The 144,179-nt window shown below is 39.4% G+C and overlaps 1 protein-coding gene, 1 long non-coding RNA gene and 1 pseudogene across 5 annotated transcripts; 2 read left to right on the forward strand and 1 right to left on the reverse strand.

Moving 5' to 3' along the window:
• Positions 1 to 6,806: 6,806 nt before the first annotated feature.
• LOC129523828 (guanine nucleotide-binding protein G(I)/G(S)/G(O) subunit gamma-5-like) lies at positions 6,807 to 7,174 on the forward strand (annotated as a pseudogene).
• Positions 7,175 to 29,009: 21,835 nt separating this feature from the next.
• Positions 29,010 to 95,289, reverse strand: HERPUD2 (HERPUD family member 2). Of its 4 annotated transcripts, none has more exons than XM_019031647.3 (8): positions 90,674 to 95,289; positions 69,416 to 69,493; positions 66,441 to 66,554; positions 63,670 to 63,824; positions 34,718 to 34,840; positions 31,487 to 31,810; positions 30,664 to 30,781; positions 29,010 to 30,197 (listed from the first exon to the last, which is right to left on the reverse strand). In XM_019031647.3, exons 1-8 carry the CDS (start codon positions 91,109 to 91,111, stop codon positions 30,036 to 30,038), a joined length of 1,512 nt encoding a protein of 503 aa, XP_018887192.3. In that variant the 5' UTR covers positions 91,112 to 95,289; the 3' UTR covers positions 29,010 to 30,035. The 4 variants fall into 4 exon arrangements, with proteins under 4 accessions (XP_018887192.3, XP_018887193.3, XP_063564529.1 ...); XM_019031648.4 differs by having other exon boundaries at positions 90,056 to 91,087; XM_063708459.1 differs by lacking the exon at positions 90,674 to 95,289 and adding an exon at positions 85,415 to 85,433.
• A 17,916-nt stretch (positions 95,290 to 113,205) lies between these two features.
• On the forward strand, positions 113,206 to 116,479 carry LOC101131354 (uncharacterized). Its single transcript, XR_002006679.2, has 3 exons — positions 113,206 to 113,638; positions 113,799 to 113,896; positions 115,843 to 116,479. It is a non-coding gene; the product is annotated as an uncharacterized lncRNA (long non-coding RNA).
• The last annotated feature ends 27,700 nt before the right edge of the window (positions 116,480 to 144,179 follow it).

Here is a 144,179-nt window from a genome sequence, read left to right on the forward strand (position 1 = left end):
CGTCAGCAAGACTGTGTCCTCCTGGAGGCTCTAGGAAAGAATCTTTCTCTGCTTTTTCCAGCTCCTTGTGGTCCCTTTCCCCATTTTCAAAGCCAGCGGTGGAGCATCTTCAAACCTCTCTCTCATTTTGACCTCCTCTTATGCTTCCCTCTCCCACCTTAAAGGACCCTAACAATTACATTAGACTTGCTTCAGTAATCCAAAATAATTTCCCAATCATAAGGTCAGTTGATTAGCCACTTAATTCTTTCTGCGACCTTCATTCCCCCTTGCCATGTCACATGATATACTCACAGGTTCAGGGGATTAGGATATAGAGATTGTTGGGGGGGGTCATCATTCTACCTACCACAGGGAGTATACAACATTTTGGTTTGGCTGCTAAGCAAATGATGACCCTGCCTACCTACCTACAGATGAGCCTTCAAACTTCAAAAGAGGGCCTCAGGCCTCAGGCCCCAGACAAGGAGCAAGACTTCCCAACACTATCAGGGCACTTTCTGGTGACAATAGTCAGAGTAGTTAGGAATCAGCATTGATGATATTTAGGTGACTAAGGTAGCATGATCAGAGCTCAAGTAAGTATTTTGTCCTTGGACAAAAAGTAGGTCTGTGTCTACTCAAAGCAGTCAGGAAAGAGGAGGCCAGAGCTTGAGTTCTGAGGCCATCTGAGCATCAAAGTTAGAAAAACAAAGTTCGAACACAAAATCCATGTGGCAAAAGTAGGGCTGACACTGTGAGACCAAATCCCTGACAAAAGCCAAGAGCAATGAGAGGGAAACTGGAATTTAGCATCCAAAACTGAGCCCACTGAGCTAACGCACTGCTGTGTGCCCTATTTGCCATCTGCCCTTACGGTGTTGGGCAAGTCAGCCTGGCTTAAGGATACAGGGTTTGGCTGACATCATTTTTCTCAGAGATGACATTGTTTTTCTCAGAGATGACATTAGAACTACATTATTCTTTTGATTCATTTTTGTTGTCTCCCCAAAATTAAAGAAGCTCAGCGGTTAGAAGATGACCATGCCTATTAGTAATCCTGATGTGGAAGTGGCATTTGGACCTCCTGGCTGGACTCTCTTCCCCACCAGCTCCAGCATCTTTGCAGGTTACTGAAGTGTTTACAAGCTGAAGAGAAATAAAATAAAAACCTGGCATCTTAATGCATGCCACTCACACCTTTTCAAACAAGTTCATATTTCATGGAGTCCCCCTTCATCCAGGTATCATAGTGCATTTTCTTCGCTTCAATAACAGAATTACATCAGTGAAGGAAACAGAATACTATCAGAGTGTTATAGGAAAACCTCCATTTTTTTCCACTGTGGCTCAGAGAAAAGAGGGTTAGCATTCAGTCTCTGACTAATGTGCTTGCTAGATTTGAGGAGCAACACAAACCTCAGCTGATTTTGTAAAGTGTTATCTAAGTCCATGTCTTTTTTATTGAGGACACAAAGAGCTCTAATATTTAGCCATAATTTCTAAGATGATACAAGCAAGGGAAAATTGAGTGGAAGGAAAGCAAACCCAAATAAATAAAGGGTATTGCACACCAGATATGAGCCTGTGTGTTTCACATGCTTTTTCATGCACCCTTCACACTAATCCTAGGAGATGGTGATTATTCTACCCATTTTAAGTGAGCACCTGAGGCTCACACAGAGTATAAATGACTTGCCCGAGGTGATTTTTAAAGCACATGCCTACAGGCTTAAAATTTCTTTACATTTTAGCTAGTAAGGGGTAAGACTAAAATACACACTTAAATCTCTCTGATCCCCCATAACTTTTCCTCTATTACATAATTCTTCTAAATATTATTGTTACTTTGTTAGTTTTCTAACCAGAGTCCACAGCAAAATTCTGAATATCCTCAATGGTGGCTTTAGTGCAAATACAAGAGACGTGTTAAAATTACTGGTGGACTTCCAGAAGGGTAGGGTTTGGCTGGTAGTGAGAGGAAACGTGGCTCTGAGAAAGAGCATTGGGGAAATGGGGGAGATTAGGGGTCCTGGTGGGAGAGGGAGAAAGGGGAGCTGTCTAGAACAGTAGAAGGAGGATTGAACTTGACTCCGGATTCGATGAGGCATCAGGGACTAAAACAGAAGAATCAATGAAATGGCTTTATACCTTTTATATTCTGATGCAGCAGTTGAAATCCTGGAAATGTATCTATCCTAAGGGATAATTTAGCAAATATATAAGCACACACATATACACAAAAATGTTCATTGCAACATATATTTATAAAGATTTAGAAATATCATACAAGTCCAAGAGTATAGACATAAATTAGCAAATCTTTATACTTTTCCGTCATGCCATGTTCTATTTTAAATGTATAATTTGTATGTATTTAAATAAAGAAAAATGCTTATAAGATTCACTTTTAAAAATCAGAAAATAGAGAAGCAGGGAAAAATCTTCACAAAACATATACGAAAGATAGTGTCTTGGGCTGTGGAAAGAACAGGCTTCTGCTGCTGTAAGTCCCCCCTTACCGGCAGAGAGAGACTGATCCCCTGAACCAGCGTCCACAACACAGCACATATCTCCCAGCCCCTAAGACGGGCAGGCCTGGAAACTTGGCCCAGCATTCCTGAGCTTCCAGCAGAGGAAGACCAGCCACCACCCCCTCTTCCCAGCCACTATACCTCAGGCTCCTGCCTTCTCCAGCTCAGAAAGTAAGGCCACAGCCCACTCAGTTGCTCAGCCTGAAAGCCTCCAAGTCATCCTTGATTCCCCTCATAGCTTACATGCAATCCATCAGCAAATGCTATTAGCCCCACCTCTGCAATACATCCCAAACCTAACCCCTTCTCATGGTCCCCACTTCTCACACTTGCACCACTGCAATGGCCTCTGGACATATCTGTCTGCCATTCTGGCCCCCTCCCCCTCCAACCATCCACTCTCACCACAGCTAGAGTGAGCTTTACACAAAAGAATTGGGAGGCCGAGGCGGGTGGATCACTTGAGGTCAGGAGACGGAGGCCATCCTGGCTAACATGGTGAAAACCTGTCTCTACTAAAAATAAAAAAAATTAGCCAAGTATGGTAGCACGTACCTGTAGTCCCAGCCACTTGGGAGGCTGAGGCAGGAGAATCACTTGAACCTGGAAAGTGGAGGTTGCAGTGAGCTGAGATTGCGCCACTGCATTCCAGCCTGGGCAACAGAGCAAGGCTCCGTCTCAAAAAAAAAAAAAAAGGAATTATAATTAGCTACCAGGTATATGAAAATATGCTGAATCTCAATGAAGAGCGACACACTTTCAAATTAAAGTAACACTGTCCAATGGAGTAATGGCATATAGGAAACACTCAAGAAATATGTATCGCAGACATGAAAAACTACATGTTCATCTACCAAATGGAAAAAGATTTTTAAACTGAAAATTTCCAGAATTGAAAGGGCCCAAATAATCACAACCTTTTTCACTTCTAGTGAAATTGTGATTTTTTTTAAGTCTCAAAATATCCTGTAACTTCAAATCTAAAATTTTAACCTAAGGATTTAATTAAGGAAATAAGCAAAATGGTATCTTCTGCATCTTTTCGACAACAGGCTTAGACATTGAGAAATGAAGAAATTAATGCCTTGTTTGCTCATTTCTTTATCCTTTCTGGCTGCCTTTGGGAGGAGAAGAAGGACATGTGTTTTCTCCCAGGAGGCCTTTGTCCTAGGACACTTGATGTGAATCCTGGCTGCATTTAAAATAATCTAGAAAGTTGAAATACATACCTATTACCAGGCTCTATCCCCAGAGATTCCAATTTCATTTGGCCTACGGTGGGGCCCAGACAGTTATTTTTTTAAGTCTCTGGGGGATTCTCACAGCAGCCAGGCTGAGAGGGACAGGCCTGGGGGCCCTTCCTCCTCCAGGAAACAGGGCTCCTCCCTTCTCCACATTGTAGGTCTCTGACAGGAGCCTCCCGGAGGTGACCAGACCCTAGATGGATACAGCTGCATGGGAACCTAAAAAAGGCTGGAACCTAAGCCCTCTACCTTGAGAACAGCCATGAGGAGTCCTGTGGCCAGGCCAGCAGTTGACAGGAAATGTCCCTACAATTAGCTTGCTGTGAGCATACTTAAACAACAGTGCCAAAACATAGGCCGAGTACCTGGACTCCACCCACAGTAGTGGAGGTGGTGCCTAAAGAATGCTCATGATCCCAGGCCTCTCCCAGCCATGTTCTTGAGCTCATAAGATTCCAGGTCCCAGATTAATTCAAAGATGATTGATGAAGTCACAAAAGTCACTCATTCACTCAGCAAATATTTATTGAGCATCTACTATGTACCAGGCACTGATCTAAACACTGGAGATACATCAGCAAATAAAAGACCACAGCTACATCACTAGCAGGGAGAGCCATGGATTAAGCACTAAATGTAATCTGCAAGTAAAACATACAGTCTCCTAGATGGTGATGGGGACTCGGGTAAATAGAGAAATGTAGGGGTGGGTGTGTGCAGAGGAAAGCTCAGGGAAATAAGAGTAGGTCCTGAACCCTGAGGTGGGAGCCTGCCAGAGGTGTTCAGGAACCAGCAGGAGGGTAGGGTGGCTGGAGAGGAGGGGCTGAGGAGAGGGCATGATTGGGGGTAGGTCAGAGAGGTGCATAGGGGAGCTTTGGCTTTTACTCCACGTGGAATGGAAGCCACTGAGAGGTGTTGAGCACGAGAGGAACCAGATGAGAATATTGCCAAACAGAACTTGGGCCCAGCTACCTGGCACAGCAAAGCCAAACACTGACATAAGGATTTACGGCAAGAAAAAGTGAGGCATTTATTGCAAAGCACCAAGCAAGAATTGGGCAGCTCATGCTTAAGACCAGAACTCCCCACTGGCTGACAGATAAGGGTTTTTCTAAGGCAGTGATATAGTTTGTATATTTCTCCCTGCCCAAATCTCATGTTGAATTATAATCCCAGGTATTGGAGGTGGGGCCTGGTGGGAGGTGACTGGATTGTAGGGGTAGATTTCTCATGAATGGCTTGGGCCATCCCCTTGGTGCTGAGTGAGCTCTCGCCCTGAGTTCACATGAGATCTGGTTCTTTAATGGTGTGTGGCACCTACCCCCCACCAATCCCTCTCTCTCAATCTCTCTCTCTCTCTCCTGCTTTTGCCATGTGAGGTACCTGCCCCCCTTTCACATTCCACCATGACTGTAAGCTTCCTGAGGCCACCTGAGAAGCCAAGCAGATGCCAGCATCATGCTTCCTGCACAGCCTGCAGAACTGTGAACCAATTAAACCTCTTTTCTTTATAAATTACCAGTCACAGGTATTACTTTATAGCAATGCAAGAACTGCCTAATATAGACAGGAAGGCAGAGGTTACAGGCAAAGTCATCAATCAACACAATGAAGCTATACATTGGCTTGGCCTAAAAAAGGCAGGACATCTTGAAACGGGGTTGGGAGGACTAAAGGTCATAGGTGAATTCAAAGATTTCCTGACTTGTGATTGATTAAGCTTTGTTTAAAAACTTGGGGTCAGTCAAAAGGAATGTTGAGCTCTGGCCTGTGGGCGTGACTTCCTCTGGGCACCTCAGGAAGAAATTTAGAATAACTGACAAGCAGAGTTCAGTCCTTGTTCCCCCTTATCTGAGGTCTACAGGCCGGCAGATGGCATTTTCCATTTGCTGGGGGTCCAGGTTTATAAAAAAACAACTCAAAGACATATGTGAAGATGTTACCTTTAGTTTCTATAGGGAACGAAAGAGTTTGTAGCTCTAGCTTCCTTGGCTGTTGTTTAAAATTACTATTGGCCAGGCACAGTGGCTCATGCCTGTAATCCCAACACTTTGGGAGGCCAGGGTGGGCAGGTCACCCGAGGTCGGGAGTTTGAGACCAGCCTGACCAACGTGGAGAAACCCTGTCTCTACTAAAAACACAAAATTAGCCAGGCGTGGTGGCGCATCCCTGTAATCCCAGCTACTTGGGAGGCTGAGGCAGGAGAATCTCTTGAACCCGGGAGGCAGAGGTTGTGGTGAGCTGAGATGGTGCCATTGCATTCCAGCCTGGGCAACAAGAGCGAAACTCTGTCTTTAAAAAAAAAAAAAAAAAAAAAAAAAAGCTACTGTTTACCTTCTTTTTTTTTTTTTTTTTTTGAGATGGAGTCGCGCTCTGTAGCCCAGGCTGGAGTGCAGTGGCGCAATTTTGGCTCACTGCAGGCTCCGCCTCCCGGGTTCACACCATTCTCCTGCCTCAGCCTCCCGAGTAGCTGGGACTACAGGCGGCCGCCACCACGCCCGGCTAATTTTTTGTATTTTTAGTAGAGACGGGGTTTCACCATGTTAGCCAGGATGGTCTCAATCTCCTGACCTCGTGATCCGCCCGCCTCTGCCTCCCGAAGTGCTGGGATTACAGGCGTGAGCCACCGCGCCCGGCCCTACTGTTTACCTTCTTACTTATCAGGTTGCTCATTTACTTCTCAAGGTGAGGTAGGTGCCTAGAATTAGGAACTAGGATTTTTCTTTATTTCTATGCTTGAGGGCCTCGACAGACCCTCAGAGGGAGCCCTGCTCCATCTCAAGACTGAGCACTAATGGTTTAGTGGAAGTGGGAAAAATCAGGTAGGACGTTATTGAAGTAACCTGAGGGAAGAGAGAACGGGGACTGAGCCCCAAGTGGTGGCAGAGGAATTGCTGAGAAGTGCGCAAGTTTGGATGCATTCTGAGGTCAGAGCCAGCATGCTGTTTTGACAGGTGTCGAGGGGTGAGAGATAAACCCTGACTTCAAGGTTTTTGGAGTTTCATGTTTGACATTGGAATTTTCACTGTTTGCAATTCTTTAATACAAACTGGAACATTTCACCAACCCATGAATCAGCCTGGCCCTCGTGTGCACCATGCCTGGCTCCTCCGGCGTCGCCGCTATGAAGAAAGTGGTTCAGCAGCTCCCACTGGAGGCCAGGCTCAACCACACTCAAGTGCGTGAAAGTTTCCCAGGCAGCTGCAGACTTAAAACAATTCGATCTGCAGAATGCTCAACGTGACCCTCTGCGGACTGGAGTATCTTCAAGTACAAATCCCTTCAGACCCCAGAAAGTCTGTTCCTTTTTGCAGTAAAATGAATCTTTCAAAGGTTTCCGAAACCGCTTCTTATGATCCAGTGAATATTCAAGACAGCTAAATTTGAAACCTGTACAAAAGCTTATCCCTGTAACACATGTGCCATAATATACAAAATTCTACTTTTGTCTGTCCTTAACATCTACCTCTCTGAATTTTCATGAATTTCTATTTCACAAGGGTCATTGTTTTATAAACACTGGCAGCAGCATACAATAAAACTTAGTATGAAAGAAAAAAAAAGAACTGGAACATTTCTTGCATCCTGAATATTCCAGCGCAATTCTTATCTATTAGATTTGGGGCACTTCATTAAGGGATTGCTAAGAATCTCCTCACAGCCCTGAGGAATAATTATAGTCGCCAGCTGTGTGACCAGCAGGAAGGAGACCCTGCTGGAGAGGGGGTGAGAGAGGTGGGAAGGGCCAGATGGAATAAATAGAGATCAAGGAGGAAAGGCATGTCCTAACATTTCCAATGAAGGAATAAGGAAATCACAAACCCAAGTCTTCTTTTTTTTTTTTTTCTTTTGAGAGAGTCTCGCTTTGTTGCCCAGGCTGGAGGGCAGTGGCGCAATCTCAGCTCACTGCGACCTCTGCCTCCTGGGTTCAAGCAATTCTCCTGCCTCTGCCTCCCAAGTAGCTGAGATTACAGGCGCCCGCCACCACGCCCAGCTAATTGTTGTATTTTTAGTAGAGATGAGGTTTCCCCATCTTGGCCAGGCTAGTCTCAAACTCCTAACCTTAGGTGATCCACCTGCCTCGGCCTCCCAAAGCGCCAAGTCTTTAGTGTAAACCATTACTGGCTGCCTGAATTCTAAAATTCTTAGGACTTAAGAAGCAACAAGCCATGATTGACTAATCAGTTGAAAAAAAAAAACAGGTCAAGATGGACCCATCCTGAGGCTCAATCCCAAATGCCAGTCTCCTTTCTGTACCCTCAAGTGCACCTGTCTGGCTTGAAAACAAATTCCCTCTATTTGGCCTCAAGCTAAGCTAACAGAGCAAACAATTCCTTCTACCCAGGCCTCTGCTTTGTTCCAGGGCTTGCGTTTTACTGGGGCCAGGGCCCTGGAGCCACCCTCAGGGATGAGATTTCTCCTTCTCATGAAGGAAGCAGTGTTGAAAGCAAAGTATTTGATTCCTGTTCTTGAGGCCTAAACATTTAACTGTAAAGTACGTAAACTGTGTTCTGGAATTCTGGCTATGGTATGTATCAAGCTACGAAAACAACATGCCATCTCGTCTCTCCACATAACACAGAGGTACAGAGAGGCTGAGATAAAGAAACACATAAATAGGTGGTTAGCTGTGATATTAAAATAAGGGAACCACTGGGAGAATTTCTGTGCTGCTGGAAATTAGAGCTGCCATTGTATAAAAGCTGCATACATTTTGACTTGATATCACCATCAGTTAAGCAGTGGTTATAATATTTTGTCCTGGAAATGTATAAAGTTAAGAGACTACTTGTTTTTCCAGGAGACAGCTTTCTGAAAAATGTTAAAGCAGATTTTCATAAATAAATTATTAGGCACACCTCTATTTTTTTCTATAGCAATTATCACTTTTTACCATAATAGATGTACTTATTTACTTATTTTTTGCACTTACTATTTATTGACTCTTTTATATAAATGTACATAATTTACTTATTTGGTGCATTTATTGATTATTGACTCTTTCCCTCTACTACAGTGTGTAGTTCTTTGAGGCAGATGGAGATCGGTGCATGTGGTGGGTGTTGCTGCTGCTGTGGTTGTTGGCCCAGGACACAGCTAAAAACTCAACCCAGGTCTTCCTGGCTCCACATCTGGAGGTCTATTTTCTCCCCATTTCTAGCCGTGTAGGTGCAGGGCGCCAACCCTAATTCTTTATTACCCTAAAGGTGTTACAGGACTATTTAATTCACAAACAGGGAAGAGATTCTCCCTTTACCAAGCCTCTTCTATTGCAGTTCTCGGTTGCTGTGATGTTCTCCATGCAGACATGCCCTGATCTACTATTTCAACCTTAACATTTCTCAACCACTAAGAAATTTTAGTTTAGTTTTGAATCCCAAGCACCCAGGACACTGGAATAGTGATCATGGAGGAAAGGCAAGTCCTAACCTTTCTAATGAAGGAACAAGAAAACAAAAGCCCAAACCTTTATTGTAAATCATGACAGGGTGCCCAAATCGAACACAAAATGTAATTTTACATTTTATGTAAAATTGGATGCTATTTTTGAATACCACTGGGTGCTTGGAATTCAAACATAAACCAAACCCCTGCATTAATTGCCCATAGAAATTGATCCTGTAATCAATATCCCTCTGAAAATTTACACTAGATCTCTAGCTTTATGTTTTGAATCAATCTCATATTGAACTCGCAACCTGACACCAATTTCTGGTGTTTGTCTTTAAGATAAGCAGGCATAGGGCCTATACTACTCCAGGTCTCCAGAGTTTTTATTAAAAGTGTCTTATCTTACATGTACTGTAAGTGAACAGGTGCTCACATCCCATAGGGCACTGGGAAAAGGATCCTTGAGTGCAAAATGTCACAGGTTGCACAAATCCCATTGTCATTTCAAGGAGACTCCTCACTACATTCCTAACCAAAAAGCCAAATTGAATTATTATAGAATTCTGGAATAAACCTCCTAATCCTTTCACAAATCTCTGTCCATCTGCTTCCATCTGACCACACTGGTATATGATCCACCCATGTGAAGACTCTTACTCAGACAAATCATTGGAGATTTTTAGTCAGAGTATAATTTATGTGCCAAGTCAAAATATCTATCTGGAAAATATTAGAAAAAGTCAATATAATGAAAAGCTTTCCCTTGTCTCTTTCTTGAAATTCTTCTCTAGCTTAACCCAATTTCCTAAGTCACTTAGAGGCCTTTAAACAAAATGAAATCTTAATGATGTCTCTGCCATGAATAATTAATTGTTGGTGTACAATCTTCTCAACAAAATCCATTCTCATTAGATTAGAGGTTTCCACAAGATACATGAGTTCATTATGGACATTTTTACATCCTTCTTGTATCTTTCTTTCTTTGTCCATTTTATCTGTGCTGTGATCTGAGATTCCATCACCCTGACAGCCTTCCAAAGAGAAGCAGTGGTCAGACAATTAAAGACCTTTGAGAAGTGGTAAGGTCTTCCTGCTTCAAAACATGGCAGCGTAACTGGAGAGGAAACAATGAACAGTGAAGGCTTGAACTGACCATGGTGGTTTGGTCTTTCAGTGGGAAAGAGGAGGATCTGGGGAAGACAGGCTTACCTGTCCTCTTAGAAACTTCTACATCCATCAGTCTTCTGTCTCATGAGAAAGCCTTGAAGACCAGAAAGTCCTGGGAAGAAAGGAACATTGCACCTACCGAACCTCTTGTGTTTTCTTTTCAGATGCTGAAATGCAAGGTCATAGACACAATGGAGAAACTTTAGAGGCCATTTCCTGCTCATTGGACAAATAGCTGGCCACTGCCATGAGTTACAGGTCTAGCCACTGTGCTTCTATGAACTTTGTCCCCATCCCCTTCCCAATCCCTCCTTTTCATTCTTCCCTCCTCCATCCTCACATACAAATGTGTTCAATTGTTCCAACTGTATTGCTGAACCAAGTCAGATTTATTAAATCTATGTTTGAATTTAAAAGCCTAATCTGGAAGAAGAAAAGAATCTCATATACAACTTCAAACACGTTTGAATTTTTCCTCCTAGACATAAAGTATATACACTGGATTATGCCTAAATTACTGTATTTTAAAGTAATGATTCAAAGAACAGTTAGGCATAGGACAGGCTTTGCAGATGTCAGGCACAGAGTTCTTTGTTTCATACATTTTTTACATAGCTATAATCACCCAAGAGACACAATCCTGTATCCTGTTCTTGTTCATCTGTCACGTGCATTTTTGAGGTTATAACATTGTTTCTACAAACACCAATTAGAAATATTGCATGGCACTCCATCGAGTCGATACACTCTATTTCAATAAACCATGGTCTTTTCCTTCCATTTTTTAACTACTGTTAATAATGGTGCAATAAGCATCCTTCTGTAAAAACCTTTTCTGATATTTAGGATTATTTCCTTAGATTCAGCTCTTCAAAGTGGAACTGCTGGATAAAGGAGAATACTTAGGTTTTTGAGATATGCTGTGAAATAGCTTTTCCAAAACACTGTTTGACTTTATGTTCCCACATATACTGTCAGCTGGACCAAAGTGAAAAAGATCAATGAACTTGCAATTTCAGGTGGTCACAATGTACATAAGAGACTGACTTTAAATATTTATTATGAAATGTACAGTACATACAGAAAAGTATATAAAAATTATGTGGTTTAAAGAATAATAATGGCCGGGCACAGTGGTTCACACCTGTAATCCCAGCACTTTGGGAGGCCCAGGGTGGGCAGATCACCTGAGGTCAGGTGTTCAAGACCAGCCTGGCCAACTTGGAGAAACCCCGTGTCTACTAAAAATGCAAAAATAAGCCGGGCGTGTTGACACATGCCTGTAATCTCAGCTACTCAGGAGGCTGAGACAGGATAATCACTTGAACCCAGAAGGCAGAGGTTGCAGTGAGCCAAGATTGTGCCACTGCACTCCAGCCTGGGTGACAGAGCGAGACTTTGTCTCAAAATAATAATAATAATAATAATAATAAAATTAACACCCATGTACCCACTATCCAGTTTAAGAAATAGAATATTATGACCACATTAGCAGCCCCTCTTGTGCCTGCATTAGTGTATCACAGCAGCTACAGACAGATCTCAAAATGTCATTGATGTAAAACACACGCACGCATACATTGATGTCCCTCTCACATCACGGTCCATGCAGGCTCAGGAGCTGTCTTTGCCACCTCCAAGAGTAATTTAAGACCCTGGCTCTGGCCCCATTGAAACACAAGCTCTGGAACAAATTTAAGACTGTTAAGAGTCTTAACAGTAATTTAAGACTCATCATTTCACCACCTTGGAATTTTTGCTTTTAGTTAGGTAGAATAAATAAGAGAGGACACAGAGAACTTACATCTGCTTTTAACTGCCTTTCTCAAGGAGTGACACATCTCTGCCTTCTTTGGTAAGAGCTGCCACATGGCCTCGACTTAACTCTAAAGGGGGTTGGAAATGTGGCCTCCTTTATGTCTGAACAATACTGTCCATCACACATTGCCTCTGCCACAGTGTCCTTATCCCCGACAGATAACCCCTTCCTGCCTTCTGTGTTAGTCACTCCCTTGCTTTTCTTTAGTGTTGTAAAAATTGCCTAGGAAGCACAAGTCTGTGTAAGAGAAGGAAAATATCAATGCTATTCTACAAGGGTTCCCAACAGAAGAGAAGGTGGAAAAATGGGCATCTCAGGCTGGCTTCCGCTTCCCTGAGAATCTATGAGAGCCCCTTCTAGGGATGTCTGCAGGCAAGGTTATGGCTGAGTCATGGAAACCATAAATTAACACATCTGGGGCATCAGACAGAACTATAATTTGAACCACCTACTAGACACCTGTCAGAAAGAGCTTTGGAGGGAGGAGGCTGCTCTGCATTTTCTTCTAAATTCACAGCGCTCCTCTGTCAGCCCTCAGGAGGAGTTCAGAGCTAACCCAAGCATCAAGGGGAGAGCAGCAGCTTTAATAGCACTGAGCCAAGAGAAGAAACAGGACCAGCCTCCCCCAGGCATTCTTCCTCGGGTCTCACAGACAGTACTAAGACAGCAGGGATCTTGCGATGATGGCCCTCAACTCACAGAGGCTGCCTTCCAGCTCCACTGTTGGCCACCAGCCTGGGAGCTCCCTTCATCATCAGCCTATGGGTTTCCTTCACCTCTCTCCTGCTTTGAATCTCCAGATTCCAGTGCCCCCAGCTCCTTCTTCCTTGGTTTACTCTTTATCATTTGTTGTTCTTTGAACATAGGGAGCTTTCATTATTTTAAAGTTGTAACTCATAACTCCAATGTCTGGAGTCCTGACGGCCTTTTCTATTGTCGTTCTTTCTGCCAGAAACATACCGTCCAGCAGCTTCTTAAGAAATGGTGCGTGACAGGTACGTTTTTTGAGAAAATACATATGCATTTTTGAGTTTGCAACATATTTTTTACAACCATCATAGAATGGCAGCATGACATTCCATTGAGTGTACTATGGTTTGGCTGTGTCCCCACCCAAATCTCATCTTGGATTGTAATCCCCATAATCCCCATGTGTTGTGGGAGGGACCCAGTGGGAAGTAATTGAATCATGGGGTGGTTTCCCCATGCTGTTCTCATGATAGTGAGTTCTCACGAGATCTGATGGTTTTATAAGTGTCTGGCATTTCCCCTGCTGGCTCTCATTGTCTCTCCTGCTGCCCTGTGAAGAGGTGCCTTCCACCATGATTGTAAGTTTTCTGAGGCCTCCCCAGGCATGCAGAACTGTGAGTCAATTAAATCTCTTTTCTTTATAAATTACCCAGTCTCGGGTATTTCCTTGTAGCAATCTGAAAATGGACTAACACAGAGTGGATACATCCTATTTTACCATACCATGCCCTTTTTAAAGATACTTTATATTGTTTTCCATTTTTCACTACTATTAGTAAAGCTGCAATGAGCATCTTTCCACATATGGATGCCCTCCATGAACAAGGTAACCTGATGGCACTATGGAGAAAAAGTAAGGACACAGTTTAGTGGGCACAAAACAAGAAAATGACAGCAAAGGGAAGCAAGTATATATCTACACACACACACACACACACACACACGCATGCCTAACAGAGAAGCATGTGATTATGTTTTCCTAAGAGTCTGGGGTACAAAATGCCCTCCGGCAAAAACTAAAGTTCTCTGAGGTCTTTGTGTGTGACTTAATTACACATGCTAATTTTCCGTTTTAATCCATAATTATCTATGATGGTTTTGACATTGAATAATAATCTTTTAAATTACTTACCAGTTACCTCAACTGTGGCACCAATTTTAGTTGCTACTTCTCTGAAACCTCCACATCCATGCCCTATACAATCCATCTCTCACGTTCCAGTCCAGCATCCAAACCTGGACCCCCCCTCCTGGAAGTCTGTCTTCCGCTGTTTCTCCCTTTTGCCTCCAACTCATTGTATTTAGAACTGAAACAGCATCCCCGATCCACCTCAGATCTGCCTCTAACCCTTATTCCAGCCTAGGATATGAAGATTCTATTTTCATTATAAATCTACCAGATATCAGCCAATTTAATTAGGTGGAAGACTTTTATTCTGTGGAGGTTTCTCACAAAAAAACCAGCGAAGGCAGCTAAAGTATTACCAAGGGACTGCTGCCCCCTGCCCTTTGACAGGAGTAAGCGAGGACTCTTCGTCATTCTAGAGGGGTTCAGAGTACCCAGAGGGCCCAGAAGCCCCAGCAGTGACTGGCATGGGAAAGAAGAATGGAGGGAAGTACAGGATGACAGGAAAAAAGAGAGAGTCAAACACTTCTCTCTGAACACAACTTTGTAAAAGGACTGGGCTACAAGGAACCCAGTCTTTTATTCAAATTACTTTGCATTACTTAACTGAAACTCAGTTTCCTCAGTTGTAAAACAGTAATAACAGCTGTCCACCTTGAAGACATGTTATTGTTTAATTCTTACATTTAATAAATATTTCTAGAATATTATCTGTAGAGTTGGTGCTAAGGATATCACAATAACAGGACATAGTTCCTGCCTTCAGGGTCCCTGTGGTCTGCTTGTAAGAGAGACCCAAGGAAAGAGGCAATCACAGTATAGTAGAATAAGTGTTTCCCAGGTATGCACAAAATGAGATCATGACTTTATAGTGCTTAGCAAATGTTAGAGTGTTGTACAAATATTGGCTTTATTAGTAGTGGGCACTCCTGATCCTATTCAGGGGTCTCTAACTACTCTTACTCTGTTCCTCCCCACCAAGCCACGAAGCAGAAGGCCAGCCTTGGTACCCACAGCCTCTTCTAAAGACAACTGATGCTAAAGCCTCTGCTGAAGGGGCGGGACCAAATGAGCCTGGCAACTGATCCCACCTCACTCTCAGGCAGCAGGTGATGGAACTGCGTTGACACTAAGCCCAGGCAACCCATCGATATGCTGACTTTTGACACATGATATTGTCTAGCAAGAAACTTTGTGTTGAGACAGTCAGGTTCCTTCTTTTGAGAATTTTAACTGGGAAACACAGATAGGAATCCAGCAGTCAACAACAGGGCTGAAACTGGAAAAATGCATAGAACCAATACATGAGGCAGAAATGGAAGGATGAAGGATCATAACAGGCAGCGGTTACTAAGAAGCTATGAGTAGAGAAAAGTATACCAAGCAGAGGGAAAGACTGAAAACATCTGCAGTGAGAGGATTGTGGAAAAGATGCACAAAGAAAACTGATGCTGGCCAGGCACGGTGGCTCACACCTGTAATCCCAGCACTTTGGGAGGCTGAGGCAGGTGGATTACCTGAGATCAGGAGTTCGAGACCAGCCTGGCCAACATGGTGAAACCCCGTCTCTACTAAAAATACAAAAATTCCCTGGGCATTGTGGTGTACACTTGTAATCCCAGCTACTCAGGAGCCCACGGCAGGAGACTCACTTCAACCCAGGAGGCGGAGATTGCAGTGAGCTGGGATTATGCCACTGCACTCCAGCCTGGGCAACAGAGAAAGACACCATCTCAAAAAAAAAAAACCAAAAAAAAAAAAAAAGGAAAAAAAAGAAAACTGACGCTATTATAGACACCTTAGGCCATGAGGGCAGCGACATGGGGTATGGCTGGTCCTGCAGGTGACTTTCCACTTCCCCTGCTCCTTCCTCTTTTATTTATATTTCCCTACCAAAAAAAAAAAATGAAACCTTACAAAGCCAAACTGAAAAGATTCCTTTGAGCACACAAAAATCATATTCACTCTAAAGTCTATTGACTGATTGAATTCTCAGATACATTTCTTCTTTCACTGTTTTTAAAATTACCGTCTTCTATATGCAAAATCTAGAAGGAAAAATGCAATTAGTTTTCATGACATCACATACTATTTTACTATTTGTTTGCAGGCCATCAACAAACTTCCCTTATGAGAAAATCCTAACTGTAATCAAGAAAGCAAATATCTCCCAAAAGCTCATTGGAGAAATGGCTGATTCTAGCACCGGAGCAGAAAATATACAAGATGAGCCTGGAACATCTTATTATGCCAGGAAATAAGCAAGTGCTCAAAAGAAAAGTCTCAATGATGGGGATATATCAAAGGAACACAACATCACTAATTAGCATGGAAATGCAGATCAAAACCACAATGAGATATCATCTCACTCCAGTTAAAATGGCTATGATCAAAAAGACAGAAAATAACATGCTTGAGGCCATGAAGAAAGGGCAAGCTTGTACACATAGGTGAAAATATAAATTAGTATAGCCACTATGGAAAACAGTGTGGAGGTTCGTCAGAAAGCTAAAAATAGAGCCACCATATGATCCAGGAATCCTGCTACTGGGTATCTATCCAAAAGAAAGGAAACCAGTATACCAGAGATATCTGCACTCCCATATTTACTGCAGCACTATTCACAATAGCAAAAATGTAGAATCAACCTAAGTATCCATCAACAGATGAATGGATTAAAAAATGTGGCATATAGACACAATAAAGTACTATTCAGCCATGAAAAGGAATGAAATCTTGTCACTTGCAGCAACATGAATGAAACAGGAAGACATTATGTTAAATGAAATAAATCAGGCACAGAAACACAAATATCACATGTTCTCACTCTCATGGGGGAGCTAAAAAGTGGATCTCAAGAAGATAGTAGATTGGTGGTTACCAGAGGCCAGGAAAGGGGGAGGGGGAGGCAGGAAGAGAAGTTGGTTAATGGGTACAAAAATACAGTTAGATAAAAGAAATAAGTTCTCGTGTTTGATAGCACAGTACAATGACTATAGTTAACAAGAACTTACTGTGTATTTCAAAATAGCAAGAAAGGAAGATTTGGAATGTTCCCAACACACAGAAATGAAAAATTTGAGGTGATGGATATCCCAATTACCCTGATTTGAGTACACATTATATGCTTGGATCAAAATGACACATGTACCACATTAATATGTACAATTATTATACAGCAATTAAATAGGAACATAGGAGCCACCTGAAAGAGCTCCCAATGGCCAAAGCTGAAACAATTTTAGCAATAAAATAAAGTCATATTGGATTAAAACCCAATGTATAAAATAAATATCCATGAGTCTATACTAACACAAATAAATGGATTGAATAAATAAATAATTGGGAGGCAAGAGCTAAATCCCTCCATAGAGAAGAATTCCAAATAATTTACGTAGATACTCCATCCTCAAAGCAGTGAGGCATAACTCCCTGCTCCTTCTTGGCTGCACACAGTGACTTCCTTCCAAAGAGCTCAGTGTGGAAGGCAGGTGGGAATTATTTTACAGTGGGGAAACCTGACAAATACTACCAGGTGGCCAGGTGGTGAAGGTCAATATCATGTATTTCTTTTTTGAGATGGAGTCTCGCTGTGTCACCCAGGCTGGAGTGCAGTGGCACAGTCTTGGCCTACTGCAGCCTCTGCCTCCTGGGTTCAAGAAATTCTCCTGCCTCAGCCTCCTGAGCAGCCTGCCACCACACCCAGCTAATTTTTATGGACCGCCACCATGCCCAGAGATACTATGTATTCTTGATATGATATGACGAAAATGGCACATTACCCCTGTTGTCTTCCTCCTAAAAATACATAACCCCAGTTTAATCATGAGAAAAATATCAGACAAATCCCAAATCAAGAGACATCCTATAAAAATACTCCACCTATACTCCTCAAAAATATCAAGGACATCAAAAACAAAGAAGTCTGCGAAATTGTCACACCCTAGAGTAGCATAAATTTAATGTGATATCTTGGAATCTTGGAGGGGATTCTGGAACAGAAAAGAGACATTAGATAGACTAAGGAAATCTAAATAAAGTATGGACTTCAGTTAATCATGATGTATCAATATTGGTTCATTAATTGCAACAAATGTCCCCTACTAAGGTAAGCTGATAATATAGGGGGAACTGGCTGCAGAGAATATGGTAACTCTGTATCATCTTTGCAATTTTTCTGAAACTCTAAAACTGTTCTAAAATTAAAAGTTCATTTTTGAAAGTTAAAGAAGTTAAAGAAAAATATCAAAAGCAGCATTAAGCAATTGGGGCCATCTTTATCTATATGTTTTTGTTTTAGACAGTAATGATTAGATCCTTGTAATAAAAGACAAGGTCTGGAAAAAAAAAATGTCTCCCAAGAGAATTGCTAAGTAGGGCATTGGAATAAGGTGCTATCTCACTAAGCAAATACTATGGCCATAGAGGTGGATTGTCTGCTGATTTATTCTAAAGTAGAGGCTGTCAAAAATTTAAATAGCTCTTGCCCAAAATGTAATGGTCTAATTCAACTACCAGGAGCCACCTCTGGACACAGAAAGCGAGACAGCAGAGCTCAATGCTTAACTCCTACAGCAACTTCATTCCTCTGTCTGGTGCCAACAGTACCTTTGAGTCACCTGTAAAAGTGGCCAGGCTTATTCTCTATATTTTTCTATATGTTTGAAATATTCCATAATAATGTTAAGAACATTTTTGTAATTTTTATTAGCTTTCAATTTTGAAATAATTTCAAACTTGATGAGAAAAGTTGCAAAAAATAGCACAAAGAATTCCCACATACCCTTTACCCAGCTTCCCCAAATGTTAACACTCTGCATAGTTATAGTACAGTGATCAAAACCAAGAAATTAACATCGAAGCAATACTATTAGCTCACCGACAGATTGCATCTAAAAGTTACCAATCGTCCCACTGAGCTCCTTTTTCTGGTTCAGGACCCACGGTGCATTCACAGCTGCCATGTCTCCCGCCTCCTCCAGTCTGGGGCAGTTCCTCGGCCTTTCTTTGTCTTTCATGACCTTGACACTTTTGAAGAGTCAGTGTAAAATCATTTAAACTCATTGAGTTTATGACAATCTCCCTAAAACTGTTCTGAACTGAAGGCAGCTCTTCAGCGAGTTGCCAGGCCGTCAGGGAGCAACCTTGATACAGTTTCTCAAGCTGGACAACTCTGCAGCCTCTGCAACCCCCAGGGGGGCAGGAAGCGCATGGGAAAGTGGCACAAGGGCGGGACTGCACCTCACTGGGATTCCGGACAACCAGTATCCTGAGCATCTAACACGGCGCCAAGCTCCTACGTGCCTAGGTACCTCCTCTACTCGTAGGAGCATCTGAGGAGGTGGGTGGGTGTGTGCTCCAATCCACTCGCTAGGGCTCGGTGGGACCAGGAGTTCACGGTTGTGTGAGCAAAACCCAGATGCCAGTACTGCACATCCTGGAGCCACCTGGTGGCTACAGTCTCCAGCTTTCTCAGGGCCCGAGAGTATCCTGTCTTCCACGTTTTTTTCACGCTCTGGTAAGGTAGCATCCTTCCCTCCAGGGTCTCCAAGCCCTGAAGTAACCTTCCTTCAAGGGCCACCGCGGAAGAGATGTGCAGTGTTACAGCACCATCTAGTGCTAAAAATAGTACAGTGCAGCCATAGCATCCCTGCTGCTCCAGTCACAGCTCCTGGGGGTGTAATTAATAATTTAGCAACCTGTCAAGATTTAACAAGTTGACTCTAATTTCACGGTGTGACAAGCCAGTGTGGTTTACCAAGGAAGAGGCATTGGAGTCAGATGAATCCCTTGTCTGCCCTTACCAGTGTGCCTTGCTCTGTCTCTGACGGTCCAAACCTTATTTTCCTCATGGTTAAAATGGGACTAATACTGTATTCAACATTGTTATAATGTACCTGGATAAGTCCTGGGGTGATAGAAAGTCCCAATAAGCATGTATTGCTTCTCATCCTCCTCCTTACCCTCTTGTATACAGAGGATTTCCATGACAACCTGGAGCCATTAAAATGGAAGGGACTCCCCTCCATGAGGTGTGATGTTCATCCAAAGAGCCGGACAAACTATAAAACCCTGAGGCCACTCCATGGTTAGGAGCCGGGACTCGGAATCTGAATTGGCTTATTTTGAATACCAGCTCTGATGGTTGCTGGTTTTTCCATCTGTAAAATGGCGATGGTAGTGATGATGCCTGTCTCCTAAGGCTGTTGTGAGGATTAAATAAATTAATACCTACAAAGCACTTAGAAGGCAATAATTTCATAAGTGTGAGCTATCATTAATAACATTTCTTAGCAATCTGGACCCAAAAAAGGCAGGAGGTGGGGGAAGGCTCAGAGCCACCATTTATTTGATTTATAAAAGAAAATGTTCCACTTCTTGTCCTTTTGAATAGTACTCTACCTCTCATGTTTTCCCCTAAACACACACACACACACGCACACAATCTTCAAATATTTATTTTGAGTCTGGCTCCTCTTCGACCAACTCCAAGTCTCAGTTAGCTTCCTGGGCCATCTCCAAGGTGAGGCAGGGCCACAGGCAGCCCATCTGAGCTTCACAGACAGCCCAAATACCTCAGCCATCGGTATAGTACTGGTAAAGCAAGCCCTTTATCATTATGATATATCCTTCATACTCTGGTAATACCTGAAAGTTTACTTCGTGTACTAAATACACTAGCTTCCTTTTGGTTAATACTTGCATGATAGTCCTTTTTCCATCCTTTTACTTTCAATCTTTCTGTATCCTTGTTTAAGGTACGTTGTTTTTAAGTCTCAGAGAATTATATTTGTTCTTTATCCAGGGTGATAATAATATTGCCTTTGAATTGGAATATTTAGTCCACATATGCTTGATGTAGAGATTGATGCATGTGGGTGTTTGTTTTCTATTTGTTCCCATCTGTTCTATGCGCCTTTTTTTCTTTTTGCCTTCCTTTGGATTATTTTATTTCATATTCTCCTTCTGTTATCTTGTTAGTTTTACATACTCTTATTCTTTTACAAAATACTGTAGAAACTGAAACATGTACCCCTGATTTATTAATTTCTAATATAAATCGCTGCCTCCACCATTTTCACTTTCAAGACAATTCAAGGACAGAATACTTTAATTCCATTTACCCAGGGGTCCACAGTCCCCAGGCTGTGGACCAGTACTGGTCAGTGGCCTGTCAGGAACTGGGCCGCACAGCAAGAGATGGGTGGCAAGCCAGCAAGCATTACCGCCTGAGCTCCACCTCCTGTCAGACCAACAGCAGCATTAGATTCTCATAGGAGCGCTAACCCTATTGCGAACTGTGCATGTGAGGGATCTAGGTTGTGCGCTCCTTATGAGAATCTAATGCCTGATGATTTAAGGTGGGACAGTGTCATCCCAACACCATGCTCCCAATCCCTCCACCCCTCCACCCACCGTCTGGGAAAAAATTATCTTCCACAAAACCGGTCTCTGGTGCCAGAAATGTTGGGGACCCCTACATTTACCTCCCTCCACACTCATGCTTTTCTTGGTGATGTATTTTAGTTCTTTACATATTTAAGACCCCAGAAAGTAAAAAGTTGTTTCACACATTCAATATTTATTTAGTTTTACACACATACTTACCCTTTCCATTGGCTTTCAATGCCTTTCTGCACCTCCAGCTGTGGTCAGTGATCATGTTCCTTCTGCTCCAACAACACCCTTTAGTACTTTCCTTTCATACTTTTGGTACTTTTCATTGGTGGCAAATTCTATTTTCCTTTGTCTGGACGTGTCTTTGGAAGGATATTTTTGCCTCATAGTCTTCTAGGTTGACTATTATTTTCTTGAAGCTCTTTGAAAACACCATTCCATTTTCCAATACCATTACTTCTGCTGAAAATTCCCTATCAAGGCTTGCTGTTGCTCCTTTGAAAGTAATATATATTTTTCCTCTGGCTAGTTTTAAAATTAGTCTTTGTTTTCCAGTAGTTTTACTATGAAGTAATTAAGTATAACTTTCATTGTAACTTATCCTGCTTAGAGGTCAACAGCATTTCTTATTTATGTGGCTTAATGTCTTTCATTAATTTGGGAACAACCTTAACTATTAACTCTTCGAATAGTTGTCTACCTATTTACCCCCAGCACCAGTCTGGATATTTTCTTATCTTTCATTTCATTACCTGTCTCTTAAGTTGTGTCTATCAGAGCCATCTACTGATTTCTTAAATTGTTATATTATTTTTCAATTCTAGAATTTTAAACATAGTGTCCAGTTCTCTTCTGAAGTTGTTCCATTTGGTCATTTAACTCATGAACATTTTAATCAGTTATTGTAAGATAGCGGTCAGATAATGTTAAGTACGTGAATTTCCTGGAGGTCTGTTTCTATTGTTCGCTTTCTCATTGTTGGTCGAATCTTGTGTTTTTGCATTCCTATTTCTTAAACAGACTTTGAAAACAATTAATAGAGAAAATTTGAGAAATTAGACCATGTCCTCCTTCAGAGGGGCTTTGTTTTTGCTTCTGGCTATCCACTAGATCTGAGGCTGGGCTTCAGTCCTTGTGAGGACAGGCCCATAACCAATTCACCTTTAATCAAAGAGTAGCTCTTTGGGGTCCCACGAGAAAGTCTGGGGTGTTTTCCAGGGCTGCTTCTACTTGGACCCCAACTCTAATTTTTGGTCTGCATTAGTCTTCTACAAATTCTGTTCAGTTTCTCAGCCCCTGCCCTTGAATTAGCAAGTCCCTTGAGGGGGAAACGAACAGTATCAAACCTAGGTCTCTCGAATATTAGCCCTTGCTTTCTCAACAGCCCTCTGATCCCTGAATAGATATGTATATTCTGGCTTTTGTCCTTTCCTCAGCAGAAGAGTTGGTGCAAAACAAGCTAATCTCCCTTTGCTCAAGGCTGAACTCTCCACATTCCTTATTTGCATAATTAATTAATCTTGGAGTCCATGGTCTAGAGTAGAATAGACTTGGGTTCAAGTCTCCATTGTGTTACTTACTGGCTGTGTGTTTTTAGGTGAGCTATTTAACTTCTTAAAGTCTTAGTGTCCCATCTGGAGAATGGAAGCAACAATGGTACCTACCTTGAGTTATTTTAAGGATTTTTTAAGATGCAGGCATAGCATTTAGCACAGAGCCAGGAATACAGCAAATATTTAAACATAAATAACACCAAGCTTTAAAGCATTCCAAGTGACAGTTGTTATCATTATGTAATGGAAAGGATGGCGCAACAGCAGCCTGTCTCCCATGCACCCCCTGTGAAAGAGTAACTACCTGGGGGAAGATTCTATACAGGTCTAAGTTTTTCCCCCTTGCTCATCCTATGGCTTTGGAATACTTGGATGAAACAGCTTACTGCACCACATCAAATGGTTTGTGCAGGTGTTGGTATGCTCTTTTTGGAAAGCAGATCAATTGGAGGAAGGGTCAGAATTTAGCAGTAGGATCAAGAAAGTAAGCTTTGGCAACAAGACCCACGAAACTGGTCCCCTACACTATGGCCTCCAGGGTTTATCCCCAAAGTGTAATGGGAGGACAGGTGCAACCACTGGGGTTTGCTCTGGAAAGAGGAGACAGGTCTTTTGCTGTCCTGCCCGTATCAGGGCTGAGACTTCATTGTGCTTGGGAAAGGTTTTCCACTTACTAAGAATTCTGGACAGTAAAGGGGCCCTAGAGGCTTTGACACAGGAAGCCTGAGTAATTATTCTCTGCTCTCTTGTAAGAAAAACATTTCTTTCGAATATTCCATAATTTTTAATAAAAGGCTTGCATTGTTCACAACACATTCAAGAAGCATTATCATTGATTTTGCTTTTTGAAATGTTTAAATATTGAAACATCCAAAATACTAATGTGGATAAAATACAACAAACTTGCTTTGTACCCACCATGCGTTTGCTTTCTATCACTTTCCCAAGCTGCAGTTCCAATGTGCAATGCTAGCAATACCACCGGCAGAGGTGAGCCAGCTGGCCAAATTGGGCCTCCCAGGAATGATCTGGTAGATGAGAACACCACATGCCAGAGCCTGGCAGTTTTGCACATCCAGCAACACCATTCCAGATACTGCAGGCCTCAGGGTCTGACGTACACTGGACTTCAAAAAAGCTGATGTATCACGTCATATTGTAGTCTTTTAACGGTGAGGCAAGGCCGGACGCAGTGGCTCATGCCTGTAATCCCAGCACTTTGGGAGGCTGAGGCAGGTGGATCAGGAGGTCAGGAGTTCAGGACCAGCCTGGCCAAAATGGTGAAACCCCATCTCTATTAAAAATACAAAAATTAGCTGGGCGTGTTGGCAGGCGCCTGTAATCCCAGCTACTTGGGAGGCTGAGGCAGAGGTTGCAGTGAGCCGAAATAGTGCCACTGCACTCCAGCCTGGGCGATAGAGTGAGACTCCGTCTCAAAACAAACAAGCAAACAACAACAACAACAAAAAACAGAGGCAAGAACTGCCACTGGGACTGTGTATTTGAAGCTCCAAATATGGCCTTTCCTGCCACTAATTTGAAAAGCCTAATTTCAATAGCGATGGTAGAAAGAGCCAAGGAAAATAGTTACAATACTGGTGAGCTGTGGCATCTAATTATGTCACCAAAGTATGATGTGAATGTCTCCAATTCTCCAGCCCTCCAGATCACCCTTTTCTTTTACCTATCTAACATAAATCTGACCCTCTCACTGTAGAAGGTCTAGTCTTTATGGTAATGTATAATAATGTAAGAAGTCCTAGAAGTGTTTATATTCCAGAAACATATATCCTGGTTGTTACTAGTCACAATCTGGCCTTGAGACCAGTGTTTGGATTACCCCAGCCACCTAGGTACCATCTGGCCCCAGTATGGACACAGTCCCTCCCTGAATCATCCAAAACACAGCTCACATTGGGCTGTAGTTCTTGACAAAGACTTAATGAATGTGAGGCTAACACAAGGGAATTAACAATGTAGGAAAAATAACAGTGGCTCATGCATTTCAGTGTTCTTAGAACCTGTGACATCCCTTCACAGGAGTTTATAACCAGGACCTTTCTCCTTAGGCCCCACCCTGCTGCTAAGAGGCAGGGACTTGCTCATTTCCTCCAGAGGGGTGTCCCCACAATGCTGCCCACCCCCAATGAGATCTACAGCTCCAATTATCTTCTCTCCAACTTCCAACAGAAATGAAACTGATCAGTCTCACAATTAACTCTGCATCCTCTCCCCACCCTGTACCTGGCTTTAGGCTCTGACCCATGGGGCATTTCTGCCAGCTTTGATAGTTTATCTATTTAGCTCCCAGGTTAAAATCCAGACCTTTCTTCTGGATGCAATAATTACATCAGTCTTGAAATAAGCCATCCCTAATCATGGACCCAAACAGTATTTAAATGTGGCCATAGCTCACTCTGCTGAACATCTGCTAATTCTGCTTTTTTTCCTAGTAACCAACAATGCAATGAATATCTGGAAAGCTAAATCTCACACATGCATGACATCCTTTCAAACTTCTGCTGGCACTCATCCAGGACTGAACTAAATACCAGGTTCTCCCCAACTTCATCCCTTCTATATGGTGAGAGAAACAAGGAAATAAATGTAAACTGCAACAGTGTTAAAGGCAAAGTAATAAACTGTGCTTCCAGGGAAAAGCCTCCCAAAGAATTGGCAATTATGCTGAGATCTGATGAGTCATTAGTGCTAGTGAGGCAAAGAAGGAAGAAACTGTGTGTGTTTGCAGCAAAAAGAACAGCAATTTAAAAAGTCCGGGGCTGGAAGGTGCTGGAATTGGAAGAGCAGCCTAGCTAAACCAGGAATTAAGGAGGAGCTCAAACTGACAGGAGGCGAGAGCACAACCTTTCAGGATTTTGTAAGCCATGTTCATTAGTCTGATTTGTATTCTAGGAATAAGAGGATGACAGTGAATGATTCTGTGCACATTTTGAAAATCTGATACTTGCTGGAAAGGCTATATTCTATTTTACATTCCCCTACAGTTTCACCAACACTAAATATCATCTTAAGAATATGGTAGTTTTAACTACTGGATACTACCTTTTTTCATCTTTATTACCCATTTCCTATTGGAGTGCTTTTTTTTTTTACTGGATACAAATTATTTTTTACTGGACTGAATTTAAGACTTCATTTATTACCTTTTCTCTCTTTTGTGCTCTAATTATTTGCCTTTAAATTACTTATGTCAAAACATTATATACTCAGCAATCTTTAAAGATTCTGCCATAAAAGTGTTCTCTCACTCCAATGTTATATATTCACCTACATTTTCTTAGTATTTCCACGATTTGATTGCTCATATTCAATCATGATGTCTTGACATTTATAAATAGAAATCTAACTTTACTTTTCAAACGCTTAACTAAGCAGTCATTCCTGATGTCACTTTTATCATTGTAAGTAAACAAATCAGAAAATAATTTATTGATGTTTTCTTAATCTTCTACTCTGTTATCTAATCATATATATAAATATATATATAAATTATATATAAATATATAAAAATATATAAATTATATATAAACATATAAATATATAAATTATATATAAAATATATAAATTATATATAAATATATAAATTATATAAATATATACATTATATATAAATATATAATTATATAATGTATATATTTATATATTTATATTTATATATAAATATATAATTGTATAATATATATTTATATTTATATATAAACAATTATATAATATTTATATTTATATATAAACATAATTATATTATATATTTATATTTATATATAAATATATAATTATATTATATATTTATATTTATATATAAATATATAATTATATTATATATTTATATTTATATATAAATATATAATTATATTATATATTTATATTTTTATATTTACATATAAATATATATAATTATATATTATATATTTATATATTTATATTTATATGTAAATATAAATATATATGAATATATTATATATTATATATAAATATATATAATTATATATAATATAAAATATATAAATTATATAATATATATTATATATACAAATTATATATAATATATATTATATATAATTATATAAAAATATATAAATTTTTATATAATCATATATATAATCATATATAATCATATATAATCATATATATAATCACATATAATCAATCACATATAATCATATATATAATCACATATAATCATATATATAATCACATATAATCATATATCATACATATAATCACATATATAATCTCATATATAATCATATATATATAATCACATATATAATCATATATATATAATCACATATATAATCATATATATATAATCACATATATAATCATATATATATAATCACATATATAATCATATATATATAATCACATATATAATCATATATATATAATCACATATATATAATCATATATATATAATCACATATATATAATCATATATATATAATCACATATATAATCATATATATATAATCACATATATAATCATATATATATAATCACATATATAATCATATATATATAATCACATATATAATCATATATATATAATCACATATATATAATCATATATATATAATCACATATATAATCATATATATATAATCACATATATAATCATATATATAATCACATATATAATCATATATATAATCACATATATAATCATATATATAATCACATATATAATCATATATATATAATCACATATATAATCATATATATATAATCACATATATAATCATATATATAATCACATATATAATCATATATATAATCACATATATAATCATATATATATAATCACATATATAATCATATATATATAATCACATATATAATCATATATATATAATCACATATATAATCATATATATATAATCACATATATAATCATATATATATAATCACATATATAATCATATATATATAATCACATATATAATCATATATATATAATCACATATATAATCATATATATATAATCACATATATAATCATATATATATAATCACATATATAATCATATATATATAATCACATATATAATCATATATATATAATCACATATATAATCATATATATATAATCACATATATAATCATATATATATAATCACATATATAATCATATATATATAATCACATATATAATCATATATATATAATCACATATATAATCATATATATATAATCACATATATAATCATATATATATAATCATATATATATAATCATATATATAATCATATATATATAATCATATATATAATCATATATATATAATCATATATAATCATATATATATAATCATATATATAATCATATATATATAATCATATATATAATCATATATATATAATCATATATATAATCATATATATATAATCATATATATAATCATATATATATAATCATATATATAATCATATATATATAATCATATATATAATCATATATAATCATATATATAATCATATATAATCATATATATAATCATATATATATAATCATATATATAATCATATATATATAATCATATATATAATCATATATAATCATATATATATAATCATATATATAATCATATATATAATCATATATATAATCATATATATAATCATATATATAATCATATATATAATCATATATATAATCATATATATAATCATATATAATCATATATATAATCATATATAATCATATATATATATTTTTTCCCCTGGGCCACTACCACACTCATAATTTTATAATGTATTTCATGTGATATAAAGTTCTCCCACACATATTTGTTTTATTTAGCTATCCCATAAGAAACTTACTGCCTTCTCATGATACATTAAATTGGCTTTCACAGGGATTTTTAAATAAACTAATAAGGTTTCAATCTAACTAGGAGATACCCATCTGGAATGGAAAGAGGTGTAAATGACCTTTAAGACTTCAGCAACCCTTCCAAACAACTACTAAAATTTACATAAATGTTTGCATGTAATGGGTGAAGAGTTTGAACAAATATCCCATAAAACTGTTTACCATAATTGACTTTTTATTTAAAAAATTACACGGAGCAATTTCCAGCTTATCTTTTTTTATAAAAGTACTGCCTATATCAAACATTTTATATCACGTTAATTCCATTGAAGAGCTGCCTTTTTCTGTTAAGGTACTGATTCCAATTGATGGGATACATGCCCTTAATACAGAAAGTTTCCATTATTTATTCAAATATCAAAATTAAGATTATTGAGAAGTTTATTGCTTTATGGCTGGGCAAGATGCTACTAGAACATTTTAGGTAAATAATATTCTTTATTAAAAACTATGAGGTCATTCTGTTTAAAACTTTCAAGATAATTCACAGAAAACAGATATATTTATTCAAATTAAACATTAAAGGGCCAGGCTACTAGCTATAGACATTTACATGTGAAGCAGCTCTTTTTTTTTTTTTCTGAGACCGAGTCTCACTCTGTCTCCCAGGGTGGAGTGCAGTGGCCCAATCTCGGCTCACTGCAACCTCCGCCTCCTGGGTTCAGGCAATTCTCCTGCCTCAGCCTCCCGAGTAGCTGGGAATACAGGCGCGTGACACCACACCTGGCTAATTTTTTTGTATTTTTAGTAAGATGGGGTTTCGCCATGTTTGCCAAGCTGGTCTCGAACTCCTGACCTCAAGTAACCCACCCGCCTCGGCCTCCCAAAGTGCTGGGATTACAGACGTGAGTCATGGCGCCCGGCCAATGAAGCAGCTCTTTAAAGAAATAAGACATGAAAATAGGTCTGTCCTGGTATACTACACATAATTGAAATGAGTAACACCTGGAAGACCAATATTGTTATGCTATGTTCTGTTAGGATCTTAAAAAAAAAAAAAAAAATCAGATATTTAGTAGTCCATTCGTGCTTAAAATATTCATATGCATGAGAAGCCTAAAGAAAAAAAACACCTCTGTACATGATGATCAAAAGAAAGTTATAAATTTTTTTGAAATTGCACTGTTATTTAAACCACTTTCCTGAAGTCAGACCCTCCTTGTAGCTGGCACAATTTTTCAGGTCAATTGGCAACCTGGGGAGGCCCCTCTGGTATTAGTGAAGTAAAGAAGGTGGTGATGAAAGACCAAGCTGAAGCCATTAATCCAGGCCTTTGAATTGCACTGGCATCTTCACCTCCATCTTCTCCACTCTCATCTTCAAGCCCATCATCCATAAGACGCTCCTTTCAAGCAAAACAAGAAAGATACTCCTGAGTGATGTGAACGAGCATTAGCTCATAATAGAAGACAGTTAAATTCTTTGTAGAACAAAGGACTATGAAGTGGTATGTATGTATGTGGTCATTAGAAATCTTTAAGGCCAAAATTGATAAATTCCTCACTGTTCCAGTTTAAAAGGGACAACTGCCAATGCAATACAATAAATTCTTACCATGTATATAATTTTATTTCTAGGCTATTTTCAAGAAAAAAAAGTTACTTCTTCCCATTTAGTTATAATATATGACTGATTCAGTATAATATTCTAAGTTCTCCCAAATGAAACCACCACAATTTATATGTTAGCTTTCTTTCATGTGCCATTTCACAAATACTTATGGAACATCCAACATTCTTTCATCATGTTGGTCCCATACCGTGCTGGGAAAATCTCAGTATCTTAAGTATACAAAAGCTTCAATCACATACCATTTCTTCAAGTTCCAAGTTGTTTGCATTTTGCCCATCATTGTTAACTTCGGCATTATTGTTGGGAGCCTGCTGATGACCTCCTTCTTGCCTAAAAGGAAACCATCCAGCTTGGTGTCTGTTCAGTAAAATAAAGAGAAAATAAAATAAGTCACAGTTGTTTTTATTTGTAACACTATAAAATGTTATTAGTGTCCTATAAGAGAAAAATGATTAGAACTATAATAAATAAAAAGACCAAATCTCCCACTTCAGGACAGGGAACTACCCTTTTCAAAGCAATGACAGCAAAACAAAACCAACCCAAATCTCTAAGTCTATCAGGGACTTCACTGGCTCTATGTTAGTTATTAAAACATATCAGGAATCATAAATCTTTTCTGGTACTTTTCAAAATGAAATACAACTTAGATATTTGTTTGCCCCTTGGAGAGAAGGGAGCAGGGGAAAAATAGTCTACTTATGAAAAAAATCTGGCTTATACCTATAGAATCTACTATTGGTAATTCTAATGAAAGAGGACGACCTTATGCAGGAGTGCATCATACACTTGTTAAGTTCGAAATAATGGATAGAGTATGTCTCACTGAATGAACAACTTTTATAAAATACAGTAAACAAAAAATCTGCTTCTAAATAATTCTGATAAACATTCTCACTCAACAAAACCTGCCCTTGCTTTTGGCATCAAAAACATGACAGATATCTAAAGCCCAGCATTCATATTCCTTCACTCAACATTCACAACAGACTACCCTAGACCAGATTCTGTGCTGAACAGTTTCAGAAATTAAACCACAAAAAGTTAATGAACATCACTCACAAATAAACCAGTAGCATGGCTCCCATTACCATGATAAACCGACTAAAAGAAGAATAGAAGTATACAATGCTAAGGAGAATCGCAGCTCGTGAGAACGTGTACATCCAGTCTAGCCAGTCTCGATTGAAGTCTTCTTCATTTAGTACTGGACCTCCCTGTGCATTCATTTGAACATTCTCATTCATGGGTCGATTTTCTTGGGCCACTAGGTTTGGAGCTGGTGGGGGTTCTTCTCCAGGAACATGTGCCAAATTTAGAGGCTGTGAAGTAGTAGGCTGGGTTGGGTTGACATTTGATGTGGCCTGAGCTGAAACTGCAGCTTGACTGAAATAGTCACCAAAATAAATATTAAAAAGAAAAAAAAAACTTTACCATACCATATTTTTTTAAAACTTCTTGGGGAGCTATATGTATTTTTCATAAACCTAATATGGAATATCCCAACTGCTGCACCACATTTCTTAGGTAAGCACAAATTCCAGTGGAAAAGTGGAGCCAAGGTTGATGATAGATGTCGCACAGGAAAGGATGTTCTCTCAGCCTGGTATTGTAAGATGATAGGGGAAGGCAAAAGACGTGAGAGCAGCCATGTTAACCACTCCTCTCTCTTTCAATCAATTACCTTATCAGCTAATGAGATGTCCAAACCTTTTCATGAATGCCCCCTTTTGTTATTCTACACGGGATGAATACTCCCAAGCTCACCACCTACCTCTCCCTCAGACCCACGTTTTGAAAGGCTTGTCTAAAAATATATACTATTACTATACTGTGTGTCTACTGTCAGTGATAAATGATTTGTATTAGTATCCTAAAATCCTAAATACATCTCAGATAACAACCCTTCCACCCCAATACTGATTTGGAAGAACTCCAACTGGGGACCACTGATCCTTGTCAAGTTAGAAAGAATTGTGATTCTGAGGTTTGCTTATATAATTTGATTGCTTAAAATTTCCCAGTAAAGAATAAATTTCCTAGTAAAGTGATAACATATCTTGGATTTGCTTTAAATTATCCAACAGAAGGAAGAAAGTTGTAAAATAAGACTGACATGAATTGATAAATGTCAAAGCTGGGTGATAGGTACACATGGATTCCTTTTACTACTCTACCTTGTTATGTTTTTAAATTTTTCTACAATAAGAAGTTAATAATCAAGAGAGCACAAGAAAGTTAAATAAGTGGTTCCCAGGCTACAGAATCCTATTTAAGCCAGTATGCTAATACCTTGTACCTGTATAGGGCTTTTTAGTTTAGAAAACACTTCCTACTTCATGAATATTCTGATACACAGGTGAGTTACGTTATTTTAAAGGGGAGAAACTGAGGCTCTGAAGTTAAATGATGCACATAAGAGTATATGATTTAGCAGCAAGCATAATAAGCCCCCCTTATCTTACACAGTTCTTGTGAGGTTCACAAACGAGACAAGGTGGGGTACAGCATCCAGCAGAGTACTGAGCACAAAGCAGTCACTCAAATGATAACCATTACCATGGCAACATGTAAGGTATGAAGATCCTGTCTGGAGCCAAGGGCTTACGAAAGAGAGCCTTAGGATACGAGGTTCATAAAGCAGCTTAGCTTTATGGGGAAAGGTCTGGAGGAAGGACAAGGATGTAGACTTCACAGTGGGCAAGAGAATCAGTGGATATCTGGGTGGCTGCAGGAATGACTGACTTAATTATGTGTTATGAAATATAACCTGGCAAACCAGGCATGGTGGCTCATGCCTGTAATCCCGGCACTTTGGGTGGTCAAGGCAGGCAGATGGATCCCTTGAGGCCAGGAGTTCAAGATCAGCCTGGCCAATGTGGCAAAACCCCTGTCTGTACTAAAAATACAAAAATTACCAAGATGTGGTGGCACATATCTGTAATCTCAGCTACTGCGAGGCTGAGGCACAAGAATCGCTTGAACCCGGGAGGCGGAGGTTGCAGTGAACCAAGATTATGCCACTGCACTCTAGCCTAGGCAACAGAGTGAGACTCTGTCTCAAAAAAAAAGAAAGAAAGAAAGAAAGAAAGAAAGATAGATAGATAGATAGATAGATAGATAGATAGATAGATAGATATAGATAGATAAAAGAAATGTAACCCAGCAGCAGTATAAGGAAATACAGTAAAAAGACTAAAAGGAGAAAGAGCTATTGAAGTCAAGCGGACTTAGAATGAGAAAAGATCTGGGTGAAACATTGCAGGTAGCATATGGGGAAGGACAAAAGCTCTATTAACTCTTCATAAAATACTGCTTTCAGGAATAATAGAAGCCAGAATCAAAGCTGTTTATGGTTAAGAGCTTGAGTAATAAGAAGAGAGCTAGTATGACTGACGAAGAAGTGAGAAAGGAGAAGGCACTTAAAGAACAGAGGAATTGAATTTTAGATGTACTGAATTTGAGGTAAAGGCTCATTCCCCTATGGAAATCTTCCAACAATAAAGCAGAGACACAGGATGAAGCACAGGAGATGAGGAACCAGGATTCATCCACAGAGAGCTAACAACTAAGACCACGCAAAAAAGAAATCCAAGAGAACTACCCCCACAACTAAATCCCATCCTCTCTACCGACTATGAGTGCTGAGAAGCACGTAGTAACAAATATGTGATGAACTGAGAAAGAAATGTTAATAAAATGAGCTATTAAAGGACACAGAAAGACTGACCAGAAAGATAAAAAAGATACGGAAGACAAAAGAATCACAGAAACAAGGAGAGGAGAATGGTAAAGAGAAGCTAATCAATGTTAAATGAATGCAGAATGAGTTGAGGAGAATGAAGGCTGAGAAACTGTCCTCAATGCTAGGACTGTTCCATGCTGACCAGAATCAAAACGGACTAAATACTGAGAGTCAAGTAAGCATATTAGCTGCACTTGAGCCCTACATAAGCTATGGCCTCCCTGACATGATTCTATTCCTTTATTCATTTGACTAACCCTTCATGTATATTTGCTGCCTTCGAGTGAAACATTCCTAAGTTTTCTCCTCTTAAATTTATAAAATGTTATATTAAAAATCTGAATACTGCTAAATGTAATTAGGGAAGACAGGGAGGAGCCAAGGGCAGGGTTAGTTCATGTGAACTGGAGGTGAACCCTTTTTCCTTTAGTCAAAACAACATTAAATACATAAACAAATGAAATGCCAAATCAACTTACTTAGGATAAAAAGAAAACAAAGCAAATAACACACTGAGTAACTTAAAAAATGAACTCAGATTAACTTACTACTGCATATAATACTGATGAGCATACATCTGTTGCCACCACAGCATCTGCAGTGGGCTAAACGCGGGATACACTGGGAATCCAGGTGGAGCAGCTTGCCCAGGAAATTGGTTGTCTACATTTCTGCAAGAAATAAATAATGAGCTCTTTTAATGCTCTAGCAGCTAAAAGTATTATTCTAAATTTTCATTTCTGAACCCCAAGTCAACCATTGACAGAATATATTTAAATCTCACTGAAAAGAAAAATACTTATTTTCAACGATTCTTCAAATAAGACAATATGTCTTACATAAGTTGACCCAGGGCCCAACTATATAGAATAACTAACATTTCAGTCCAGTTTTAAAGGGAAAACAAAGAGAAACACCACAAAATGTACATCCAATCTAAACATTTATTATCTTCCCATTTCATTACATGAAGCCAAAAATACCTTCATTTTAAGTACATTTTCCTTAAGAAACAAAGCCCTAAAATAAATTTCATGACAAAATATTTTTGGGGAATGGTGAAATAGACAAATGATATTTTATATTAGTAATAAACTATTATTAAAATATAGCAGCTATGAGCTGTAAAATAAAAAAGAACATTACAAAAACCTGTAAAATATTCTGTAAAGAGACAAGATTAGTAGAACATGTTCACATATACATTCTTAAAGTAGGTTAAAATTTTATTTCTTTTTTTTTTTTTTGAGATGGAATCTCGCTCTTTCGCCCAGGCTGGAGTGCAGTGGCGTGATCTCGGCTCACTGAAACCTCTGCCTCCTGGATTCAAGCAATTCTCCTGCCTCAGTCTCCCAAGTAGCTGGGACTACAGGCATGCGCCACCACACCTGGCTAATTTTTTTTTTTGTATTTTTAGTAGAGACAGGGTTTCACTGTGTTGGCCAGGCTGGTCTCGAACTCCTGACCTCAGGTGATCCGCCCGCCTTGGACTCCCAGAGTGGTAGGATTACAGACTTGAGCCACTGCGCCTGGCCAAATTCTATTAATTCAGTAAAACTTGTGGAAGGTCACATTTAACTTCTCCATACTTCAGTTTCCTCACTTCTAAAATGGATCTAATAATAGAATCTTCCTCACAGGATTCTTACCCTGTATTCATGAAATGTTAGCTAGTTTTATTTTTACTCTCCCCCATTCCAACACCGAACATGATGCCAAAGTGTATAATGTGAGATTTGTAGAAAATCACATATATCAAGACAACTACAGAGATAAACAGGTAAGAAAATGCACAATTCTTTGTGAATTTGCTAACTCTTCTTCACATTACTTGATTTTTATCTTTAGCTGATACTAGTTTGGTCTATCCAGAGTGAGACAAGAATAAATTCATTAGCTATAATTTTATATTCTAAAGACTGTTTACACATACAATTGGTAATAATTGATTATAGAAACCTAACTTAGAAGAGCCTGGGGAGCTAAGCCTTATCAACAGGCTATACTTAAAGAAACCTGGTGCTAGGTAAGGCATCACCTTCCCCACATATTACCTGAACTTTCCTTATTCTTGATGGAGCAGTGGCAGCCACACAGGGTCCCATCCTCAAAAGACCCTTCAATCTCCTAATATTTTATATATATTTCCTTCATATAGGGTCCTATATAAGGGGGAAAAAACTTCAGCTCTCTTGGACACAGGACAACAGACGACACAGCATCTCCCCACCTCAAAAAAAGCAAAACTCAACCCAGCTATTCCTTTAAAAAGATGTCAGTTAGTGATCAACTCTGGAGAGAAAGCCATACCACTGAGGCAGAGAAGTATTTTAAAAACATTTGTTTTGTACATCTCAGCATTTACACCAGGGAGCTGATGCATCTCTGAGCAAATCTATAAAACTACCTAAATCAAGTATTACAGCAATGTGCTGTATCTAGATGTATATTTTAAATTTTATTAGTATTTCCCATTACGAAAAAACCCATCCCCTTGAAAGTAAATCTCCACCAATCTCTATCATTAATAAGAATGTCAAACAAGTCTGTTACTTCAACTGTAAAATGGGAAGGCTGGAGTTTGTCACTGTTTTTAAAGCTCAAGGGAGAAAAGCCACTAACCATTACTTTTTTAAAAAGTTATAGCTTCCCATGTCACCCTCCTGCATGCTGCCCAAAACATATGGAGAATATAAGGTGACTGTTGAAAATATGTTGCCAAAATAAATAAATAACCTCCCCAAGTATTCTTCCCTTTTTCCCTAATAAGTTAGAAAACTACTGGACGATATAATTGCCAAATGCATCCCAGGCCCAAGAGGACATACTATAATTTTCAGTTGTGTTCATTACCCTCAGACAAGATGGTATGCATTTGGTATTCTCCAGAAACAAGGAATAAAGGATCTGATGCTAAATTATAAAGTTATTAATAAAATATATAGGAATAGATACAATGAAACACATTACTTAAGAATTTAATATATTTTAGAGGATGCATCATTAAACAACAAGTTAAAGAGAATTGTTATTTAATGCTAGGAAAAAAGATGATCAAATCTGTGGGGGAAAAGAGTTTAAAAGCTTCATCTCATTCTGTGTATTCAAATAACAGAGCTGAAATAAAGTATTAAGAGTGAAACCACAGATAGCCTAGAAGAAACTAGAATTATTTACCAACCCTTTGGAGGAAGGACATTCCTAACTTAAGTAACAGAAGAAAGAAGAAAAAAAATCAACATATTTGACAACAAAATTTAAAGAGAAATGGCAGAGAAATGTTGCAATAAATTGTAGTTAATATGTTTTCTATATAAAGAACTGATAGAAACAGAATAATCATTAGGATATCAACTATTAATTAAAGCAAAGATAGCTTTTTTAAGTTTGTTTGCCAAGGTAGAAAAGATTAAATAAAAATATCCATTATTGGCAAGAGGTACAGGTAAAACCTAACTCTTTGATTGCTAGTGGCAGTATAAATTGGAATAAGCCGTTAAAACACAATTACAAAATTAAAGACCTTTAAAAATGTTTTGCTCTATGGAAAAAAAATTCTAGCTCATGGATAAGAAGAATCAATATCATTAAAATGGCCATACTATCCAAAGCAATTTGTAGATTCAATGCAATCCCTATGAAACTACCAATGACATTTTTCACAGAACTAGAAAAAACTATTTTAAAATCCTTATGGAACCAAAAAAGAGCCTGAATAGCCAAGGCAATCCCAGGCAAAAGGAACAAAGATGGAGGCATCATGTTACCCGACTTCAAACTACTGCAGGTCTACAGTAACCAAACCAGCGCAGTACTGGTACAAAAACAGACACACAGACCAATGGAACAAAATAGCCTGGAAATAAGGCTGCACACCTACAACTGTCTGATCTTTGATAAAGCTGACAAAAAACAAGCAATGGGAAAACTATTCAATAAATGGTGCTAGGATAACTGGCTAGTCATATGCAGAGGATTGAAACTGGACCCACCTTCCTTACGTCACAGACAAAAATCAACTCAAGGTGGTTTAAAGACTTACATGTAAAACTCAAAACTATAAAAATCCTGTAAGACAACCTAGGCAATACCATTCTGGACACAGGAATGGGCAAAGATTTCATGACAAAGATGCCAAAGCAATTGCAACAAAAGCAAAAATTGACACATAGGATCTAATTAAACTTAAGAGCTTCTGCACAGCAAAAGAAACTATCACCAGAGTAAACAAATACCCTACAGAATGGAAGAAAATATTTGCAAACTATACATCAGACAAAGGTCTAATATCTAGCATCTATAAAGAACTTAAACAATTTTAAAAGAAAAGAAAAACATTTAAAAAGTGGGCAAAGGACATGAACACACACTTTTCAAAAGAAGATATACATGTGGCCAACAAGCAAATGAAAAAAAGCTCAACATCACTGATCACTACAGAAATGCAAATCAAAACCATAATGAGATACCATATAACACCAGTCAGAATAGCTACTATTAAAAAGTTAAAAAATAACAGATGCTGGCAAGGTTGCAGAGAAAAGTGAACACTTCTACACTGTTGGTGGGAGTGTAAATTAGTTCAACCATTGTGGAAAGCAGAGTGGTGATTCCTCAAAGAACTACCATTTGACCCAGCAATTCCATTACTGGGTATATACCCAAAGAAATATAAATCATTCTATCATAAAGACATATGCATGTGAATGTTCATACAGCACTATTCACAATAGCAAAGACACAGAATCAACCTCAATGCTCATCAATGACAGATTGGATAAAGAAAAAGTACATATACACCATGGAACACTAAACAGTCATAAAAGAAAATGAGATCATGTCTTTTGCAGGAACATGGATGGAGCTGGAGGCCATTATCCTTAGGAAACTAACGCACAAACAGAAAACCAAATACCGCATGTTCTCACTTATTAGTGGGAGCTAAATGATGAGAACACATGGACACAAAGAGGAGAATAACAGACACTTCGGCGTACTTGAGAGTGGAGGGTGGGAGGAGGGAGAGTATCAGAAAAAATAACTACTGGGTACTAGGCTTAGTACCTGGGTGACCAAATAATCTGTAAAACCAACCTCCATGACACGAGTTTACCTATGTAACAAATCTGACCGTGTATCCATGAACCCAAAAGTTTTTCAAAAAGCTTTGCTCTTATGCCCAACTGCCCAAGTAATTCTGCTTTTGAAAATTAGCTTATAGAAATATGAAATATGGAAAAAAACTTCACATCTCTGCCCTTTAATAAAACCTTTATACATACTCCCACTTCCAGCCTGCTGTCCTCTAATAATAGAGAGAAACTGGAGACAGGGACAATAGTTCATTAATTTTTTTAAATATAGAGAATGTTATCATAGCACTTATCGCCATGTTGAAACTGCCTTTTTAACCGCACACCTATGTAGACATTTACTCTCTGACCTATCTACTTTGGCCCATTCCTACTGTAAGACACAAATCTATCCTAAATACAGCAAAGCCAAAATATAACAAAAACATGAAGGGATGTTTCCACAAAACTATTCATCAAACACTATTTATAATAGCAAAGATTGCAAATAACTCAAATATTTGTCAATATGAGGTTGGATGTCACAGTTTACGCACTGAATGAATTAGTATGCAGCTATAAAAAGGAATGAAGATCTCTCTCTACTCCTATGGAGTGACTTCTTAGATATTTACGTGAAATTTTGTTGAAAAACAATGTTAAGAAGAATATGCATAATAACATTTGTATAAGAATGAGGATATATTTATATGTGTGTATACATATATGTGTGTACACACACACACACACACACACTTTCATGAATTTTCCACAAAGAAACCAATGGAAAAAAAAACATAATAAAAATAAAATAATAAATTATTATGGAAAGGAAGAGAACAAGATGAGTGAAGAAAATGAAAATAAGCCTCTCTGAATGTATCTTGTTTTGACACTGGAACATTAATAATGTTTTATGTAATTAGAAAAAACTAAACTAAAAAGAAAAAATAGAAAACTGTTAAAAAAAAAAACTAAAGAAGTTTCAAGTTTAATAGTATAACCACACAGAGAATTATTCTACTGACTTCAAAACAATATTTTAACTATCTCTAGTAGGGTAACTACTAAATACAAAAAGAACAATAAAAGTTTTAAACCACATTCAGTGATCTTACAAAAGTGGAAATAGTACTGCTATTTTAAAACTATTTGAAAAACATAAGCATATATACATACAAATAAAGCAAATAAGTAATTATGCTAATTCATTAGGGACTAGGATGTTTTAGCATAGAAGATATATAAATACACATACCAAAGATGATTTGTGAAAACTCTTTAACTTTTAACCTAAATTTGAAATATCAGTATGAACTCATGATTCTTTTTTCCTTTTTTCTAAAACATACATAGCACCACCCACCCACGGGATAATTCCTTTAAAAAAAAAAAAAAGATGAACCTTAATTGAATTTAATCAGGCCCTAGATCTAACTACCAGTTTACAGGCAATATAGGATAAAGAAAAATGCTAAATGACACCACGAGAACTTAGTCAGCTATATTTAGACCACTGTGGGAAATAACACAGAACAACTACAGAAAGAGTATGAAGAAAGAAAAGAAAGGAAAAGGGAATTAGATTAGAAAAGCTTTAAGAAACATCAACCGGCCAGGGGCAGTGGCTCATGCCTGTAATCCCAGAACTCTGGGAGCCTGAGGCAGGTGGATCACTTGAGCTCAGGAGTTGGAGACCAGCCTGGCCAACATGGTGAAACCCCATCTCTACTAAAAATACAAAAATTAGCCAGTGTGGAGACGTGTGCCTATAGTCCCAGCTACTCAGGAGGCTGACACAGAAGAATCACTTGAACCCAGGAGGCAGAGGTTCCAGTGAGCCAAGATCGCACCACTGCACTCTAGCCTGGGGGAAACAGTGAGGCTCTGTCTCAACAAAAAAAAAAAGGAAACATCAACCAAATGCATTATGTCAGTCTCTTCGAATACTGATTCAATCAAAATAACTATAAAAAGACATCTGAGACACTCAGGGAAAACTGAACACAAAGTGAATACTAGATGATATTGAAGATTTTTAAATTTTGTTGAGATTTCTAATGGTATTGTGATTAAGATTTTTTAAAGCCCATAGCTACCATATCTGTTACAAATACACACTGTTTACAGATAAAATTATAAGGTCTAGGTTTTGTTTTAAACTCCAGCCCAAGGATAAAAAAGGAAACAGAAGGGGAACTAGATGAACAATGGTAGTTTGCTGATTGTTGAAGTTAGGTATTAGCTACACTGGGGTTCATTACAATATCTTCTGTACTTTGTGAATGTTTAAAAAGTACAATAAAGTCTTTAAAAATAAAAAAGCAGTATATAAAAATACTGACTGTTTAACCTAAATATCCATCAGCAGGGACTGGTTCATTAAATTATAGTAATCTGTATAATAGAATGCTGTGCAATTAATAAAGAATGAGACAGCTGGGCTTCCCTATAGTCACAGCTACTCGGGAAGCTAAGGCAGGAGGACTGCTTGAGCCCAGGAGTTCAGGGAAGTCTGGGCGATATAGTGAGATCCCATCTCTAACAAAATAAAAATAAAAACTAAAAAATATATATTATATAAACAAAGAATGGGACAGCTCTTGTGTATTAATGTGGTGCAGTTGTTAATATATTTAGTGAAAAAACAAGATATAGGCTAGTGTGTACAGTAAGCCCTCACTTCCATTGTCAATAGGTTCTTGGAAACTGTGACTTTAAACAAAACGATGTATAACAGGTCCTGGAATAATGTCATTTTTTTATAACATTAATGAAAAAAAAGTTGGTTTTGTTAATATTGTTTCACTTAAAGTTGCAGTTTCCAAGACCCTATCGTGATTTTAAGTGAGGACTTACTGCATAGCAAGTATGCCATTATGTGTTAAACACACATGTACACATGCATGCACATACACACATACTTGTGTAAGCACATTTTATCTCTAGAATAATACAGGGGAAACAGCTAATAATGGTTGCCTCTAAGGAGGGCAAGTGGTGTAAGACATAGAAATGAAACTCTTACATACTTTTGTTTCGTTTTGTTTTGTTTTGAACACGGTACCACTCACATGTATTACCTCTTAGCAAATAATTTTAAAAATAAATTGCCTGTTTAATCTACTGTCTCTCTGACCAGTCTCTGTGTTCCTAAGAATAGGGAATGGGCTTTATCCATTATTACTGTATCTCTAGCATCTAGCACAATAAATATGTTTTGAACAACTTCATATGAGCATTAAGAAAATATTGAAAATAAAATACTGATTATAAGCAACTATTTAATCTAGTAATTTGTAAATTCCACTTAATTATTCAACATTAAATGAAAACATGTAAGGTTACCAACACAGTAAAAATTTCAACTATATTAAATAAAAACATTTACAAAGTAAAGGATAATGAGCTGGGCACAGTGGTTCAAGCCTATAATCCTAGCTACTTGGGAGGCTGAGATGGTAGGACTGCTTGAAGCCAGGAGTTTGAGACCAGCCTAAGCAACATAACGAGACCCTATCTCTAAAAAAAAAATTTCAATTAGCTGGGCATGGTGGCACATGTCTGAAGTCCCAACTACTCAGGAAGCTGAGGTGGGAGGATCAGTTGAAACCAGAAGTTCAAGGCTGCAGTGAGCTATGATGGCACCACCACACTCCAGCCTCACCAACAGAGTGAGACCCCATCTATTTAAAAAAAGAAAAAGAAAGAAAGCATACTGGAAGAAAACACAAAATGTTAAATTAATTGTCTTCTTTTTTGGCAAAAAGCAAAATAAAATAGCAGAAACATGAGGAAAATGTAACTATTTGGAATGTGTAATATGCCTGTCCCCATAGAAAATGTCATATTCTTTATGCAAGGAAAACTGAGTAAGATAATAACCTGGTTTCTCCCTCTGCCCCTAGGAAAGTCACAGTGAGGAAACAGCTGAAATAAACAAGCTGGAGGAAATCACAGCTGGTGGCAGAAGTTCTGACAGCTTGTTTTTTTCTTTTCAGATAGGCTATACTAGTTAGCACTGTAAGATAATAACAGAAAAAAGGGAGCAAGGCAAATTCACTGAAACACATAAAATTACTGGAGTACCTTAGAAATTATGAAAAAAAACAAGAAGGAGAAAGACTGTCATTCACAATTATATACTTGAAAGCTATACCAAAAGACAATCATCGTAGGTTTTAAAAAGTTAAAATTACAGAGGAGAAGAGATTAAAGGAACTGGAAACTTCAGGAACAAACTTTCACAGGAAACTTGTTAAATTAGCCTTGCTTCCCCCACCACTCCATACAAGCGACCAAGCAGCAACCTCATGGAATCCCCACTGTGTTCCCAGAAGCCTCCTTTTCAAGACTCTGCGGTTGCTTTATTCTCCCTATTAACCCCCTTCAAGACAGCTCAAATGTTATCACCTCTGAAGTCCTTCCCACTCCTCCAAGCAGAGATAGTCCCGCCCTCCTCCAGGCTCCCTCAGCATTTTTTTCGAGGCCATGACAGCCCATCAGCAGATGGTAATTCATTTGCCTATCTGACCTACTTTCAGTGAGAAAGTACAGAAGTCATTTGCCTCTCCTGAGTGCCTAGTACACAGCAGATTCTAAAGTAAACATTTACTGAATGAAGTCACAGGGTCTTCATGCAAATAGATTTGCTCACACAGTCACCAATACTTAAAATCTGACGGGTAGATCTGACCAGAAAAAAGTTTTGAATTGTGGTTGGAGGTGGGACACCGCCATTACGAACAAAGTCAAAATACAAATGATAACCTAGGAAAGAACAGTGAAACAAATGATAGACAAAATAATCACTTCGGCAATGCTGTTAAGAATACAGGCCTCCAAGTTAAAAATGGATTTGAATTCTAGTTCTGCTATTGTGAACTTAGGCAAACTGCATAACCTTTAAGTCTCATTCTCCTCATCCATAAGTGGCAGATAACAGTGCTGAGACCAGAGTCTGTACAAAATGTAGTGAAGTAAGGCACATATAGGTGCTTAATACAATGCCTAACTTCTGCTAATGCTCAATAAGTATTAGTTATTAATATCCTTTTGGATAAAGTGTGGTAAATGAATTTTTAAAGATACCACCACACCAACAAATAAGCAACTCACAAAACATAAGGAATGCCTCTTTATCATGTCTCAGATTAAAATAAGGACATTCCAACTTATCACTTTAGCAAGTACATATCTGTACAAGTAAAGAGACTCAGGATCTTCAACATTACCGAGAAAGTAAACTGGTACAACTTTACTGCAATTTTGCAAGTCTTTAAGGGCCTCAAAAATCTTAAGAACACTTTGATTCAGGAATTCCCTTTGTCACAATTTATCCTAAAATAATAACTGCTAATATGTAAGCACACATATTTAAGAATGCTGATTATGGTAATATTTCACGGGAATAAAACTGACCAAATATTTATGGTAAAAGATCGCCCCAATTCTTCAGTCTTCTATAACAGGATTATACATGCATACTATGTGCCCCTCACTGGCAAAGCTGGTTTACGCTGGCTTACCTGGCTCATAACAGTAGACTGCTGAGCCATGATGGGAGTATTTACACCAGAGAAATCAGCAAATGCTACAAATCTAGGGCTTTATTTCCCTCACCCCCCTCCCAAAGCCAGCTGTTAAGCATTTATCAGCACAGCACCTGATGTAATTTTGCAATACTTACCCCTCTCAATGCTGCTGACCTGTTGAGAGTGGCCATGTGATTGCTTTGGCCAATGTAGTATTAGTAAATGTGACAGATAGAAGACTTCAAATGTGCTCAGTCATTAGCTTGCCCTCTTGTCTTCCTGTCATTTGCCATGAGAAGAATGTGTGCCACGAAATTACTGATCTAAAGAGAATGAGAAACTTGAAACAGACCTGAACTCAATCTACAACCCAAGGAAGAGCTGCACCAGTGACTAAAAGATCTGTGAACAAGAAAAATAAAATGTATTGTAAGCCACTGAGATTTTGAGGTTAGCATGCAGCAAAACTAACTAATACGTTCTCCATCAATATATGTGTGAACAAATTAGTAAACCTACATAAAGAAAAATCATACAGACTTTAAATGTTGTGGATTTATGGCCGGGAGCACTGGCTCACGCCTGTAATCCCAGCACTTTGGGAGGCCCAGGCAGGCGGATCACAAGGTCAGGAGATCAAGACCATCCTGATTAACATGGTGAAACCCCGTCTCTACTAAAAATACAAAAAATTAGCCAGGCGCGGTGGCGGGCGCCTGTAGTCCCAGCTACTTGGGAGGCTAAGGCAGGAGAATGGCGTGAACCTGGGAGGCGGAGCTTGCAGTGAGCTGAGATTGCGCCACTGCACTCCAGCCTGGGCGACAGAGCGAGACTCCATCTCTGAAAAAAAAAAAAAAAAAAGTTGTGGATTTATATTTGACCTGGAAATATGTCCAAGCTGTATTACGTTTTTAAGTTTACAAAACAAACAGTATGATGTTTCTATTTTAAAAGCACACACATAAGTGTTTAGAAGGATAGTTACTAAAACGTTAGTAATCGTTGTCAACAAAAAGTGTCAAACGGTGTAAAATATTTGAAGAGATTTATTCTGAGCCAAATACGAGTGACCGATGGTCTGTGACACAGCCCTCAGGAGATCCTGAGAACATGTGCCCAAGGTGGTCAGGGGATACCCTAGTTTTATACATTTTAGGGAGACATGAGACATCAAAAAGATGTGAAATATATATTGGTTTGGTCCAGAAAGGCAGGATAACTCAAAGCAGGGGCTTCCAGGTTATAGGCAGATTTTTAAAAAATATCATTGGCAATTGGGTGAAAGAATTATTATCAATAGAAAGGAATGTCTGAGTTATGATAAGGGGTTGTAAAGACCAAAGTTTTATCATATAGATAAAGCTCCAGGTAGCAGCCTTCAGAGAGAATAGATTGTAAATATTTCTTATCAGACTTAAGGTCTGTGTTGACGTTAAATGCTGGTCGGCTTTTCCTGAATTCTAGAAGGGAAGAGGGTATAATGAGGGATGTCCCACCCTCCCTTCCCATCATGGCCTGAACCAGTTTTTCAGGTTCACTCTGGAGTTTCCGGGCTAAGAGGAGAGGTCCACTCAGATGGTTGGGGGACTTGAGAATTTTATTTTTGGTTTATATGGTTATTTCTGAGTGCTGGGCTACAAGAAATTTTTACTTTTAAAAAATCAGACAATAGGGATTCTAAGAGACGCTTCATGATGGCTAACTAGAGGCATCTGATACTCACCTCCTCCACAAAAAAAGAACAAAAATACTAAGTAGATGATCACACTTCCAGTAGATCACCTAAGGGAGAATGCTGGAATTCAATAGAGAAGTGACAGGAAACACCTAAGGCAAAGAAGGAGAGGGAAGCAAGGCAGCCTGCTGCACTGGATGGGCTGGGAGCCTGGAAAGGCTCCCCAGTGCAGGGAAAGGTTAAGTGGGGACCCCCAGCAGTCTACATTCCCACTGCAGACTCCTGTAATCCTAGCCACAAGAGAGACCCTTAATGCACACGGGCCCCGAGACTAGCAGGAGACCACGTGAAGTCACTGCTCAAGAGGAGTTCACGATGGGTCCCACACACCTCCTAATTCCTAAGTAGCTACAGCAAGGCACCATTTTCAGAGTCCAACCCCAAGAGGGCTGCATCCTGCCCTGGGGCCCAAGAACTCCGGTACCTCACATCCCTGGAGCTTCACTGAGATCCCCTGTGCATGAGGGATAACTGATGTATCTTGGGCCACAGTGCAAGACATTGTCAGCAACCCCACACCTGTGAACGGTGCTACTGAGCATTTACAAGCACCCCGAGGACAGGCTACCAGCTTGCAGCTGCCATCTGAGACCAAAGTGTACCCCCCCACCAATTTACGACTGTTGTCATTGAAAGCAACCCAGCCCTCCCAGTAACAGGCTGCAGTGCATCTCCCGAGCACTGTACTGGAAGTCTGGGGATCACGCCATCCTCGCCTACCAGAACCAGCAGCTGCACAAACCACCAGGGAGCCTGAGATCAAGCCAGCCTGGCCCAGTTCCACCCACCTCCAGTGGCTGAGCATGCCATCCAGGGGCCTGTGGATTGCACCATCCACAACTGTTGGCACCTGAGTACTCCTCCCAGAGGCCTGAGGACCCAATCTGCCACTACTACCACAGCAGACACCCATGTGCATGCACTACCTGTGGGCTTGGGAACTGGCCCACCCAACCCATTGCAGTCATCACCAACACCACCACAGACTGCTTGGGAGCCAGAGGTTTGTCCCACCAATATTACTGCCATAATCCATGGCATATCCACTGCCTAGGGGCCTGATGACATGCCAAACTGCCCAGCCCACCACTGTCACTGATGGCATCCAAACAAGCTGACTGGAGGCCCCCCAAGAATTGGCCCACCTGGACCATCTCACACTGGTGCCAGCATATGCCACACTGGGGCCTAAGGATAGGCATACTCAGCCTACCACTGCCATCGCTGGGACCTAAAGATTGGCCCACCTGACACCCCTGTCCCCAGCAAAACTTCACCACAGTCTCCACTAAAAACCACACCCTAAGACACTGAGAAAATCAAACACTACTGACACTGTTCCTGACAAAATTCATACAGAGACTACACTATGGTATACATACAGAATCAAAGCCAAAGTGGCCTACCCGAACACCACCATAGACCCATCTTTAGGAAAAAGTGCCCCCCCCCCCACAAAAGCAAATGCAAAAAACTGAAGAAGGACTGTTATAGCACATGCACAGATATCAACATAAGGATAGAAGAAACATGAAAAAGCAAGGAAATATGACACTTCCAAAAGGACGTAATTCTCCAGCAATGGACTCCAGTGAAAAAAAAAATTGTGAAATCCAGAAAACTAATTCAAAATAATGATATTAAAGAAGCAAGAGAATTCAGATAAACAATATAAAAAAAATCTGAAAAACAATTCAGGATACAAATGAGAAATTTACCAAAGACACAGATATCATTAAAAAGTACCTGAGGAGAGTGAAAATCACCTGATGACCACTGAACAGGCCTAGAGATAAAAACTTCTTATCTGAGCAATTTAGAAGGCACCAAAGACTACCTGGTGACCATCAAACAGGTCATCCAGAGGCAAAACTCCTTATCTGGGGAATTTAGAGGTAATCAAACCTCCCTAGTATCTAAAGTCAGCATATGATTCCAGGCCTCTTTCAATTTTTATAAGTAACTAAAATTTCTATACATTTCTGGAATGCCATACTGAAACAAATTTTACAACCCTAAGCTACTGCCTTAAAGCCTATAAATGCTTCTAAGGAAAATCCACCACGGTGCGCTCAGTCCTCTCACTGAGGCACCCCGCTGCACCGTTTTGCAGCGTTCTTCCTTTCTAATAAAGTTTCCTTTTTCAAACCTGTACTGTTGTCAGTAAATTCTTTTTACCAACCCACAAGTTGACCACTTCCTGGTGCCAGGGCTCTGACACCTCGCCCAACAATCCTCAAATAGATACAATTCAAAAAGGTCTTCTCCACAACACATTATAGTCAAACTGTCAAAGGCAAAGAGAGAATTCTAAAAACAGCAAGAGAAAAGCATCCAGTCACTTAATGCTTAGAACCCCCAGCAGACTATCAGCAGATTTCTCAGCAGAAACCTTACAGGCCAGGAGAGAATAGGCAGATATATTTGAAGTGAAGAAAGAAAGAGAAAAAGAAAAGAAAAAAGGAAAGAAAGGCAGGAAGGAAAGAAAGGAAGGAAAGGAAGAAAAGGAAGGAGAGGGTGGGAGAAAGGGAGGAAGGGAGGGAAGAGAGGGAGGGAGGGGAAGGGAAGGGAGAGAAGGGAAAGAAGGAAGGAAAGGAAGGAACGTTTCTGCCAAGGATACTATACCCAGCAAAGTTATCCTTCATAAATGAAGGAGAAATAAAGTTTTTCCCAGACAAGAAAAAGCTGAAGGAACCCATCACCACTAGGCCGGCCCTCCAAGAAATAATTAAGGGAGCCCTATACCCAGAAGGAAACACATCAAAATATAAAACCCACTGGTAGAGCAAATACACAAATAAAAAAGAGAAAGAATTTATATGTCACCACTATAGAAAACCGCCAACCACAATGAAAAACAATATGAGAGAAAGAAAGGAAGAAATGCTATACGAAAAACAGAAATCAATTACTAAAATGACAGGAATAAGCCCTGTCATATCAATAATAATCCTGAATATAAATGAATTAAACTTATCACTTAAAAGATACAGAGGGGCTGAAAGAATTTTTTTAAATGATCCAACCACATGCTGCCTACAAGAAATTCATCTCAACTGTGAAGGCACAGACTGAAAGTAAGGGATGGAAAAAGATATTCCAAGTGAACAAAAATCAAAAGCAAACAAGAACATCTATCCTTATAACAGATAAAACAGACTTTAATTTAAAAACAGTAACAACAAAGAAGGTCATTATATAATGATAAAGGGATCAATTCAACAAAAAGATATAACTATTCTAAACATAAACGAATCCAACAACAGACCACTCAGTTCTATCAAGAAAACATGATCAGACCTAAAGGGAGGGACAGAATCCAATACAATAAGTGCTAGGGACATCAACACCCAACTCTCAGCATTACACAGATCATCTAGAGAAACACTGGATTCAAACTGCACTTTAGACCAAATGGACATAACAGACATTTACAGAACATTTCATCCAACAGGTACAGAATACACATTCTTCTCATCAGCCCATGGACCATTCTCCAGAATAGATTGTATGTTAGGCCACAAAACAAGTCTCAAAAAATTTTTAAAAATCAAAATCATATCAAGTATCTTTTATGATCACAACGGAATAACACTAGAAATCAGTAACAAGAGAAACTTTGGAAACTGTACAAAATACATGGAAATTAAACAACATGCTCCTAAATGACCATTGGGCCAAGGAAGAAATTAAGGAGGAGATAAAAAATGTTTGTGGTGTGTAGTGGTATATGCCTGTAATCCCAGCTACTCAGGAGGCTGAGGCAGAAGGACTGTTTCAGCCCAGGAGTTCTGCAGCGAGCTAGGATCACACACCACACTCCAGCCTGGTCAACACAGTGAGACTGTCTCTAAAACAACAACAAAAAGTTCTCGAAACAAATGAAAGTCAAAAAACAATATACCAAAACCTATGGAATACGACAAAAGTGGTGCTAAGAGAGATGTTTATAGCAATAAATGCTCACATCAAAAAAGTAGGAAGATTTTAAATAAACAATCCAAAAATACACCCCCAAGAACTAGAAAAGCAAGAACCACCTAACCCAAAATTAGTAGAGGGAAAGAAATAATAAAGATCAGGATAGACTGAAAAAACACAATACAAAAGATCAACAAAATAAAAACTTGGCTTTTTGAAAAGATAAAATCAATAAACCACTATCTAGGTAACAAAGAAAAAAAAAGACCCATATAAATAAAGTCAGATATGAAAAAGGAAACCTTACAACTGATACCACAGAAATATAAAAGAGAAATCATCAAGATATTATGAACAACTACACACTAATACATCAGAAAACCAAGCTATTATGAACAACTACACACTAATACATTAGAAAACCTAGAGAAAATGGGTAAATTCTTAGATACACACAGCCTGCCAAGATTGAATCAGGAAGAAACAGAAAACCTGAACAGACCAATAATGAGTAATGAGATTGAATCAGTAATTAAAAAAAAAAAAAAACTCCCAACAAAGAAAAGTCCAGGATTGGATGGCTTCGCTGCCAAATTTGACCAAAACTTTTTTTTTTTTTTTTTTTTTTTTTTTTTTTTTAAAGACAGAATCATGCTCTGTTGCCCAGGCTGGAGTGCAGTGGCACAATCTTGGCTGACTGCAACCTCCACCTTCTGGGTCCAAGTGATTCTCATGCTTCAGCTACCTGAACAGCTGGGATTACAGGCATACACCACTACATCCAACTAATTTTTGTGGGTTTTATTTATTTATTTATTTGAGATAGAGTCTCACTCTGTTGCCCAGGCTGAAGTGCAGTGGCGCAATCTCAGCTCACTGCAACCTCCACCTCCTGGGTTCAAGCGATGCTCCTGCCTCAACCTCCCGAGTAGCTGGGATTATAGGCATGCACCACGACGCCCAGCTAATTTTTGCATTAGTAGAGACAGGGTTTCACAATGTTGGCCAGGCTGGTCTCAAAACTTCTGGCCTCAAGCGATCCACCCACCTCAGCCTCCCAATGTGCTGGGATTACACGCATGAGCCACTGTGCCCAGCCTTGACCAATCTTATAAAGAAGAATTAACACCAATTCTCCTCATACTACTCCAAAACATTGAAGAGGAGGGAATTCTACAAGGCATTAACCTGATACTAAAACCAGAGAAGGACACAACAAAAACAACAAAAAACTACAGGTCAACGATGAACACAGACACAAAAATCCTCAACAAAATACAGCAAACCAAATCCAACAGCACATCAAAAAGAGAATACATCATCATCAAATGGGATTTATCCCAGGGATGCAAGAATGATTCAATAGATGCAAATCAATAAACATGATACATCACATCAACAGAATGAAGGACAAAAACCATATGATCATCTCAACATCCCTTCATAATAAAAGCTCTCAACAAACTAGGCATAGACGGAACATATCTCAACATAAAAAAGACCATATATAACAAACCCACAGCTAACATCATACTGAATAAGTAAATCTGAAAGCCTTTCCTCTAAGAGCTGGAAAAAGACAAGGATCCCTACTTTCACCAGTCTTTTTCAACACAGTACTGGGAGTCCTAGCCAGAGCCATCAAGCAAGAGAAAGTAAGAAAAGGCAGCCAAATTGGAAAAGAGGAAGTCAAACCATCCCTCTTTGTAGATAAAGACTCCACCAATAAACTCTTAGATTTGGAAAGTTACAGGATACAAAATCAAAATACAAAAATCAGTAACATTTCTACACACCAAAAACAAACTAGCTAAGAAAGAAATCGAGCCGAGTGTGGTGGCTCATGCCTGTAATCCCAGCACTTTGGGAGGCCGAGGTGGGCAGATCACCTGAGGTCAGGAGTTTGAGACCAGCCTGGCCATAATGGTGAAACTCTGCCTCTACTAAAAATACAAAACATTAGCCGGGCATCATGGCAGACACCTGTAATCCCACTTACTTGGGAGGCTGAGGCAGGAGAATCTCTTGAACCAGAGAGACAGAGGTTGCAGTGAGCTGAGATTGTGCCACTGCACTCCAGACTGGGAAACAAGAGCGAAACTTCATTTCAAAAAAATAAAAATAAAAAAAGAAATAAATAAATAAATCAAGAAGACAATCCCCCTTACAATAGCTACAAAAAAATACAATAAAATACTTAGGAATAAATTTAACCAAGTAGGTTAAAGACCTCTATAAGGAAAACTATAAAACACTAATGAAAGAAATTGAAGAGGATATAAACAAATGGAAAGACACCCTATGCTCATGAATCAGAAGAGCTCATATCATTAAAATTACCATATTGCCCAAAGCAATCTATAAATTCAATGAAAATACCAATGTCATTTTTTACAGAATTAGAAAAAAAATCCTAAAATTCATATAGAACAAAAAAAGAGCCTGAACAGTGAAAGTAATCCTGAACAAAAGAACAAAGCTGGAGGCATCACACTATTTGACTTGAAAATATATTACAAGGCTATAGTAACCAAAATAGCATGGTATTGGTATAAAAATAGACACAGAAGACCAATGGAATATAACAGAGAAGACAGAAATAAATCCAGGTAGTTACAACTAACTGATTTTCCTTTTTTTTTTTTTTTCTAAATGTTTCTCAAAAAGCCAACTGATTTTCAACAAAGGTGTCAAGAACATACACTGGGGAAAGAACACCCTCCCTTCGATAAATGGTGCTGGAAAAACTGGCTAGCCATATGCAGAAGAATAAAACTGAACCCCTTTCTCTCACCGTATAAAAAAATCAACTCAAGACAGATTAAAGACTTAAACTTAAGACCTGAAATATAAAACTACTAAAAGAAAACAGGGGAAACACTTCAGGATATAGGTCTCATCAAAAATTTTACGGCTAAGACATCTAGAACACAGACAACAAAAACAAAAATAGACAAATGAGACTATATTAAACTAAAAAGCACAGCAAATGAAGCAATCAACAGAGTGAAGAGGCAACTGCTGAATGGGAGAAAATACCTGCAAACTATTCAGCTGACAAGGAACTAATATGTAGAATATACAAAGAACTCATATAACTCTTCTTACAGTTAATAAAACAAATAATCCCATTAAAAAGTAAGCAAAGGACATGAATAGCTATTTCTCAAGGAAGACATACAATGGCAAACAGGTATATGAAAAAAATGCTCAACATGACTCAGTAGGGAAATGCAAATCAAAACCACAACGAAATTTAATTTTACCCGTTAGAATGGCTATTATTAAAAAGACAAAAAAACAATAGATACTGGCTAGGATGGGGAGAAAAGGGACCTCCTATACACTGTTGGTGGGAATGTAAATTAGTACAGCCACTAGGGAAAACAATATGGAGATTTCTCAAAAAACTTAACACAGTTTGGGTGTGGTAGCTCATACGTGTAATTCCAGTACTTTGGGAGGTCGAGGTGGGAGAATCGCTTGAGCCCAGGAGTATGATCATGCTGCTGCACTCCAGCCTGGGCAACAGAGCAAGAGACCTTCTCTCAAAAAAAAAAAAAAAAAAAAAAATGGCCAGGCGCGGTGGCTCACGCCTGTAATCCCAGCACTTTGGGAGGCCGAGGAGGGCGGATCACAAGGTCAGGAGATCGAGACCATCCTGGCTAACACTGTGAAACCCCGTCTCTACTAAAAAATACAAAAAAAAAAAAAAATTAGCCAGGTGCTGTGGCGGGCGCTTGTAGTCCCTCCTACTAGGGAGGCTGAGGCAGGAGGAGAATGGCAGGAACCTGGGAGGTGGAGCTTGCAGTGAGCCGAGATCGCGCCACTGCACTCCAGCCTGGGAGACACAGCGAGACTCTGTCTCAAAAAAAAAGAAAAAAACCACTACACATAAAACTACCCTATGATCCAGCAATCCCACTACTAGCTGGCTATTTATCCAAAGGAAAAGTATGTCAAAGATACCTGCACTCCCATGTTTACTGCAGCACTGTTCAGAATAGCAAAGATGGAATCAATCTAAGTGTTCATTAAAGGGCAAATAAGAAAATGTGCTATATATAGACAATAGAACACTATTTCGCCATAAAAGAGGATGAAATCCTGTCATTTGCAGCAACACAGATGGCACTGGAGGTCATTATGTTATGTGAAATAAGCCAGGACAGAAAAAACATATATTTCATATTCTCACTCATATATGGAAGCTAAGTAAGTTCCTCTCATGGAGGTAGAGAGCAGATTGATAGACACAAGGGGCTAGGAAGGGTGCTGGGAGTGGTGGGGGTGAGGTGATGAAGGGAAGATGAAAAGTTGGTTAATGGGTATAAATACAGCAGAGTAGGCTGACTATAGGTTAGCAACAATGCTGTAAATTTCAAAACAGCTACAAGGGCAGACTTGAAATCTTACCAACACACAGAAATGATAAATACTCTAGGTGATGGACACCGTAAATACCCTGACTTGATCATTACACATTCTATGCATGTGTAATGATCATCACATGAACTCCATAAATATGTGCAAATAACAATTTTAAAAATAAATTATAACAAAACAGACAATACAGATGGGTACAATAAGTAGCTTTTCAGATTTGTTATAAAACAAGGCTGTTAATATTTCAGCAGGAAAAACTGAATGTACAAAACTGGGTGTTTTATAAACCAGCCAGTAATGTTAGAGTAAATAAACCGCACAACAGACTGAGTCCAAAAACAGTCAAGACTTACAAATGGAACTTTGTAAATGAACAGCCAGTGTTGTAGGTAATGTATTGCTTTGTCCTTCTCATGTTTTCTCAGGAGCTAGGTAGGCAAATAATCAACTACATTTGGATTTCCCAAAGTGAGGTTCCCAGGGTATTGTTAGATTGGCAGACTTCTGAACACCATCTCAAAACTAGTGATTCAAAACTTCAGGGAGTAGGGACCAGAAATGTGCAATTTTCAGTTTTAATACACTCACTAAATATTGAGAACGCTAACCTACATGGTGGTAAACAACACATGCAGACTAGCTAATTATAAGCTATACATAAATTTGAAAACAAAGAGCAGAGCTGTTTTATTTTGATAGCAAATTGTTCAAGGTCACTAAATTACTGCTCTTGCACATTTTAAGGCTAAGACTATGTTAAATAAAATTTACTTAAAGTATAAAGCCTTTATCAGAAAAAATGACAACTATGAGAATAAGTCAAATCATGTTCATTGTTGAACTGAATAACCTAATTACTGAACTGTCACATCAATTGCTTTATAAATCAACAAATACTCTCTCCAAATATAAACACTTCTTTTCTAGCACCTAACACAAGCATTCATTTGACTGTTTTAGTGTACCATACAGAGATGCTTATAAATGTTTGCTGAATGTACAACATTCACTTATAAGGATGAAAGAATTTATAAGTAATTGCTAATATATCACTATGTACCAGTTACTGTTTTAATCACTTTATGGACACTAACTCTTTTAAACCACATAGAAATCCTGTAAGAGTTCTATTATCCCCCAAATAATGAGAAAATGGAAGCACAGTAGAGAAGAGACTTGCCCAAACTAGTCACAAAATTCAAACCCAGATTCACAAGATTCAAACCCAGGCAGGCTGGCTCCAGAATCTGTAAAATCATTAAGCTATACTGCCTTCATTATTAAAAATAAAATATTATTCATCTAGTAATAGATTCCCTAGGTGAAGCTCAAATATCTTTGTTGCTCAGTACTTTAACACTCACTTTTGGCAAAATATTTCAGATTTTTCTTTTTTTTCTTTTTTCCTGTTCTATGTCATCTTTATTTTTTTTAATTCCTTTATTTTATTTTATTTTACTTTAAGTTCTAGGGTACATGTTCACAACATGCAGGTTACATATGTATACATGTGCCATGTTGGTCTGCTGCACCCATTAACTCGTCATTTACATTAGGTATATCTCCTAATGCTATCCCTCCCCCCTCCCCCAACCCCACAACAGGCCCCAGTGTGTGATGTTCCCCACCCTGTGTCCATGGGTCCTCATTGTTCAGTTCCCACCTATGAGTGAGAACATACGGTGTTTTGTTTTCTGTCCTTGCGATAGTTTGCTCAGAATGATGGTTTCCAGCTTCATCCATGTCCCTATGAAGGACATGAACGTATCCTTTTTTATGGCGGCATAGTATTCCATGGTGCATATGTGCCACATTTCCTTAATCCAGTCTATCACTGATGGACATTTGGGTTGGTTCCAAGCCTTTGCTATTGTGAACAGTGCCACAATAAACATACGTGTGCATATGTCTTTATACCAGCACGATTTATAATCATTTGGGTATATGCCCAGTAATGGGATGGCTGGGTCAAATGGTATTTCTAGTTCTAGATCCTTGAGGAATCGCCACAGTCTTCCACAATGGTTGAACTAGTTTCCAGTCCCACCAACAATGTAAAAGCATTCCTATTTCTCCACATCCTCTCCAGCACCTGTTGTTTCCTGACTTTTTAATGATCGCCATTCTAACTGGTGTGAGATGGCATCTCGTTGTGGTTTTGATTTGCATTTCGCTGATGGTCAGTGATGATGAGCATTTTTTCATGTGTCTATTGGCTGCATAAATGTCTTCTTTTGAGAAGTGCCTGTTCATATACTTTGCCCACTTGTTAATGGGGTTGTTTGATTTTTTCTTGTAAATTTGTTTAAGTTCTTCATAGATTCTGGATATTAGCCCTTTGTCAGATGGGTATATTATAAAAATTTTCTCCCATTCTGTAGGTTGCCTGTTCACTCTGATGGTAGTTTCTTTTGCTGGGCAGAAGCTCTTTAGTTTAATTAGATCCCATTGGTCAATTTTGGCTTTTGATGCCATTGCTTTTGGTGTTTTAGACATGAAGTCCTTGCCCATGCCTATGTCCTGAATGGTATTGCCTAGGTTTTCTTCTTGGGTTTTTATGGTTTTAGGTCTAACATTTAAGTCTTTAATCCATCTTGAATTAGATGTGTGGTATTATTTCCAAGGGCTCTATTCTGTTCCACTAGTCTATATCTCTGTTTTGGTACCAGTACCATGCTGTTTTGGTTACTGTAGCCTTGTAGTATAGTTTGAGGTCAGGTAGCGTGATGCCTCCAACTTTGTTCTTTTGGCTTAGGACTGACTTGGCAATGCGGGCTCTTTTTTGGTTCCATATGAATTTTAGTTTTTTCCAATTCTGTGAAGAAAGTCACTGGTAGCTTGATGGGGATGGCACTGAATCTATGAATTACCTTGGGCAGTATGGCCATTTTCACGATATTGATTCTTCCTATCCATGAGCATGGAATGTTCTTCCATTTGTTTGTGTCCTCTTTTATTTCGCTGAGCAGTGGTTTGTAGTTCTCCTTGAAGAGGTCCTTCACATCCCTTGTAATTTGAATTCCTAGGTATTTTATTCTCTTTGAAGCAATTGTGAATGGGAGTTCACTCATGATTTGGCTCTCTGTCTGTCTGTTATTGGTGTATAGGAATGCTTGTGAATTTTGCACATTGATTTTGTATCCTGAGACTTTGCTGAAGTTGCTTATCAGCTTATAAGGAGATTTTGGGCTGAGATGATAGGGTTTTCTAAATATACAATCATGTCATCTGCAAACAGGGACAATTTGACTTCCTCGTTTCCTAACTGAATACCCTTTATTGCTTTCTCTTGCCTGATTGCCCTGGCCAGAACTTCCAACATTACGTTGAAAAGGAGTGGTGAGAGACGGCATCCCTGTCTTGTGCCAGTTTTCAAAGGGAATGCTTCCAGTTTTTGCCCATGCAGTATGATATTGGCTGTGGGTGTGTCATAAACAGCTTTTATTATTTTGAGATACGTCCCATCAATACCTAATTTATTGAGAGTTTTTAGCATGAAGAGCTGTTGAATTTTGTAAAGGCCTTTTCTGCATCTATTGAGATAATCATGTGGTTTCTGTCTTTAGTTCTGTTTATAGGATGGATTATGTTTATGGATTTGCATATGTTAAACCAGCCTTGCATCCCAGGGATGAAGCTGACTTGATCATGGTGGATAAGCTTTTTGATGTGCTGCTGGATTCAGTTTGCCAGTATTTTATTGAGGATTTTTACATCGATGTTCATCAGGGATATTGGTCTAAAATTCTCTTTTTTTGTTGTGTCTCTGCCAGGCTTTGGTATCAGGATGATGCTGGCCTCATAAAATGAATTAGGGAGGATCCCCTCTTTTTCTGTTGATTGGAATAGTTTCAGAAGGAATGGAATCAGCCCCTCTTTGTACCTCTGGTAGAATTCAGCTGTGAATCTGTCTGGTCTTGGACTTTTTTTGGTTGGTAGGCTATTAATTATTGCCTCAATTTCAGAACTCGTTATTGGTCTATTCAGGGATTCAACTTCTTCCTGGTTTAGTCTTGGGAGGGTGTATGTGTCAAGGAATTTATCCATTTCTTCTAGATTTTCTAGTTTATTTGCATAGAGGTGTTTATAGTACTCTCTGATGGCCACATTTCTGTGGGATCGGTGGTGATATCCCCTTTATCATTTTTTATTGGGTCTATTTGATTCTTCTCGCTTTTGTTCTTTATTAGTCTTGCTAGTGGTCTATCAATTTTGTTGATCTTTTCAAAAAACCAGCTCCTAGCTTCATTGATATTTTTGAAGGGTTTTTTGTGTCTATCTCCTTCAGTTCTGCTCTGATCTTAGTTATTTCTTGCCTTCTGCCAGCTTTTGAATGCGTTTGGTCTTCCTTCTCTAGTTCTTTTAATTGTGATGTTAGGGTGTCAATTTTAGATCTCTCCTGCTTTCTCTTGTGGGCATTTAGTGCTATAAATTTCCCTCTACACACTGCATTAAATGTGTCCCAGAGATTCTGGTATGTTGTGTCTTTGTTCTCATTGATTTCAAAGAACATCTTTATTTCTGCCTTCATTTCGTTATGTACCCAGTAGTCATTCAGGAGCAGGTTGTTCAGTTTCCATGTAGTTGAGCGGTTTTGACTGAGTTTCTTAATTCTGAGCTTTAGTTTGATTGCACTGTGGTCTGAGAGACAGTTTGTTATAATTTCTGTTCTTTTACTGAGTAAATTTGTTATAATTTACTGTTCTTTTATTTGCTGAGGAGTGCTTTACTTCCAACTATGTGGTCAATTTTGGAGTAAGTGTGATGTGGTGCTGACAAGAATGTATATTCTGTTGTTTTGGAGTGGAGAGTTCTGCAGGTGTCTATTAGATCTGCTTGGTGCAGAGCTGAGTTCAATTCCTGGATATCCTTGTTAACTTTCTGTCTCGGGGATCTGTCTAATGTTGACAGTGGGGTGTTAAAGTCTCCCATTATTATTGCATGGGAGTCTAAGTCTCTTTGTAGGTCTTTAAGGACTTGCTTTATGAATCTGGGTCCTCCTGTATTGGGTGCACATATATTTAAGATAGTTAGCTCTTCTTGTTGAATTGATCCCTTTACCATTATGTAATGGCCTTTTGTCTCTTTTGATCTGTTGGTTTAAAGTCTGTTTTATCAGAGACTAGGACTGCAACCCGTGCCTTTTTTTTTGTTTTCCATTTGCTTGGTAGATCTTCCTCCATCCCTTTATTTTGAGCCTATGTGTGTCTCTGCATGTGAGATGGGTTTCCTGAATACAGCAGATGGGTCTTGACTCTATCCAATTTGCCAGTCTGTGTCTTTTAATTGGAGCATTTAGCCCATTTACATTTAAGGTTAATATTATTATGTGTGAATTTGATCCTGTCATTATGATGTTAGCTGGTTATTTTGCTCATTAGTTGATGCAGTTTCTCCCTAGTATAGATGGTCTTTACAATTTGGCATGTTTTTGCAGGGCTGGTACCGGTTGCTCCTTTCCGTGTTTTAGTGCTTCCTTCAGGAGCTCTTGTAAGGCAGGCCTGGTTGTGACAAAATCTCTCAGCATTTGTTTGTCTGTAAAGGATTTTATTTCTCCATCACTTATGAAGCTGAGTTTGGCTGAATATGAAATTCTGGGTTGAAAATTCTTTTCTTTAAGAATATTGAATATTGGCCCCCACTCTCTCCTGGCTTGTAGAGTTTCTGCCGAGAGATCAGCTGTTAGTCTGATGGGTTTCCCTTTGTGGGTAATGAGACCTTTCTCTCTGGCTGCCCTTAACATTTTTTTCTTCATTTCAACTTTGGTGAATCTGACAATTATGTGTCTTGGAATTGCTATTCTTGAGGAGTATCTTTGTGGCATTCTCTGTATTTCCTGAATTTGAATGTTGGCCTGCCTCACTAGGTTGGGGAAGTTCTCCTGGATGATATCCTGAAGAGTGCTTTCCAACTTGGTTGCATTCTCTCCATCACTTTCAGGTACACCAATCAGATGTAGATTTGGTCTTCTCACATAGTCCCATATTTCTTGGAGGCTTTGTTCATTTCTTTTTACTCTTTTTTCTCTAAACTTCTCTTCTCACTTCATTTCATTCATTTGATCTTCAATCACTGATCCCCTTTCTTCCATTTAATCAAATCAGCTACTGAAGCTTGTGCATGCATCACGTAGTTCTCATGCCATGGTTTTCAGCTCCATCAGGTCATTTATGGACTTATCTACGCTGTTTATTCTCATTAGCCATTTGTCTACTCTTTTTTCAACGTTTTTAGCTTCTTTGTGATGGGTTCAAACATCCTCCTTTAGCTCGGAGAAGTTTGTTATTACCGATTGTCTGAAGCCACCTTCTCTCGACTCGTCAAAGTCATTCTCCATACAGCTTTGTTCCACTGCTGGCAAGGAGCTCATGTTGCTGCCTAATCCTTCCTCTGGAAGCTTCATCTCAGAGGGGCACCCAGCCTTATGAAGTGCCAGTCACCCCCCTACTGGGAGATGCCTCCCAGTTAGGCTACTCGGGGGTCAGGGACCCACTTGAGGAGGCAGTCTGTCCGTTCTCAGATCTCAAACTCAGTGCTGGGAGAACCACTACTCTCTTCAAAGCTGTCACACAGGGACATTTAAGTCTGCAGAAGTTTCTGCTGCCTTTTGTTCAGCTATGCCCTGCCCCTAGAGGTGGAGTCTACAGAGGCAGGGAGGCCTCCTTGAGCCGAGGTGGGCTCCACCCAGTTCGAGCTTCCTGGCCACTTTGTTTATGTACTCAAGCCTCAGCAATGGCAGATGCCCCTCCCTCAGCCTTGCTGTCGCCTTGCAGTTTGATTTCAGACTGCTGTGCTAGCAATGAGCAGGGCTCCTTGGGCATGGGACCCTCTGAGCCATGCGTGGGATATAATCTCCTGGTGAGCCGTTTGCTAAGGCCGTTGGAAAAGCACAGTATTAGGGTGGGAGTGTCCCGATTTTCCAGGTGCAGTCTCTCACGGCTTCCCTTTTCTAGTAAAGGGAATTCCCCGACCCCTTGCGCTTCCCAGGTGAGGCGATGCCCCGCCCTGCTCCATGGGCTGCACCTACTTGTCTGGCAAGCCCCAGTGAGATGAACCCAGTACCTCAGCTGGAAATGCAGAAATCGCCCATCTTCTGCATCGTTCATGCTGGGAGCTGCAGACTGGAGCTATTCCTATTCGGCCATCTTGGTGCCACCTATTTTAGACTTTTCTAATCAGCTTAATATACTTCGAAGAGCTGAATGCTTTTGTCTTTTATGTTTATTAATTTTCTCAATAGCCTAGTTTAGAGAAATTATTAATCTTTTACCAATGTATCTATGGTCTTATTCTGAAGACCTGTAATCTTATAAGCTTGATTTGTTTATTACAAAATATATTCACTGTAAGTAGGAGAAAGAGTTATAAATTTTATCCAGAGATAACCACTATTAATGTGGCACTATATATTTTTCCAGGCTTATTTATAATACTCCCACCTTCCACCACTACCACCAAATAAAATAAGTAAAATCACTCTGTATAAACTGAGAGGAACTTACTCTGTGAAAAAGAAAGGAAGTGAATTACTGTCATAAGACAAAGTATTTGAAGCTACTGTTCCATAATATAAACTCTGAGAACACTGCTTTTTACAAGTAAATCTTGGTTTATATTAATAGTAATCACTTTCTGAAAACAAAAATAGTTTCACAGGTACTTTATGAAAGTCTACAACCAGCCTCATCTAAACACTTATTTTGAAAGAAAAGGCTTCACATTCAAGAAATCTGAGACAAATTAGTTCTCTTCTATTTGCTATATATTCAGCTTTGTTTTTCTGTATTAATAACTGAATTAAGTTTAAAGTTCTAAGTAAAAAGTACCTGAGTGTTTATGCTGTCCTGTTGAGCACAGCAGTCAATAGCTACTCCTTGGTTACACCACCTACATTACAATTCTGAGGTCCTAGCCATATTCTCATTTCTAGCTCCATCATCATGGATCCAGACCAGTGCCACACACTGCAGCCCCACGGCTTGATATGCAACACAGAAATTATCACTATCTGTTACTCAAGCTTCCTTTACCTCAAAAATAATGAACAATAATACCCCAGTAAAACAGTCTGCTTTCAGACACAACCCTGGTCCAAACCATGTTCTCCAAGATCCTACTCTCTAAGCTGCTTTACCTGTGGCTGCATTTCCTCTGGAAGTGCCTAACCCAAGGGGCCTGCTGTAATTGCTAAATATAGGGTGACTATGGCAAGCTTCTTAAGAAAACTGCTTTATAAAACTCTCAATACAACAAAGATTCTGGACAACATGCAGCAAGATTAGCATATCCCTGTAATACATCATGGTTTTACTCTAGCACAGTTGTTACCAAGTTGATTAGAAACACTTGTGGAACGTTTAAAAACTTTTAAAAACAGATTGCTGGGCTCTGTACTCTTCCAAGTATACCTTCACTCAACCACATTTCTCTAAAGACTAAATTGAGTAGATCTATAGTGAGACTGAGTAAAAAAAAATTAGTTACGTAGATCCTTGCTATTCAAAGTGTGGTCCAAACATCAGAAGCATTAGCATCATCTAGGAGCTTGTCAGAAATGCAGATTCTCAGGCCCCATCATACCTATTGAATACAAACCTGCAGCTCAACAAGGTCTCCCGGTGATTAGGACAAACATTCAAGATTGAAAGCACTGCCCTACATGATTCTGATGTGCAGTCAGGTTTGAAAAGCAGTGCTCTTCTTAACCCTCTAGTTCTCAAAATACAAAATCAAATATATGAATAAATTTAAAATGTACTTTAATTACTGCAAAGAGGCTACAGTGAAACTCAAAAGCAATTCATTTTTAGGGGGCCCCAATCACATTCTATAGCTACCACAATTTCACTTACCCTTGCATTACATATGGAAACTGGTGACTCTGTGCTTGGTCAGTTTGTGCTTGTGGAAGGGTACGCTGCCTCAATCCTTCTGAGGAAGAACCCGCAGCTAAAGACAAGGTTTCTTGACCAGATGATGGAGTTGTTGATCCTGAATGATCTGAACTCTACAAATAAAAATGTAATTTTTAAAAGGAGATTTAGTTCTTTACAATCATAAAATTACAGGCACATTACTAAAAACGTATTCATGAAATCCCTCTGCAAAATAACATTTCAGAAATTTACTGTTTTAAATCTTGTGTCCAGTATAAGTAGATATTTTAATTTTGATAAGTCAAAACTTATCAAAACTGCTTAATTAAACTAAAATATTCCATTTTTTCAACTAGAAATGGCTGAGGAGCAGAATAATAATATACAAAAACAGCATATTAAATTCTGAGGATTAAGTTAATGCATAAAAAGCTCTTTTCACATGATTAATGCATGCAAAGCTCCTTTCATGATGCCTACCACATACATTTATTGAAAGTGTTCAACAAATGGTACTAATTACTGAGTCATTTAAACAGTTACTATGTGCCAAGTACTGTACAACATGCTATTGTTAACACATTGGTTTAAAGTAATGAGAAACAGGCTAGAAATCAAAAGATCTAAAATCTAGTGTTATCTCTGACATTAACAAGAGTTATAACCTTAAAGGTTCACTTAACCTCTCAGAGTTTCCACTTTCCTACAGAAAATGAGATTGGACTAAATTTTCAAGATTCCTTTCAGTTCTAAAATTCTATTAGTTTATAGAAATCACCAACAAATATTGCTTTTTTACAAAATGAACTACGAGAATCAAGATGTTAATCAGGAATTTTTTATTATCATGCTCAAATTTTTTTATTCTTGTGCTCATGGATTCAGTAACCATAAACAATATAACTCCCTGAAGACCATCCCAATTTGTTTGAAAATAGTTTGTCAAGTGTTTCATGTACATTTAAAACACAATTACATTTTACATAAATTATAGTTCTTCCACTTTAAAAAGCTAGGTACAGCATTATTTTAACATCCTTCCTTTAATAATTTTGTTAAATTGTATTTTACCCGTACTGCCTTCCTATTGACAGGATGTCTTTTTGCATGACTCCCATGCTAAGTCCTGCAATGTGAAAGGTCCAAAACTGTCTTTTGCAAAACAGTCCACACCAGTCTTTTGCAAGACTAACAAAAACTTTTAAAATGTTACTTCACACACAATAGATATCAAATATCTTACTAAGGAGTCCGGATTCTTAGGAACATAAACTGGGAAAGGTTTCTTTGTCAGCAAGATTTCTCATTAAATGGGCCATCATAATACGTTGTTCATTAATACAATTATTAGAAGAAAAGCCTAGTCATTTGGCAGCACAACCTAATTTCTCTAGAACTAATGATTTCTGACCTTATTAGGTAATTATTTTATGATTAGATCTTTAAAACATTTTCAAGTCCCTTGAAATTTCTGAACCATGAAAAATTAAGGTGAATTCAACTTAACATTCCTTTGATATTTTTCAGGCTTTCATAACACTCTGAAAAAAACAAATATACACACTAATGACACAAAATCATGGCTGAGCAACCCACTGGACAAGTCAAAGTCAGAGGGTTCTTTCCCAACAAAAATTGAAGCAATGCAACTGTGTCCGACAACTACAAAAAAAAAAACTCTGTGCCAATGCCAATGTCTGTGCCTTTCCATGCCAAGGCAGGAAACATACGAAGACCCTTGGGTGTTTTGACAAGGCATATTTTATTTAGTTTAATGTAAGCTAAATTCCCATGGCTGGTACTAGGAAATACTTACCATTAAGAGTATACGAATTAAATACAGCAACTGGAGAAGCTAGTTTCTTAAAGAAGCAGTTAACTAGTATCTATTGAGAGAGTTTTCAGCTAGCTCCCACCCCTGTCACTTGTGCTCTCTTTCAAGCTTTGGCTGGATTCTTGACAAGGAAAGCATACTTAGCAGTAGAAAAGTTCCCTGACTGCTCAAGAAGTTGAAAGCAAGCTTCCACTCATCCAATCCTCTCACCTGCAAAGGTGTCATAGAAAGCTTTTATGGGAAATCAAAAATAACATAAAAGGATTGGGGACAATGTTTTTGAAATTTGTAGAAAATGTCTAAATTGATAAGGTCAACTATTACAAAACATTTCCAAAACAATTTTAGGCAGATGGAAAAATAAGGATGGAGGAATGAATACCCAAGTCTGAAAGAGATTAATACATTAAGTATTTCCTCCCCAAGCAGGTGGAATGTACACCCAAATCCAGTCATTTTTAAAAAACAAAATCCTTGACCAAGTCGTCTACTTCAAGAAGATTTAGGGTACTTAAATTTTAAACAATTTAATCCACCTTGAATAAAATATACTATTTTAAATACCTGGCATATTTCTGAAATGTCATTGGCCTAAGAGTTTATATTATATAACTGTAACATAATTCCGTTTTCTGAGTATTCCAGTAATTAAACCTTTGAAGATTAAATCTATTACTGACCTGCCATACAGCAAATTATAACTCAAGGTGAATAGACTTCAAGGGATAACACTGCGTATTAGACCTTTCAAAATGGTAAACTTTACAAAATGCCTAACTTTAGTTCAAAACACAATCTCAAAATTCACAAGCTCCAATTGTTCTGTTTTTCATTTAGTTTTTAGAAGCAAAAAATAAGACGACGACGAAAAAAAAAGAAAAGTTCAATGTTTACTCCTCCCAAAACAACTCACAGAATTGCTGCTGGATGCCAATGCTTCATGACCTTCTCTATTGGTGCTGGATTTTGGAGAACTGGGAGGAGTCCGAGAAGTACATACTAGATGAACCATATGATACTCATCTTGCTAAAATTAAAGAAGATTACATTTAAAGGGTAGTACTACAAAATGTACAGTTCAAAAAGTCAGTAGCTAAACTGAAATACTTAAAACTTAGGTCCCTTTCGAGCCTAGCCATTCTATTACTGATAAATTGTTATCATTTGAAGGTAAATTTGTCATTTTATTTGTGATCCTTTTGAATTCAATATTTTCTCCATACTTGGAAAATGATCTAAATACTCTGCAATTGCTGTGTTAAAAAATGATTTTGCATACGAAGCAGTCTTAAAGCAAACAATGTTGTGAAAGTTGTATCAGCACAATCTATAATTTCAGCGTGAAAACACCTAGCACCTTAAACTTTTTACAGTTTACATATTTCCATCACTTGAGGCTTAGCAACTATAAAATAAACTCAAATAACTTCATCATAATCACATTTGCCTTAATTTTAGCAAGGTGATTTTTTTTACTCTTTTTTTCAGTCAAAAACTATTTTTATCTATAACACCTATACGCAGATATAAAGCATACATTTAAACTATATTCTGTAAATATCCCATGTTTTTCCATAAACCTAGAAATATGACTGAAGAAAAATATTCCAAATAACGATTAGGGTTGGCATTTTAGCTTAGTGAGATCATAAGCATATTTATTTATACTTAGACATAAAGCCAGCAAATAAGATGGGGAAAGGAAAGAAGGAATAAAGGAGGACAGAGAACAATGAAGGATGAGTCAGCAAGTTTTTTAAAAAGAAAAGAACAGAATGACAAAGAAAAAGGAGCAGAAAGAAAGATAACCAAATGGGGAGAAAGGGAAACAAAGCTACTAGAAACTATGAATGTATCACTTGCCTACCATGAACCTATAATTGTGCTTAATTTGGAGACAAATCCAAGAAAGGGTACAACAAGCCCTTCCTTAAAGAGGCTCATGATATTGTTAAGAGGGTAGACTAGTGCACTACAGCACAATTAGAGAAACACAGAGAACAGTCTTTTTTTCATGAAACTGAGAAGCCCAACCTTAATTGCTTTAGGAGTTTGGAGGAAGAAGTTACTAAGGGTTAGAATGCTAAAGAAAGGCTTCAGAGACAGCATGACAGAAGGTACGCCTGGCAAAGGAGGTTGAAGACACTCCTAATTTTCAATGTCTCCCTTAGCTTCTTAATACAGAATATTAACAAGTGTACAAGTATAAGATGTTGATCCTTAGAAACCTAGTTCCAAAAGGTCATTATTAATCACAATTAATTCACAGAATTTATCTTGGGAATGTTTCTATAAAACATTTTGTGACTAAATAGGTAAAGCTAATGGCAGTATTTAACTGAAAAAAGTAAAGGGGTACATTGACTTTAATAAAAACAGTTGAAAGAACTATTCAAAACATAAATGTATTACTCAAAATGTTTTATATAGGGGCACAAGAGTTCTTTGACTGAAGCAGTTTTTATTTTAAATTGTTTGGCCTGAAACCATTCCTGGCAGCAAAAATCTTTTTAAAAGTCTTCATGTGCAGATTTAAGCTATCCTTGGCATAAAATAATTAATATATCTATATTTCAAAGAGCAGATGGCAGAAAGGACTATACTGAAATATATTTTATTTCTGAGCACCAGCATAAAAACAAGAGAAAAAAAAGAACAGCCAGAATACAGAGGTTTTTAGGGCTATTCTAAGTGATACTATACTGGTGGAGACATGTCATTATATATTTGCCAAAACTCATAGAAAGTGCAACACCAAGAGTGAACCCTAACATAACATACATTGGGTGATAATGTATGTCAATGTAAGCTCACTGATTGTAACAAATGTACTACTTTGGTGTGGGATGCTGATAGTGGGGCAGGCTGTGCCTATGTGGGGTCAGAGAATGTAAGAGAAATTGCTGTACTTTCTGTTCAATTTTGCTATAAACCTAAAACAGCTCTAAAAAATTGTTTAAAAAAAAAAGAGGAAAGAAAGAAAAAAAAACCTGCTGCAAATTCCACTATTTTTGAGGGAGTGGGTATTACACCATGTTAGCAATTTGAAACTACATATTGCCAATAACAGCAAGAAGTCACATTGGCAAAGCTAAAATGTCAACTGTCTAAGCAGAAGGAATATACTAATATATTTTTTTTAAGTTTCCCATAGGTGATCATAAACATACAGGAGAAGACACAGATCTTCTAAATTAGATAAGGAATATCCACAACAACAGTCAGAGTTAAGTCAAAGATCTAAGGCAAAACAAAGAAGAAATTCAATTCTGCTATACTCACCAACAAAAAGCAACATTTCAAATGCTGAAAAGCTCTATAAGTATAAATTCCACAAATGAACATAAGCTAAAAGCTACCACTAAAATAAATAGCCTTCAAGTTGATTTTATTGAAAATATTGAAATATAAAAATGTATTGAAATATATCTTAGCTGTCAGCACCCACAAAGTTTGCTAACTGATGGACCAGTTAATTTCCTCCTGAAATTAAACTCCCAACTCAAGCAATTTGTATAAAAATATCATGCAGCTGGCAAAAAGGAGATTAAGAGGAAAGACTGTTATCAATGAAAATCCGTCACCACTACTGAACATTCTACTTCTACACTACTGACGTCAATAGCATCTTCTTACAAAAAATGACAAACACCTGAACATGAATACGTAATCGTACTTCAGATTTAACTATCAGATGGATATACAGAACCGTTACCTAAACTAATAAGAAACTATCATGTTACTTTCTAATTTATCTTTACTTGTTACACTACCCAAAGGGATTGATTTTACGTATCTAAAAACTGAACTGGTTGAATACAATTTCAGAACATATCTCCTCTCACATTCTGAATGTATCTGGTATTAAATAGGGGTAGAAAAGCTTACTTTTCTGAGAATGTCTTTCAGCTGCAGATGATCGGGAAGCAGTCTGCCCGAATACACCAATCTCTGATCCTTCGTCAACTAAGAAATGGGACAAAGAAAAGAATTCAACTTTTCTAATTATGCAAATTGAAGGTTGGGAATAACATGCCTAATTATGGGTAAAATAAAACTCCCTTTAGGCACAAGTAAGCAGAAAACTGACACAATTTAAGAATTTTTGTTTTTCCAAATTCTACTTAAGAAAAAAACATTTAAGAGTTCAGCAAATGGTAGTGTATCTATTGTAGCTATAATAAAGTACAGATAATTAATACATTTAAAAACCTGAGGAGGGGGAACAGGTAGGTAAATTGGAAGTCTGTCTTTTCAACTGTAATGCAATGCATATATGACTATCATTAAAAAATCTTCAAGACTATATAAATGAGAAAGTGGTTGGCCTTATATTAATCGTCAAGAGTAGGATAAAATTTCGATGTCACCAGAATCATTTTGCCTTATTTTGTCAATTTTTCATCTAAGATAATATATAAGACTTACTTTCTTCCTTACTAATATTGTGCAGAACAATTTATTGGTTTTAATTCAAGAGCCATTTAGATTTAGTTATAAATTTACTTACTATTCTAATTATTATTCCTGCCACTATCACAAATACCTTTGTTAAGTTTTTCAAAAACACAAGACTAAAGAAAAATCAACACAAGTGCATGGAGAGTCAGTTGCCATCTCTATACGCAACCAGAATATGAAATTATGTAAAATTAAAGCATCTGTATATACTCCACATAAGGCCTACTTCATAACTGCAAAACAGGTGAATGTTCTTTGAATTTTATCAAAACAAATACTAGCTATATCAGTAATTGTTAAATATGCCAAATCCAAGTCACAACTATAACAATTTTTAAGACTATGTATTCAACACGGCTACTACAAAAGGGTCTTCTTATATTAAAATTAGCCATAATAGAAATTATCACACTAAGATCTGTGGTTCAGGCATCCTTACACATCAAAGGTATAGCTATCCTTCCAAGATACTTAACCATTACACATATTCCAGTTTCTCCTGGAAGCATTTTGGAGTGTGCCGTTCCTCAAATGCACATGTACAAACTCCTATATATAAACAATCAAATACAGTGCACAGGTTTTAAAATCATAAGTCTTACAACCTGTATATATATATATATATATATATATAGAGAGAGAGAGAGAGAGAGAGAGAGAGAGAGAGAGGAGCACTGTGGTATCGTAAAATGTATTTGGTTTTCATGCTGTTTCCTGCCGAATAGCTCCTAAAATCCTTGGAATCTTCAGAAAGATGAGTATCTTTAGTGCGCTAATAAGACAACTGGTGGCTGGGGGACCCTACAATTTAACAGGGGAACCAACAAAGTGATTAGAAGGTTGCAACTTTCAGTCCCACCCCCACCCCCAACCTCCAGAGAGGGAGAGTGGCTTAAGGTTGAGTTGACAAACCAATGACCAATGATTTAATCAATCACGCCTACCTAATGAAGCTTCCATAAAACCCAAAAGGACTGAGTTCTGAGAGCTCCAGCATAGTAGGATGAGTCGAAGTTCCTCAAGAGTGGATGGGCCCAGAAAGGGCATGGAAGCTCTGAGCCCTTTCTCCAAGAACTCGTCCTACGCATCTCTCTTCCATTTGTATCCTTTGTAATAATATCCTTTGTAAGTGAGCAAATATAAGTAACATGTTTCCTTGAGTTCTGTGAGCTGCACTAACAAATTAATTGAACCCCAGGAGGGGGTCACGGGAACCCCAATTTATAACCAGTTGGTCAAAAACACAGACCACAACCTGTGCTTGGGACCACATATGAAGGGGGGCAGTCTTGTGGGATTGAGCCCTCAACCTGTGGAATCTATCCCCAGGTAGATAGTGACAGAAGTACACTGAATTAAAGGACATTCAGCTGGTGTCCTCTGGAGAATTATCTGCAGAACTCCTTGTTGTTGGAGAGAAATCCCCACACATTTTGGTGACCAGACATTACAGAAGCATTCTGTATTGCGTGCTGTGAGAGCATAGTAGGAGAAACTCAGTTAGTTTTTTCCTATATCCATATAGGCACTGAATGGCAAACTATATGACCATAAGTTGAATGCTAAATATATAATCAATGATTTAATTCCTGCCCAAAATGAATTATCCAATGCTTTATAAATCTCTATAATGTACTTATTACAATTTGAAACTAAAGAAGTTTCTTGTATTACAGTCATCATAAACTATCACTTTTTTACCAGACCAAACATTTAATAAATAGGTACTTTTATGTTATATCATCACTCTGCATAAAGGACATCAGTCTCTTTTTGTGAATTTTTTTCCTTTATAAAAATTATCAAACATACATACAGTGGAGGGAATAAAATGAACCCCCAGGTACCATCTTCAAGAACTCTCAAGTACCCAGCTTCAACAATTACCAAATTTTGCTATTCTTGTCTCATCCATCCCTCATTTCTTTTCTTCAAAGAGAATACTGTATTTTAATCTTTTTTTAAAAAAAATGTAGAGACGGGGTCTCACTCTGTTTTCCAGGCTGAAGTGCAGTGGCTATTCACAGGTGCGATCATGGTACACACTGCAGCCCCGAACTCCTGGGCTCAAGTAATCCTCCCGCCTCAGCCTCTGGAGTAGCTGGGACTCCAGATATATGCCACTGTAGCCAGCTGAGTACTGTATTTTAAAGCAATATTACACATCATTTCTCTTCACCTGTACAAATTTAGTAAGTTTTATAATAACCATAATGTTACCACATTCAACAAATAATTCCTTAATATGTAATATCCAATGCAGCTCAACTCTTCCCACTTGCCCAAAAATGCTTTTTAAAGATGATTTGAATCAGAATCCAAATAAGGTTCACACACAAAATTTGACTGTTATGCCTCTTTTAATCTTTTAACAGTTTCTATTTTTAAAAAATTTTTCCCAGGCTATTTATGTGTTGAAGAAATTGATTGTCTCGTAGAACTTTCCAGTCTGATTAGGCAAACTGTATCTTCCTGGTATTGCTCAGCATATTCCTGTAGTTCCTATACAATGTAGTTAGATCTAGAGGGCTGATCAGATTCCAATTCCTTTTTGTATGACAAGAGGACTTTTGACAAGGGGAACCTCAAATTGCACATTTTTGACCGGTAGGAGTCCCTACAAGGTGGCTCCTGCATCACTTTAACATGACCTCTATCTCTAATAGTAGCTTCCCTGCTCTCAGGCACAAAATGCCCCAGAAGTTCATCTTACACATTTCACGCCCCAGACCTGGAATCAGCCATTGCTCCAGGATCCATGATTCATTTTAATGGGAAATGGTATCTAAAGACCAAAATCTGGGAGCTAGGAGTACTGTTTTTACTTGTCATTACTTCTTCAGTAAGCAGAGCTAGAAAATATGTATTTTTATAAAGAGAAACTTAAATCCTGAGTTCACTGTGACATTTCCAATTAAATAGTATTCACTCATTTTATTTGTATCTTCTCTCACCCTGAAAATCTTTCTTGCTAATGACACTAATAAATACCTGCCATTAGCAAATGTACTAATTTGTTTTATCCTACTACATGTAATCTCAAATTAACAATAACAAGATTGTTACTAACAATATTGAACAAAGTTTAAGATTTCTTATTGATCTTCTCTGTCCTTAGGATATAGGTCACTAGTCAAAATACAGTGTTTCAAAGTTACTTGAAATAATAATTCTTGTAACTGTGTCATCATCCTGACATTTTTTAATTCTTGTTTTCATTTAGAGATTTCTCTATTTTTTTATAATTATATCTAACAAAAAATGGCAATAAGGTAAAAACTATAAACAAGGTGCATTCAAAGAGGCTTTAGTTCTGTCCTTGTCCCCTCTATGATTTTGGATTGCCCTTACAATGCTTAACAACATAACAAAGCTGAATACACACATACTCCTATTTTCCTCCTTTTCTTACATAAAAAGTAGTACAGTATACTTACTCTATTGCATCTTGTTTTCTCACTTAATAAACCAGGGAGATTACTGCTTAGCAGCATAAAAATATTTTCCCCATTCTTTTTAACAAATGCACAATCCTCCATTATATGAAAGTACTATAGTTTGTTAATGGATATTTGAGCATTTCTAGGCTTTCATTATTACGTATAGTGTCCTCCCTTCATATTATTCTATTTATCTCTATATTTTCCCATAGCATCCTGCAATAAGGAGATCATTAATGCCATTGATAAAGGTAATCTTGATGGTGTAGCAGGGTAAAAACCTAATTGGAATTGATTCAAGAGAAAAGGAGAGACACGTAGAGATAGCAAATATATACAACTTATAAACAGTTTTGCACTTAAAGGAAGAAATAGGACAATAGCTAGAAGGGAAATGGGATCAAGAGAGGGTCTTCCTCTTGGTTTGTTTTATTCTTTTGTGCTTTTGTCTTCTTCAAGCGAGAAATAATGTGTTTATATGCCAACAGAAGTAATTCAGTAGAAAGGAAAAAACTGATGATGCAAGAGAGAAAAACAATTTCAAGAGCAATGTCCTTCAGCAGCTAATAAGGGATGGGGGTCTTGTGTAGAGGAGTTGGACTTACAGAACAATATGACAGATGTAGCTAAAGAGATGCTAAGAAACTTATACAAGATCCCATCACCAGCACTCTGTGCCTCAGTTTCCTTATCTGTAAGTTAAGAGAGATAATAGATTGTATCTCACATGGCTTAATTTTCATAACAACGGAAATGCACATAAACTAGAACAGAACACAATGCCTACTGAGTATTCAATTAACATCAGGTGCAAATTTCTAGTACCTGCTCCTCCCACATCATGCAGTTTCATGAGGCTCTAATGAGATTATGGAAAAGTACAGAAAAGTTGAATGACTAACAGCAGGCTGTGTATGTTCATTATGCATAAGAACATGATTTGGATGCTGCTAAAGCAGGTTGGGTTAAAGTTGCAATGACTGTCACTTCACATTATTAAAAAAAAAAACAAAGTCCCAATTCACATTAGAACTTTCAAGTCTCAGTTTTTTTTTTGTTGTTTTTTTTTTTTGTTTTGAGACAGAGTCTCGCTCTGTCACCCAGGCTGGAGTGCAGTGGCACGATCTTGGCTCACTGCAACCTCTGCCTCCCAGGTTCAAACAATTCTCCTGCCTCAGCCTTCGGAGTAGCTGGGATTACAGTCGTGCACCACCACACCCTGCTAATTTTTGTATATTTAGCAGAGATGGGATTTCACCATGTTGGCCAGGCTGGTCTCAAACTCCTGGCCTCAAGTGATCCGCCCGCCTCAGCCTCCTAAAGCGCTGGGATTACAGGCGCGAGCCACCAGGCCCAGCCTAAAGTCTCAGTTTAAAATGACATTTATAAATCACAAAAGGAAATCTTTTAATTAATTTTACCTTCTCTACGAGAAAAAATACTTTGATGTTAGTCAAAGAAGTCCATATCCAAAACATAAGTTATCTAACTTATGTTTTTTTATTTTTGGTTAAAGAATGTAGTATTTACCAACTACTTCTAGATGTTAGTATATTATCTGCTTTCTACATGGGTAATCTCCATTTTCCTATTAAACTGTAAAAGTAATGGAATTTGTCAGATATTTTATCATAAGCATCACTTCTAAGCAAGATAGGGAAAAAATATGCTGGAAAACTCAGTATTTGGGACTACTGATCAAAATACATATAAATGGAGTACACTGGCAATCCTACTTAAAATGTTTACTCCCATAATTTGTTAGTAGACAGGTTTAAAACAAATTTTTCACGGAAACAATAGGTCATTTTCAGTCAGAGACTTCAAAAGCCAAAGCTTGGAAAACTTTGCAATGCAATACAAGTTAAATAAATTTAGGAAGATCATTTAGTTAAAAATAGATGTACTGAAATCTCATGAAGGCTATAAAGTGATTATCCAGATTATTGATAATATTAATTTTTTATCCAGAAAAAAACTCAGAAGATTTTGAGAATTCTTAGTCCCAGAACTATAGGTCCCACACATACAAATAATTATTAAATTTAAAAGCTAGCACATATTGTATTTAACCCAAAATACAGCTAACTGAAGTAGTATGACTAGTATCCCAGAAAGAGACTGGTAATCCCTTATCTCCAAGTCCTTCTTTTTTAAAACCACCTACACCTACTAAACAGAACAGTTAGGCAATAGCTAAGCAAGTCTGTCAGCAGTAGGAGGAAAAGATGCAATAGCACCCAGCAAAAGTTTCTGACTTTTGAAAGGAGAAAGACAGACACCGCAGCCTTTATCATTTGCTTCTCTGGAAGAGGAATCAAGGTTTAGAAAAACCATTAGTAGGCGTGTGTACATTTCATTCATATCACTGGTTTTTGCCCTGCCAGAGTCTTTGCTAAATTTCCCATCCAATTCTAAACATTAGGGTTCTTCAGACAAGTTGCAAATTTGTCTCTCTGTCCAAGGCCTCACCCTCTCAGACCCAGATTCATATACCCAACTGCTATGAGATTTGACATCTTCATATATTTTAATAGGCAACTCAAATTCTACAATGCATTTCAATTCCCAATTCCCTAAATCCTTCCTCTTACTTCTTCCCTATCCCATAACAACCTGTGACCAGTTGTTTAAGCCAAAAACCTGGGCATCATCCTCAACTTTTCTTTCTTTTGCCTTGCCTCCCATATCTAACCATCGTCAAATCCTATAGACTCTATCTCCAAAAGTTCTCTCAGATCAGTCTACTTCTTTCTACCTACACTGCCATTACCCTAATCTAAACCATCATCTCCTGCCTGGGCATCTGCAATAGTCTTTTAATTGGTTTTCTTGCTTCCATTCTACAGTCAGCAGCTCCAGTGATCTTTTAAAAACTTAAATCAGCCAGGCATGGTGGTTCATACCTGTAATCCCAGCACTCTGGGAGGCTGAGGCAGAAGGATTGCTTGAGCCCAGGCTTTCAAGACCAGCCTGGGCAACATAGCAAGACTCCATCTCCTCAAATTTTTTTTTAAATGTAGCCAGGTGTGGTAGGGCATGCTTGTAGTTCCAGCTGCTTGGGAGGCTGAGGTGAGAGGATCACTTGAGCCCAGGAGTTCGAGGCTGCAGTGAGCTATGATCACTCCCACTGCACACTAGCCTGGGTGACAGAGGAAGACCCTGTCTCAAAAAACCAAAAAACAAAAACAACAAAACAAACAAAACAAACTTAGATCAATCCTGTCACTCTCTGATGGATTCCCACTACAATGGATTTAATTCAAATTCCTTTCCATGGCCAGATCTGGCTTCTGTCTCTCTCCAAACTCCCCGATAGTATTCTTTCCTCCTTACTCACTAGCCAAACTGACATTCACTTAGCTCCCAAGCTCTCTCAATTCAGACACCCTGCCTGCTGTATTCTCCCCCAGCTCTTGCATACCTGACTCTTAATCACCTTTTAGATTTCAGTTTTAAAATCATCCCCTCAGTGAGGTCTTCCTTGACTTACAAATCTACAGTAGAGTATTCCCTCTCACACATCCTGTTTATATCCTTTGTAACACAAACCACAACCTGTAATTATGTCAACATGTGTTTTTTTCTCTTAAATAAAAGTGCCAAGAACAAAGGGTCCGTAGCCATCTTGCTTGTCACTGTGTTCCCACAGCCCACTACTGTGCCTCACAGAGTATATACTAAGTGTAGATTTGCTAAATGAGGTGTTATGAGTCCAAAACTGCTTACACAGACTTGGAGAAACCACCTAATTTGAAGTTTGTTAAATTAGTTATTTTACATGTAATCGTGAAAAACAGAAATGAAATATTCAGTCTATGAATCACAACATTAAAACACTTGCTGGTGCTAAATTCATCTGATTCACTTCTACAAATGATACTGATATTAGCAAATTATGATAAAGAAGCAATCATATATATTAGTGTTTTAGTATTTTTTCTTTAAATTAGTAGTCAACTTTGAATAAATGATTTTATCTTTCCACAGCAAGGTCACACCAATTTTCAGAAATGTAGAACATAAAAATGTAACAAAATTACATAGTAGCCCCCAAAATACATAAAGCAAAAACAAGTATGGGCAAGGATGTAGAGAAACTAGACCCTTCCTACATTGCTGGTAGGAATGTAAATGGGTTCAGCCACTGTGAAAAAAAGTCTGGCAGTGTCTCAGAAAGTTAAACATACAGTTACCCTATGACACAATATATACCCAGTTCCATTGCTAGGTACATACCAAAAATGATGGAAAACATATGTGCACATAAAAACTTGTACAAGAATGTTCATAGCATAATTATTCTTAATAGTCAAAAAAAAAGTAGAAACAACCCAAATGTCTATCAGCTGACAAATGGATAAACAAAATATGGTGTATATAAATATCTGCACACACGGAATATTATTCAGCCACAAAAAGGAATGAAATACTGACACATGCTATAACGTAGATGAGCCTTGTAAACATTATGCTAAGTTAAAGATAGGAGGCACAAAAATCCATATGATTCTTTTTATATGAAATGTCTAGACTATGCAAATCCATAGAAACAGAAAGTAGAAAAAAAAAAGAAAGAGGAAGTAGATTAGCACACTGGAAGAAAAAAGAATGGGGAGTGACTGCCAATAGGTATGGAGTTTCTGGGGTGATGAAAATATTCTAGAATTAGGCAGTGATTATGACAGCACAACTTTGTGAAGTACTAAAAACCATTGGGTCATATACTTTAAAGGGCAAATTTTACAGTATGTGAATTATACCTGCATTAAGAAAAACTGTTACTTTCAATTGAATATTCAAATGCCTTCAAATAATCTGAAGTTTTTGGTTTTTTGTCACCCAGGCTGGAGTACAGTGGCATGGTATCAGCTCACTGCAACCTCTGCCTCCTGAGGCTCAAGTGATCCTCCCACCCCAGCCTCCTGAGTAGCTGGGACTACAGGCATGTGTTATCACGCCTGGCTAATTTTTGTGTGTGTGTGTGTATATATAGATATATACACATACATACATATGTGTGTGTGTGTGTGTGTGTGTGTGTATATATATATATACTTAATCGGCATACAAGGGACATACCTCAATATAATAAAAGCCATCCATGACAAACCCACAGCCAACATAATACTGAATGGGGAAAAGTTGAAAACATTCCCTCTGAGAACTGGAACAAGACAAGGATGTCCACTCTCACCATTCCTTTCCAACATAGTACTCTAAATCCTAGCCAGACCAATCAGAGAAGAGAAAGAAATAAAGGGCATCCAAATCGGTAAAGAGGAAGTCAAACTGTCGCTGTTTGACAATTATATGATTGTTTACCTAGAAAATCCAAAGACTCCTCCAGAAAGAAAGTTCCTAGAACTAATAAAAGAATTCAGCAAAATTTCCAGATACAAAATTAATGTACACAAATCAGTAGCACTTTTATATACCAACAGCAACCAAGCGGAGAATCAAAACGAGAACTCAACCCCTTTTACAATAGCTGCAAAAAAAAAAAAAATACTTAGGAATATACCTAACCAAGGAGGCAAAAGACCTCTACAAGGAAAAACAACAAAACACTGGTGAAAGAAATCATAGACAACACAAACAAACAGAAACACATCCCATGCTCATGGATGAGTAGAATCAATATTGTAAAAATGACCCTACTGCCAAAAGCAATCTACAAATTCAACGCAATTCCCATCAAAATACCACCATCATTCTTCATAGATTTAGAAAAAAAAATTCTAAAATTCATATGGAACCAAATAAGAGCCCACATAGCCAAAGCAAGACTAAGCAAAAAGAACAAATCTGGAGGCATCACATTACCTGGTTTCAAACTATACTACAAGGCCATAGTCACCAAAACAACATGGTACTGATACAAAAACAGGCACATACACCAATGGAAGGAATAGAGAACACAAAAATAAACCCAAATACTTACAGCCAACTGATCTTTGACAAAGCAAACAAAAACAAGAATTGGGGAAAGGACACCCTTTTCCACAAATTGTGATGGGATAATCGGCTAGTCACATGTAGAAGAATGAAACTGGTTCCTCATATTTCACCTTATACAAAAATCAACTCAAGATGGATTAAGGACTTAAATCTAAGACCTGAAGCTATAAAAATTATAGATGATAATATTGGAAAAGCCCTTCTAGACACTGCCTTAGGCAAGGATTTCATGACCAAGAACCCAAAAGCAAATGCAATAAAAGCAAAGATAAATTGCTAGGACTTAATTAAACTAAAGAACTTCTGCACGGCAAAAGGAACAGTCAGCAGAGTAGACAACCCACAGAGTGGGACAAACCTTCATAATCTAATCATCTAACAAAGGACTAATATCCAGTATCTACAATGAACTCAAACAAATCAACAAGAAAAAAAAAATCCCATCAAAAAGTGGGCTAAGGACATGACAATTCTCAAAAGAAGATATACAAATGGCCAACAAACATATGAAAAGATGCTCAACATTACTAATGATCAGGGAAATGCAAATCAAAACTACAATGCAATACCACCTTACTGCTGCAAGAATGGCCATAATCAAAAAAATCAAAAAATAATAGATGTTGACGTGGCAGCGGTGAACAGGGAACACTTGTACACTGCTGGTGGGAATATAAACTAGTACAACCGTTATGGAAAACAGTGTGGAGATTCCTTAAAGAACTAAAAGTAGAACTACCATTTGATCCAGCAATCCCACTATTGGGTATCTACCCAGAGGAAAAGAAGTCATTATACAAAAAAGATATTTGTGGCCAGACGCGGTGGCTCATGCCTGTAATCCCAGCACTTTGGGAGGCCGAGACGGGTGGATCATGAGGTCAGGAGATCAACACCACCCTGGCTAACACGGTGAAACCCCGTCTCTACTAAAAATACAAAAACAAAATTAGCCAGGCATGGTGGCGGGCACCTGCAGTCCCAGCTACTCGGGAGGCTGAGGCAGGAGAATGGCGTGAACCCAGGAGGCGGAGCTTCCAGTGGGCCGAGATCGCACCACTGCACTCCAGTCTGGGTGATGGAGTGAGACTCCACCTCAAAAAAGAAAAAGAAAAAAAAAAGATACTTGCACAAATATTTATAGCAGCACAATTTGCAACTGCAAAAACGTGGAACCAACCCAAATGCCCATCAATCAACAAATGGATAAAGAAACTGTGAGAGACAGATACAGATATATAGATATATAGATATATAGATATATAGATATATAGATATATATAATGGACTACTACTCAGCCCTAAAAAAGAACGAATTAATGGCATTTGCAGCAACCTGGATGAGACTGGAGACTATTATTCTAAGTGAAGTACTCAGAAATGGAAAACCAAACATTGTATGTTCTCACTCATAAATGGGAGTTAAAGCTATGAGGATACAAAGGCATAAGAATGACACGATGGACTTTGGGACTCAGGGGGAAAGGGTGGGAAGGGGGTGAGGGACAAAAGACCACAAACAGGGTGCAGTGTATACTGCCCGGGTAATGGGTACACCAGAATATCACAAATCACCACTAAAGAACTTACTCATGTAACCAAACACCACCTGTTACCCAATAACCTATGGAAATAAAAAATAAAAGCAAAAGTATTCTATATTTTTACAGTAATTGAAAACAGAAAAACTGGCCAGGCATGGTTTCTCACACCTGTAATCCCAGCACTTTGGGAGGCCAAAACAGATGAATCGCTAGAGCCCAGGAGTTCCAGACCAGCCTGGGCAACATAGTGAGACCCTGTCTCTACAAAACATACTAAAGTTAGCTGGGCATGGTGGTGCATGCCTGTAGTCCCAGCTACTTAGTAGGCTGGGGTAGGAGGATCACTTTAGCCCAAGAGGCAGAGAGGTGAGCCAAGGTCGTGCCACTGTCCTCCAACCTGGCAACAGAGGGAGAGACTGTCTCAAAAAAAAAAAAACAGAAAAGAAAACAGAAACATTATTTTTTCATGTGCCTAAACTAGGTAAAAAGTAACACTTGGAATTTTTTTTGTTTTTTTTTGGAGATAGAGTCTTGCTCTGTCACCCAGGCTGGAGTACAGTGGCATGAGCTCGGCTCCCAGCAACCTCTGCCTCCCAGGCTTAAGCAATTCTCGTGCCTCAGCCTCCCGAGTAGCTGGGATCACAGGCGCGTGCCACTATGCCCAGCTAATTTTTTTGTATTTTTAGTAGAGACAGGGTTTCTCCACGTTGACCAGGCTGGTCTCGAACTCCTGACCTCAGGTGATCTGCCCACTTCAGCCTCCCAAAGTGCTGAGATTACAGGCATGAGCCACTGTGCCTGGCCGGAAATTTTTTATGCCATTAAAAAACTGCCTCTTCAGTTTAAATATCAATGAATTTAATTTAAATATCAGGGCTGGGTGCAGTGGTTCACGCCTGTAATCCCAGCACTTTGGGAGGCCCAGCTGGGAGGATCACTTGAGGTCAGGAGTTCCAGACCAGTCTGGCCAACATGGTGGAAACCTCATCTCTACTAAAAATACGTGGCAGCAGCAGGTGTGGTGGCAGGTGTGGAAGGCTGAGGCTGGAGAATCGCTTGAACCTGGGAGGCGGAGGTTGCAGTGAGCCAGGGTTGCGCCACTGCACTCCAGCCTGGACAACAGAGCGAGACCCTGTCTCAAAATAAATAAATAAATAAATAAATAAATAAATAAATAAATAACTTAAATATCAGGAAAATCACGTGTTAGACCTAATAACAAATGACAATAATCAACTGAATTTTCAACTAGTTATTTTGGTATTGTAAGCTACAGCATTAGGAAAAGCAGAGACTTTGAGATCTCAATTCAATTCGACTTGTAAAAAGTAATATAATGTTATTTATCCAGCCCTGCTAATATCATTACCTTTTTCTTTTTTTTTTTTTTTTTTTTGAGACAGAGTCTTGCTCTGTCGCCCAGGCTGGAGTGCAGGGGCGCGATCTCGGCTCACTACAAACTCTGCCTCCCAGGTTCATGCCATTCTCCTGCGTCAGCCTCCCGAGTAGCTGGGACTATAGGTGCCTGCCACCACGCCCGGCTAATTTTTTATATTTTTAGTAGAGACGGGGTTTCACCGTGTTAGCCAGCATGGTCTCGATCTCCTGATCTCATGATCTGCCCACCTCAGCCTCCCAAAGTGCTGGGATTACAGGCGTGAGCCACCGCACCCGGCCTAACATTATCTTTTAGCTTGATTAAAAACCCATTTCCAGGCCAGGGGTGGTGGCTCACACCTGTAATTCCAGCACTTTGGGAGGCTGGCGGGGGGGGGGGGGGCGAGTCACGAGGTCAGGAGTTCGAGACCAGCCTGGCTAACATGGTGAAACCCCGTCTCTACTGAAAATACAAAAAAATTAGGTGGGCAGGCACCTGTAATCCCAGCTACTCAGGAGGCTGAGGCAGGACAATCACTTGAACCCAGGAGGCAGAGGTTGCAGTGAGCTGAGATCGCGCCACTGCACTCCAGCCCAGACGACAGTGCGAGACTCTGTCTCAAAAAAACAAACCAAAACAAACCCATTTCTATATTAGTTAGGGTAATGATAGTTGCTATAACAAATCCCAAGATCTCAGTAGCTTAACACAATAAAAGTTCATTTGTTTCTCAATTTAAAAAACATTGCATGGTACCCTTCTAATATAAGAATTCAGAAGACTCAGGGTTCACAAATCTAAACATACTAGTTAAATTGTCAATTTAAAGATTCTAATGATAAGATACTGGCTCCACAGAGTAACATATAAATATAATTGGCCTCTCCATTACCACCACCACTATTCTTCCTGGTACTCACCCCTACATCCAATAGTCAGCAAATTCTATCAGGTTCACTACTTTCACCACCAATACTTCACCCTAAGTGAAGCCTGGTCACAGATGGCAGTGCAGAATCAGCCAAATAATAAGACAAAGAACAAGCTGGAAACATCCTGATGTACTCTGAGTGGCCCAGAAACAGAAATATCCCACTTCAAATAAACAGCTGCTTAACTAGCTGGCCGAGAAAACCTCTACTACCCACTTAACAGACATTGCTAAAAACCAAGATGAGGAAAGCTCACTTGCTGGTATAACAGGTTAAAATAAGTCCTAACCTGGACTTTTTTGTTGTTTCTAAAAGGTTTATGTATATGCCATTATTGAAAGTGTCTGACCCTTTAATGTTTAACCAAATATCAGAAACAGATCAAATATCATACATCCTTAACACATTTAAAATATCTCCTGGAGTCTGATAAATGGGTTTAAAGCCAACAATACTTTTATATTTCAAGAAAGTCACCTAGTTAGTATTAAATGATTAAATTTTTTATGTCAAGGATTAAATGGGTCTTTCAATTATGTATGGCTTAAAAATCATGTTCCTAGTATATCCAACTTCAGCATAATCAAATTTCATATGCTAATTTAAAAATATTAATTAAAAAATTTTAAAATATCTATCATCTTAATAGTTCAGTAAAAGCAATCTTCAACTTACAGGTTAGTTCAATGAACTATAATCTAGTCCTTTAAAAGTAGTAACTATTAAGTACTTACATATAGTTCAGTCACAAATATCAAATAGCTTTAAAGAGCTGGGTCCCAGGAAGTGCACAAAATATCATTTCTGTGGGAAATTAATTCTGTAAATTTGTACTAGAACACATCTGCCTCCCATTTCCCACTAAAAGCATCCAATCTAAAAACCCTGAAAATTCTGAAACACTATAAATAGGGGCACAATCACCCAAACTGCCTCTACCCCTTATCTCCTTGCAGTAACAGTAAGCAAAACTGTACCTACAGAATATTACAGAGTAATGTTCTCTGGAACTCCAAAGAGATATTCCCAGCTTAACTGCTTCCACTCATGGGTAGAGATATATGATATTCACACAGCAAGTGATGTACACCTCTGATGTACAATAGAGCATGTCAAAGTATATGACTATGGTTCACACCAACTGGTAGACTGTGAAGACAGGACAAAGATATGTGCACTGCAGTCTTAAGATATTATGCATCCAATCTTTCCTATAATTTATCAGAATAAAGAGATATAACCACACATTAAGCTAAGTGTTAGCACCATAGTAAGGCTGTTATCCATTTATCTACAGCCTTTAGACAACAAACCAGCCAAACATATAAATCTCTTTTTATAGCTCAACTGGTTCTTTTTAGTTTACAAGTATATAACTGAGATGGCTGAGTCCCTAAATGCCTTTCTTCATCTTATTATACATAACCATCACATATGATGTGTACAGTAAGTCCAACCTGGGTTCAAATTCTAATTCCACTCCTTAGAGTCTGACCTAAGCAAAAAAAAAAAAAATCACCAAGCCTCGGTTTCTTCATCTATAAAGTAGAGCTAATTATAAACCTTACATCATAAGAAGTCTAGGAGGAATATATGTGATAAAGCATATCAAATGCTTATTATAATGCCTGGTACACATGACAAACACTTAGTAAATGGCAAAGTCAGAGCAGTTAAATAAAAGCATTCTAGACAATCAAAGCAGAATTTATTATGTTAAAAAAAGAAACAAGCTAAAAGTTCTACAAAAATTCTATCTGGAAAGTATTGAGAAATGATTAAACATTACCTTCATAATAATGTTATTATATTTTCCAAAAAGACATAAGGCTACAAATACATTAAGCAATAAAATTTTAGTGAGCAGTCATTCAAAACTTTTAGTCTGTTTTTCATCAACTTTCACATTCGATAGCACCCTTTGTTCAAAAGAGGTTTTAAAATCTTGAACTATATTCCCAGGCGACATGAAACCCTCTTAAATGTATTAAAATCTTATAAGACAATAGTGTTATAAAACAAAAATTATTTTGTTTATGGATTATAGCCCCTTTAAATCAACAATTCCAAAATGGTTAAACAAGTAGACTTTTTAAAATGACCTAAGTAAGGTAATACGAAATTACAAAACTAAGAGAGATAAAATTTCAAATGATATAAGCTATTTCTACCTGCAATGAAAGTAAGACTTCTGATTGCAGGCAATTTGGTTATGGAGTGTTATAATCTCACAATAGAACCTATATATACAATTGGTTCTATTCTTGCTTCTTTAATTCTAATAGAATCTGAGAGTAAAGGAACACTTTGAAAAAACAGCACAAACCTGCCTAACTGATCAGGAGAGGTAGATAAGAAAATGACTGCTTTGGTTTAACAGTTATGAACAGCAAAGACAGAGGAAATCTGCCCAGAACTGAGGGACACAATCAGAGGTATTTTGACCCCAAGACTGAAAAATGGAGAGCCAAGCCATGCAAGCCCCAAAAAGGTTTGCCTTCAAAATTGAATTCAGAGTGAGGCAGGTCCATCTTAGTGACTGCTTGTTCATGAGAACAGATACAGTAAGAGAATGAGAAAGGTACCTAAGTGGACTTAGATATTCATATTTTTAAAATTTTTCTCTAGGATGATCCATCTATTATCAACCATTTTGGTATTTACATCTATAATAACTAAGTCTAAACTCAGATTAAAGTCTGAAACTCAAGTAAAAGTGGTCTTCTTGCCAAGTATCTTCACCACCAAACAGCAATTACCTAAATTTTAGAATTATTTCACAGTGCAGCCCAATTTCAGGATCTGAAAAACTAGTCATGAAGTGATGTCAAATGTCATATTACAACTCACAATTATCTATATATTCTGTAATATAAACTAGTGCACTTCCCATTTCCTAAACCAAGTCTTAAACCAATTATCAATATCATTCAAAGTTAACTCCAAAACAGCTCAACTCCACATCTGAGGTTTTTAATTATGACTTTGTGAACATTTTCACAAATATGGCAACTGCCTAAATTCCTAACCAGAAAACACCTTTCCCTTCACACATCATTAAGGATCTATAATATTTTACCTAATACTGTATTACTAAGTAATATACTAATATAAAACAAAGTCATCAGTGCAAACATTAACACCAAAAGAATAGTTAAGGCCGGGAGTGGTGGCTCATGCCTGTAATCCCAACACTTCGGGAGGCCGAGGTGGGTGGATCACCTGAGGTCAGGACTTTGATACCAGCCTGACCAACATGGTGAAACCCCATCTCTACTAAAAATACAAAATTAGCCGGGCGTGGTGTCACATGCCTGTAATCCCAGCGACTTGGGAGGCTGAGGCAGGAGAATTGCTTGAAGGCGGGAGGCAGAGGTTGCAGTGAGCCGAGATAGCGCCATTGCACTCCAGCCTGGGAAACAAAAGCGAAACTCCGTCTCAAAAAAAAAAAAAGAATGGTATAAAAAAGGAAGCTATCAGAGTCTGATTCTTGTCTGCTTAAAACTGTAATCAACTGTTTAAGAAAACTTGAATGTCCCCGTGAATCTTTTCTTGAAACAGCTACACATTCCCCTAACCCCTACTCCAGAGATGATCATTCCCTTCCTGTGTTCCTACGCAACACACAGAACATCCCTCCTGTATAATACTAGTCACATACTATCACGCTTATTTACTTACATGTCACTGGATCTGAGCTTCATAAAAGCAAAGGACTCTTACCATCATCTTCACACTTAGCATAAATATTCAAATGCTAGGCCAATAAAATCCTAGTTAAATAAATAAATGAAGACCCAAAAAAATGTGCTTTGAGGGGGAGGGGTACATTTGTTCTAAGTTTGCTAGGGGAGGGAGAAGTGAATTTAATATACCCGTATGGAGACTGTGATTAGTCAAATCAATATCTGACCATGAAGCTAGGATCCTAAGATTTTACAACTTCACAGAGTTCAGCCAGAATTCCATTAACAGCATATAGACATATGACCTATCCTTGTAGGATCCTAAAAGGACAATCTCAAATTTCCATTCTTTCCCCTCTAGCAGCACCAATTTATTTTCCTAGAAGCCACTGCCCACAGGAACAAAGTCCCTCCACCTACTCCTGACCCATCAGATCCAATTAGAGCAATGTTGACGAGAGCCAACAACTTTTTACTTACTGGGGCATTCCTGTTCCTACAAAGCACTGGAGCCCTACTCTGCTAAGTCCACACACTGATAATGAAAGTAGGCACATGTGCAAGGAAGATGCACAAGAAATTATCTCTGTTAAACATAACAGCACTTGAAAACTAAAACACAGAATCAATGTTTAGTCATTGCAGGCGGTCAAAAAACCTAAACTTCCTTTATAATATTACTTAATAGCAAACTGTGCTGAATTCTAAATAATGACCTTACAAAGTAAACTTTTAGGACTCCAACTCCTATGCTGAGGACTACCTATGGCTTTGCGATACCATTAAACTGCTGCTCAACAACTGTGATGCTTCAAATCAATTCTCACGTGATAAGAATGTAAACTTACTAAATCTAGTAACTATACAAAGTTTTCAGTGAAATTCTATGACGATAAACACACATACCCCCACCGCTCCAGAGCTCCACCCACTCAACCTACAAATGAAAGTCAGACATTACAATTCACTTAAAGAAAACTTGTCAAAGGAGAAAAAAAGGTTTGCCATGTTAATCATTAATAGGCTGCATAGTATTTGGTTTAGCCTCCAAAAGTGTCTCCAGTGTGGCTACAGGAGGCAGGCAGTTTGGGAAGGAGTTCTGTAACAGATCTCATCCTCAGACAGCTAACTAATGCGCAGCGGCACTGACATCCTCCACTAGTGATCAGTGCTGCACAGGCAGACCTCCTGCCAAAAGCAGGCCTCTTCATGGGTAGATAAGGCAGACAGGCTTCCCACTCCCGTCTCAGGTACTTTTTTTAAAAAAGCTTTAGAAAAAAGTCTATAAACTGCAGACTAAGTCCCTTTTGGTTTAATAGTACAATGTAAAGATCTCGCCCACGTACATACCAGAGCATATATTTGTTATGAACAGTATTATGGAAGTCTATGACTTTCAATTGACTATCCTAAAAACCTATTTTCCACTTCAAAAATGTGTGAAACTAATCATATGCAACAGGAAATCTTTTGTAATCAAGGTATTTTCAAACAAATTGTTACTCCCTGTGTAAATCTTAACTTTCAAACAAAAGATGTGAATAAACAGGGGCTCTAACTAGTTCAAGTACTTAAATTCCTCAGGGTTTTTTTTCCCTCCTACTAAAAATATTTGTATCACAAAGTACTGATAAACACAGCTAATGCCGATTGAGTTGTTTTTCTAAACCTCCTGTTTTTGCAATAACCGTCCTATTTCTGTGGTTCTTCTGCAAGTCTAAAAGCCTAACTAAACTTAATATTACAACACTGAAATGGTCATAATTCATTAATATCGTAATACAGATCAAGTGTCTTCCTTAACTTAGGTGCATAAATCAAGTGTTAAGTGTAGAAAGCATAGTCGCCTTCCAACAGATCCATGCTTAAATGTACCTGATGCCAAAAGTTATTTCCCACCCTAAAATCCGACCCTCTTTATTAAACAAAAGTTTTAGTAATTAAACACTACTTATTCAAGAATAAAAAATGTATACAGTGGAGAATGTGAAAGCCTCACTTTCATATACAGTACTCTACATGACGGTATACTTCTTTTCTAAACTATTCCAAGACTCCTTGATTACCAACCACGTCCTTTCAAATCTGACTTTGGGGACAGATGGAGCTGTACTGTCTATATTTTATTTATTATCTCTGCCATATCCAGTTATGATTCAGAATGGAACACAGAATGGAAAAGCCATATGAGAAGGATGCACCAAATGGTGGTGGGGTGGAGGGCAGTTCTCTTTTAAATTAATGTCCATGTATCCTCTACAGGAGAAAAATGTTGAAAGGGGTTGTGGTGAAAATGAATCTACAACTTATAATTCTTTGGTCCTTGAAAGTATAATTTTTATAGGGGACACATACGTATTTCTAAGAAAAAAAAATCTTCAATTTCTGTTTAAGTTTCTGGGCCAAGTGTTGAAAGTAAAATGGAATTTTAGTGTAATAAGCAATAAAAGCTCTGATACGGGTTGTAGTGCTTTATCTTTTTTTTTTTTAAGAAAGGATATATCTCTCACTCGCATATTAGGTTGATGACTTTAAGTCCAAAGAAAGTAGTCCCTTTTCCATGCCTGCCAATTCTTTTTTTTTTTTTTTTTTTTTTTGAGACAGAGTCTCACTGTGTCACTCAGGCTGGAGTGCAGTGGTGCGATCTTGGCTCACTGCAACCTCCGCCTCCCGGGTTCAAGCGATTCTCCTGCCTCAGCCTCCTGAGTAGCTGGGATTACAAGCGTGCGCCACCACGCCCAGCTAATTTTTGTATTTTCAGTAGAGATAGGGTTTCACCATGTTGGTAAGGCTGGTCTCGAACTCCTGACCTCGTGATCCGCCCGCCCTGGCCTCCCAAAGTGCTGGGATTACAGGCGTGAGCCACCGCGCCCGGTCTTTGCCTGCCAATTCTTAAGTCCCTTGATATTTCTGCTTCCTCTTACTAATTAACTGAACCTCATCAGGAAAATATTAATGATGGTTCGAACACTCAGGAGACACAACCTCAGAACTCAAAATACCTCGCGGTCTACCAAAAGAGACCTATTTGATTCAAGACTGGAGGGGAGGAGCAGGAAAAAGGAGGGTACACGGCACGAAAAGCTGCCGTGTCAGAGCAGCTGCCCCCAGCTTTTACACACTTACTGGTTTGCTAGGGTAAACGTTAGATAGATGCGTTTTTAGTTTCCCCACGGTCCAGTTCAAGAAGCAGCTAATAGTCTGGTCACTGTATTTCTGATTCGGTGCTTTAATGATGAGGGTCACAGGAATCTCCATCCCACTTTGGTCCATGGTGCCCCCAAAGTCAGACAAGAGTCCAGAGGAGCGGCAGTTAAGCCCAAAAGAGCCGAGGTGGTCCCCGCCGGCGCGACTGGGATGCGGACAGAAGTGAGTTCTTAGTATTCCGTGTCCAAGTCAGTTACAAGTGCACTGGAGGATACGAAGGCCATTGCCGGTACCAAGGATGGACTGAGGTGGTGGCGACGGCGACGGTGGGGTCTGGGTGCCCGGCCGTGGAGGCAGCTCTCCCCGCCAGGTCCGGGCTCCCCCGGGCTCCGGACTGTGGAGGCAGTCGTGAGGAGAAAGGAAGCTATAAGAAGGAAGGGTGGGAGGGATGAGGGCACAACGGCCGGCCCGTGGTCACTGCCCCGCCCCACCGCGACCCCCAAGCTGAAACGCAACAAGGCCCCTACGCCACGGCCCCGCGGTGCGGATCGGGGAAGCAGCTGGGCCGCTCAGGGCGGTCAGCGGGCACTGGGGTACCTGAGAGAAGGCCGCGGGCCCCGCCACCGCCGCCCTCCGCGCCCAGGCAGGGCCGCCAGCCACACCGTCCGGCGGGGCGTTCTCCGTGGCAAGCCGCTCCCTTCCTGCTGCGCGGCGACGGGCACGGCCCAGCCCCGGGTCTCGCGAGGAGGCGCGGGTGAAAGGGAGAGAAGCTGACCGAAGGGCGCGGCCCGGCTCTCCGCCTGACCCCTCAGTCTGGACAGCGCAGGGTGGCGCAAGGCAGGGCTGGGCCGGGGGCGGCACAGGCGACTGCAGGTGGCAGGAGGGCGGGGACGAGAGCCGTTGCGCCACCACTGGCGCGCCGGTTTTGTTGTTATTGTGAGGATTGTCTGGGGCCCCTTTAAGCCGGAACAGGCAGGGCGGAAGTGCGTCACCGGCGGCACGCCCCTGCACATGGCCCTCCCCCGTCCCCGCCATCCTTGCCGACCCTGCTGCTGCCGCTTTCCTGCCGTGCTCGGGCTGCCCAAGACTCCAGCCGCTAGGCTTCGCGTCGCCCAGCGGCAGATCGGGCTCCTGGGAGCCTCTCCCCTGGCCGTTTGCTCGGCCTCGGCCCCAGCTGCCCTGGGGCCTAGCCACTAGCTCCCCTGGCGCTAGCCTACCCTGTCTTGACCGCACCCTGAAGATTTAGGAAGTCTTTCTCCATCCCAAGAGTCGTCTCTGCAAAAGTTGGTGTCCTTCCTGGTGCTGAACCACACTTCTGCTCAAAATGTGTTGAGCGTCGTCTGTCTGCAAAGCACGGTGCCAGGAGCTTTGGTGGAGAAGCCATGGGGTACATGCGTAAAGAGTACAGGCTTTTGGTTAAACCTGAAGTCCTCTACTTTCTGGGGGACCCTGGCCGTCCTTGCTGGGCCTCCGTTGACTTCTCTAATGGGGACGGTAATGCCTCCCTGACCACAAGCTGATGAGTAAATGAGCTATGAGTGCAAAGTGTGGTGCAGTTCTGGCGTGTGCCAGCCTCTCAAGTGTCAGTTTCCATCTCATTCCTCTTAATCTTCACTAAAATGGACAAGTATTCATTGAGCACCTAATGCGTGTTCAGTATGGTGGGAGATGAGGGATGACAGTATTATTTTTCTATTTTATAGGTTAGACATAGGAACAAAAGGTTGAGTCTATTGCCCATAGCCAACCTTTTCTTCATTTTCTGCTGTGGTTTAGAAGTCGGTATTGTAAGTTAAGGGTTGTTAGATGTGCATTTTCACAGCTCCCAGCTTCCACTTAGGAGTAGATAATATAGGGGACTTTGCGAGCTGGTCTCTTTCCCTCTTAGCTTCAGAAGGGCTTCGAGGTAGCCACCACTGAATTAGTTGAGAGACAAGGCACCCCTACGGAGGAAATCTCAACTGCACAACCCCTACTATGCCCCAATTCAGCAGGAAGCAGTTAGAGCGGTGGTCAAACCTCCCCAATAGCACTTGGGTTTTCCTGTTGAGAGGGGGGACTGAGAGACAGGACTAGTTGGATTTCCTAGGCCGGCTAAGAATCCCTAAGCCTAGCTAGGAAATTGACCGCATCCACCTTTAAACACGGGGCTTGCAATTTAGCTCACACCCGACCAATCAGGTAGTAAAGAGAGCTCACTAAAATGCTAATTAGGGAAAAACAGGAGGTAAAGAAGTAGCCAATCATCTATCGCCTGAGAGCACAACAGGAGGGACAATGATCAGGATATAAACCCAGGCATTCAAGCCGGTGGTGGCTACCCTCTTTGGGTCCCCTCCCTTTGTATGGAAGCTCTGTTTTCACTCTATTAAATCTTTCAACTGCACACTTTTCTGGTACGTGTGTGTCACAGCTCAAGCTGAGCTTTCGCTCACCGTCCACCACTGCTGTTTGCCGCTGTCACAGACCCACAGCTGACTTCCATCCCTCCAGATCCAGCGAGGCGCCCATTGCTGCTCCTGATCGGGCTAAAGGCTTGCCCTTGTTCCTGCAGGGCTAAGTGCCCAGGTTCGTCCTAATCTAGCTAAACACTAGTCACTGGGTTCCAGGATTCTCTTCCATGACCCACAGCTTCTAATAGAGCTATAACACTCACCGCTTGGCCCAAGATTCCATTCCTTGGAATCCATGAGGCCAAGAACCCCAGGTCAGAGAACACAAGACTTGCCACCGTCTCGGAAGTGGCCCGTCACCATCTTGGAAGCGACCTGCCACCATCTTGGGAACTTGGGGAGCAAGGACCCCCGGTAACATAGTGACCAGGAGGAAATTCTTCCTCTCAACAGCTAATGCAGCAGGATCTCTTACACCGTACCCTCCCTCACCTTGCTCTTCATGGTAGAACATGTACCATATCTTAGCTGTACTCTATCAACTGCGCATCTGAAGTAAAGAGTGAAGTCTTCTTTGTTTCCAGTCATGGAGCAACAACTTGCTATGATACTGGCCTTCTGTAGCTGACTCTTCTTTGTCTACCCAGGCACTCTAATGGAACTTTAATTCTAGCTAAAGTTATTTTCTCAGACTCCTTTGAAGCAAGGGGCAGCCATTTGACACACTTCAAGCCAATGAGTTGAATGTTGAACTTATTGCTGAGGCTTCTAAGAAAGCATGTAGATGGAAGGGCTCTGCGAATCAGAGCTCATCTTTGCCCTACACCTGTCTTCCAGGAGGAACATGAAGAGCTACAGCACTCATAGTTCACTCATGAAACAACAAACAGGAGAACAATGGCCTGCATTCCAAGGATGGCAGAGCAGAAAACTGTAAAGAGGCTGGGCATTTGATGGCATTGTTGTGCCACCAGACAAGCCCTAAGCTATCTTCCCTAAGACTTCTTGTTTTGGGTCAAATTCCTGTTTAAGCCAGGAAGTTTTCACAACCTTCACCACCCAGTCCTGCAGCTGTTGTCTCATGCTTGTGACTCAGACTTCCAGGAATCCTTTAGAAGTGATGTGGTGATCTCGTTTGGCACTATGCAATGTACACTATTAATGAAGGTACCCTAATAATTATAAATATTAAGACAGAATGTGCATTTCACAGTGATTTAAACACTCTTTAACACTGTTTAAAACAGTCCATCAAAGGTTCGCTAACACAGAGAAAAACATTTAAAATTGTAATAAAGGCTGGGCGCAGTGGCTTGCCTCTAATCCCAGCACTTCAGGAGGCTGAGGCAGGCAGATTGCTTGAGCTCAGGACTTTAAGACCAGCCTGGGCAACACGGAGAAACCCCGTCTCTACAAAAAATTCAAAAATAAGCCGGGCGTGGTGGTGCACGCCTGTGTTCCCAGCTACTCTGAAGGCTGAGGTGGGAGGATTGCTTGAACCCAGAAGGTGGAGGTTGCAGTGAGCTGAGACCACACCATGCACTCCAGCCTGGGTGATAGAGTGAGACTCTGTCTCAAGAAAGAATAAAAAGTAAAAATAAAATTTTAATGAACATTCAAGAAATTGAAATATATGGGTACAAAGATGATATAGTATCAGAAAAAATGATTTTTTTTAATTTTACAGCCACTTGAATTAAGTACCTAAAAATGCTTTTGATGCTGTTGAGCTTGGCTATGATAACAACAGTATGTAAATATTCCACTTTTGTTAAAATATGTATAAACAGATATGTGTACAGAGCAGTGTATGAAAGGGTGGTCCCCAGAATATTGATAGTGTTTGACGTGGAATTTGGGCTAGGAAAAATAATTACCAATGAGGAGATACAAGATAGCAGCAGTTAGGGAGAGGCCGTCCATGCAGCTTCCTATTTAAATCACTGTCCATGTTAACAGATAAGAACTGGAAATGTCAAAGAACAATTGCCCAGCTCAGTTACCATCTGCTACTAAAGATAGCCCCAGCTGGGTGCGATGGCTCACACCTGTAATCCCAACACTTTGGGAGGCTGAGGCAGGTGGATCACCTGAGGTCAGGAATTCGAGACCAGCCTGGCCAACATGGTGAAACCCCATCTCTACTAAAAATACAAAAAATTAGCTAGGTGTGGTGGTGCATGCCTGTAATCCCAGCCACTAGGGAGGCTAAGGCAGGAGAATTGCTTGAACTCTGGCGGCAGAGGTTGCAGTGAGCTGAGATTGTGCCACTGCACTCCAGCCTGGTCGACAGAGTGAGACTCAGTCTCAAAAAAAAAAAAAAAAAAAAAAAAAAAAAAAGCCTGTAATGAGAACTCTCAAGAGTACCATGGTAATATAATATGGTAATAGATAATAAAAGTCATGATCATTAATAATAGACATAATACTTCTACTTCAACTGAGGAATGGAAAACTAAACATCATATGTTCTCATATGTCCCTAAGCTATGAGGATGCAAAGGCATAAGAATGATACAATGGACTTTGGGGACTTGCAGGGAAAGGGTGAGAAGGGCGTAAGGGATAAAAGACTACAAACTGGGTTCAGTGTATACTGCTCGGGTGATGGGTGCACCAAAATCTTAAAAATCGCCAAAGAACTTATGTAACTAAATACCACCTGTTCCCCAAAAAACTATGGAAATTAAAAATTAAAAAATAAGTATAATCTCTGCTTTAGCGATATTAACTATTCAGTACACAATAAGTGAGTTTAGCAATTCAGTGATTTCTGACTGTTGGGTGGCTCTCTTTGTTAACAAATAAAATATAAATTTGAAGAAACTTATTTGTAAATAATGGATTTCTGTGAATTAATGGGATGTTTGTTTACTTCCACTTCTTTGAGGTGTAAAAGAGAACAGCTAGAAAATACATATTGTGGCTGGGGCGGTGGCTCACACCTGTAATCCCAGCACTTTGGGAGGCCGAGGCGAGCGGATCACTTGAGGTCAGGAGGTCGAGACCAGCCTGGCCAACATGATGAAACCCCATCTCTACTAAAAATACAAAAATTAGCTGGACATGGTGGCACGCACCTGTAGTCCCAGCTATTCAGGAAGCTGAGGCAGGAGAATCGCTTGAACCCGGGAGGCAGAGGTTGCAGTGAGCCAAGATCACACCACTGTACTCCAGCTTGAGTGACAGAGTGAGACCTCCATCTTGGAGAAAAACAGTAAAAAAAAAAAAAAAATTGATTCATTCAGTGAGATTACAGTTTCCTTTAAAAATTCAAAGTAAGTACTTGTCACTGAGCTTTTCTTACTGAAATTTTGGAGTACCGTCCAGGAAGCTAAAATACTTTTATGATGTTGAATAGTATAGTTTGAGTTTGTTAGCTCTCTTGGAAGGAAAGACTTCAAGTGATGATCTTGCGGTTTCAAGTTTCAGAGATGATGTTGGCCATCTGGCTTCTGATTCCATTCATTTCTACTTTCACTATCCTTGTCATTTTTTAAAGAGACTGTGTCACAAAGCATCTAATCAAATCTTAATCAAGTTTATTGTTTTTAAAAAATGAAAACCTACATTGGAAGCGTAAGAAAATTAGCTCATTTCAACACTCCACTTTAAAAATCGTAAATGGTCCCAGATGTTTGATCACAAGTCATCTTGTAGGAAATGAAACAAAACCATTCATTAAATGCCAAATGGGTGTTTTGAATTATATGTCATCTAATGAATTCTTAGAACAGTCTCAAGAGATAATGAGGACACTGAAGCTCAGAAAGGGTAAGTATCCTGCCCAAAATCACACAGTAAGTTCCAAATAGAGTTCTGTCTCCACTGTAATGCACCCACTTTCCACTACACTGAACTTTATTACTTAAAGATAATCATGGGTAACAAGACACATTCAGGAGGAAAAGGCTTTCAGGAACATCTTAGAGATCATCTAGATCAGTCTTCTAGGTACTGCCAGAATGAATCAGTCTTACCACATCTCTGAAGGGTGATCAGCCAATTGACATAGCTCTTTCCAGAGACAAGGAGCACCATAGTTTTTACTGCAACATGACAGGTTGTTAAACAGCCATGGTGTTTATAAGTGAATTGAAATTTGCATTCCTATAATTTGTCATTGGGCCTACAATGATCAATCCAAAATGTGTTTACTCTTATTCCACATGCCAGCCCTTCAAATAGACAGCTGTAAAATGTTCTTTATATCTTCTGCAGACTAAATAGCCTTAGATCCTTCAACAATTCTTTAGTTTCCAGATCTCTCAGAATAGTGACTCACCTTTGAACACACTAGTTTGTAAATTCCCCCACAAATTATGAACACAATAGGCACAGTAGTTCATACAGATTGTGATTTCCCTATAATAGTCTTCATAAAGACACGTCTGTATTTCTATTAGTTTGTTAATAGAAATCTACCTAATCTGGTTTAGCAGTTGAGTTTCCTGCTTTTCAGGAACTCTATGTCTAGTCAGTATTTACAGTGACCATTTGGCTAAGAGAGAAACCTCTTGTTTCTCTGATGATTCAATCTAGTGACTTATTTAGGATAACAATTGGAGAATATCGTAGCTAAATACCATCTCACTGAGGCTCTTTTAGGTGACCAGAGAAGTAGTAAGGGAAAGAGGGCAAATCACTTACACTGTTCACCCTTTGAGAATTTTTACCTAAGTGTATGTGTTAGTTGTCTATTGCTGTAAAACAAATTGCCTCCAAAACTGTGGGTCAGAAATTTGGGAGCAGCTTAACTGGGAGTCCTGGTTTGAGGCTCTCATGGCATTGCAGTCAAGATTTCAGGTGGCATTCAGTCATCTGAAGACTTGATTGGGACTGGAAGATCTACTTTCCAGATGTCTCACTCATAAGGCTGGCATGCTGGTGCTGGTTATTAGTGTGAAGTCTCAGTTCCTCCCCATGTGGGCCTCTCTATAGAACTGCCTGAGCATCCTCAAAACATGGCAGCTGGATTCCCCCAGAAAGAGAGATCCAAAAGACCAATGCAAAAGCTGCAATGCCTTTTATGACTTAATCTTGGAAATTACATAAATACTGTCACCTGCATTGTGTTCTTTAGTCACACAGACCAGCCCTGAATCAGTTTGGGAGGAGAGTAAATATGGGCATGAATACCCAGAGATAAGGACTGTTAGTCTCATATTGGAGGCCAGCTTACCAAATATACTTTACCAAAGCATGGCAGGTCTAATAGATACCTTTTTCCTTCTGTATACTACTATCCAATTCCAAATCCCAATACCTGTGTTGCGACTGTTTCACAACTGCTTGCCCTTCCACTGGCATTCAGCCTGTCTCTTTCTAAAGGCCTTTCACCTCCAAATTTAGAACTATCTTAACACTATTCCATATTTCTCAAATGTTTGTCATTATTGTTAAAAAGCAAATATAGTTTAACAGTTTGGAAAAACATTTCTTACTACATTCAAATAAAGTTAAGAAAATATCACTAAATTGAAACAAACCTGGAGAAGAGTCATTGGCCTACCCCAGGGGTTCTTAATCTGGGTTCAGAGATAGATGGCCAACATGTGTATACTCCTGAATTGTCTATAGTACTGTGTGCATGTGTACACATGGCATTTATCTAAAGGAGAGCCCATAGCTTTTATCAGCTTCTCAAAGAGGCCATTTGTAATGCCTTTCAGAACCCCAGTGAAATTCAGTCCTCACTATGAGGTTTTTCCAGTTAAAGGAAATGGGTTACTAAGCCAGTTACCAGATTGTGCCCTCAAGGCTCCAAATATACCCATCATTGTCTGCTTTGTGATAATATAGATAAGTCCTGTAAAAACTTCTTTTCCAGCAGGCATGACATTAAGCTTTGTCAGTAGAGAGCATTGGGGGGACACTAGAAAAAGAAATTTCTCTACCTGTACAGTGTAGTGTGCTCCTTTAGGCAGGTTGTTACAGTGCATGTGGCTTCTGTAGCACCCAGTTCCAGCAGTGCCCAGTGGCCAACAGTGTGTAGCACCTTCCATGGACAACTTCTCCAGAAACCCTCTCAGGTAACTTTGCAGGCAACTGCTATGAAGAGCTTTCCCCTGGCACCTGTCAAGTGGCTCTGCACTGGAGTACTATTAGTACCACTAGTGCCACTGGTAAAACACCCTCTATGAATGGCTTCCCCTCACGCCCCTTGGCCAGCTTTGCAGCCTCAGCAAATTCTCTGACATTCAATGAGCCTGAGTCACTGAACTTCGTCAATGAGTTTCTCATCCCTAAGGGCAGTGGCTGCTCCCTATATCTGCTATTCCTATGTTCTTTAGAATTTGCTTTCCTTCTCACTAGCCATCTCCTCCTTATTACTCTATTCTCTGTTATAAATGATAATTTTTTTTTTTTTTTGAGATGGAGTCTCGCTGTCTGTCACCCAGGCTGGAGTACAGTAGCACAATCTTGGCTCACTGCAGCCTCTGCCTTCCGGACTCCAGCGATTCTCCTGCCTCAGCCTCTGGGTAGCTGGGATTACAGGCACATGCCACCATGCCTGGCTAACTTTTGTATTTTTAATAGAGACATGGTTTCACCATGTTGGCCAGGCTGTCTCAAACTCCTGACTTCAAGTGATCCACCTGCCTTGGCATCCCAAAGTGCTGGGATTACAGGCATAAGCCACTGTGCCCAGCCTATAAGTGATAATTCTTTATACTTAACCTTCCATGTTCAAAATGTGGTGTGGTTTCTCTCTCTTAGTTGGACCCTGGTTGATACAGCATTGGTATCAGAGATGGTCCCAGAAGATGGACAATGAAGATAAAATTTAAGAATTGGTTTGGTCATTCCTTTGGCTGAGCTCTTCCTCAGAGGGAAATTAGATGCTAGAAATCCATGGCATGCAGGGGCATTACAATTGATCAGACTACTACCATCTGTGGTTGATTGTGATGACATGCCAACTGAAGCAAGTGACTGCCTCAGCAGTTGATGCATTTGACAATTAGGGCAATGAAGATGACAATAAGGACAGTGGTATGGGATAGATCCTTCTGAGTGCCCTTAAGCACCTGTAGGTAGAAAATGACAACCTTATGTCTTTCAGTTCTCAGGTCAAGTCACAGACTATGACCAGAACTACAAAGAACCTTTTAGTTCTTGCAGGCATAGGGGTGATACTGTTGAAAATCAAGCACTAAATTTCATTTTAAGGGTTGCTGAATTATAGTAACAGTTAAATTCACGGTCACATCACTATGTATGTGTATATGTACACACATATGGGTATATGTACACACACGTACATATATATATATTATAGGTCACTGACTGGAAAAGAATGGAGACCTGAAAATTGGAATAGGGCCATCTCCTTGGACCCAGATGATGCTGACAATCTTGAAACTCCAGGTCACTCTAAGCTTTGCCTATTCGCGAAAGTAGCTTGCCTTCTGGAGACTAACCTTTCTTTGCCTGAAAACTCTGTGATAACCTCCCTTGGGGCAGAGTCCTTAAAAGAGGATGTTCCTTCTCAAGACCTACCATAACCACTCGCTATCGCCACTAGACCTATAACTACAGTTACATCTCAGCATGCCCCACAGGGACAGGTACACACTATGACCCAGGAAGAACTAGCTGACACACCAAAAGAATTGTAAGACTTTGCTAATATATATTGGCAGAAATCTGGGGAATATATCCTAAGGGTGTTAGACCAAGGAGGGTAAAATATAGAGCCAGCTTGCTATGCTTGTACTTGCTAGAGATTCCAGATTTCATGTGTTAGCTCATCCAGCTGAAGGTGGCTCTTACAATTTATTGGTGTATTGACTGAAACTTGGACTCAAAGACAGCCTACATTTAATACAGCTGAGATGCCAGAGCTTTCCTGGCATCATGTGGAGAAAGCAATCCAAGGACTTAGGGAGATAGGAATGTTAAACTGTATCATGTGTTACCGGCACACCCTTCCCCTTCCACCGTTCCATGAGAAGGCCCATAAGACACTCTCTTCACTAAGGCATTGAGAGGTACATTAGTAAAAGGGAGCACCTGCATTTTTGTAAAACTCTGTGGTTGCTCTTTGTAGGAGTGGGAGTATAGGGATGCCACCATTTAGATGAACCTCCTAGTTGTGCCACTTGAGAGACAGCACTATGGAAGGCTGGGGATATGTTTTACAGGATGAAGTATATTCTTTGAATTCAAGACCATTGCATGCAGAAAGGCATGCAGATTCAAGCTCAACTGCAAAAATACTTAATGTCCATTATTTACATTAATATTTGTCTCAGTCACTATTATAAAGGACACAAAGGATAGTGAGATATACTTGCCTTCAAAGAGTTTGCAATCTAGTAGGAGAAAATAAGACACACATGCAAGTGACTATAAAATAGAGTAAAGGAGGTATCCCAGGCCCTTGTGTACACCAACCACCTTATGTCTCAGCCAAAAGTGGAAGAGGGAAGTGAGGAAAGGGTGTGATCTGCTATATCAAATTTAGCTGGGGCCATTTGCAAAATGGAAACAGTGCTTTGACAGGATTCTTCCTTTCCTTAGTCTTTTCCAACTTTTCCTCACATTTTCCCAGAGTATACCTTCCTTAAAACTTCATCTACTTTTTTTTTTTTTTGAGATGGAGTCTTGCACTGTTGCCCAGGCTGGAGTGCAGTGGCACTATCTCGGCTCACTGCAACCTCCGCCTCCCAGGTTCAAGTGATTCTCCTTGCCTCAGCCTCCCAAGTAGCTTGGATAACAGGTGCCTGCCACCAAACCTGGCTAATTTTTTTTTTTTTTTTGGATTTTTAATAGAGACGGGGTTTCACTATGTTGGTCGGGCTGGTCTCAAACTCCTGACCTCATGATCCACCTGCCTTGGCCTCCCAAAGTGCTGGGATTACAGGCATGAGCCACCACGCCTGGCCAAAACCTCATCTACTGCCCTTCCTCAGGCCCAGCTGAGACTCCTTCAGTTTGGCAACTGGGAAAAGAGACCCAGCTGTGCCCCAGGAAATAAGATGGACCCCAAATGACCAGGCATACATATCTACCTTCCCCATATCAATGTCTGTGTCCCCACTGCCATTATTAACAACAACCTCATTCTTTTTCATCACACTCCCACTGTCTCTTCCCATGTCACTTCCAGTAACTACAGCAACTTCTTTATGTTGGTAGTACCTTCCTAATTAATTTTGTTAAAGTTCTGAGGCCAGATCTAGGATCAGCAGAATAACTGGTTAGTTTGATTGACAAGGGTAAGGAACAGCTAAGTCAAGTACTTCAAATACTACATGCTAGAAACCCATTTCCTTCATTCATTCTAAGGATTTAGCACTCCAGAGTTACAAACTTTTATACTTCCTGTCTTATCTTGAAAATTTTCCAAAAACATGCATAACACATTTTAAATAGTTATATAACTGGTGAAGAGAAAAGGTCAAAGTTCTTGAGAAAAATCTTGGCTGAGTTTGCATTTTTTCTCCATCTTAGTTTTTTTGTGTATTTCCTTTCATGACTCCCTATGGTTTGTAAAGTAGGTTGAATCTTTGAAAAAGCAAGCTAGCTTTGACTAAGAAAACTTGTTAAATTTCAGGCTTTAGAGAGTAATGGGACAGCTTCCTGAGTATAATGTTTGTAACATTCATTTTTAAAGAATGCAGGAGTTTATCTCCCTGAAGAGATTTATGTTTTACAACTTTGATATTGTCCAGTACTAAAATGCTCAGTTCTGTTGCAAGAATGTGTAATTAGGATAAAACAACTTAACATTAGTGGAGTTCCTATTACAGATGTGGAGTGTGCTAGGTGTTTTATGATGATCTCTTTGAATCCCTTTAAGATAAGCCCTGAGCCTCTCCACTTTCAAACTTGTCCTATCCTGTCTTTAGACACTGTGAAATCTAATAATGCATTTACTATATGGTAATGACTTTTTTTTTTTTTGAGATGGAGTCTTGCTCTCTTTCCCAGGTTGTAGTGCAGTGGCATGATCTCAGCTCACTGCAACCTCCACCTCCTGGGTTCAAGCGATTCTCCTGCCTCAGCCTCCCGAGTAGCTGGGACTACAGGCATGTGCCACCACACCCGGCTAATTTTTGTATTTTTTTAGAGATGGGGTTTTGCTATTTTGGCCAGGCTGGTCTCAAACCCCTGATCTCAGGTGATCTGCCTGCCTTGGCCTCCCAAAGTGCTGGGATTACAAGGGTGAGCCACCACCCCTGGCTGGTAATGACTTAAGTCTGTCTCCCTCACTAGACTATGTGCTCCCTGAGGCTAGATATTGTGCCTTAGCCATTTTAATATCATTGTTGCCTAGCACAATCCTTTTTGCAGAGCAACAATAAATATTATGGACTAAATTATAATACTTAGTTTACAGAGGGAAATGAGTTGTAGGGAAGTTACCTGCCTAAGTTCGACAGTTAGTAATTGATAGAGCTGTTGATACTAAAGCCCTTGACTCCTTTCTTTCTTTCTTTTCTTTCTTTTCTTTTCTGTCTCTCTCTCTCTCTCTCTCTTTCTCTCTTTCTTTCTGACAAGGTCTCTCTCTGTCACCCAGGCTGGAGTGCAGTGGCGCGATCTCAGCTCATTGCAACTCTGCCTCCCGGGTTCAAGCAATTCTTGTGTCTCAGCCTCCCAGGTAGCTAGGATCACAGCCATGAGCCACCACGCCTGGCTAATTTTTTTTGTATTTTTAGTAGAGATGGGGTTTCACCATTTGGCCAGGCTGGTCTCAAACTCCTGGCCTCAAGCAGTCCACCCGCCTCAGCCTCCCAAAGTGCTGGGATTACAGGCGTAAGCCACCGCGCCCGGCTGCCCTTGACTTTTATTCACAGTATTTCTACTTAACAGCATGCAGTTCTATAGGGTTTTGTATGCCCATTTTACATCCTCTATCTTGTGAGCAATAATAGTAATATGTCTGGGAGAGTCTGAGTCACATTCAGGAGGAGATTTGGCAAAAAGAGTTAAGGAAAAAGCCACAGAAGCATCACGGGTACAAAGTTTAGAAGCAATGGGGGGGCATCGGTCTTTACACATCTGTTAGGAATCTCATGCAGCTAAAAGCAGCATCCCTGATAAACCTGTTTGGTGTCTACTTGGCAAAACGGAGAAAACCCATAGGAATTTCAGCATTGTACCTGTCTTATCTCTTGTACACATTCCTCTCTCATTTAATGGTTGGTCATACCAGAGGCCATTTTCCTGCTAACTCCTTCTCCGCCAAACTCAGTATTTTAATGTATTAGTTGTTATTGCACATATAACTAGAATCTCCTATAATTATTATATGTTTGTAGCTTTTCTCTTGCATCTACGAAAGTCATTCTTTGGTTAACATAACCATCTTTTTTTCACTTTCACTCAAAATTACAGTTCATAGCATACTTCAGGAAGGGAAAATGTTGAGGCATCCTCTTTATAAACCACCTAAATTTCTAAGGATGCCAGGGAATCAATGGTGGCAAATAAGCTTAAAGAAAGAAAAGAAGTCTCAGCTTAACTTGAGACTCAATTTTGCTGATTCATTTGAGAGATGACACTTTTTGATTCCCACCATTTATATATATATTAGTTTCTTTTTTCCGTTCACTCTTTCTTTATTTTTGTTTCGTTTTGTTTTGTTTTGTTTCTTTTTTGAGATGGAGTCTCACTCTGTCACTCAGGCTGGAGTGCAGTGTCACGATCACAGCTCACTGCAGCCTCATCCTTCTGGGCTCAAGTGATCCTCCCACCTCAGCCTCCTGAGTAGCTGGGACTACAGGCGCATGACCCCATGCCCGGCTAATTTTTTTTAATTTATTTTTTGTAGAGATAGGGTTTTGTCCCGTTGCCAAGGCTGGTCTTGAACTCCTGGGCTCAAGCCATCCACCCACCTTGGACCACAAAATGCTGGGATTACAGGCATGAGCCACCACAGCCAGCCTAGTTTCCAGTCTTTTCATATTTCCCTTAGAATCTCCATTTTGTATACACAATCTCATTTTTACTTATCATGAACAAAAACCATTTTTAGATTGCTGTTTCATAGGCTTTTAAAAATCAGCTATGGGCCGGGTGCGGTGGCTCACGACTATAATCCCAGCACTTTGGGAGGCCGAGGCCGGCAGATCACTTGAGGTTGGGAGTTTGAGTCCAGCCTGACCAACATGGAGAAACCCCATCTCTACTAAAAATATAAAATTAGCCAGTTGTGGTGGTACGTGCCTGTAATCCCAGCTACTCGAGAGGCTGAGGAAGGAGAATCACTTGAACCCAGGAGGCAGAGGTTGCAGTGAGCTGAGATCGCACCATTGCACTCCAGCCTGGGCAACAAGAACAAAACTCCATCTCAAAAAAAAAATAAATAAATAAATAATAAAATAATGTCAGCTATGTAGTGCTTGCAGGAATGTAAATGAATACATGTCTGGGGAATAATTTGATAGACATATCAAACTCCTAAAAGAGGACTGTAGTCAAGAAGGGATGGAATGCATTCTGGGGGACCAATAATGTTCTGTTTCTTGACCCGGGTGATGGATACATGGTTTTTCACTTTATAACTGTTAAAAAGTATATATGTAAGTTCTATGTACTTTTCTGTATGTTATGTTGTATTTCACAATTCAAGAATTATTTTTAAATGCACATATGGTTATTCACTTTAAATAATTCTTCCTACATTTAAAAAGAGTGTGATTATTTCAAAGCATTGATTATAATAGCAAATACAACAGCAAGGGTTTGGTTAAATAAAGCATAGCATATCCAGATGATGGAATACTATGCATCTTTTTAAAATGACATACAGATAAATATATACTGAGATACAGGCTGTTCATAACACAAAGGGGAAAACAAATTGCACAAACTATGTTTGGTAACTTTTACTTAAAAAATTATATAATTGGCCAGGCACAGTGGCTTATGCCTGTAATCCCACCACTTTGGGAGGCTGAGGTGGGTGGATCACCTGAGGTCGGGTGTTCGAGACCAGCCTGACCAACATGGAGAAACCCTGTCTCTACTAAAAATACAAAATTAGCCAGGCGTGGTGGCGCATGCCTGTAATCCCAGCTACTCGGGAGGCTGAGGCAGGAGAATTACTTGAAGCCAGGAGGCAGAGGTTGTGGTGAGCCATGGTCGCACCATTGCACTCCAGCCTGGGCAACAAGAGTGAAACTCCATCTCAAAAAATATTATATATATATATATATATATATATATATATATATATATATATATATATATATTCCATGCATTAAGAAGAATTTCTAGAACTATATAAACGAAAGTATGGAGTGAAATTGTAGTGGGCATTTTATTTCTTTTTGTTTATATTTTCCACTTTTTCTAAGTGAACTCATTTTACTATTTTGATTTTAAAAAAGCCATTTAAAAGAAATTTTAAGTTCATTTATTCCTTCATTCAGTAGCAAGTCTTGGCATTATTTCTCAGTTTGAGCCTTTTAAAAAATAATAATAAAATATACATTTTACAAGAACAACCAGATTCTCTTCACAGCCCTTACATTTTGAACTAATGTATTTTATTTGTTGACAGTTTGGGTGAAGTCAGAGAGACATTTTCAAGTTTAAATTTCAAATTTCAAGTGTTAATTTCTATATAAAATCCTTTCCTAAATCAAAATTTTTACTTCAATAAAAGGGATGTACCTTTATGTTTTGAAAAACTATGATTTTTAAAAATGAATTAGGCAAGATTGAATATTTTTCTTTTATTGTATTTTTAAATGTTGCTTATTCACAAATCCTTCCATCCTTCAGATTAAGGCCTAATTTGTGAGTAATATTCAAGTCATTAATTTCACAATTACTATTACATTATTAAATTTCTATTTAGAGGTACTTAGTGTCATATTTTCAAAAGGAAATAGACACATCTAAAACAAGAAACAGAGGAAACGCAGCATGAAATGTACCATTGCGGCGGTTAACCACAGTAGCCACTGGGTGTCTCCACTGCTTCACACCAGTCACTATCTCTGATGGAAGTTTCCAACGAAAACAGGAGATGAACAGCAAAGCTTTATTTACAGAATTCTTAATTAGGAACTGATGCAGCATTTACATGCCAGACATTTTATTTAGAAACAGTTCTGCTCATGTAGGCAATATTTTCTTGCATTCTTTGATAACTGGGCATTTGATTTGCCAAGGAGAGGAAGGGAAACATTTATTATTTTTCTTAACATCCTATCATTTCCTATTCCAATTTTTAAATCGGAAACAAAGATTCTTCATTTGTGACATCTTGGCTATTTTCATAGCTACCATTTTCAGAGTTCTATAATGAAATAACTCTACTAAAAGCAAGAAAATTTACCACTAGACAGGAATATGGTATGTTTTCCTTTTGGAAAAGTAGAAAACTACATTGCTGGTAGCTTTCTACCTCTGAGAAATGTCACTGTGCCCCAAAAGAGCTAGTGAATAGAAGAAAAAGACAGGAATCAGCCACAGAGTAGTAGAACTGGCCTCTGGGTAGGTGATCTTTAAAGTTAACTCTCCACCAGGCAGGGTGGCTCACGCCTGTAATCCCAACATTTTGGGAGGAGGTATGCAGATCACTTGAGCTCAGGAGTTCCAGACCAGCCTGGGCAACATATGAAACCCCATCTCTACTAAAAATACAAAAATTAGCCAGGTGTGGTGGCGCACACCTGTAGTCCCAGCTATTCAAGAGGCTGAGGTGGGAGAATTGCTTGAGCTTAGGAGGTTGAGGTTGCAGTGACCATGTCACTGCACACCAGCCTGAGCAACAAAGCTTGTCTCAAAAAAAAAAAAAAAAAAAAAAAAAAAAACTAACCATTCCTGGGATTGCAGATCTAAACTTTGGGACTCACTATAATTTAGAAACTTAACCTCAGTTTATATTTCTAGATTCCATTAAATTTGCAATTTGTTCATTTAGGGTACATTTTTTTCTTCATCTTGCCTTCTTTTAGTTTAATTTTTCCACTCCAAACCTACCGCTTTCTTCTGTGTTCTCAGTTTCTTCTGCCATCTACCATTCCCATTTTTATTTTTTCTTTGCTGCCCCTTTTCATTTGCTTGGTTGAGTAGATAAATTTTGAATGAAAGTCATTGTTTTTAAAAAATCCTACCTTAGCCCCAAATCATTCCATCAGAAGAAAGGAATTCTAGAAATTTAACATAAATGGTTCAAAGTTTAAGATGCTCCCTAAACACAAATACAATTGCATACGTCAGCTAGTATTCACTGTGATATAATAAACTGACTATATAACTGATTTACTTATCTGCTTAAGGAAACTAATGAATGGTGGAATCAGAAGAACAAACCGAATTCAAACAGCAACGAAATTATAGACAACATATTTTTGATTCTACAAACTACAAATAGAGTAACCAAACACAGAACTTGGTGTAGGTGACAAACTTCAAGATGGAAAGTAGAATTTAAATATCAAGTTCACATTATCAGGAAAAGATATAGTTATGAGTTAAAGAATACATTGTTTTAAATATTCAAATAAATGAGGGGGAAGAAGTAATATAAGATTATGGATCCCAGATTTGACATTAATTTCATGTCATGTACTTAATTCACAGAGTTCTCTGCAGAAGGGGAAAGGATTAAGGAATCTCATAGGTGATCAGGGAGAGAGTGGATCTCAGCTATCTTCTACCAAGTGAAGAGAGATCCACACAAAACCCTACATAGCCTTCTGCAATTTGCTATTTTTACCTAACATTTTATTTTTAAGATTAAATGCTACATTTATTTTTTTAAATATAGTAATGCTACATTTACCATCAGTCTTCGTTTGCTTTAATTTAGACCTGAAGCTCAGTTTTCCCTATTTTTGCTTGTTCACTGCACAGTCTGGCCACATAAAAATTTACATCTACTGGAGAAAATGAAGGATTGCAGACAATTTCTTGAAATGCAGCTATGATTTTAATCTTATGTGTTTAGCATAAATAGATTAAGAAGAAATGCATATTTTCAGAATTTATTATATAGTTTTGAAAGATAAAGACATATGTATGTATATGTTCATCGCAGCACTATTCACAATAGCAAAGACATGGAATCAACCTAAATGCCCATCAATGGTAGACTGGATAAATAAAATATGGTACATATATACTATGGAAACCTATGCAGCCATAAAAAAGAATGAGATCATATCTTTTGCAGGGACGTGGATGGAGCTGGAGGCCATTATCTTAAGTAAACTAACACAGAACAAAATGCCAAATACACAATGTTCCCACTTATAAGTGGGAGCTAAACCACAAGAACACATGGATAGTAGAAGGGGAACAACAGACACTGGGGCCTACTTGAGGGGGAAGTGGGGAGGAGGGAGGGAATCACAAAAGAATACCAATCAGGTAATATGTTTATTACCCAAGTGACAAAATTACTTGTACAAAAAACCCCTGTGACACACAGTCTCCCTATATAACAAACTTGCACATGTATCCCTGAACCTAAAATACAAAAAAACAAAAAGCAAAATAAAAATAATCTAAGCTATTCAAGTAATGACCCAAAAGTTCTTCTATATGTTATGAAGACCAGTAAATGCATTACTAAGCAGCTAGGCTGAGATAAGGGTGAGAGAAAGAGAGGTTTGGTGCTAGGATTTAATGGTCCTGTAGTCTAGTCCTGACTCTGCTGTCACAGTTTATTTAACTTCTTTGGGCTCTCAATTTTCTCTATAACATTAATCAGTTGGCCAGGCTCAGTGGCTAAAGTCTGTAATACCAGCACTTTGGGAGGCCGAGGCGGGTGCGGATCACCTGAGGTCAGGAGATCAAGACCAGCCTGGCCAACATGGTGAAACCCCATCTCAACCAAAAATACAAAAATTAGCTGGGTGTGGTGGCACGCACCTGTAATCCCAGCTACTCAGGAGGCTGAGGCAGGAGAATCGCTTGAACGTGGGAAGCGGAAGTTGCAGTGAGCCAGGATCATGCCACCGCACTCCAGCCTGGGCAACAGAGTGAGGCTGTGTCTCAATAAATAAAATAAAATAAAATATAAAATAAAATAAAATAAAATAAATAATAAAATAATAAAATAAAATAAAATAAATAAAATAAAATAAAATAAATAAAATAAAATAAAATAAATCTGTTGGACCAGATGTCCTTGGTGCTAATTTTCAATGATCTGTGACATCATAAAATAAAAAGTATAAAGACCAAAAATTTATTCTAGCTCACATGCTTTCATTTTCTGTATGAAATAAATTTTCATTATGATATGTTGGTGAAGAAAGTACACACATAGTGTATGAGTACCCATTTCTCAGGACACAGAGTATATTTAACTATTTAACTTATTATATAGCCATGTAATTTTGCCTACATTGCACATTTTGTTCACATCTATACTTTATTTACTTCTGAGTCCTTGCTGATAGGCCTCTCTCCTGACTATGATATTGCTTTTGTGGTGAAATAGGATCCACTTCCATGATCTGTGCATTGGAGATTCAGGAGCACATTGTAGAGACTTCTCGATGTAGGTGAACGATAAGGACTACGGATGTAGGCATACTGTGTTAGAATCACCTGCAGATTATTTGGCAGTTTTTAAAATTATTCCTGGGTCCTTCTGTTATAAGGATAGGGCCCTTTACTAAAGCTGCAAGCTGCAGAATCCTCCTCAATCTTTTTATTTTTTCAGCTTTTATTTTTTTAAGCTACTCCTGCTGGAATGGGAACCTCCTCAATCTTTATCAGGAAAACAACAATAACAATAGAATTTTAGAGGTTTTTTGAATTCCTGATCACAGATACAAATAATTAGTGGTCTGGAAAGTAGTTAAGTGTAATCAAAAATATAATGTTCCTTATAACATTGAGAGCTTTATAGTAACACAAAGGATGCCACACGCAACCCACCTCACTCATCCTCCCACTGTTAACAACCCTGGTCCGCAATTTCAAAAGAAACGGCCTAAAATTCTTTTTAAACCATCATTTACATTGAAGCCAATTTAAAAGTGTGATCAGGGATATAGACAACACAAGTGCTAGAGCTATAAAATAAATTTTGGTGATTGCCCAGGCATTTAATATCTTTTTTTAACCAATATTCCCTTTCTAAAAATATAAATTTATATGAATAATGGATTATTTATAATGATTTGTCTTTGAGTAACCCTTTTCCCCTTCTTTGTCATGGAGGGAATAATCCTAATTTATTGCTGGGGGAGTTGTCCTATATTGTCTTATTTCAAAAAGAAAAGAAACAATCTACTTTTGTGAAAAGCCATCCTAGCATGTAACATTTTAGCACACTGTTTCTCAAGATGTTTGCACTCACAGACACCAATTGTATCATGTCTTTGGGATATGATAAAATTATGTTTAAAATTCATGTTAAAGCTATAGGGTTTTTTTTTTTTCTGATCTACGTATCAGCCTTACCTCCACGGACTTCACTAATTATATTTAAGGAATTAGAAAACTTCCTTCCTTAATTTTATTCTCATTAATTTTTCTAGGACATTTATTAAATAAAATGGGTTGTTAAAGTATGTTAAGTGTGTAGGGCATGTAACCAGTCAAATGTCAAGGTTCTGAGTAGGTTGGATTTCACGGTCAAGGATAATCTCTTTTAATGTTCACAATCTCATTCTTACATATTCCCATCCCCCCTAAGTCTTTCATTTCACTTCTATTCATTCCTACTTACTCCTGCTAATATCTCCATTTAGATTCTCTCACCTGACCTTTCCCATACCTCTTGCCCCACAGTAAGTTTTATCTTCCCCTCTTACACTAATCACATCTACTCTGATCTGTAGACATTTTTCACCTAAAGCCCAGCAAAGGAAACACTGTCAACCTGTCAAAAAAAAGTGCTGCAATTGTGGAGGACAGATAAACAGGTGGTAACAAAAGCATTCTAGTGAATCTGAGCCAGGCTGGGAACCTGCTGGGCTGGCCTGACTCAGAGGTGGTAAGAGAAGGCAACAGGAGGCAGGAGGCAGCCCCATCACTGTCCGTTCCCAGAGCAGGAATGAGGAGGGTGCTCCCCACCCCAAGGCAGCAAGGGGGAAAATTCTCTAAGGAAGAGTCCCAGCAAGATCAAATATCAGTGCCATGTCCAACGGGTTAGAGAAATAACCAAAGTCAGTGTGGTAGGGCCATGAGTTTACCTTGTGGTTTGGCTTTATGTGGGTATATGGAAGTGCCAGCAGGTGAGCTGAGAGCTGCCAAGAGAGGCAGAAAGCAGGTGTGTCAGAGATTTGGGGCCTCAATGGAAGTGAAATGTGATGGCAGAAGAAGACACCACAGGAGTTGTTGAGGCATCGGTTAGGAAGTGAACAGCAGAACTGGCAGAGGCTGCTGGGCCTGTTGGGGTACCAGGAGTGACAGAGAAGACTGGCAGCTGCAGAGCAGGACAGACCAGATTGGCCAGTACAACAGCAGAGGGCCATGTTGGGCTTTGACTCAGGAATCCTGGTGGAGGCAATGATGAGAGAGAAGAGATGAAACACACTAGGTAAGCCAAGGTAGTTGTCAGGATAGAAGGAGACAGGCAGGCCAGATGGCTGTTAACCGTGTGGTGTGTCCCAACTTTCCAGCATCAATTTAATGGCCAAATTAAAATGTAAGTCAACTTAAGCCAAGGTCAATTTTAATCCTATGCTTTGCTGGTGATACAGAATCATTAACTGTATCAATAATGCCCATATTCAACTCATTCTACAATGGGGGCAATTGTAATTTTGGTCTGGATATGTTTAACAAAATGGAAAGGAAGAAGGCAAAACCACGGAACTATTTTTTTTTTTTTCTTTAGACGGAGTCTTGCTCTATCTGTCACCCAGGCTGGAGTACAGTGGTGCGATCTTGGCTCACTGCAGCCTCCGCCTCCTGGGTTCAGGCAATTCTACTGCCTCAGCCTCCCGAGCAGCTGGGATTACAGGTGCGTGCCGCCACGCCCTGCTAATTTTTGTATTTTTAGTAGAGACGGGGTTTTACCATGTTGGCCAGATGGTCTTGATCTCCTGACCTCAGGTGATCCACCCGCCTCAGCCTCCCAAAGTGTTGGAATTATAGGCGTGAGCCACCGTTCCCAGCTGGAACTATTTTTTTAAACTGATGCACATTAATAAGATTTAGAAAATCTTGAGATTTAATGGACAGTGTTGAGATTCATATAACTTTACGTTGAGAATTCTCTTTCCAGGAATTATTTATTTCAATTAGTCATATTTTTATCTTTTACTGAAGTGTAAACTTAATTTAGTGTAAATAACTACCATTTGAATACTAACATAATCTTTTTCTTTGTATAAAAAATACAAAAAGATTGTTTATGTGTGTGTACACATACGTGTCAAGACTAAAAATTAAGCACGGGGTAAAGTCTTTGGCAAAGGACAAATAGTCGGCAAGTTCACAGATTAGAATTTAGAATTCCATCATGAAGTTGACTAAATTGTTAGTTTAAAGAAGACTGTGAGTGTCAGCACATAAAAAGGTAATCCTGTCTCAACTGTAGCTACAGATTGCAAGTCCTGTGGTCAATTCAAATTTTTGCCAGCAGATACTAATGACTTCACTGAAAGCAGATGTTTAGAAATGAAAGTATAAACACAACCCCAGTTGATTAATATGCTTATTGTATTTCCTTGTTGTGAGTCTAGCGAATATTTAATTATCTTTAAGTTGATCCATAGTATATTCAACAGTCTCATGAGAACATAATTTTTGTTGATGATTTGTCCAAAGTTTCTATCAATCCATCCTAGCAGCAGAGCCAAGTGTTAGAGTTATTGCTGCCTGAGTTATAACAGCTGCCCTGGGAATCTTGTCTGAACAACAAGTTAACTGCTGTTCCCAGTTATATCTGGTCTTTCCCACCCCCAAACATACACAAAGGATTTTTGTCATTCTTGGCACTGGACAACAGAAGTGATAAGACATGCCAGCAGAACTCTAAAGGCAGAATGTCCTTCCACCTGTTTTATGCTGTAAGACAAACTTCCAAGTGCGAGGCAGTGTGGAGGGCTGTTTCCTTGAATGGCAGCTGAATGCACCAGCGGGATCCTTGGCAGCAATGTCCAGGCACTGAAGCCGGGCATTCAGGAGAGCTAAATGGAGAAAAGAAACTTGAGCAAACTGCTTCCTGGAACACTGAGAACCTGAATGGGAAATTAAGAAGAACCAGATTCTTTCTATTCTTCCACCAGCCAAGGTCAGATTTCCAAACTTCTATTGATTCTAATCTTTCCCAAACAGTGCTGTGGCAATGTATGAAAGTAATAAAAATAATCCTTTTTCTGTTAAAAAAAATTGCTGTTACTTGCTGTTTTGTTATGCTTTTGCTGGATATTTTCCCACCCATCTTAAAGCAGCAACTTCAGGATGGGGGAATCAAGCAAAACCATGGTGAAGAGATTCATTTAAAGAGGACAAGTGATTTATTCTACGTCTCAGGAGACAGTTCCTTAAGGTGAGAGGTGTTGCCTATGCCAACTTGCTTATTGCCTCTTTTGATGTTATCTTAGCAAAAAGCTGGGGCTAATTGTCCCCAGTTTGGGAGACTTTGAGGCAGGGCTAACTGCCACAGTAAAAGACCCATTAACAGTAAGGAGGGTAAATGGATAGCAAAAAAACCTAGGAGAATCCACAGGCTTTCGTTAATTTTATTCTATCTGCCTGGTGTTTCTGGAACTCTAGTTTCAAACTTAGAATACCCAGAATCCCAGCAGCTGACGAAAGTAATAACCAGTGTCTGGGGGCAAGGGTGGGGAGGGAAGCGAGGGTATAAAGAGGATGAGAATTCTTCTAGTTATTTTCAGTTTTTACTGAAACTGAAACTTTCCTGAAACTTTAAGTTTTTAGGAAACTTAAAGATAATTGTTTGTTTACTTAAAATACAGCCTCAAGGATACTTGTAGTTTAAAAAAAATTTCTTGACTCCTTGATTTCCTCTTGGGAAGATTATTATTTAACAAAAATATGTATTTATAAACAAAATATTTCAGAACAGGAGTCTGTGGAGGAAATAGTCTTAAAAGGACTTTTCTGCAGTGATAAGATAAGAAACACTGCCCTAAAGAAAACTGTTGGCTGGGCGTGGTGGCTCATGCCTGTAATCCCACCACTCTGTGAGGCCGAGGTGGGCGGATTACCTGAGGTCAGGAGTTCGAGACCAGCTTGGCCAACATGGTGAAACCCCATCTCTACTAAATACAAAAAAAAAAATTAGCCGGGCATGATGGAGCATGACTGTAATCCCAACTACTTGGAAGGCTGAGGCAGGAGAATCGCTTGAACCCGGGAGGTAGAGGTTGCAGTGAGCCAATATCGCACCATTGCACTCCAGCCTGGGCAACAGGAGCAAAACTCCATCTCAAAAATAAATAAATTAATTAATTAATTAAATTAAATTAAATTGTTTAAGGGGTGTCATTTTCCAAATTGTTTTTATGAAAAATTTACAAACAGTGGCTAGTGTCCCATTGTACTGTGTATCTAATTCAGTAAAAGTACTGAAGATTCAGAAAGATTGTTAGAGTGGTTGTGGAAAATTCCAGAGCTGCTGTCACCAGCAGAGCCTTCCTTTACTGAGTGTCTCAGTGCCAGTATAACAAATCCCAGACACTGGCTTTATTGGCCAGTGGTGCAAGGAAATAGTAAATATTCAATAAAAATATTGCTTGAACCAGGAAGCCTCCTCATAGAGTTGTGGACTCTTCAGAGAGGTTTTACCAAAGTAAGGGCAGAATGTGTATACCGTCTGTCAGGGATTCAAGAAATGTAGGCAACAATGTCTATTATTAGCCCTCCTCTCCTTCCATGAGCAAAACCCAAATTACTTGTTTTTAATTGGCACAAAAGCACATTCAATCATTACATTATCAGATATTGTTCATGTACCTATCATACGCCAGGCTGTGTGCTAAGAGCTGGGGATCTGAAGATGAATAAAATGTACCCTGACACAATCAGGATTGGCAACAACTGACCTAGGTGGCTCACCTGCATTGCCTGGATAACAAGCCAATTGGCACCTGAGGCCCCCAACCTTATCCCCACAGGAGGGGTTCGTCCAAACTGCTCATGAGACCAGTTTCTCCCTTCCACAGACCCCAGTGCCTTCACGTGCTGAAAGTTGACTTTCCCAGGCAACTCAGAGAGCTGGTGTCTAACCCCACACTGATGTTACTCAATAAGTCTGATTATCCTCCCACCCACTAGGTTGTTCTCACTCTTGCCCTATAAGAAGGAGAGCAGCAAGGGGACAAGGAATGCCCACCGATGGTGTGTCCAATAGATAACTTTGGCCCATCTCTTATCTTTATTTGTTAATTCTTGCTTTGTAACTTTCCCCCAATAGAGCCCATGAGATTTCGTGGAAATCATCACAAAATAACAAACCTTTTTGCGTGACAGGTGATGAGCACAAAAGGATCCATCTTATACAGTGCTTGCCAGCTTCCATAATACTACTCACCACGATGTTGAAATCACCTGTTCCAGAACCAGTCCTGTCCTTTGACAAGAAGGATTTAATTATCAGTAGTGGTGGGGACTGGCTGGAGAGAGGAAAAACACTTCAAGGGCTCTGCCACCTTTCGTAGATGGAGAGTGCAAAGTTTGTACCATGGAACTCCAACAGTTACTCTGTGGCAGTGCCTATTTCAAACCTCCCTTAACTTCTGATTGTATAGATGTTTGTTTCATTTGTTCATCTGTTTGTTCACTTAGTCAGAGATGTTTTAAGCCTTAAGAGAAATAGTGGACTAGAAAATGCCTTGGAAAAGTACAAAGTTCAATCCAAGTAAACTGTTTTTAAACTAGGAACTTATGAAGCCTAAAATATAAAATGTATATACATGGATATGCTCTGAAGTGAGGTAGAGGGGTAGAAATCAATATCGTGATATTGTACTATAGTTTTGCAAGATGTTACCATTGGGGGAAAATGTTTGAAGGGTATACAGGATATCTCTGCCTTATTTCTTACAACTGCATGTGAATCTACAGTTATCTCAAAATAAAAATTTAATTAACAATTGATTACAATTAACAGCATTAATTTCTTATCCTGTCATTTTCCTTCTCCTGAAATTGCAGAATAGCCAAACAGAAACCTACCCATGACCACCATCTGAGATTCTTTGGTGCCCATATTAGTGGACATAGGCAGGTATATCAGGAGGCCTCCAGTCACGCATACTGGAAGATACTGACTCAACTGATTTAAGCAAAGGAAAATACAGTGTATTATATAATGAGACATCTTGAGTAGGGTAGTCCTAGGGTCAGTTGATTCAGCAGCTTGATTCATAATCAAGGGCCCAAATTCTTTCCCACTTTCTACCCTGCCATCCTCAGCCTATCAGTTTCATCCTCCAGCTGGCTTAAAGGTAGTTGCAAGGTCGCTGCTATCATGCCATGCAAAATGCAAATGCAAAAAGTATGCAGATACAAAAAGTATCTCTTTTCATAAGTCTCATTTTAAGGGCAAGGAAACACCTGCAGGCCTTTCTGCCACTCTCTTGACCCACTTACTTAACTGTGGAACAAGTCACAAACACCTGTTTAAGTGGATCACTTGGCCAGGAGGGAGAGATTGCCATTATCCTTAGATGGAGGAGAATGGGGGTGGGGGTTGTTATGCCTGAACATAATCAGTGCTCTGCCAGTGAGTAAGAGCAGAGATGGGGTGATTAATAGGCAACCCTTCACCAAAGAGCCATTGTAAAGCTTCAGGCCAGTTCAGAAGGTGATGAAGATGGAAAGGCTCCAAAGCAACCAGAACAACCAGAAGGAACATGCTTTTACAGCTTGCTTCTGATTCTACACCGCGAGGACAATGGGTCCATCATGCCACACTGATCCAGGAACTTAGAACTAAGTAAGAAGCAAGGGAGAGAGGCTGCTATAGCTGAAACCCAGGGAATGAACTTTCTCCCAGGAGGTTGCAAGGGCTGCCCTTGTAAAAGATCCTGTCCTGGGTTTAAACATTAGCAAATATTCTGTTTTGTTTTGCTTTGACTGCATGAGGGTTGAGTTAAAGTGAAATAATGTTTAAGAGTTATTTTTTAAATAAGATATGTTATGTTTTTATTTTTGGTTTTTTTTTTTTTGGATGGTAGAGACAGGGTCTCACTGTGTTGCCCAGGCTGGTTTTGAACACCTGGGCTTCCAATCCTCCTGCCTCAGCCTCCCAAAGTGCTAGCATCACAGGCATGTGCCACCACACCCAACCCCTTAAAAGTCTTTTTACAAATGAGAACATGAACAATTGCCTTTCAGATTATTTCCTGGTCATCAAAGATTTCTTTCTTTATTTACACAAAGGGGACAGGGGTCAGTCTGTGTATTGGAAGATGTGCCCATATTTGGTCACATATTGGAAGAGTACAAAATTGCCCAAATAAGGGATATTTATTGCCTTCCTGACTGCAGACTCAAGGAGGCAGGAACTTTGACATTTTCTCCAATGCCTATCTGTATCCACATTGCCTGTAACATAGTATATGCTCAATAAATATTGATTGAACTAATTAAAAAATGTCATTCTCTACTCCCAAACTATAAAAACCTGGAAGGGTATATTCTTGCTGGATGGGAGCCTGAAGAAGACAGGAAGGGAGCTAAAGATATCTCTCTTAGTCATTCTCTGTGTCCAACATATGCCCACATGTATAGTCCTAAATGCCACTGTCTCTCAGTTGGTTTCTATCAGGACCTAAGCCCTGTGGAGACAGCAGCTTGCAGAGTCTCTATCCCAGGGAAGCAAGAGGTGGGCCAGATGGAATCCCCCAGCTCAGGGAAGGTCTTACCTATCCATGCATTTGAGGAAGGAGGAAGTGGGACAGTCATTCACCAGTCTAAATCTTACTGCTAAAATTAGAATGAGTGCTACATCTCCAAATCTGGAGGGCCACGATATCTGTCACACAGGCAGGCCAAAAATTGTTCTTCCCAGGGTGGGGACAGTGGAAGCCATATAAACACTTGCCAATTAGTTCATCTACATTTTAAAAAGGTGCAGAAAATTCTTGTTCCTTTCCGCTGGAGGAACTTTACAAATGACCTTGACAAAAACCCCTCAAAACCTATAGAACCAAATTTTATTATAACGCTCTTTTTATTCCCTTGCTTCTATTTCCTCCTTTCTCTTCTTTTTCTATTTCTTTTCCTTTCTCTTTCTTTACATTTCTCCCTCTTTCTTCCTGCTTGTCCAGCTTTTCTTCCTCTTCCCCCTTTAAGGCGATACTTTGGAACTGAAAGTATATTTTAATATTTATCTAAAGCAGTTGTTTCTTTGTCCATGGTTCCCTGACCCTTCACAGAAAATAATTCTTCCATCCTAAATTGACTTTTATGATAGTTATCTAAAGATTTAAGGATCCAAATATGTACAAGTCAAATACAATAAAAGGAAAAAAAATCATTTAAAGACTAACATTTAAGCATTTTAGCCTCTACTATTTTAAAATTAGAGTTCAACTCGATGCCATTTATATTTGAACTCCTAAAATTACAACCATCATCTGCATTTTACAGGCTTCCCCTATCTATGCAGACATTTCCTGTTCTGTCTTCTCTTTCCCCAGAGACCCATTACAACTTGCTTATCGTTGGGTAGAGGTTATATCCAGGGAAGAGGGAACCGAGGAGAAGTGGAGGAAAGGAGGAAGGCATGAGATGTTGGCCCTAACCTAGATTGGTATGTTTACTCTCATCCGACTGGGTTGACTTTAGAATGAAAACGTTTTCCCACTTAATTAATTTAAAATTAGTTATTCAAATATGTTTTTCAAAACTCAGTACAATTATGTATATCACACTTGTGCAAAACATCACCAATTCTCAAACCCCAGATCTACAGATCTGAGGTCAGCAATTCTAGCTAACGCTTATATAGTGCTTCCCATGTGCCAGACACTGTGCAAAGCTCTTCATGTGTATTGACTCATTTCATCCTTCAACAGCCCTGCAAGACAGGTATTAGTCAGCTTGGGCTGCCATAACAAAACACCATGGAGTAGGTGGCTTAAACAACAAACATTTATTTTCTTACACTTCCAGAGACTGGAAGTTCAAGACCAAGGTATAGCAGAGCTGGTGTCTGGTGAGGGCTCTCCTCGTAGGTGGCAGACAGCTGCCTTCTCACTGTGTGCTCACCTGGCCTTTCCTCTGTGTTCCTCAGAGTGAGTGAGCTCTCTGGTGTCTCTTCTTATGAAGATACTAATTTATGGGATCAGGGCTCCATCTTTAACACCTCATTCAACCTTAATTACTTTTTTAGAGCCACAATATCCATATCCAAATACAGCTACACTGGGGGTTAGGGGTTCAACATATGCATTTTGGGGGACACAAACATTCAGTCCACAATGGTAAGTAATATTGTACTCCCCATTTTTCAGGTTAGGAAACTGAGGCCACACTGAGTAATTTTCCCAATGTCACACAAATAATAAGTGTCAATACTGGGATTTGAACACCAGCATCCATACTTTTAACCACTATGCTGTGCTCTCTCTCATCATGAGTCATGACGATGATCACGTTAGATTGTGTTAGATGATGTTAGATCATGAGTCATGATCTAACATCTAGCAACCCATCAACATCATCAACATCTAACAAATCCAATCCTTTGAACCTATTATAGAATCATCAGAGCTTTACCACGCTTTTTAGAAAAAATTTCCCTACAAGAATACAATCTCTCACTATTATTATTATATTAGAGATAGATTTCTATATTATCAAATTTAGAGCAAATAACTTATATTTACTATCAACTAGCTCTTAAAATGATTATATCTTGATTACTCTAGTAAACAAACATCCTCTATTTCTCTCTACATTTAAACCATTAAAACTCAACAATAAGAAAACAATTCATTTGAACAGTGGGCAAAAGATCTTGACAAGACATGTCATCAAAGAAGATATGCAGATAGCAAATAAGCATATGAAAAGATGCTTCACATCATATGTCATCAGGAAAATGCCAATTAAAACAACAGTGAGATACCACTACACACACCTATAGGAATGGCCAAAATCCAGAATATGACAACCCCAGATGCTGCCAAGAGTGAGAAGCAACAGGAATTCTCATTCATTGCTGATGGGAATGCAAAATGGTACAGCCACTTTGGGAAACATGTTGGCAGTTACTTATAAAACTAAGTTTCTATATCATAACACAAGTAGATATAAATATAACCAGTGGTAGGGTTTTTTTAGAGGCTGTATTATTTTTTAAGAATTTAAAGCTTTAAACCCAAATTTCTACTCAGAAAGATGAGCATTGTAATTTGATGATATTACCCTTAGAATTCTTGCCAGTCAATGACTGCTTTTACACCAACTTACAGATTGTGCTGTGTTCAAATACATACTGAGGGGAATCTGATGAACTGACTGGCAACAGTCTTTGAATTCTTAAAGGTGAGGGGAACAGTGCATCAGGTAAGAGCAAAGGTCCCGGAATCGGGATATCCAGGTCGGAATCTTGACTCTGCTGTGTCCTTGAGCGAGCTACTCAACTTGTCTACACCTCAGTTTCTTCATTCGTAAAATGAAGCTATGGTAGCTTCTACCTTATATGACGATTGACTGATAGGCTCCATGTTGAGTGTAAATTAAATAGTGCCTGGATAAGTACTCACTAAAGAATCATGTTTTTTTTATTGTAAATTTCCAAAGAGAATGTTTTATACTTTTTAAAAAGTGTTTTTATTCCCCAATGCCCCTAACAGGAAATGACACCATCATTGTTACATGAGAAAATGATAAATGTTTTGAGAGGTCAATGTCCCACCCCAACTCATTCTCAGTGTTACTATTTTCACCAGGAAACAGTAGAAGTTACACAGGAGGTGGCCAGGGAAGTGCTGGGTAGAGAAGGGTGGGGTTCCTGGCGAGGGCTCCACCCTCAGGCTTGTGCCCATGGACCTAAGTGAGAACAGGCACCGTGTTTTCATGCCCAAATGTTGCATTTTCCAAGACCACTCTGGCCTGCCACACCCCCATCCTGTGCCCATAAAAACCCTGAGACCCTAGCGGGCGTGGACACAAGCAGTTGGACGTTGAGAGGAGCAGAGGAGCAGAAGAGCGCACCGACAGACACGAGCAGACAACAGCAGGCTATTGAGGCAAGACGATGCAGAAAATTCGGTCGGGGCAGTCAGAGGAGAGTCCAGCCGCTGGACAGCCTGACTCCAGGGGAAGACCGCCTTCCCACTCCATCCCCCTTCTGGCTCCCCATCCACCTTGCTGAGAGCAACCTCCACCACTCAATAAAACCTTGCACCGATCTTCCAAGCCTACGTGTTATCCGATTCTTTCCGGTACACTAGGGCAAGAACTGAGGATACAGAGGCCCTCTGTCCTTGTCATACGGCAGAGGGTCTAATTGAGCTGGTTAACACAAGTTGCCTGCAGACGGCAAAACTGAAAGAGCACACTGTAACACATGCCCACTGGGGCTTCAGGAGCTGTAAATACTCAACCCTAGGCACTGCTGTGAGGTCGGAGCTCCATGGGTACCTTTTAACCACAAGTTTCAGCATTTCTTTTCAAGGAGAACTTATGCCTGGAAATATGGATGGAAGATGAACCGAGGACTCGTCTTTAACACCGCATGCTACTCTACTAAAGACTGAGAAAAATGTCAGTTGTCCGGAGCTCCCCACGACCTGTCTGCATGCTCCCCCTAGGGGTTTGAGCAGTGGGACACTGAACAGGCGAGCCGCACATCTGTCGCATGTCCTGCCAGGGAGATAAGGAAACTTTCTGTTTCAGAAGTTCTACTTTGAGGCAAAACCAGGCCTCACATGGGCAAGAACATTGCTAGACCTCAGGCCTTGCTCTTAAACCGCAGCTGCGTACCCCAGCCCTGCACGGGAAGTGGGGAGGAGCTCTTGCTTCTTCCCACAACAAACAGGTTCTCACCTGTGCAGCTCCTGTGAATTACATGACATCAATGTGTATGTATGTTCTTTTTTTTTTTTTTTTTTTTTTTTTTTTTTTTTTTTTTTGAGATGGAGTCTTGCTCTTTCACCCAGGCCGGACTGCAGTGGCGCTATCTCGGCTCACTGCAAGCCCCGCCTCCCGGGTTCATGCCATTCTCCTGCCTCAGCCTCCTGAGTAGCTGGGACTACAGGCGCCCACCACCGCGCCCGGCTAATTTTTTGTATTTTTAGTAGAGATGGGGTTTCACCGTGTTAGTCAAGATGGTCTCGATCTCCTGACCTCGTGATCTGCCAGCCTCGGGCTCCCAAAGTGCTGGATTACAGGCGTGAGCCACCACGCCCGGCCAATGTGTATGTAGGTTCTATCTTTTAGGGAAAGACATTGTAATGTGGAGCATTTCTCTTCAGAATCTACTTAAAACCAGATATTTCAGTTATTAGGCTGAATTAAAACTATATTAAGTAGCAAATAAAATATATTTTGACCAGTCAAACCTAATTGTAGACTGTTAGTGTAGACACCCATCAGCACACCTACACTCTCACAGACACAAGAGTATCTGTTTGTCTCTGTTGATATGGTTGGGAAGTTTTGCTTTGTGACCTGGGGAGTAGAACCAAGTGTTGCTGAGACAGCTAAGAACCAAGAGGAGGAGGTTGGAAGGATGGTATGGATTCTCTTCCTTCCTAGCTCTTTGGATTTGATTTTAGACCCCAATGGTTAGATGCATAAGAGCCAGAAAGCAGGGAAACTGTCCACAAAAAACCCTTTATGGTTCTCAGTTCCGAGCATCATTGCTTCAGCTCCCAGGTGACAAAGTGTAGCTCAGTGCTGAGATGAGAGGCCATTTTCCCTGCTTGTGCATAAAACCCCCTCTGCTTTGACAACCTGAGAACTGGCTGGGCTGGCAGGCCACTACAAGATGCATGGCACTAGCTTCCTCTTCTTAGGTGAGAGTCACCTGGGGTATGGACAGTGGGTCCAGCACTGGGGGAAGCACAGCAACCGCCCTAACAGACTCCTCCCAGAATCTCACACACTTCCAGTGGACCAGCTTTCCCTCACCCCCACCAGGCAGCACAGGGCAGGACTGTGTTTTGAGCTTAATCAGCACTGCTTTCATGATGGGTTGTGACAGCACTGAGGATTTCCATGTGGCCCTGCAGAAAGCAGACCTGGAGGAACCAGAGCAGGAGAGAAAGGACCAGGTGGATCCATGCGGTTATGGCAGCTGGTTTATAAGCACGAATGACACACCCCATTGGAGATGCCCAGAAATAGCTGGAGGACACTGAGGTCAAGCTAAGAGTATGTTGTTACCTTTGTAATTTGGACATCAAAAGGAAATGTAACCTGATTTTATATGGTCTGGAGAGACCTGGACATGCTGTAATTAAACTATAATTGCAATTAATGGGCTACTTTGTGAGTAACCTAATCTCATGAAAAAAATGGGTGGCTTACAATAAAATAAGGAGATTGGTGACTTATAATAAAATAAGGGGATGACAGCCATAGCCAAAACATCTATAAATTTGGAAAACCAAGACTCAAGCAAAAAACATTTGAATTGAATTATGCAAAAAAGAGGAAAAATACAAGCTCTGGAAGAATGAAGCCTGTGCCATGGGTACCTTTTAACCACAAGTTTCAGCATTTCTTTTCAGGGAGAACTTATGGCTGGAAATATGGATGGAAGCTGAACAAAGGACTTGTCTTGAACATTGCACACTACTATACTAAAGACTGAGAAAAATGTCAGTTGTTCCTATCAAAGGATGAGGGGGTTGATGGACATCAGCACCTTTGGCATCATTGTTGATTCCAGAGTGTTCTTAGTTTTTGAGCCACCTCCAAGCAGCCTTGTCAGCCACTCCAAGATGCATGCCACTGGCTTCCTCCTCTCAGGTGAGAGCCACCTGGGGTACAGAGAGTGGGTCCAGCACTGTGGGAGGCATGGCGACAGCCCTCACAGACTCCTCCCATAATTTACACACACTTCCAATAGACTGGCGACCCCCACACCCCCACCAGGTTCCAATGAGAAACACTTTCTAAAGAACTCTCTCTTGTTAGAACAGCTTCCCTGAGCACAGGAACCAGGGAAGCAATCAGCATCAGCTCAGCTTGACTGTCCCCTACTGCCTGTGCATGTCCCTCCAGTAACTAAGCTGTTTTTACTCAACTTTTGGGTGTTAGCTGGTGAGTCATGGCCTCAAGGGAGCCTACACTGACTAGACTAGGCCTGGTGTTGCCCTCTTTACTTCTTCATAATGAGTAAAGGTTGACACAAATTATGTATTTAATTATTGCAGATAACACAGAGAGGGATCATGCCCATATTGATAGCCCTTCAAGGCCTAGCATAGTGCCTGGAACACGGTAAATAGTAACATTTACGAATGTCAGCATCTCTGCAGAGCTTTCCCTACATGGCTTACAGCTTAGGCTAAAGCACTTGATATATTGCCCACTCCTGCTGTTAATATTTTTAACTAGTTATTTTTCATATTATATAAGCAACATGTGAATACAAGTTCATTGTAAAAAAAACAAACTCATATAAAAGCTATAGTCTTCTATATGTAAATGATGCCACAATAAAGCTACTTTTTAAAAAGCCGTGATCCTCCTTCACAACTCCACACCAGCCCAGTCCCATTCCTTTCCCAGACACACACTCCACTCTTAACAGTTTCATGTGTAAACTTCTAGATCTTCTTCTGTGTGTTTTCATACGTGTACATATCTTCATACATTATGTGCTTTCATACATGTATATTCAGATGAATACTCATATATTTGTGTTTTTGCACATATTTGTGCAAATACATTCAGAGTGTTTTAGTCAGAGTGCAATCAGAAGGCAGAGCTGTGCTAGATATGACATTGCAAACAGAGGGAATTTAACAGAGATGGTGGGGGAGTTCAGTGGCCACAGAACAGCAGGAAGCCACTATCAACCCTGGAGCTGGAGGGACAGAGGGAGGAAGCAGAGTTACCAGAGCCCAGGAGCTTGGGTCAACTGGAAGAATGTGGGACCATGGCAGCACTTCCAGCTAAATCTGGAGCAGTGGAGGAATAGGCTATCTGACAGTAGGTGGAGACATGGACGAGACCTATCAGACACCATGTGAAGCAGGGAGAAAGGGAGACATAACCTGTCTTCTTCCCTCCTCTCATTCTCCAGTGTCTGTCACTGGCTCTCTTTAGCCAGTCTGGAAATGAGCCTGGAAAATGTAGTTCCCAAGGATACAAAGCCCAGATAGAGGATGGTCTGGAATGGATCTGAGAGCAAGCAGACAAAAGGCCAGCACATGAAGTTGAAAATAAAACACATAAATAGCATCATGGTATATGTAATGTTCTAAATTTATCACTTACCATTTTTACAGAGATAAAATCTGGTTAAAATGGCCATTGAGAGCAGGCTTGATCCACAGAATGAAAGGTACAGCAGGAGAGCACAGAGGCAGACAGCAAGGAAAGACATGCTACAGAAGGGCAGCCCAGGGGCTGGGGTGGGTGCAGGTCTTGTTCCTTGGGAACCAGGACTGATCTGCTCTGCAGAGTGGGAGGAGGGCAGGAGTATGAGATGACCATTGCCTAGCAGTAGTATCAAAGACTCAGAGAGTTTACAGCCTGAAGGAAACTTAGGTCTCCCATTTCAACTCATCACTTCTACAGAATAAGGAACTGAAAAGCAGAAAGTGATGGGCCCGGCAACCCAAAGTATCTCAGCTAGTTTTTTTTTTTTTGTCATTTTTGGTTTTTTGGGGCATGGTGGAGGAGGTGTTAGGGGACAGTTTAGCACCAATGCCTCCTCTTCCTGCTGTGAGTCACCAAGCAGCCTAGCAGAAAAGCTGTGAGGAGAAATGAGGAGCTCTAGAGGCAATCAAGCTCATCTGTCCTGCTGGGGGGCCAGTGTTAGACACCTGACATGTCTTAAAAGCGGAGTCACCAAAGGACATCTTTTTCTTAGAAACTCCCCTAGCCTCCAGAGTCTGGTTTTAAACTGTCTGTGGCATAATCTCAGAGCCTCCAGCAGGTCTCAGGGACTGTGCTAGATACAAAGATGAATGAGATAAGATAATGAACAAGAGACATGTTTCCAGGAGCTCTGAGCCTCACAGGGAATCAGAAGTGAATAAAAGGGAGCATGATGCAATGTGATAAATATAATAATACCTATGGCACAGAAGAGGGGTTGATAATTGCTGGGGAAAGCAAGAGCAGGGAGCTGGGAAAAGAAAGCTTCACAAAGGTAACAGCAGGGAAAGTGTTGAAGGAGGAATAGGAGCTTTTCAGAACACTAACCCCAATGTTAATAACTGAATTAGACCAACCTTCCCCAAAGACCACTATTATTCTTCAAGGATTTACGCAGAAACTGTTCTTATCCTATTTACCTCTTATTACATAATGGGACCCCCCCACCCACCCACGCACACACACACATATTTGAAAATATATGATAGATGAAATGAGTTCACTGCCCCATCAACCATGATCGGCAGGGCCAGATTAAGATCTTCAGAGACTCTGGGCACTGCAAAGTTGATGGTGCTTCCATACGTAATTTAATGTAGGAAACAATGCCATCATGCACATGCCTGTAAAGAAGTCCAGCAAAGTTCTGGTTTTTCCTACAATGACACATTTTAGATGTTTTTCAAAATATCAAATAGCCAACATTACCCATGTAATGGTACTCGGATTCTTTTGGTGCCCCTGCTCTGCCAGTGCCCATGCCTGCTTATGGGTGACCCTGCACCGATGAGGCAGCCCCTTCCCACGCCAGAAACCCCAGGTGGGGTTGGCCTCATAAGTTCATATTCCTATTCTTAACCAAATGGACTTAAAGTTGTTCTTTCACTTCCCCATATATCACATGCATTATGACTTTGTTCTTTATCCCTTTCTGTCAACAAACACTCAACCTGCAACCCACGAAGGCCATCTGAAGGTCTAGTGGTCTGGTTAACCATAAAGAAAGACTGGTGTGAGAAATGCTATTTTCTTATACTAAGCTCAGCTGCTTGTCGCAAGAGGAAGACCATGTGACAGTGAGGTGTTTATGAACACAGGCTTTAAAAACAGCCATGGTTTAGCCGGGCGCAGTGGCTCATGCATGTAATCCCAGCACTTTGGGAGGCTGAGGTGGGCAGATCATGAGGTCAGGAGCTCGAGTCCAGCCTGACCAACATGGTGAAATCCCATCTCTACTAAAAAAAATACAAAAATTAGCCAGGCATGGTGGCACGCGCCTGTAATCCCAGTTACTCAGGAGGCTGAGGCAGGAGAATCGCTTGAAACCTGAAAGGCAGAGGTTGCAGCGAGCCAAGATCGCGCCACTGCACTCCAGCCTGGGAGACAGAGCAAGACTCCATCAAAAAAAAAAAAAAAGAAAAAAGAAAAAACAGCCATGGCTGGGTTCAACATTTGCTCTTTCACTTAACCATACGATCTTGGGCAAGTTACTTTACACCTGTAAATCCAAATTTTATCATCTATAAAATGTGCTTAATAATAGCACCAGCCGGGCGTGGTGGCTCACACCTGTAATCTCAGCACTTTGGGAGGCCGAGGCAGGTGGATCACCTGAGGTCAGGAGTTCGAGATCAGCCTGGCCAACATGGTGAAAACTCATCTCTACTAAAAATACAAAAATTAGCCGGGGGCAGGCACCTGTAATCCCAGCTACTCGGGAGGCTGAAGCAGGAGAATAGCTGAACCCAGGAGGCAGAGGTTGCAGTGAGCCAAGATTGCGCCACTGCGCTCTAGTCTGGGTGACAAGAGCGAAACTCTGTCTCAAAAACAAAACAAAACAAAAAAAACCAGCACCTACCTCCTTACCTCATGAAGCAATTTGTTGAACAAATATTTAGTATACTCTTACTATGTGCCAGGCACTATCCTTGAACAGGGGATACAGCAATGAGCAAACAAAATCTTTGCCCTAGAGCTTACATTCCAGTGGAAGAAGATAGACCAAAAAAAAAAAAATAGATATAATGTATATATTTAATTATATATAATTATATATCACGTTAGAAGGAAAGAGCTAGGCAGCATTGGGGAGAGCTTTCATTTTAGATGGAGTGACCAAGGGCCTGAGTGATAAGGTGACTCTATGGACATGAAAGTGACAGGTAGGCACCAGGGGGACAGCCTTCCAGGCAGAGGGAACAGTCTGCACAGAGGCCCTGAGGCAGAAGCAAGCCTGAATGTTTGAGGAACAGTGAGTGTGGCTGGAGTCAACGGAAGGTGGAGAACAGTGGAGGAAAATGAGGTCAGAGAGTAGGAGACTGAAGGGTTTTGAGCACAAGGGTGGCATGGCATGACACACATTTTAATAGAATCTCTCTGGCTGCTGGGTTGAGAATACAATTAGGAGGGTAAGGGTGGAGACAAGGAAACCAATTAAGAAACGACTACCATGATCCAGGTGAGAGATGATGCATGTGATGTCCTTACCTTAGCACCTGACATGAAACCAACTCTGGATAAGGATTCTCATTAGTGTCCTATTGTGACCCGAATCCACACATGCATAGCTGGCAAAGGAAGATCTCAGATTTGTTTTCTTTTCTGCATCTTTCTCAACCATCCATCTACTACCATCATCATCATTTTCCCTAATCTTCTTAAACCCCATCCTTAATATTCTTCCCCCTTTCTTCCCTCTCTGCCTCCTTCTCACTCTGTTATCTTCCTTTTATTACTATAATGTTTTTTCTGGGCACAGTTTCGAAGATTTGTTTTGAATCTTGAAGAGAGAGCAGCAAGCCTTTTGGCCTATGGATTCCAAGAGTCACATTCCAACAGGTGATATCAAAAGGACAAGGAAGCAGGGAGGGGTGACTTGCACGGAAGGTGCCCAGCGAGATGTCTCTGCCATGGAGATTGTGCTGATGCCACAAGCAAAGCGTTTGTACCCCTCTCATCCACAAGAGAAGTCCCTCCGGGTATTTCAGATGATACCCGAAAGGATGATAAGGCAGGGAATTAGAGGCTGACACCGCTATTGGATGGACAGGGGGAGTGAAGATCAAAAGGTCATTTTCAGGAAAAAAATAAATTAGGAAGTACAGGGATAAGACAGAAGCCACCACCAATAACTCCACACCTGCAGCTCCAAAGCATGTGATTCAGAAGGATCCTTGTTGATATTGGCCATCACCTTGTGTCACAATACCAGGTGAGTTGTCACAGTGGAAAGCAGGGGTATTCCCAGAAGCCATTCTGACAATGGGACTACTAGAAATGACTTAACTATACACAGAAGTGTCTATGAATCACATAAATGTATCCCACAAAAGTCAAACTAAATATGTCCCCAACTCAACTTCCCCTTGGCCAGAGCCCCAGGATACCCTTGGCCACTCTAATCCCCCTGACAAGATGACAAAAGGAAAGTCAGAGGCCTCAAGTAATTGTGATTTAAAATCCCTTTTGCCAATTTTACAAAAACCATCTGACCCAGTGTACACATTGCCTGGGCTTGGGAAGGGGTTCTGCAAGGGAGAACTTCAGAAACTTAACCTTCTCCTGGAAAATCAGCTTTTGCCTAGAACAGAAGTAATTTACCTTCATGCCCAGAGAACTGATTCTATTATAGTAAGGGGATTTATTAGCCATTGTTTGTAGCAATAATGTTTTATTCAGCTTAGAACTTGCTAATAATATTACTAGATGATTAATTAATACAGTTTGAATTACTAGATAATGAGCCACTTTTTGTAACATTTACACTCTGACTTCTGATTCACTCCCTTTTAAATCAGTCAGTCCCAAGCTCATTCATTCGACAAAAATTTATTGAGGGCATACTTTATGCAGGCACTGTGCTAAACTCAAATGGTGGGGAAAGTAAACACAGACCCTGCCTCCATGGGACCCTCAGGGGAGGAGACACATAAACAAATAATCAGACAAGTATATAGCCACTAGGCTAGACAGGAAAAGTTCAGGGTCCTGTGAGAGTAGGACAGGGGGTCCTAACCTAGTGGGGGTGACAGGAAAGACGGAGATCTGAAGGATTCATTCTTTCAACAATTATTTTTGAATGCCTACCTCTTGTCCAAACAGTGCTAAGGCCTGGAATAAGGTAAGCAAAAGCTTCAGAGTTCCTGTCTTCTGTCTTCCTAGAACTGGAGGAGACATTGTCAGATAATCCGATTGCATCTGTCTGTAAATTACTACCTAATACTGGCCTCCATGAAGGGGGATGCAGGGGCATATGTGAGGATATGTAAGGAGGGTTGGCGCAGTAGGGACAGGCTTTCTAAAGGGGGCCACAGGGTTCTAAGAGCCAGAGACAGAGTTAAATGGATGGGTAAGAAGGAGGGAAGGCATCTGGGAGTATTCCAAGCAAAAGGAACTGTGAGCAAGGGCCTGGGAGTGGGAGAGAGCATGTAGGAGGGAGAAAAAGACAAAAAGAGCCCTGTGTGGCTGGGGTGGCTCCAGGTGAAAGTACAACTACATGGGGCTGGATAAATAAGAATGGGCTGGTGTGCCTCAAACTCATGGGAGCACCGAAAAAGTTCGGAGCAGTGGAGAGGCATGGCCCAACTGGCATTTAAAGGGAACACTCTGGCTGCAGCAAGAATATTGGATTACAAGGGTTGCTTTGGCAGTAACTGCATCCTAATTACTTCCCTCTTTCTCACTTTCTTTTCCAGTGGCCGCAGAGATTTAAATAAATGCATCCCAGATACGGAGTTAAAAGCATGCCAACAATGAGGGCTGTGTGGTTTGGAGAAGAGCAGAAGAGCACACTGCTTTCAGTCAGGCAGAGGCAGATTAGATTGCCTGCCACCTCCAGTGGGATGGTGGCTCTGGACAGTCACTCACCTTCTCTAAAACCCACCTCCACCTAGTCTATAAAATGCAGAGAACAATGCCTACTCCACTGATTGTATGAGCATTAGAAAGGGTGTGTGCAAATCACCTGACATTTGGCAGAATTCACTACATGCCAGCTGTTATTGAAAGTAATTGAAATGTTGTCAAGCTAGTCAGAGGAAGATTTCTAACTAAAAGCTATACTAGCGAAAGCACTGAGAATAGAGTGTAATATCTCCTATTAAAAAACATATACGTATATATAATACATGTATGTAAATACTCAATATTTTTATAGATAGTTGTTTAATGAGATCTTCCTAATACTAGTATTAGAAAACAACTTTATATTACTTATATGATTAAAATATATACATATACACAATAAAGTTGAAAAGTTTTCTCAATAAATAAAATATATACATATACACAATAAAGTTGAAAAGTTTTCTCAATAAATTATATTGTACAAGAATTGCCTTAGATTTGGGCTTTTCCTGTATGCAATCATGCCCTGGAGGAACTGAACTCATTTCTTAGCCTGTCTATCTATCCCCAACATTAGCTTCTCGAAAATGACTTTATTTATCTCTTTCTCCAAAGCCTACTATGGAGCCTGGCACTCAGTAGTAGGTGCTCAGTAAATACTTGCAGAATGGAAAAATAGCTACAGAACAAATGAATAAATTTATTAATCTGTCAACTGTATTTTATAAACCCAAATCAAGACACATCATCTGTTATATTGAATATGAGTGTCTTAGAGAGAACTTGGCATGAAATATTTGAAATTCAGACTGTCCTGGAAAATTCAGGACATATGATCAGCATATATCCTCAAATAGCTGAACATCTTTTAAAGGAGTTGCAACAAATAACTATAACAGGTTCCACTGTGGGCTTGTGTTACACTTATTTTTTAACATAAAAATTGTTCCAAGTCCTATGTTCGTGGTAGAAGCAACAACCTAGAAGATTTTAAAGGAGTTCTGTTTAACCATGACACAACGACTCAGGATCAGCTTTTCTCTTATCTTGCTCACTATAATTAGTTGCCTTGATCAGACCTCTACTGACACAAAAAGAGCAAGTGAAACAGCCATACATTTTGTTTGTTAAGCACAGCTGAGGCTAGCTCAACAGAGTGTCAATTGAAGGGAATAAAATATGCAGCAAAGTTGGGAGAATGGGAACAAAGAATCCAGTATGACAATTTACAGGAGAGCTAAACAAGCTTTCAAAACAGCATCACGAAGGTAAAAAGCCTCAATAATGTAGAAAAGAGATAAACTGGAAAAGAAAGCTTGAGAGGAGCTGGAAGGACTAATTTAAAATCAATGAAGAAATTTAAGACTTTGTTTTAAAGGAACCTTTTTTAAAGTCAGGTTTATTGAAATACAATTTATACACAACAAAATGTACCCTTTTAGTGTATAGTGCTACGAGTTTTGACCATTGCATATAGTTGTATAGTTGCCATCACAGTCAAGACATGGGAGAGTATACATTTTCTAAAACGATATAAGTGTGTATTATCAAAATGTTTGATAATGAGATTATATTACTTTATAACTAGAACAAATACTTATATATTATAAATATGTACTAAATACATATATACAAAGTCTGTTTCCAAAGCCCATTCTCTTTGCTGAGCAAGGAGGAGGAAAGGTAGGGGACACAGTTTAGAAGGAAATGAAAGAAAGCCTCCTGCTCTTAGCAACTGGGATTCATTCAGAAATGAGAAACCATGAATCAAATTTACCAAAATACCTGGAGCACAGCTCTGCTGTCTCTAGAGCTCATCACAGTCTAACATCTCCACTTTCAAAATGTTGTTGAGCACAGATATTCTTCCAAAGTGCTGAAGATGAGCCCCGGAGGCCTATCAAGCCCACTGAGACCACTCCAGACCCACAGACCATCCATGTAAGCATCTTCCTGTCTCTTCCCACATCTCCAGAAAATCAGGTAGGAACAAGCTAATCATTCTTATGGGCAAGTGAGTGCATGGCAGCCTTTCACTGTACTGAGGAGGCAGGAACATGAATAATGAGGCTAAAGCCAAAGGGAACACAGATCCAAATACAGGTCACATTTGAATACAGAAGCAATCCATAGACAGAGATAAAATATTTGCAAATCATATGACAAAGAATTCATATCTAGAATGTGTAAAAAGCTCCTATATCTCAATAATTTTTAAAAACCAACATGGATTGACTTTAACAAACAGTTCATTAAGGAAGATACATTAATGTCCCATAACCACTTTAAAAGATGCTCAACATTGTTAATCATTAGGGAAATGCAAATTAAAGCCACAATATGATAACTACTGCTCACATGAATGGCTAAAATAAAGGAAAGACTGCACTAAATGTTGAGACAACACAGAACAATCTGAACTCTCTTACACTGTTGGTGGTGCAACCACTTTGTGAAGAGGTCTGACAATTTCTTATGTGACTAAACACATACCTGCCCTATGACCCAGCAATTCCTCTCCTAGGTAGATAGCCAAGAGTTACGCAAGCATTTCCACAAAGAAACTTAGACAAAAACCATCATAGCAGGTTTAATTGCTAAACAAACTAAGGCATACTCATACAATAGAATACTACTCAACAATACAAAGAAACAAATTCCAGTACATATAATAGTGTGGATGAATCTTTAAAACATGCTGAGTGGAAGAAGGCATATAAACGCATATACTGTGTGTAGGCCATGAGTGGTGGCTCAGGCCTGTAATCCCAGCACTTTGGGAGGCCAAGGTGGGTATATCACTTGAGGCTAGGAGTTCAAGACCAGCCTGGCCAACATGGCGAAACCCCATCTCAACTAAAAATACAAAAATTAGCCCAGCATGGTGGCACATACCAATAACCCCAGCTACATAGGAGGCTGAGGCAGGAGAATCTCTTGAACCCGGGAGGCAGAGGTTGCTGTGAGCAGAGATCGCGCCACTGCACTCTAGCCTGGGTGACAGAGCAAGACTCTGTCTCAAAAAAACAAAACAAAACAAAACAAAACAAACAAAAAATACACGTACAGTGTGATTTCATTTATATTAAGTGCTAAAACAGGCAAAACTAATTTATGGTGGGGAAAAAAATCAGAACAGTAGTTGCCTCTGAGATTATAGGGATGAGAGAAGGGACATGAGGAAACTTTCTGGAATGATAGTAATATTCTGTGTCCTGATAAAGATTTGTGTTACACAAATGTTTCCATTAATCAAAAAAAATCATTGAATGGTACACTTAAGGTATGCGTACTTTGCTGTATGTCAGTTTTACCTCACTAAACAAAAAAGAACTGTACGTAACCAAATATTGAACTCCGGTTAATAATATGCACACTAAAATGTTTAGGGGTGAAGTATATAGATGTTTGCTGCTCCCTTTGAAATATACTTTAAAAATAATATGGGGCTGGGCATGGTGGCTTATGCCTGTAATCTCAGCCCTTTGGGAGGCCAAGGCGGACAGATCACTTGAGGTCAGGAGTTCAAGACCAGCCTGGCCAACACGGTGAAACCCCATCTCTACCAAAAACACAAAAATTACCTGGGTGTGGTGGCAGATGCCTGTAATCCCAGCTACTCGGGAGGCTGAGGTAGGAGAATTGCTTGAACCCGGGAGGCGGAGGTTGCAGTGAGCCTACATCATGCTACTGCACTCCAGCCTGGGCAACAGAGCAAGACTGCAGCTCAAAAAAATAAATAAATAAAATAAAATAAGATGGGTTGATGATTGAATAGAGGAATGGCTACAGGGACAGTTATGTGAGAAAGCAAATACAGAGATAGGTTAATTGTAGAAGGCAGATGGTGGGTATATGGGTGTTAACTATGAAATCATTTTATCTTTTCTGGATATTTAAACAATTTATAACAAGCTGGGCGTGGTGGCTCACGCCTGTAATCCCAGCACTTTGGGAGGCTGAGGCGGGTGGATCATGAGGTTACGAGATCGAGACCATCCTGGCTAACACGGTGAAACCTCGTCTCTACTAAAAATACAAAAAAATTAGCTGGGCGTGGTGGCGTGTGCCTGTAGTCCCAGCTACTTGTGAGGCTGAGGCAGAAGAATGGCATGAGCCCAGGAGGCAGACCTTGCAGTGAGATCGTGCCACTGCACTCCAGCCTAGGCGACAGAGCAAGACTCCGTCTCAAAAACATAAATAAATAAATAAATAAATAAATAATTTATAACAAAATGTTGGGAAAGATAGGTTGTTAGAAGAAAAGGAAAATGAAGATCAGATAAAAAAGGATGAAGCCAATATTAGAACATAATGAAGAACAACAGATCTGCCTTTGAGTTTCCTAAGAGCCAAAACAAAAAGTGGGCAGAGGAGGACAGAAGAGGAAGATGAAGAGAGAGGAGAGAGAGAGGTGGGAGAGAGAGCTCAGTTACATAATTAGCAATACTCATATGATTTTTAAAGTTCTTCTAGTAAAGCACCACTTTTCCTGATACTAAGTTTTCATGAAGAGGAGACTGGACATTGCAGTTCTGTTAAGAGATTTTACACATTAAACAAGCAAGAAATTAATTTCTCTCTCACATAATGGACCACATTATGAGAAATGCAAATTAAAGCCACAATATGATACTACTGCCCACATGAATGGCTAAAATAAAGGAAAGACTGACCACACTAAATGTTGAGAGAACACAGAACAACCTGAACTCTCATACACTGTTTGTGGTGCAGCCACTTTGTAAAAATGTCTGACAATTTTTTTTAACATATATATTTTTATTATACTTTAAGTTCTAGGACACATGTGCACAACGTGCAGGTTTGTTACATAGGTATACATGTGCCATGTTGGTGTGCTGCACCCATTAACTCGTCATTTACATTAGGTATATCTCCTAATGCTATCCCTTCCCCCTCCCCCCACCCCACAACAGGCCCTGGTGTGTGATGTTTCCCTTCCTGTGTCCAAGTGTTCTCATTCTCCAATTCCCACATATGAGTGAGAACATGTGGTGTTTGGTTTTTTGTCCTTGCGATAGTTTGCTGAGAATGATGGTTTCCAGCTTCATCCATGTCCCTACAAAGGACATGAACTCATCATTTTTTATGGCTGCATAGTATGTCATGGTGTATATGTGCCACATTTTCTTAATCCAGTCTATCATTGTTGGACATTTGGGTTGGTTCCAAATCTTTGCTATTGTGAATAGTGCTGCAATAAACATACATGTGTGTGTGTTTTTATAGCAGCATGATTTATAATCCTTTGGGTATATACCCAGTAATGGGATGGCTGGGTCAAATGGTATTTCTAGTTTTAGATCCCTGAGGAATCGCCACACTGATTTCCACAATGGTTGAACTAGTTTCCAGTCCCACCAACAGTGTAAAAGTGTTCCTATTTCTCCACATCCTCTCCAGCACCTGTTGTTTCCTGACTTTTTAAAGATCGTCATTCTAACTGGTGTGAGATGGTATCTCATTGTGGTTTTGATTTGCATTTCTCTGATGGTCAGTGATGATGAGCATTTTTTCATGTGTCTTTTGACTGCATAAATGTCTTCTTTTGAGAAGCGTTTGTTCAAATCCTTCGCCCACTTGTTGATGGGGTTGTTTTTTTCTTGTAAATTTGTTAGGGTTCTTTGTAGATTCTGGATATTAGCCCTTTGTCAGATGAGTAGATTGCAAAAATTTCTCCCATTCTGTAGGTCGCCTGTTCACTCTGATGGTAGTTTCTTTTGCTGTGCAGAAGCTCTTTAGTTTAATTAGATCCCATTTGTCAATTTTGGCTTTTGTTGCCATTGCTTTTGGTGTTTTAAACATGAAGTCCTTGCCCATGCCTATGGCCTGAATGGTATTGCCTAGGTTTCTTCTAGGGTTTTTATGGTTTTAGGTCTAACATGTAAGTCTTTAATCCATCTTGAATTAATTTTTGTATAAGGTATAAGGAAGGGATCCAGTTTCAGCTTTCTACATATGGCTAGCCAGTTTTCCCAGCATGATTTGTTAAATAGGGAATCATTTCCTCATTTCTTGTTTTTGTCAGGTTTGTCAAAGATCAGACAGTTGTAGATGTGTGGTATTATTTCTAAGGGCTCTGTTCTGTTCCATTGGTCTGTATCTCTGTTTTGGTACCAGTACCATGCTGTTTTGGTTACTGTACCCTTGTAGTATAGTTTGAAGTCAGGTAGCATGATGCCTCCACCTTTGTTCTTTTGGCTTAGGATTAACTTGGCAATGTGGGCTCTTTTTTGGTTCCATATGAACTTTAAAGTAGTTTTTTCCAATTCTGTGAAGAAAGGCATTGGTAGCTTGATGGGGATGGCATTGAATATATAAATTACCTTGGGCAGTATGGCCATTTTCACAATATTGATTCTTCCTATCCATGAGCAGAGAATGTTCTTCCATTTGTTTGTATCCTCTTTTATTTCATTGAGCAGTGGTTTGTAGTTCTCCTTGAAGAGGTCCTTCACATCCCTTGTAAGTTGGACTCCTAGGTATTTTATTCTGTTTGAAGCAATTGAGAATGGGAGTTCACTCATGATTTGGCTCTCTGTTTGTCTGTTATTGGTGTATAAGAATGCTTGTGATTTTTGCACATTGATTTGTATCCTGAGACTTTGCTGAAGTTGCTTATCAGCTTAAGGAGATTTGGGGCTGAGACAATGGGGTTTTCTAAATATACAATCATGTCATCTGCAAACAGGGACAATTTGACTTCCTCATTTCCTAATTGAATACCCTTTATTTCTTTCTCCTGCCTGATTGCCCTGGCCAGAACTTCCAACACTATGTTGAATAGGAGTGGTGAGAGAGGGCATCCCTGTCTTGTGCCAGTTTTCAAAGGGAATGCTTCCAGTTTTTGCCCATGCAGTATGATATTGGCTGTGGGTTTGTCATAAATAGCTCTTATTATTTTGAGATACATCCCATCAATACCTAATTTATTGAGAGTTTTTAGCATGAATTGCCTTTTCTGCATCTATTGAGATAATCATGTGGTTTTGTCTTTGGTTCTGTTTATATGCTGGATTATGTTTATTGATTTGCGTATGTTGAACCAGCCTTGCATCCCAGGGATGAAGCCCACTTGATCATGGTGGATAAGTTTTTTGATGTGCTGCTGGATTCAGTTTGCCAGTATTTTATTGAGGATTTTTGCACCGATGTTCATCAGGGATATTGGTCTAAAATTCTTTTTTTGTTGTGTCTCTGCCAGGCTTTGGTATCAGGATGACGCTGGCCTCATAAAATGAGTTAGGGAGGATTCCCTCTTTTTCTGTTGATTGGAATAATTTCAGAAGGAATAGTACCAGCTCCTCTTTGTACCTCTGGTAGAATTCAGCTGTGAATCCATCTGGTCCTGGACTTTTTTTGATTGGTAGTCTATTAATTATTGCCTCAATTTCAGAGCCTGTTATTGGTCTATTCAGAGACTCAACTTCTTTCTGGTTTAGTCTTGGGAGGGTGTATGTGTCGAAGGATTTATCCATTTCTTCTAGATTTTCTAGTTTATTTGCATAGAGTGTTTATAGTATTCTCTAATGGTAGTTTGTATTTCTGTGGGATCAGTGGTGATATCCCCTTTATCATTTTTTATTGCATCTATTTGATTCTTCTGTCTTTTCTTCTTTATTAGTCTTGCTAGTGGTCTATCAATTTTGTTGATCTTTTCAAAAAACCAGCTCCTGGATTCGTTGATTTTTTGAAGGGTTTTTTGTGTCTCTATCTCCTTCAGTTCTGCTCTGATCTTAGTTATTTCTTGCCTTCTGCCAGCTTTTGAATGTGTTTGCTCTTGCTTCTCTAGTTCTTTTAATTGTGATGTTAGGGTGTCAATTTTAGAACTTTCCTGCTTTCTCTTGTGGGCATTTAGTGCTATAAATTTCCCTCTACACACTGCTTTAAATGTGACCCAGAGATTCTGGTATGTTGTGTCTTTGTTCTCATTGGTTTCAAAGAACATCTTTATTTCTGCCTTCATTTTGTTATGTACCCAGTAGTGATTCAGGAGCAGGTTGTTCAGTTTCCATGTAGTTTTGCTTGAGTTTCTTAATCCTGAGCTCTAGTTTGATTGCACTGTGGTCTGAGAGACAGTTTGTTATAATTCCTGTTCTTTTACATTTGCTGAGGAGTGCTTTACTTCCAACTATGTGGTCAATTTTGGAATAAGTGCGATGTGGTGCTGAGAAAAATGTATATTCTGTTGATTTGGGGTGGAGAGTTCTGTAAGTGTCTATTAGGTCCGCTTGGTGCAGAGCTGTGTTCAATTCCTGGATATCCTTGTTAACTTTCTGTCTCGTGGATCTGTCTAATGTTGACAGTGGAGTGTTAAAGTCTTCTATTATTATTGTGTGGGAGCCTATGTCTCTTTGTAGGTCTCTAAGGACTTGCTTTATGAATCTGGGTCCTCCTGTATTGGGTGCATATATATTTAAGATAGTTAGTTCTTCTTGTTGAATTGATCCCTTTACCATTACGTAATGGCCTTCTTTGTCTCTTTTGATCTTTGTTGGTTTAAAGTCTGTTTTATCAGAGACTAGGATTGCAACCCCTGCCTTTTTTTGCCTTCCATTTGCTTGGTAGATCTTCCTCCATCCCTTTATTTTGAGCCTATGTGTGTCTCTGCATGTGAGATGGGTTTCCTGAATAGAGCACACTGATGGGTCTTTACTCTTTATCCAGTTTTCCAGTCTGTGTCTTTTAATTGGAGCATTTAGCCTATTTACATTTAAGGTTAATACTGATATGTGTGAATTTGATCCTGTCATTATGATGTTACCCGGTTATTTTGCTCGTTAGTTGATGCAGTTTCTTCCTAGCCTCGATGGTCTTTACAATTTGGCATGTTTTTACAGTGGCTGGTACTGGTTGTTCCTTTCCATGTTTAGTGCTTCCTTCAGGAGCTCTTGTAGGGCAGGCCTGGTGGTGACAAAATCTCTCAGCATTTGTTTGTCTGTAAAGGATTTTATTTCTCCTTCACTTATGAAGCTTAGTTTGGCTGGATATGAAATTCTGGGTTGAAAATTCTTTTCTTTAAGAATATTGAATATTGGCCCCCACTCTCTTCTGGCTTTTAGAGTTTCTGCCGAGAGATCCGCTGTTAGTCTGATGGGCTTCCCTTTGTGGGTAACCTGACCTTTCTCTCCGGCTGCCCTTGACATGTTTTCCTTCATTTCAACTTTAGTGAATGTGACAGTTATGTGTCTTGCAGTTGCTCTTCTCAAGGAGTATCTTTGTGGCATTGTCTGTATTTCCTCAATTTGAATGTTGGCCTGCCTTGCTAGATTGGGGAAGTTCTCCTGGATAATATCCTGCAGAGTGTTTTCCAACTTGGTTCCATTCTCCCTGTCACTTTCAGGTACACCAATCAGACGTAGATTTGGTCTTTTCACATAGTCCCATATTTCTTGGAGGCTTTGTTCGCTTGTTTTCATTCTTTTTTCTCTAAACTTCTCTTCTCGCTTAATTTCATTCATTTGATCATCTATCACTGATACCTTTTCTTCCAGCTGATCGAATTGGCTACTGAAGCTTGTGCATTCATCACATAGTTCTCGTGCCATGGTTTTTAGTTCCATCAGGTCATTTAAGGCCTTCTCTACATTGGTTATTCTAGTTAGCCATTCGTCTAATTTTTTATCAAGGCTTTTAGCTTCTTTGTGATGGGTTCGAACTTCCTCCTTTAGCTCAGAGAAGTCTGATTGTCTGAAGCCTTCTTCTCTCAACTTGTCAAAGTCATTCTCCGTCCAGCTTTGTTCCATTGCTGGTGAGGATCTGCATTCCTTTGGAGGAGGAGAGGCGCTCTGATTTTTAGAATTTTCAGTTTTTCTGCTCTGTTTTTTCCCCATCTTTGTGGTTTTATCTACCTTTGGTCTTTGATGATGGTGACGTACAGATGGGGTTTTGGTGTGGATGTCCTTTCTGTTTGTTAGTTTTCCTTCTAACAGTCAGGACCCTCAGCTGCAGGTCTGTTGCAGTTTGCCAGAGGTCCACTCCAGACCCTGTTTGCCTGGGTATCAGCAGCAGAGGCTGCAGAACAGCGAATATTGCTGAACAGCAAATGTTGCTGTCTGATCGTTACTCTGGAAGTTTCGTCTCAGAGGGGTACCCGGCCGTGTGAGGTGTCAGTCTGCCCCTACTGGAGGGTGCCTCCCAGTTAGGCTACTCGGGGTGTCTGACAATTTTTTATGTGACTTGAGGTAGTGTTCAGGATGGTATTGTGTCTCTGTTTAAGGGACCACAAGGGAAATGAGGTGATTGGAGCTCTAAAATTCCACAACGTAAAAATGTCTGCAATGATTTTATCCAGGAAGAAAAAATTATGTAAAAAGATAGAAAGAGCCTTAAAAATCTCTAAGAAACATATTCTATCCCCTAGCTCATTCATCTATGCCGATGTATCCTGCTAAATTCATTCCTCTCTGAACATATACCATATGCTAGATACCATAGGGAATGATAATAATAGATTTTTATACCATATTTCAACAATTCTAAAATGTATGATTTTTTGCACATTTTGATATTTCTGAAATTGGGATAGGTCTTAAATCAATGGCATGTCATAATTGGTAGAATTTTTTCCTTCTTAATGGTACATAAAATAATTGCACTTCTTAAAATCAATGATATCTTAGATTTATTAAAACACAATCTCTAGTGCTTCATAGTTCAAAGTATTTTCATCTTATTTGATCCTCACAACAACATATTTTGTTGAGATGGGTAGTTACTCCTATTCTAAACCTAAAAATCAAAATTCAGAGAGACTAAGTGACCTCTCTGAGGTCCTCCTTAGAGACTTTATGATGAAGCCATAACTCTAATCTAAATCTACTATTTTCTCCCAATATCCCACTGAAAACTCCATGGAAAAAAATACCTGTTTCATTCACTCCTGTGACACCAGAATATAGAACATTGCTTGGCATATAGTAGGTATTTGATAAATATTTATTGAATCAATGTATTACATTATAGAAGTGAATGAAAGTCAGAAGGGAGAGCGCTCTGTGAGTTGTAGTGAGCTGAGAAGTCTATACAGAGGGTGAGTATCCTTCCATCTTTCCTCCACTTTGGTGAACATCCCATTTATTACTCAAATATCTTCTGTTCCATGATGGCTTCCTCAGGTTAAGCCAAACATATTTGTTTCCTAACAACTTGAAAGGCAACCTAGTAGAGCAGAAAGCATACTGGTTTTTGCCTCAGAAAAAGTGGGTTTAAATTCCTTCTGATTTTAACCACCTACTAGCATAAAACTTTGGAAAAGATTGGATAACTTTCCTGAGCCTCAATTTTCTTATCTGCAAAATTGAGAATAAAACCTAGCAGACTGTATCATTGTGAGCCTTAAATGAGACCAGATATATGAACGCACCTGGCACACAGTAGGAGCTCAATAATATTGGTCCCTTTCTCTTCCCTCTGCCATGCTCCACTTGGACTTGGTAAACACTTCAACACATTTTTTCCCCAAGAGACTGCAAGTTTCTATAAGAACTCTATACAGATGAGGGTACTTAGTGAAAATAAATAAATAATAAAATAAAAGAACTCTGTTTGGTTCATATCCACCTTTCCAGAGCTTAGGAGAGTGCCTGACACATTCTAAGTGCCCTTAAATAGTTTCAGAGTTCATTCATTCACTTATTTCATCTTTAAATATGCATCATGTGCCTACTACATGCCAGGACCTTTTCCTGTTGCTGAGGATATTGCAATAAATAAAGCCAACGAAAAGCCTTACCCTCATGGAGACAGATGAACAAGACATGAATAAATAAACAATGTATAATGATAAGTGCCATGGAGGAAAATAAAACAGGGAATGGGGATAGGAGGTATAGAGGCAGGCAGGGGTGACTTGTTGCAATATTAATTTGGATGTTAAAGAAAAGACTCACTCATGGTGACATTTGAGCACAGATTTCAAGGAAATTAGGGGAAAGCCATACAGACACAGATATATGGGTTAAATTTGAAGAGCAATTTAAATATTTGTAGGAAAAAAATGAGAAAAAGGTAAATGGAACATTCCAGAACTTGGGAACATTTGACCAAAAACCTGATGGAATTATGTAGAAGGCTGGCTTGGGCAATATTAAATGAACCAGCTTAGGTGGAGTGTCAGGGCTTAGAATATCAGGAAGAGAATGTACATTTCATGTTATAGACAATGGTGAACCATTGAAGACTTTTGAGCAAGATGACATGACAGGAAGCTTCATCTGGTAGAACAACCCATGCAAAAAGTATTAAAGGAAAAAGATGGCAGTTCTGTTTAAGAGATCTTGAATTTGACATCATAGTACATACACCATGGAATACTACTCAGCCATAAAATGGAACGAAATAACTACCTTCACAGCAACTTAGATGGAACTGGATGCCATTATTCTAAGTGAAGTAACTCAGGAATGAAAAATAAAATATCATATGTTCTCACTTATAAGCGGAAGTTAAACTATAAGAATGTAAAGGCATAAGAGAGATATAATGGACTGTGGGGACTCGGGGGGAAGAGTTTGGGGGTAAGGGATAAAAGACCATATATTGGGTACAGTGTACATTGCTCAGGTGATGGGTACACCAAAATATTAGAAATCACCACTAAAGAACTTATACATGTAACAAAAAATCACCTGTACCCCCAAAACTATTGAATTTTTTAAAAGTATGCATATTTATTTATTTACTTATTTTTGAGACAGAGTTTTGCTCTTGTTGCCCAGGCCGGATTGCAATGGTGCGATCTTGGATCACTGCAACTTCCGCCTCCTGGGTTCAAGTGATTCTCGTGCCTCAGCCTCCCGAGTAGCTGGGATTACAGGCATGTGCCACCATGCCAGGCTAATTTTGTATTTTTAGTAGAGACGGGGTTTTACCATGTTGGTCAGGCTGGTCTTGAACTCCTGACCTTAGGTGATCCACCCGCC

Source organism: Gorilla gorilla, chromosome 6 (assembly GCF_029281585.2).
Source record: "Gorilla gorilla gorilla isolate KB3781 chromosome 6, NHGRI_mGorGor1-v2.1_pri, whole genome shotgun sequence".
Taxonomy (NCBI): Eukaryota; Metazoa; Chordata; class Mammalia; order Primates; family Hominidae; genus Gorilla; species Gorilla gorilla.

Coding starts and splice junctions, on each gene's coding strand:
- HERPUD2 (XM_019031647.3), bottom strand. CDS start 91,111: ATGGCGGGGACGGGGGAGGGCCATGTGCAGGGGCGTGCCGCCGGTGAC. Junction 63,825..66,440: donor TGGCATCCAGCAGCAATTCT/GTGAGTTGTTTT, acceptor TTTTATTTGTAG/AGTTCAGATCATTCAGGATC. Junction 34,841..63,669: donor TTTCCATATGTAATGCAAGG/GTAAGTGAAATT, acceptor TATTTCTTGCAG/AAATGTAGACAACCAATTTC.